The sequence below is a fragment of the Pteronotus mesoamericanus genome, unplaced genomic scaffold (genome assembly GCF_021234165.1).
Source record: "Pteronotus mesoamericanus isolate MK-2021 breed Mesoamerican mustached bat unplaced genomic scaffold, CSHL_Meso_final contig_53, whole genome shotgun sequence".
NCBI lineage: Eukaryota > Metazoa > Chordata > Mammalia > Chiroptera > Mormoopidae > Pteronotus > Pteronotus mesoamericanus.
This window is the reverse complement of record NW_026555195.1, coordinates 2,585,055-2,729,233: the sequence shown is the minus strand read 5'-3', so window position 1 is coordinate 2,729,233 and position 144,179 is coordinate 2,585,055. Positions and strand designations below refer to the sequence as shown.

Genomic DNA, 144,179 nt, shown 5'->3' with positions numbered 1-144,179 from the left:
TGAAGAGAATTTGAAGGGTACAGGCTTATCTTTGTCACTGACTTAGTAGCAAGATTTTGAGCAAATCACTTGTTCTCTCCAAGCTTCAGTTTCTTTATCTATGAAAGAAGGCACTGTAGTAGGTGGTCTCTGTGGTCTTGCTCTCCTGAAACATCCTGCGGTGTAAAATGATTCTGAAATCCCACCTCCTTCACAAAGACTTTTCAACTGTTTAAAATACTGGCAATTCTTTCTCCTTTGCCCACATTCCACTGCCTTGTTTGAACATGTCCCTTCTGTTTTATTTTTGCTCTTTACACTAAAAACCTTCATCCATAAGGATTTATGTCAAAATGGCTGGAGGCAGGATAGTGAAATTATTTCTGCATGTTTGTAGGGAGAGTCTGAGTTCTGCAAGAACAAAAATGTTGCCCTCAAGGGGAAAAGCTATCCTTCGTGGAGGTTGTGTTCTCTCCACTCCCACCCTTACAAATGCCTGATGACAATGCTTACCTGAGTTCATGACACGTCAAGCAACAATCAATCAATCTTCCTTCCTTTCCTCTCTTCCTCTCTCATTTCCTTCTTTCCTTCCTCCTTTCCTGTCTTCCTGAGTGGAGGCTCATAAGAATTAAACAAAAGAATTTTACAAAATTTGTTTCAATCTATCAATTTAACTCAATTTATTTATATGTTCTGGCATTCTTTCTTTCATTGAACAAATTGTTATTGAACATATATTACGTCTGAGACACTGTGCTAAGCTTTAAGGTTGTAAACATGAATAATACATAGTTCTTCCTTTCAAAGAACTCCCTGTCTATTTAGTTTGTTTATCTAACAAATATCTTACAGTGTCACGCTGGATTCTCTGGAAACAATCAGTAAAACACAGTTTGCAGTGTGAGATATTTATTAGAGATTGAAATTTGTCAAAAGAGGAAGGAAAATGTGTGACTGGGGAGAAAAAAGGCTGAACAGGATTCAGGCTTCAGAGGACCCAGCAGTTCATTCTGGTGCAGGAACAGCCCCTCAAGGTCCTGGCGCGGCGACCCGAGTGTCAGCCTGTGTGCCTCTGTGTATGAGCTTCCTGAGGGCGGCATAATGAATTACAGTTCTGGAGGCCAGAGTCTGACAGCGAGGTGTTAGCACAGCCATGCCCCCTCCAGAGGCTCTCTGGGGCTCCTTCCTCGTCTCTTTCGGTTTCTGGTGGCTCCCGATGCTTCGTGACTTGTGGTAGCATCCAGCCTCTGCTCCTGTCTTCCCGTGGCCTTCCCCTCTGTGTGTCTGAGTCTCAAGTCTCCCTCTGTTAAGTCTCCATCTGTCACTAAACCCGACAAGCTCGGGGGAGGCCTACGGGGTGGCCTTACTAACTCAGAGACTTAAAGTAACCACATAGGCTGGTCTGAAATTAAACCTTTCTAACTAAAAGCAGCTCATGGAGGGTAGTCATGTCTTAGGCTGGGATTTTTCCCTAAACAAGGTCAATCTTTGCCTTAACTATGCCTGCGTGTTGACTTATTTATTTTTATTTTTTGCATCTACAACAATACACCTGATAACATACCTTTGGAATATCAAAGTAATTTCCTTTTTTTCTAGACCCCTCAAAGCACAACCAATGAGCGACAGCAGAGACCACTAATCCCTTCATTGTTATTATTATCTTGTTAATCGTTGACTGTTAACTATCCTATACCCACAAATGTAAAAAACGTGTATCTGCTTTGTTCTTTATCCAATCCCAGAGGTTTCCCCGCTTTGTTTTCTCCTGCCTCCCTAATCCTTCACCAGTGGATTTCATGTAACCCCTTACACCTCTTCCTTTGATTGCAATGTGTCAAATAAGGGGCAAAACTGCCATTCTCTGTAGCATTTTCTCAATCTGTTGCAATTTTGCTTCCCAGCGATTCTCGTCAGTTTGGTTCAAATAAACTCATAAAAATTCACACAGGTTTGGATGTTTCTTATGTTGACACCACTAAAGAGCGAGGGGCCCCAGCCTCACATTAGAACACCTGACCTCAAGTTTCCAGTGCCAAGAAGAGAAGTCCTCATAACTTCTGGCTGGAAAAAACAGCCTGGATTTTGGCTGCGTGATATGCACCACGTGCACCAGTCGCAAACAAGCATGAAATGTTCAAGGAGCCTGAAAGAGCTGCACCCTCTGTAGTTCTGGAGACGTCAGGGCTCCGAGGAAGGTCAGCATTCCTCTGCCTCTCTCCCCAGTGCTGAATGCAGAGCGTTACCTCTCTACTTTCATGCACAGATCTTCCCCTGTGAGGTTTACTCGCCCTGTCTAGGCCATATTATTGCCCTGACTTATCACTGAAAGATACGACTCACCTCTTGGTTCCTCCCCACGTTTGCCGAGAATTTTGGCTTGTGTCCCAGTCTTTCTATGTTTATGGAGATGCCTGGGTCTCCCTGACCCCACTTCATTCACCTCAGCTACTCATCTCTGTGGATACACCTCATCTTTCTCAGACCCCGAACTCTACCATGTCAGATCTTAAAGGTCACATCCCCCTCTCTAAATATAATGTTCTATCCTTCTAGCTTGCTCATAATTTTACTCCCTTAACTCCTCTTCTGGGTCCCTTTGTTTTCTCCCAATCAGCCCACTACCGGCCTTACTTTTTACCTTTCCTGCTTACACGGGGCCCTGTATCTCCACATTGCATGGACTTGTCTCAGCATCAGTCCAAAAAAACTTGAATTTTGTGTTTTAGTCTCTATGTCCACCAACGCTCTCAATTCCTCTCCGACTTTGCCCTTTGTTACGTTAGGCAAAGCCCAATTTAGGATTAATCCTATCACGGCTTCTCTTCAACTTCTCCCAGGCTGCACCCTGCTGAGGGTTACTAGGTTGGCAGAAGGTTCTTCCCCTTCAGCCTTGCCCTCAGTCCCTGGACCATTCTCTAGAGAAATCTGTGTGCGGGTCACCAGCAGAGATGGGAGTCGTGACAGGCACACGAGTGAGGTTGCTCAAGTAGAGCAGCGGCCGGGATGGAGGAGGCTAGGCTGTAGCAGACTGAGACACAGATGGCGAGTGAAGTGGAAACTCTAAGCAGAGGATACTTGCTCAGAAAACTTAACAGGAAAGGGAAGGAGAAAGGATAGTAGGTACAGTGTATGAAGGGTCTCATTATTTTAATTGTGCAACAGGAGAGATGAGCGTGTGTTAGAGGCCGAGAAGAAAGGACCGATTAAGAGGGAGACATTGAAGTTATAGGAAAGGGAGGGGTGACTGCAACAAAATGTCCAACACAAAAGGAGCGATGAAGCAATGGTGGACCTCGACTCTTTGGGATAATTTACACGCACAGAAAGACACATAAAACTGTTATACTATGTGATTATAACCACATAAACAATGTGTCCATATGCATAACATTTATAAGGCATAGAGAAAAATAGAAAATTCATATGTGAACGGAGCACAATTAAGGCTGAGCATTTTTAAATTCAGATTATTACTGTAAAAATATTTATCAATAAAAAATGTCTTTTAGAAAAGATGAATGAGCTCAGTCTGTTTTGGGAGGTTTTTTGGTGTGTTTTGTGTGTGGTTTTTTTTTTTGCCGAGGGCCAGAAATTCTAACCATATAATATGAAGACAGATGACTTTGAGTTTAGAGCTTGCTTTTCCACTTGTCTAGTTAGCCTAAGCCTCAGTTTTGTACAATATGTAAAATGGGGATGATAATAATAATAATTTCTATATAATTGTGAGAATTAAATGAGATGAAGTACGGCCTTGCGGTCTGTGGCAGATACTAAGTGCGTGCTGAATGTGACTGGTCATTATTGTTGTTTCATTAGCTTCTCCGGAGCTGAGTGAGGTGCTCTGGTCGTCAGGTGTCTTCACAGCAGCTGCAGTGCAGCGCAGCGGAGGGAGGAGCGGTTTGGGACTGCACATGCCTCACAGCCCTGTCTCTGATTTAGCAGTATAAACTTAAATGAGTTAGCGAACTTCTGAGACTCAATTTCCACATATTTCTAAAAATAATCTCTACCTTTTAAAATCAAAGTTAAAATTCTTAATCTACTTTACAAGATCTGGTCCAGGCTTGTTTCTGCAGCCTCACCTCCTCTCCCTCCCTCTTCTATCCTCACACCCTATACTGACTCCTACTTTTCCTTCACATTTGTTTCCTCATTTTCTGCCATCCATTGCATTGATTCAATTTTCTTTTTCCCTTCCTATCACTCTACTGATTTATAAATTATATGCTCTAATTCTATCAATATTTTATATGAATATATTTGGCAACCATCAGCTCCTTCTCATATTATGTCGTTATTGTCCAATATTTTAGTTTCACTGTTTTTATACTCTACCCAAATGAACCATTATTATTTTTCTTTGTATGTAGTCAGTGTAAGCTATATTTACCTATATCTTACCAATTTCTTTGTTCAATGTCCCTTCTGATACATTTTTGTTTATTTTAGTTCCTTTTTTATATATACAACTTAATAGTTTTTTCAGTGAGTTTCTGTTTATGATAAAGTCTCAGTTTCCATTTACTTGAAAATGCCTTAATTTCATTCTCATTATTGCATGATACCTTAACTGAGTGTAGGATTCTACGATTATGACGATTTTCTCTTATCACTTTGAAGATACTGTTCCATTGCCAATGGTTAGTGTTGTATAAGTCGGCCCACATGCCATTCCTCTGAAAGTATCCTATCTTTCTTTCTGTTTAAAACATTTTTCTATGTCTTTTTCTCTGGTTAAAAATTATTTTTGTCTTAAAATATTTTTTGTCTTTGTATTCTATAGTTTTATTACTTTGTGTCTGTGTGTGAATTTTCTTTATTATGCTAAGTACTCATTATACTGCCTATATCTGAGAATTCGTATCTTTACCTAGTCTAGGAAATTATCTTTTAACATTCTCTCTTCCTTGCTTTCTCAACTCTCTCATTCTAAAACCCGTAATAGACATAACGACATTTTTCGTCTATTCTCCATATGTTAGTCCCATTTTCTTATTTTCCATTTCTTTATCTTTGTGAACTTAATTTTCTTGAGTCTGTCTTCCAGATTACTAATTCATTCTTCAGCTGCTTCTAATTAACTTAATCATTTAAATCTCAATACTCTACTTTTTGCTTTTAAATATTTTATTTAGTTCTTCTTCAAATTACCTAGAGTTTTAGAAGCATCATTTTTGTCCTGTGTTTTTTAATCTTCATTTCATATCTTCAATAATTTAAAATATATTTATATTACATGGCTTTTCAGCTTGTTCTATTACTGAAGTTTTTAAGGGTTTAATCTTGTTGATTGGGTCTGATTTTTTTTTCTTTAATGTTTCCAATGACTTGTTTGTGTATTTGATCATTTGAATGGTGAGCTCATCTCAGTTATGATTTACTTGGTTTTATGTGTGAATATTTGTGAAAGTCTGCACTACATCTATATTTAGGTAGCTATGACAGGAAGAGTCTGTGTCCTTCCAGGGAATTTCTGCTTTGGCTTTTGCCAAAGATATCAGACTGGGGGGACTACCTTTTTGTTAATTTCTTCCCCAAGATCATGTACTTTTAAACCCCAAATTCTCTGAAGCTCTGTAATTACAAACTTTCTGAGGGACTTATGCCCCTCCACCAGAATCCAGGCTGAGACAGATAATTGTTCACATCTTCATTTATCTTTTGGCAGATTTTTTTTCTGCTTATCCTTTCACTAGTAGTGTAACCCAGTGAGTGTGCTGCGTTATATTTCAGTTTAAGCTCCATGGTTACTGGGACAATGGCCTCTGTTCTTGCCACCCTCTGTACCCTACTCCCACCCATGCCCCAGGCACTGTCAGTTCATACTTTCCAATCATGTTTCTACTTCAGTCTTTGCTTTGAGGATCTGGAGATTTTACTAATACTATGAAAGATCAACAATGCATTTAAAAGATATTTGTTCTATTTCCTTGATTATTTCTCTTTAATAGTTCCGACTCTAGTGAGCATAATTAATTAATTACATAATTTTATTTTATTTTTTTAAAAAATTCTATTTATTTATTTTTAGACACAGGGGAGGGAAGGGAAAGAGAGGTAGAGAAACATCAATGTGTGGTTGCCTCTCACGTGCCCCTTACTGAAGACCTGGCCCACAACCCAGGAATGTGCCCTGACTGGGAATTGAACCGGCAACCATTTGGTTCACAGGCCAGTGCTCAACCCACTGAGCAACACCAGCCAGTGCTAATTACATAATTTTAACTTATCATTTGTTACCCACTGGATCAGAAGCTCCCTAAGGGCAAGAGTCATATCTATTTTGCTTAGCAGTAAACCCACGGGCCTCCACACTGCTTGATACACGGTAGGTGACAAATAAGTGCTTATGGAATAAATGAAGCTGTTGTGAGGTTTAGATTTGAAAAGGTGTAAAATTAGCATATAATATGTGCGCAATTATTAAAAGACATTTGTTTATGATGTCTTTTACTTTTTTTCTCCATTTATATGGATTCTCAATTCTTGAAAAAGTAAAAACTTCCACATGCCCTTTTCATGAGCCAACAATTTCTCTACCACTCTCATAAGCCAGTGTGATTTGGAGCAGCCCCAGATGTGAAGATTTGAAGGCTATTCCTCATACTTGAGTACCCCTGCATTTTTTGAAATTTGTTGGGGGGGGTGTGAATGGAAAACAAAGACGGACATTTGATCCTACTGGACTAGCCCCTTTGACCTATATCTCAATATCTTTTTTTCCTGGTCTTTCTCTTCTACAATTTGGTGCATTCTCTTGCACCCCTGTGGGCTTCTATTGGACTGGCACAGAACTAAGTGTAAAAAGACCCAAGTTCTAGTCCAAGTCCTGTCACTGACAAGCTAAATGATCTTAAGCAGTTCACTTAACATTCTTGTCTTTAGTTCCTAATAAGGGAAATGAGAAATTTGGGCTCCATTGAAAGATACTTCCTAATATAAATAGCTATGGCTGACTATACAATTTCTTGCCTGTCAGACTATCTTCAAACTTTCATCACTAGCAAATCAGCATGTTTTCTTTCTCCAGTTTGGCTTTCTACCTTCTGTCCCTCTCTGGGCTAGTTACCTCTCTCCTTCCCATTCCCACCTACATCCCTGGCTTAGTCCCTATTATAACAGGTAAGCTACTTAAGGGTGGTGTAATATCTATATAGAATCTGCAGATTAATAAATGATTATCATTATAATAATAATAATTACCCCTGTGTTTTCACCCTGATCCTTTGAGCTCAGAGTAATCCTGCCCTACCCTCCTAACTTGACAAGTAAATAATTGCTTGGACTCTCCTAATAAAAAGATTTGTCTTTTCCAAGTGTCTCACACTCTAGAGACACTTTGTCAATATCCTCCTTAGTTTACCAGGGAGATGACAGGGGCACAGATGAGGGAGGAGGCTCTTTCAGAGCTTTATAAGAGTTCAGTAAATCCCCCTTCTTCTGTGGTTATGATTGGAAGCAATGAATAGCCTGAAAAGAGTATTTGACTGGGTCTTGGTGGTTCTAGGATTGGTTGTACTAGGATATCTTGACATTCAAGGGCAAGTCACTTTACTTCTCAAAGCCTTATTGTCCTCATCTATTATAAGATGGGACTAGATGAGATGTTTGGTAAGCACAAACCTTAGAGTCACACAGATTGCAGTTCAAATTGAGCCTCTTCTACTTGAGCAGCTGCATAGTTTTGGAGTCATTAACTTTTTGAGGCATAATTTTCTCCATTTTCTAACTGTCCAGCTCTTAGACTAAATATTTAAATTTTAATTCTCTCTACTTCTTCTCATATTCCAGCTAACTCAGTTCTCTCTCATCCTCACTCACCACTCTTCCTCTCTACCTTTCTACCATTTCTACCATTCTTTCCTTTCTACCTCTTCTCCCTCCAGAGGCCATTCTCGTTCTTCCCATTTTCTTGCCCCCACATAACCTCACACTCCTTGGAATCACAGACTCAGGCTTCAAGTTCACTATGGTAGCCATCCTTCCTCGTGTGCCTGAAGATCAGCATCAGGGAAGTAGACACCCAGTTAGTGGTCTCCTCCCCTGGACCACACACCTGCTAAATCAGCCTTTGCCATCTCAGGTCACCTCTCTATCTTGTCTATTTCTTTCAGTAAACTAGCATTGGCCATGTGCTGAAAAATACACCCCTTTCATTTTGCATCTAACAGCTTTACCTACAAGAGAAGACATGGTTTCAATTATCCAGGTCTCAAATTTAATAATCTTGGGGATATGTGTCGGCCTATCTTGGGTCAGGCAAAAACATGACGGCTCTTGTAATCACCATGGGAGGATGCAGTTGCCAGGAGAAAGGGGGCGAGCTTGGCTGATAGTTATATTTTACCAAGATGTTTATTCTAAAGTCATACCGAAAAAAAGCAGAAGTTATACATAAGCAGAGATTACCCTTGAAAATTCCTTAGGGTTACAATGTATTAGAGAAATAAATCCAGTATCTTGAGAGTCACAGGTGTCTTCTCCTGTGTTGGAACATACTGTCGTTTCCTCACTAGATGATGTGTGCAGGTTATGATTAGTGGCCCTGTGACCTAAAACAAAATAAAAACTAACGAACAAAAACTTTTAAGCAAAGATCCATATCCATCCCACTAAGATGCTTCGTGGGGACATTGATCCTGAATGGAACATCTCTCAGCATTGCTTGTACCATTGACACGACAATGTCTCACTCTCTCCCTTCCTCATTCTTTCTCTCTTTATTTTTAATCTGGTCATAGAGTTGAATCCATGCAAATTAAAACATGAAGAAGGCCTTTGCAGTCTACAAGCCTCTTCAAAGACATTACAGCCTAATCTGGGAAACAGACTGGTAGTGGGGAATAGAGATAGTAGCCACAACAGAAGCATGTGCACAGGTCATTGGAGAAGTGCCTAATCCAGGAGAGCAGGGGTCAGGGAAAGCTGCCCACGACAGGGGACAACCTGAGACCTGAAGGACAGACACATGTTAGTCAGAGTGGGGAACAGATTATCCAGAAAGCAATGTACAAAGTTCAGGAGGCAAGTGAGAACGCATCATGCAAGTTCAGGGTAGGCTTTGAAGGTGGGTGGATATATGGCAGGAGAGTCAGGAGTCCAATGATTATGGAGAGCTTTGAATACTGTATTGGGGAATTTGGAAATTATTCTAAAAGCAATAGCGAGCCATTGAAGCAAGGGAGAGACATGATTAAGTTGTGTAACAAAAAGAAAATTCTGATTGTGATTTGTAAATTAGCTTGAAGAGCCGCAGTATATCAGGGCAGGAGATCAATGAAGAACATTACAATAACCTGGGCAAGAGATCGCAATGGCCTGGATCATTGGCTGTGGACATGTCGGGGAGGACACAGGGGAATCGGGGTGCTCTCCCAAATGTCTGGCTTGAGCAGCTCAGCAGATGGTGGTGGACAATGAGAGTAACTTCCCAGTTTCCAACTGGTTCCAAATTACTCTTCATATTTCCTTTCCCATCACTCTTTTCTTCCTTCCCCCCTTTCCAGATGATGGAGCCCAGGTGGCGAAGACTTTCCCATCTTCTTTGAGTAGGAGTGTAGGCTGAAAGACCTCGAAAAGAACCTTCTAATTTCAAGGCTTGGAATTTCTTAGTCCCTGACATGGCAACTGGATGGAGGCAGGGAGAAGGGGGCATAATGGGGCACAGAGAAAAATCTCCTGCTGGGATAAAGAGTGGCTTCAACAGCACCTGCGAAACAAGGACAGTCTCCCTTTTCCTTGGTAACTCAGGTCCTGACGTGCCAACTTCCTTGCCATTCCCCTCTCTCCACGCCAAAGCTCTCCTGGTGATGGCTCACCTTGGCCACGTTCACCTCACCTAAGTCAGAGCCTAGAAAGCCCATTTTCATGTCACAGGAGATTGCCACACAAAGAGCCATTGAGAAAAGGAAATCTATTAGGTGAGAGCTGGAACATGATGGATTCCTTCTGACTTTTCCGTTTCTGGTTATAGACCAAAGGGCACACATGAATCCCCATTCCTAAGATTAAGAGATTACCTTAGAAAAAGAAAGAAAAATAGATAGTGTTAATTAATTTTTACTTGAGGCCTCCGCCCTTTTCCTGCTCTCTGTTCTGCTTTTGTCTGGTCCCCAGGAAAACCTGTGGGAGAGGCCCAGCCTGTCAGCATGGTTGGCTCCTGCACAGCCGGGGACTGACTGCGGCCACTGTGAGCCACCCTGCCCCTGCCACTCCTCTTCCCCTCCAGCTCTTACACAACGGGCAGGCAGGCAGATGGAGAGTCCAGCCTGTGCTTTTCTTTCTGGGCTCTCAAAGAATCTCTTTGTTAGTTAATGTCAACCTCTCCCCAAAGGCCTACAGTGGAAGCCAACAAGGCTGAGCCCAGAGAGGGCGGAGGTTTCCGTGAGGGGTGCCGGATGGATGAGGACCTGCTGGTGGCCTCTGGGGTGATGTTGGCATCTGTGTGTTTTCCAAGACGAGAGGGGTCTAGTACTTTCAGGGTTGTTTTTTTTTTTATAAAACTCACGTTCTAAAGAAAGCTCTCCTGATCATTCCTGTTCCTGCCCTGATTGCGTCTTCATTGGACATTCTCGCTGGCTGGCATGCAGTTATGCCTCTCTTCCTGAGGCATTTCACAAACCATTGAAAATACAAAAAAAGGGCACATGCTTGGGTCAAAGACAAATTTAAATCAAGATTCAATCAAAGTCCTATGCTCTTTCTATTACACCAAGCTGTCTGGTTTACATAATACTCTGGAATCCACCAATTTCATTCCCGGTGCCCAGTGGAAAGGTCAAATCCTTGTCCTGCATCCTTGTCCTGCTCCTTTGCAATGCCCAGAACAAAAGACTACTCATGGCCGGAAGTTACTTGAACACCGTGGACTCTGTCTTTCTGGAAGCCTGAGGTATGTTAAGAGTATTTGAACGGAGCTCTTCACTGCTCTAGGCTGTAATATTCCCCTTTTCCAAGCAGGCACTGCTAAGGAACCCTGACATAGTTACTTTCAGATGAGTATACAAAACACCAGCCCTAAGAAAGGGTATCAGACATACAGCTTACACAGGCTCATGCTATGTTCCCCATCACTTGGGAGCTATCAGCATCAAGAGGCAGCTAGAGTAGCAGCAGCTGCCCAGAGGAGCATCTCAGAGCGTGAACTTTGAAATCAGTTGGCTCTATGGGTCCCATTCCTGGCACTATCATTTGTTCATTGGGCTGTCTTAGAAAAGTGTGCTTACCTCTCTCTAAATTATATTTCTTTGTGAGTAAAATGGGATTTATAATAACTACGTCAGGAAGTTGTCATGAGGCTTCATTGAAGTAATATAATTATACTTACCACATAGGACTTCTTCAATAAGTGGTAACTGGTATAATGAAAGAATTCTGTACTGACCAGCCCAGGATTAAGTCTGAATTCTGTCTCTTGGCTCTGTGACCTTGAGCAAGTAAGTCACCTAACCTCTCTGGGTCTTAGTTTCTCTTCTTTAGGGACGGGTGAGACCGACAGTCTCCACATTCCCTCCCAGCTGGGAAGTTCGGCCAGTGTCCTGCTGCCTCATCTCCAGGTATGACTCCCAACCACTTGTAAGCCTCTCAAGGTCAGAGACCATTTTGCTTATAACCCCAGAGCCAAGGAGGAAACCAAGGCTTAATAGCTATTTCTTTTTTCCAGTAGAAAAAAACCCCACGTTTGGGCAGCTGGGATCATCTTTCTTGGTCCGTTGGGGACTCACAGCGTAAGCTTGACACAGCTGATAAAGCTTTATCACTGCTCTGACCTTAGTGCCACAGAGACAGCCCAGCAAGGTCAAACCATCAAACGTGCCAGAGAAAGGCTGACTGAGGGCTGGTGATTTAATGTCAGGAGGCCCATTCGCATCTCGCTGGGCTCGAATCCAGTCAGACTGAAGGAACACCAGCCCGTGTTATGCCAAAGAGCATAAAACTCTACTGTCTCCCTCCTTTTCTTTCCCAATAGCCCAAGCATGACTGGCCTTAGAACAAAGTTACCTTATCATCTGGGTGGCATGAAATACCTAATTGCTTATTGCGCATCCTCTTTTCAATTCTTTTCAAAACAAATAAATAGAAACTCTTCCAAATTTACATGTATTAAACTCCTAATTCTTCCTTCTTTCTAACTTTCCAAGACCTCGGTGCTTTAGTTAGACTATTTCTGTTGGCTTGAGCAGAAAAAAATTTATCTTCAGTTTGATTCCCGAGGATGTCTCTGACCCATCCTTGTATGTCTCTCATCCAGCCGGAAAAGGTGCTCCACCTTCAAGACCTCATGTCATTAAACTGGGGACATCTATATAATCCAGGATAGTCTCCCCATCTCAAAATCCATTCTCTTAATCTGCAGAGCCTCTTTTGCAATGTCAGGTAACAGATTCACAGGCTGTAAGGATGCAGGGGTGTCCAGCCCACGGCCCATGGGCAACATGTAGCCGAGGATGGCTATAAATGTGGCCCAACACAAAATAAAAAATTTACTTAAAACATTAAGAGATTTTTTTTTCATGATTATATGTCACAATGTATTTAATGTGTAGCCTGAGACAATTCTCCTTCTTCCAGTGTGGCTCAGAGGTGCCAAAAGTTTGGACACCCCTGGTTAGAGCATGCATATCTCCAGAGACCCTTTTCCTTCTATATACCATAGACCCCTTGAATTCACTTATGATCTGAAGTCTGCACAACCTTCTCTCAGTTTGGACTGCTATTCCCAGACAAGACTGATGGAACTTCTAGCATGTACCTGTTGGTGATTTGGGCTTCTCCTCTTTTTAGGGTCCTTTTTGAATGTGGATAGAACGTAGCTTGGGGTCACTTAATGAATAATATAGGGCATGCTGAGGCCAGATGCTGCTTGTTTAGGAGACTTTAGGAAAGTCTGATGCATGAGCCAAGATAGCTGATCGTATGGAAAAGCCACTGGAAATAGCTTGTGTGAGCCCACAAGTTGTGTGGGACAGTGTCTCCAGGTTGATGGAGACTCAGATGTGGCACCACCTGACAGCTCTAGGGGCAGAGGGCTCAGAAAAGGAACAATGGCCTTTGCCAGCACTTCTGTCTGGGAGAAAGCTGCCCCCCTACTCCAGCTCTAGACCTCATGCTAGACATTTCAGTTCCTCGCTGTGTGTTCCTAGTGCCTTTAAATTTCCTGCCCCAGTGCTGGAACTCAGCGTGAGTCCAAGGGAGTCTTGGATGTGGATGCTTCGAGAGGAATGCATAGGACTCCAGGCTCACTCAGCCACAGTCCCCAGTGGTTTTTACAGCCAGAAGTTATGGAAACTTCTCTTCCTGGCACTGGAATGCTGAGCTGCAAGGTCTGGTGTGGTTGGTCCTCACTCCTCAGGTATCCACAGCCAAGATATCCCTCCTGATTTTTATCCACCACACATGGATATGGGACAAGCCTCTCTGCATCTCTGCCCCTCCTACCACTCTTGATGTGGCCTCTTGTTTATATTCTTAGTTGTAGGACTTCTGTTGAGCTACATTTCAAGTAGCTCTGGATGGTGGTTGTTTTGTAGTTGAGTTGTAATTTTGATGCCGTTGTGGGAGGAGGTAAGTACTGCATTTACCAGTGCTGTCATCTAGACCAGAAGCCAAGTATTCTTCAGAAAACTTCCTGAGTCCAGAATCATTTTCCATCTATTCTCTCATCATCTTTGAGGGGGGCACAGGATGGAGAAAATTCAGTGTAGTGGAAAGACTATGGAATTTTAAGCTAGCCATACCCAAGTTCAAATCTTAACTGTGTCCAATATGTTGATACAATCTTATCAAGTTATTTAATTTAACCAAGCTTTACTTCCTTCATCTGTACGATGAGAAAGCTAATATTCCTCATAGGGTTGTTTTAGTATCATAGTATATACAGAACACCTGGCAGAGGGCCAGTGCTCATTAAATGGTACCTATTTTTATTTTCTTCCAACATGAAGTTTCTTTCATACGAAACAAAGCCTTCCATTCCCTAAAAAAAATAAATAAATAAATAAAATAAAATAAAATAAAATAATTAGTGGAGGAAACTAAACTCCTGCATTCTAAAGTGTAAGCAATTCACGGGGAGTGGAGGAGGAGTGGAGCACACATGTCAGGCAAATTCTTGCCAGGTGACTTGGAAACAAGGGGACACGGTACCTAGTTAACAGGCTCCTGCGGAGAGTTTTCCTGTCTAGTTCAAGAGTGACTCTGCAAGAGTTCCCTTCCTGACGCAGATTTTTCCATCTGAGATTCAATGCAATCTTAATCAAAATCTATGCAGGGCTTTCTATAAACTAACACGCTGTTTCTAGTATTAATGTGATAATGCCATAGACCGAGAATATCAAAAACAATCATATTCAAGAACAAAGTTAGAAAAGTGAAAATGTGTTTATACTGAAACCCATACATGAATGTTTATTGCAGCTCTATAATTGCCAAAAATGGAAACGATCCAAATATTCTTCAGCGAGTGAATAAACAAACTATAATACATTCATAAGATGAAATATTAGCCAACAAATGAAAAGAATGACATTGATACATGCAACAACTTAGTTAAATATCAAAGGCTTTTAACTGAGTGAAAAAAGCCAGTCTCAAAAGTTTACATATTGTATGACTCCATTTATATATTTTCTAAAAAAAAAATAAGGCTATGATAACAAAGAATGGATTAGTGGTTGCCAGGGATTAGCAGTAGGGAAAGGGTGAAACTACTCATATTCTGAGTGTGGTGATGACTACATATATTTACAGATGTGTTAAGATTAATAGAACCATACAATATTAAAAAGTATCTGACTTTCCAACTTATTATAAGTTGTAACAATCAAGACTGTGTGCTACTGGCATAAGGATAAACGAATAGATAATTAAAACAATGTAGAGAGTCCAGATACAGACCCATATTTATATGGTAACTTGATTTTCAAAAAGATGCTAAACCAACGTCCCCCAAAAGGAAGTCTTTTCAACAAAGAGTGCTAGAACAACTCTATGTCTATACAGGAAATAATGCAGTCGCACTGCTTATCACTCAATGATGAGTCCAGAATGGATCATAAACCCAAACATAAAAGCTAAAACTGTGAAATTGATAGATGAAATTTAAGAGAATATCTTTGTGGCCAAAAGATGAATAAAGATTTCTTTGGCAAGATTCAGAAAGCAATAACCATACAAGAAATACTTTAAATTTAGACTTCATCAAAATTTAAAATGTCTGCTCAACGAAAGATATCTTCTACAGAATGATTAGCAAGCCACAGACTAGGAGAAAATGTTTGCAAGACATATATATCTAACTAAAGAATTATTATATCCACTATCTCTCTTGAGTGGTGGAGAGTCTCAGTGAACATCTATTTTCCCTGCAAGTCCAATTTATAGAGATGGCTAGAAAATTTGTATTAAGTATCTATGGAACTCTGAAACTCTACCATGTATTTGTTTTCTGAAAATGTTTCTCTTTTTCACCCTTCCTGTGGAAGGCATAAAATTCTACTTCCAGTGAAGGACTTGTTTAAATTGCACACCAGAGGATTTGTTGTATCAGTCAGGGTTTGTGTTTGCAAACAACAGGATCCACCCTGTTGGTTTATTTAAAAAAAGAAAAAAGAAAGAAAGAATATGTACAATTGTTAAAGGATATTATGAGCTCACTGAATTTCCAAGAAAACCAGAGACGCAGACTCTGAGGCTGGGAAACAACCATATTGAAGGGCTTTTCTAGCAAAAAAACATCTCTACAAATGTTGTCTTACAATTCTTGAAACCAGATTCCACTGAAATTCTGCCACTACCACCAGTGAAGAATTAGCTATCTTTACCAAGCATGTTTTCTAGATAATGAACCCTCATACGTAGCCACCTCCTCTTATGTCTTACTTCTTAATTCAAGTCTCAGCACAGTAGATCTGATTCAGAAATTCTAGATCACATTCCGGCAGCTTAGTTGGCTTTTTCCTTAGAAGAGCAGGTCTTCTTGTGCACTGTCGGTGGGAATGCAGATTGGTGCAGCCTCTATGGAAAACAGTATGAAGGTTCCTCAAAAAATTAAACATAAAGCTACCTTCTGATCCAGCAATTCCACTCCTGGGTATGTATGCACAAAAAACCCAAAACAATAATTTGAAAGAATACATGAACTCCTATGTTTATTGCAGTGTCATTTACAATAACCAAGATATGGAGGCAACCCCAGTGCCCATCAATACACAATTGGATAAAGAAGCTGTGGTACATATATACAATGGAATATTACTCAGCTATAAAAAAAAGAGTGAAATATTACCATTTGTGACAGCATAGCTGGAACTAGAGGGTATAATGCTAAGTGAAAAAAGTCAGTTACAGAAAGAGAAATACCATATGATTTTACCTGTATGTGAAACCTAAGGAACAAAATAAATGAACAAACAAAATACAAACAGGTTCAAACAGAGACATACTCATAGATGGAGAGCAGATGAGAGCTGGGGTGGAGAGGTGAGGGGGTGGAGGGACTGAGCAAAAAAGGAAATAGGACTCATGGACATGGACAACGGTGTGGGGGTTGCTGGGGGGAGGGGGGTATAAGGGGACTAAATGGCAAAGGGAAAAGTAAAGATTAAATCAAAAGAAAAAAAAGGCCCAGACTCATGGATACAGAGAAGAGACAGATGGTTGTTGCCAGAGGTGGGGTGGGGCCGGGGGGGTGGGGGTGTGGGAACTGGGTGGAAAGTGTGAAAGGATTAAGAAGTACAAATTGGTAGTTATAAAATAGTCATGGGGGTCTGAAGTACAACTTAGGGACTATAGTCAATAACTAAATAATCATTGCTTCTTCAGATAACCAACCACCATGTCACCATTTCCTTGTGGGTCTACTGCTGATAACCATCAAGGTACCGATCAGTGACCTATAAAGATCTTTAGATGCAAACGGCCAAAGCCATTCTGTCACTTTAAGCTAAAAACGATGGGTTAAGGACATTAAGTAACTTACTGAATCTCCTGGAGGCTGAGAGAGCCAGCCCTTGAAGGTAAGCTGCCCAAAACAATGTCCTACCACTTGGTCTCATAAGAGTTGATAACCAGAAACTTCACCCCGGCTACTCCCTAAGACCTGGAGACCTGCTGCCACATCAGCTGGAAGGCTGATCATTCCTATGTGGCTATCGCTCCATATTTCTTACATCTGCATCCAATTCTCACGAGGATGTGGCTGATTGCCAGAATCTAAAACATACGAGTGCACCATAGCTGGGGGAGGTCTGCAGCTGGGAATTTTCTTGCTTCTTCCTCAGGAAGAATTGATAACATGGTAAGTTACCAAAATGTAAGGAGGGGCTGAAAGTTTCAGGATGACCACAAATAATCAATATCCGCTACACAATATCATGATTAATTTAAATATCCATTTATAACCCTTGTTACCCACAGTGCACACCTAATGAGTTAATGCTCAAAGATCTCTGAGCATTAGGGATCAGTAAAAACCTCAATAATAAGTAAACCTTAATAACCAGTTTAGAGTTTGTATCTCTATACTACTTTCTTTCACCAAAATGGAAATGCAGGTGATACAGAAAAAGAAGCCAAAAGAGCCCACAACCCAATCCAGTCTTGCCCGAGACAGGAAGGCTAGAGCTCACGCCAAAAATGTCCCTTCTCCTGGAAATCCTGTCATTCTGTCACCATGCAAAATGCCCCAGTGGCCCTGGATGCAATCTTGCACGCTGATTCCTCTATTTATAAAGCAGAATTTCTGGGGAGAAATTCTTGGCAAATGTCAGGCGGCCTCTGTGCCAAGATAGGATTAGGGTTCCCTGCATCTCGATCACACCAATTGCTCCCAGGAGAGAGAGAGGGAGGCTGTGGCTAAAATTATGGCCCATCCAGCCCTACCTGACCCCCAGGAGCCCACTTATCACACCGTCTTTGGGAACAGCTAATAGTTCCCTGCCTCTTCTGGGGATCAGGCGGCTGGGGACTTAGGCCGCGGCTCTTCTGTGTGGTGCTGTGGACTCCAGGGTTTGCAGCAGAAGCCGTATCACCTGGGACTGAAGCACTGCAGCCTCTTTAAATCTGATCTCCTCCAAGCTCTTAGTAAGCTGTTCTTTGGCTCATTTTTCTTACTGTCATTCATTCAGGACTATAATTTGATCCAGGGAAATAGATCTCTGTGTTCAGGAGGATCCTTTTAAGCCAGGAGAGCTATGATGGAAGATCGTCATTAGCAAGACGCATTCATCAAAAACCTTATTACCAGTTGCTCTGCCAGGACTCTGCATGAAGAGGCACATCCCCTGCCTCAAGGGAATATAGCTAAGTGCAGACATGGGTTCCAGATGGGTCCGTAAAGGACAGACATGTACAAAGATCGGGGAGCAGCCGACTCACAGCCAGACCACAAAATGTGGTGCTGACATCAGACCCACCGCTGTTCACCTCTACACAGGTCCTCATTACCTCGTCCTGGAGCCATTGAGCGGCCTCCTCACTGTGTCTCCCCCACCAGCAGCTCCCTTCTTCTGTCCGCCCCGAGCACCCATTACTTTTCTTAAACACCTCCAGGGATTCCCTCTTCTCAATCTTTTGGTTAAAAAAATTCATAGCTTCCCATGTCATGGGAAATAGATCCGAAATCTACTTAATAATCAGAGAATATTTTATATTAAGTTATATTTTATTAATCCAGACAGCATCTGCATCCATTGAAATAATACATACTTAAGCCCTGGCCAAGTGACTCAGTTGGCTGGAGTATCATCGTTCTGTACACCAAAAGGTTGTAGGTTCGACCCCTGGTCAGGGCACATGCCTAGGTTGTGGGTTTGATCCCCGATTGGGGTATGTAAAAGAGTCAATCAATCACTGTTTCTCTCTCACATTGATATTTCTCTCCTTCTCTCCCTCCCTCCCTTCCCCTCTCTCTGAAAATCAATAAGCATGTCCTTGGGTGAGAAAAAAAAGAAAGAAATAATGTACTTAAGTAGGACATTATTTGTTCACCCAAAAACAATGATTGTTGCATGTTAGGATTTCAGTAACTCTCCTTTTCCTAACCCCATTCTCCCTTGGGGGGTCTACTATTTTGGTATAAGGCACAAATCTGTCACACTTTAGCCATCACTTACTTTTCTGACTGGAAGCCCCACTACTTCCTTCTATGGGTCATTTATCCCATATGGTCCACCTGCCATTCCAAAAGCTTGCTTCTCAACTGCCACAACTTTTCCTACATTTTTCTTGCTCTGAAGGCCTTTTTCTGTCCCTCCCTTCCTCCATCATTATCTGCCCAAATCCTCCCAATTGTTTGAGGCATAATTTAAATGCCACCCACAATGGTCTGGGCCTTCACTTTCTAGTTCCTCAGTTCCGAGACAAAGCCCAAGAGTCTATTTTTTATTGCCCCAAATAATGCTTCCATCCCTCACTCTTGGGAACCACTCACTAGAGCTGTGGATCCCAGACTTTCTGAGCTCGCAGATTAACGAGATTTACATATGCATATGTGCCCATAGACACAACTGAAGGACTCGCTGTGGGCTATATTTTGCCCAGTAAGGATATTGCAAAACATTAGGAGAAAACAACACTATCGTTTATATCTCCCAGATAAAACTTTTATTCCATAAGCATTACTTGGGGGAACCTGAGCATAGGCTCAGCCCTGGCCCAGGTTCTGGGTGTGGGGGACACTGTAAGATGGTCCCTCCCTGCCTGAGGGGCACACAGCCCAGGGGGTGGGTCGTGCAAGGTAAGAGTCATCAACTGAAGAACAATTCAAGTCCATTTCAGTCAGTGCTAGGGGAGGTCGGAGCAGAAGCAGGCTCTACAGGGCCAGGGACATGGGGGAGGACTTCACAGAGAAGGTGGAACCCAAGATGAGTCCCATGAATGGGAACCCAAAGGAGGGGAGGAGAGGGAACCCACATGATGACAGTGGGGAGGTGGCCTGTATGAGCAGTGCCGGCACCAGGGAGCCTTGTCTCTTCCAGAGACAGTGAGGTGGGAGCTGAAGGTGGACGTCAGCACCGTCAGCTGAGCTATGATATTGGGCTCCAAAACTCTGTTGTGTATGTATAACTCAGCAACCGATGTATGGTTTGTGTAGGTGTAGCGGAGCAGAGTGAGCAGATGGCCCCAATACAAGGCCCAAGTCTGTTTGGATAAGTCATGTGATCTCACTGAGCCTCAGTTTCTTCATCTCTCTGATGGGAATGTTATCTGCTTCCCAGGGGTGCTGTCAAAATTAGATGAGATGAATGGCTCAGCTCAACCATTACCCTTTCTATCAAACTTCTCTGTTAGCCTCCCGGTCCCCTAGCTGGGAATAACCACTTTGTCCTTTGTGCCCTATTGTACTTTGTTGAGATTTCTAATAGTTTTTTTACATGTTTATATCCCTCTTCCTAGACTAGAGCTCCTTGAGAAAAGACCTATATCTTATACAGGTGCCTAATCCGCTGCCTGATACAACTAAAAACTCAATAAATATCAGTTGAATAACAGAAAATAAATGTGCTTTATAATATCTATAACATATATATAAAATTTAATAAACACATATATATAGTCTAACACACTATAAAAATGGTGGCAACTACTTCCATTCCTTCTATGAACTTACCCCTTCTGCAGTGTTTTCTTGTGCTCTAAATGGTTGAATGTACAATGACCAAATTTTCACATGACAAAGAAATGTGCTAAAGAGAATTTGAGGTGATGATTGTAACCATAAAACTCCCCTTGAAGAAGAACAGCCCTTTGAATTCTTGGCACAGGGAAAGATAACCTTTTGGGAGACCCCCTGACCTTGCGTGATTATAGGTTAGTATAAAGATGCAGCTTTCACTCAAAGGGCGGTGTTAAATTCTGGTAATTAGCAAATGTAATTACTGAGTTTTAGTTTATATTTTCATTCCCAGAGACAATTATTCAGTTAAGCATATATTTTGGCCTGATTACAGATGATAATAAACAAAAGCGTATTCACATTTCCTCAAGTACATCTGAAATTCACTAATCTTGCCAGCCTCACCAAACGTATATTATCACCTCTAATCACAGTAAAAGCCTGCCTCACACAACTAATTGGCCTTAAAAATAAAAGGGCAAATGAGACCATGATTTGTGAACATGCTAATGATCTTTTTGGCTCTGGCTTATTAACTGACTTTTAGTCTTCTTTGACCATGAAGTGAAAAGAAGCCTCAAAGATAATCTAGTCCAACTTTCAACCCAATACAAAATCACCTCTGCTCTACCTTGCCCCTGAGAACTATAATATCAGTGACAGTGTATTCCAATTTTCTCACAACTGAAATCATTACAAAAATTGCCCTTCATTTGGCAGAAACAGATTAGATGCTTAGCAAACCCATTTCTTCTTCTTCCTGGGAGTACACCTAGACTACATTTCCTGGGTTTCCTTCAGTTAGATATGGCATGTGACTTAGTTTAAGTCACTGTAGGCAGATGGGTGTATACTATTTCTAGCCCTGGAAACTGCTGTGTCCTCTGCCCGCCATCTGCTAGCTGGATGCAGAGCGTTCAAAGAGGCATTAAGAAATGACAGAGCTGTCCGGACCCATGGGACTCAGTTGTTTGGGCGTCGCCCACAAAGCAAAGGGTCACTAGTTCAATTCTGGGTCAAGGCATATGCCTGGACTGTGGCTTTGGTCCCTGGTCAGGGTGCATGCAAGAGACAACCAATCGATGCTTCTCTCTCACATTGATGTTTCTCTCCCTCTCTCCCTCTCTTTCCTTCTCTCGAAAAATAAATAAATAGAAGTCTTAAAAAAAAAAAAAGAAATAGTAGAGCCCCTAAGATGAGGTCCCTGAGGCTCAGCTTGCAGGAAAACCACAAAGGAGAACTACCTGACTAGGAATATACACATTCAACCACTGCATGAGCAAAACATAAATTTAACTGTGTTAAATGACAAAAGTTTGGGGGTTTTCTCTTAGAGCAGTTAGCATGCTTTGACTTGTACAGAATTTAATACCTTGAAGTAGAGTCCTGCCATCTCAAAAAAAAAACACCATACCCAAAATATGTGATATTGGCTTGACAGGGAGATAATAGGCAGCAAGAAAACTGATAATGAAGGGGAATAAATGTATTTGCAATGGCAAAATATTTGGTAAAAATGGTGCTTGTGGTAACTTGGAACACAGGCCCATGGATACTGAACATATAGCTCTTGGGGTAAGGGATGGAAAGAGTCCAAGGGTTAGCGTGTATTGGCTTCTATTGGCTGTGCTGGGTAAATATTACCAAAAAAAAAAAGGGGGAGCTCAGAAAAAAAAATTGACCTTTCAGCAGAGATTAAGTGTTGTTGTTTTCCCACCCAAGCCTATTAGCTCAGCTAGCTTCAAAGGAACAAATGACCTTTGTGAGGAAGAAAGAAGCAAATCAAGGTTGAGAATTGTGCTTGGAAGGAAATTTAGGTATAGTTATTGGTATATGGAACTGACTAGAAGCAAATAAAATAGAAGCCAAGTAAATTTTAAGTCTATTATATTACCAAAGAAACCACAAACCCATACCAAAAAATCTTTAACTGTTCAAGTGTCAGGACAATCCATGGGTCCCCAAACTTACTTAAGCATGAACGAGGTAGTAAGGCTGTTCAGCCCCAAAGGCGGCATCCTCCAAAATATCCATTAAGTGGACATGGAAGAACCTGAGTGCTAAGTCCTAGATTCAGGGGCTGCAGAAGACAATGGATGAGGAAGTCCTTCCCGAAGAATATTAACCCTAATCAAGGAACATTCCTCCCTCTCTACTCCCCTGTCTTAGTAGGGAAATTTCATAGTGCCTGCTCAGCATACTTTTACAATTACCAGCAATTGCTGTTTCCTATTCCATCTTTTGTAGATGGAATAACCTATCAAGTCTATTCAGTCACTTTCCATGATACTTTGTTAGGTAAGTGTGGATGCTGGAAGGTTGGGGAGCAAGCAAACAACTCATCTTTTTATTTCATAGATTTCCAAAGCACAAGAAACTTCAAATGGGTCTGACAGAGAAGTCTGTTCAGAAACAATGTATTGGAGCAGGATGCAATGGCCAAATTAAACTTTGGTCTGTTCTTGTAGAGAAAGTGGGGTATAACCCATGTGTGAGAAGAATGAAAAGTATTTAGTGACTCTGAGGGCAATCCATGGCAGAGACTGGGTAGCTACTGAACGAACACATTTCCTCTTATTCCTGAGCACACAGCTGGACAACACTTTTCAATCTTCCTTACAATCAGATGTGGTCTTATGATTGAGTTCTAGCCCACTGAGTGTGGTTAAAATTGATATACACCACTTCCAACTCTGATCCATTAAACTCATGAGTTTCCTCAACAGCTATCTCTCTTCATGATTCTGCTTCCAGACACAGGGCATACAGGAGAGGCACCTTGGAACACTGAAGGACACAGTCTATTTAGAAGGATCCCGGAGGAGAGCTACAGTAGCAGTCCAGCCAGAAACACGCCTGTTGAAACATTATGCTAACAGGAAATAAAACTTGTATTTAAAATAAAGCTACCGAAATTTAGGTGTTAGTGACACAATTGACCTACCCGGATTTCCTCACTTCTGACACACCAGCATTTATTTCCCTTCCACCCACCAAGCCATGTTCTTTTCTCTGGAGTTGCATAGAAAACACTATGAAATTTCCCTACTAAGACAGGGGAGTAGAGAAGGAGGAATGTTCCTTGATTAGGCTTAATATTCTTCAGGAAGGACTTCCTCATTCATTGTCTTCTGTGGCCCCTGAATCTAGCACTTAGCACTCAGGTTCTTCCATGTTCACTTAATGGATATTTTGGAGGATGCCTCCTTTGGGGCTGAACAGCCTTACTACCTCGTTCATGCTTAAGTTGGGGGGCCAAATCCTTGACTAGGCAGCTCTTTGGGCATTGGAAGAGAACTGTACTATCCTGACCACCTTTTCTTTCCCAAACCAAATATCCAAGATTTCTTTATCTGTTTTCTTCACTTCCCATGTTTTTAATCACCTTTCCAGTGTAAGTAGGAGGAGAACAGATTCTTTAGGCCTGGCTAAAATGTTTCAGAATTTTTGGTTTGAAAAAATTCTTCTTAAAAGATTATTTTCTGATTTTACCCTCTCTGTTTTCATTTTGGAAAATAATGAACCTAACTTGTGGGTTAACTGACACTCTCATAGGAAACTGAAGCAAAAACTGATTTATTGTTTGGACAAAACAGCAGAGAAACTTTGGACAAATAGAATTATGTTACCCCTCTCAGATGCCCTGCAGAAGCTTGAGTTGATTCTTTTGCAAATATGTTACATTAACCAACCAACCAATACACACGATTCTTCACTCAGTGTTCTGAATAGTCAGGAAGCTGTAGTATATACAGGCAGAGCAAAGCCTTTGGGGTCAGGAAGATCAGAGTGATAGTTGTATTCCCAAATCTCTTCTCTACTTCTTCCATACTAATAGTTTTAGTTGAACGCATAGCCTCTCAAACACGTCACAATTCCCAGCTTCCCTTGCAGCTAGATATGAACATATGGCTCAATTCACACCAGTCAAATGTAAATGGAAAATGATGTGCACAATTTTTGTGTCACTTGGATGAAAAGATTTGCCTTCCACTTACTTCCTTCCCTTACCTCTTGCCCCAGGGCTACATGAGATTTGAGCTCTGTATTTGTGCACTGGGGTCACCTTGTCCTCCTTTCTACCATCCCCTAGGAGATAGCAGAGCAACAACTTGAAAAGTTTTGGTTCCCTAGAAGACTTTATGAATCTGAGGTGGCTCATTATACTTCCTCTTACTTATCTCTGACTTATTAGGTGAACAAGAAGTGTTTATTAATTTAAGACAATCAAGAAATTTTAGCTCCAGGGTAAAGATTGGAAAAGAGAGCTACTGCAAATAGGTAAGAACTTTTGAAATAATGGCTAATGAGAAAAAAGAGGGCTTATATAGAACCTAGTGAGATTCAAGCATATAATGGCCTTGATAGATGAGGATGAGCCTTCAAAGGAACCATGAGAGAGATGCTAAAAGAGGGAGAGTGGAAGAGGGTGGTGTCATAGCAATTAGAGAGAAGGGACTCAGGAGTGAGAGAATGTGGAAAGGTCAAGTAAGATAAGGGCTGAGGATGGTCCCCTGGCTTTGGAGACGTGAGTCATTGCCATCCTTAATAGAATCTGCTTCAGTGAAGTGATTGAGTAGAAGCTGGATTGGAGTCAGCTGAGCAGTGAGTGGGAAGTAAGAAAATGGAAGCTGTGAATTCTGATAACTTTTCCAGGAAACGAGACCGGGAAGGAAGAGGTCAAAAGCTAGAAATAAAGGTATATTCAAAAAGGTAATTTCTTAGAATGGGTGAGTTAATATTTTTATGAAATAGATGTCTGCTTCTGCACAAGATAGAGTAATAGTAACCAGACTTACCTGCCTGCCTGAAACAACAACAACCAGGAAAACACATGTCAAGTGAAATATGGAAAATAAGGTCAGAAAGCCCTGAGAAAGGGGAAATCAATGAGGTGAGCCACATGATCACTCCAGTTTACTGCCTTGAGAGAGTCTCTGGGCTGTGGTTCAAGGACGGGAATTCAGGCAACACCTGGTGGACTTCCTAAGCTGAAAGAGGCAAAGCCAAGGGTCCAGGGAAACCAAGGCAGCTAGAGTTTACAGAACAAAGTACAGAAACAAACAAACAACAGCAACAACAATAAAAAAAAACCCCAAAAACACTGCCCAAAGGGAGAGCTGCAGATTGCCTCCTTGAGTATTTAGCAGAATACTGACTATTTACAATAGTATCAGGATTATGCACTACTTGGTGATAAATCTGGTCAATAATATGAAAGACTTGTACACTAAAAGTTACAAAACACTATTAAAAAATTAAAGAAGATGTAAATAAATGGAGAGATGTACTTGTTCATGAGTGGGAAGACTCAATATTATTAAAAAATCAACTCTAACCAACAGATGAAAATGCATTTCTAATCAAAATCTCAGTGAGCTTTTCTTTAGAAATGAATAATGTCATTCTAAAATTCATATGGAAATGCAAAGAGCCTAAAATAGCAAAACAAATTTTGCAAAAGAATAAAAAAGCTGAAGGGCGAATGCTATCTCATTTTAAGATTTATTATAAAGTTACAGTAATTATCTCAGAGGGATGTGGGGAGACTGGAAGAGGTTAGTCAAAGAACATACATGCACGTATGCTTAGCCCATGGATACAGACACCAATGCAGCAAGGCAGGTGGGGGGAATGGGAGGCATCTGTAATAGTGTCAACAATTATAAATATACAAATGTATAAAAATAAACAAACAAAGCCTCAGTAATTGAAACAGTCTCATATTGGTATAAAGATAAAAAATAGATCAATAAAACAATAGTAAGACCAGACATATATGAGTCTAGACACATATGGAAAAACTGACTTTTGACAAAAAACATAAAAGCACTTCAGTGGAATACACATAATCTTTTTAATAAATGGCTATGAAAACATAGTTACTCATACGCGAGAGTGAGAGAGTTAAAAAGATGATGAAATTTCAGCTATTCCTCACATTTATACAAAAATTAACACATGCCCTAACTGGTGTGGCTCATTTGATTGGGCATCATCCTGCAAAGTGAAAAATTACCAGTTCGATTATCCATCAGGGAACATGCCTAGGTTGCAGTTTTGGTCCCCAACTGGGGTGCATACAAAAGGGGACTGGTAGATGCTTCTCTCTCCCTCCCTTCCCTTATCTCTTAAAAAAATTAACACACAATACAATATACAGATAATGTATTGTAGAATTGTACACTTGAAGCCTATACAATTTTATTAACCAATGTCACCCCAATAAACCAATAAAAATTTTTATTTTATTTAAAAAATTTTTATTTTATTTAAACAATTTTTTATTTATAATGAGACATCTTCTCTAAGTCAATAAATAAAAAATTAAAGCAATAAAAAATTGGTCACAGACCTAAATGTAAAATTTAAAACTATGAAGTTACTAATAGAAAAGAGGAGAAAAATTTTATGACTTTGGGTTAGACAAAATTTTCTTAGATATGACACAAAAAGTATAATCTATAAAAAAATCAATAAATTTGACATCATCAAAATTCAAATCTCCTGCTTATCAAAAGTATCAGAGAATAAAAAGACAAGGTACAGGGTAGGGGAAAATATTTGCGAAGAATATACCTAATAATGGACTTGCATGCAGAATATAAAAATAACTAGGGAAAAAACCTCAATAGGGAGACAAACAACCCACTTCAAGATGGACGAAAGGTTTGAACAGGCATCCCACACAAGAAAACATACAGACAATAAATAAGCACATGAAAAGATGCTCAGTGTCATTAGTAACTAGGGAAATGCAGGCTATCAGTAAAACCACAGCGAGAAACTATGACTCAGCTATTAGGATGCCTAACAGTAAAAAGAGCACGCATCCTGAGTGTGGTTGAGGGCGTGGGGGACCGAGAACTCTCGCACACTGCTGCTGGGGATATAAAATGGCACAACCACTTTAAAAAACAGTTGGACGGTGTCTTTAAAAAATTAAACCGACCTACCCTATGATCCAGCCTTTTCTAAGTATTTTCCCATGAGAAAAGAAAGCAGACCTGTATGTTAATTTCTTATCCACTTTTTTAATGATAGTTCAAAACTAGAAACAAATCAAACATCCGTCAATCGGTGAGAAGATAAACAAAATTTTGGGTTTTTCTTACATTGGAATACTGCTCACCAATAAAAAAGAATGAATTACGTATGGATGAATCTCAAAATAATTATGCTGAGTGGAAGAAGGCAGACAAAAGCAGAGCACACACCATGTGATACCATCTCTATAAATGTTTAAAAAATACACACTAATCTACAGTGGCAGGAGGCAGATCAGAGGTGCCCAGGGAAGAGGGGCAGGGAGAGGCTGGGGGAAAGGATTAGGAGGGGTGTGAACAAACCTTGTGGTTCAGAGATATGTTCACGATCTTGGTTGTGATAATGGTTTTGCATGTATATACATACGTCAAAACTTGTCAAATTATAAGCTTTAAATATGTAAATTTTATTGTATGTCAATTATATCTCAATAAAACTATTTAAAATAATGCTTACACGATAGATGCAGAGGTTGAAGAAGAGGGAATGAGCGAGTATACTCTATAAAAGTCTCCAAAGGCGGGAGGTGGGGCGCCAGACACAGGTCAAGGAAGTGGTTTTGTATAGGGGTAGAGACACCTGAAGAGCAGGAGAGATAAAAGAGTGGCGGGGGACAGATATGTATGTCTGCAGGTTTGGTTGCAGGGAGTTGAGGGAGTCCCACCTAATGGCTTCTTTTTCTTCTTTTTATTTATTTTTTTAATCCTCACCCTAGGATATGCTTAGAGAGGGGGAGAAAGAACGAGAGGATGAGAGAGAAATGTTGATCGGTTGCCTCCTGCATGCACCGTGACCAGGGATTGAACTCGCAACCTAGGTATATGCCCTGACCGGGAATCGAACCCACAACCTTTTGGTGTATGGGACTATACTTCAACCAACTGGGCCACCCAGCCAGGGTAAATGACTTCTTCTTCTTCTTCTTTCTTTTTTAAGCAAATGTGGAGGCAAAATTATCTGCTGTGAGTGAGGTGAAGAAGGTCTGAAATCACCATTGCAGACATAATAAATGTGTCTAGAAAAAGGAAGAGTGGCTTGGGAAAAGTGTTGCAGGAAACAGTGAGGTGGCTCCACGCGAATGGATAGTGGTACCCCTCTCTGCTCCCATGGGATTCCCCCCGGCAGCCACCCAAAGCTCTCGTGCACACAGGCAGGAAGTAGATAGTTCAATTCACACAAGGCTGGAGATTTTGCTAGATAGCAATGACAAAAAGATAAATAGAAAGGAAGTCCAGATTGTTAATGGAGCATGAAATCTAAGGTGAATAAGGAATGAAAAGAAGAAAGGAGAAAAAAGCTAATATTTTGTGAGAAAATACACCTACGCAGTGGAGGTTCAGATGGTATCTCAGAATAGTTGCGTGTGGGGAAATGGTTGAATTAAGAATGGGAAGAATGGAAAGCTGTGAGCAGAGAGCAAAGAGTAAATGTTTGAATTAGTCATTTTCAAGGTAGAGAAGTTTTGGATGGTGACAAGATTCACAAAGTGTGACTGCTGAGGTAGAACACTTAGGTGCATTAGGGGTCAAAGTAAGAAAGTCCATATAGACGTGTTATTGAGAATTATCTGGATGTTGCTCATTGCATCATAAGAGCGTTATTGAACATGTTCTCTGTCTCTTTATTTCCTGTAAATTGACATTTTGATGTGGAAGCTTCATCAGGTTTGATTTTTTTTTTTGCAAGACTCCTTTATAGGTAGAGGTGTGTACTTCTATAAGGACATACATAAGTAATATCTGGCTGTGTCTCTTTCTGCAGTGCCAGCGTACATTGGCAACCTTCCCCCAGACTCATGAACTCAGTGAGGTTCTGAGTGGTGACATTCTACATCAGTCATCCCTTATTCATTTAATGTCTTCTATGACTGCTTAGTTAACTGGGGGCACAGTTCAAAGAGAGTAAATGCTTCTTTTCCCCTTAATTACAAGTTTTTAAAATCATGAATTGGTCTCCTGTCATCTATCCAAAGGTGATGAATTATTTTTATTTCTTAAACTCTGAACACATAGATTTAAAAATATTTGATGTACTTCAACCTGTTGCAATTACTATTTTTACTGACACTTTTAGAAGCATCCTTAAGTGAGCTCCTATGTCCCCTGTGTCCTTCTGACGTGACCTAGTGGTGTTTGATAGCTTCCCCGCTTTCTGGCACAGCAAGACTTTCTGGGCCAAACTTTTGCAATTCCTGCCCCAGACCCAGAGTGAGCCACTTTCAAGGAGGCCTGCCTGGTTCCTTCTAGTGGGAAATGGAATTTAGGGGCCATCACCAAAGCGCTAGGAGTTTTTATTGGCTTTGAGTTGGTTAGCCATTGTTTTTGTATATTTTCAGAAGGCAGAGCTAGAAAACACTTTTCAAAAAAAGATATAATACACCATGAGTTCATACTGATTTCAATCACTTGAACATTCATGGGAACAATACATCCAATTTACAAATAAATTACAAGAGGGAAGACAAGGGATGGAAAGGAAACCTACAGATGAAAAGAGACTTAGGGACATACCAGCTCTTTAGTTCAGATGTAAGGCCTTGGTTCTGGGTGAAAAATAGCTGCATTTCCCCATCTTCCAGAATTGAGACAGCTGTTTTTTTTTAAGTCCAGAATAGCTATAAGAAATCAAAAATCAAAACGTCCATGCCAAATCTACTAAATTTTATTCTTTAACTTTATTGACACAAATATGATTCAGAAAATACTGAGAATCCCAAATGTGACTAGTTTGAAGAACATCTAAAAGCTTTAACTAGATAGTGGATGCTAAATCTGGCGAATTTATTAAATATGGCTTAGGAAATAGGTATACCTACAATGTTACCTGGAAAATAAAAAAGAAAGATTTTAGCACTGGCCAGTGTGGCTCAGTTGGTTGGAGTGTTATCCTATAAACCAAAAGGTTGCGGGTTAGGTCCCAGTCTAGGGATATTAGAAGAGGCAACTAATAGATGTTTCTGTCCCTCTCTCCCTCCCTCCTTTTCCCTCTCTCTAAAAGTCAATAAGCATGTCCTCAGGTAAGGATTTAAAAAAAAGGAAAAAGGAAAGATTTTTACTTTGATCTAGAGTAGCAGCTTTGTACCTTTTTCATCTCGTGGCACTCATAAACTAATAACTAAAATTTTGCAGCACACAAGAAGTATATTATATTTATTTTGCCAGTCTGACAAAAAATAGGTATAATTTTTATTCATTCACACCAGAAGGCTATTGTGTTGGCTCTTGTCATTTTTTAATTTGACAATCTAAGGGAAAAGAGGCCAGTGCCCCTGACTAAATAGTTGGGTACTGCATGTATTAAAAATTATTACGACAAAATAGTGTGCCTCTTGCTGCACACTGGTTGAAAATTGCTGATCCAGAGTAAAAGAATAGAATGTGCAATGGAGATTATTATTTCACTTTGGCTCATCAAATCTACAAGCCTATAAAATCGTTAGATATTTATGTGGAATGGAAGGAACCTCCCAGTTCTATTGTAAACACTCTGCACATTGTTTCATCGGTACTAATTTAGTGCTGATGGATTCTAGATAAAGTTGCCCATTGCTAAGGCTTCACTGCTCTCTTGGGATCTAAATTGTTTTGTTTAGGGCTTTGCTTTTGACTTGCCGACAGTAACTGACATGTGCCAGGGCAGGCAATGGATGCGTTGGAAACGACCCAAAATCGAAGGATAATTATGAAGTCTTGCTTATATGCCGAAAAGGTTAAAAGCTGGACATTTCCCTTCATGTATTCCCATTGAGACCAAAAGAGAGTCTGATTCTTTTAGCTACAAAACTATGACCTCAAGTAGCTTTAAATTAGTGCCTTTTATTTCAGCCTATATACAATAATATGTAAAAGTTTAAAAGATATATTCTGAACACCCAGTTGTAAATCTTGAAAGAAACCAAAATAAGGTATATTGAACATTGGAAATTCACCTGAGTTGAGCTCCCAACAATTCACTTATGTTATTTCTGTAAATACATTTTGTCACCTTTATGAATCAAACTAGCCGCCTTGGGAGCACACTCTGCGTCAGCTAGTGTTTTAAACATTAGAATACAGAAGTCTATAACTTGGCTGATTCTGGACAGTAGGTCTTGTCCAGCTGCCTCCATGAGCAGAAGCCTTTTTTAGAAATATGCACTTACTGAATTCTTTGATTGCCATGACCATGCTGGTGTTCCAGGGTCCAGATAAGCACAGTAGCCTTGATAACAAAAGCAAATATTGGCCGTCTTTAGAAAGCAACACAAAGCACGCAGCTACAACACATCTCAAGCTTTTTAGATGTGAATGAACACTCCTTACTTCATACTTGCAAGCCAAACATTTGGGGTTGTTTTTTTGTTTTGTTTTGTTTTGTTTTGTTTAAATTTATTGATTTGAGAGAGAGAAACATTGATTTCTTCCACTTATTATGCATTCGTTGCTTGATTCTCATATGTGCCCTGACCAGGGATTGAACTCACAACCTTGGTTGTAAGGGGCCAATGCTCTAACCAACTCATCTACCTGGCTGGGGCCTGAACATGTTTTAATGGCACATTATATCATATAACTATGCTTTAATTCATAGTGACTTTCTCATATTATGGCATTTATTTGCATTGACTACAAAGTGCAAATAAAAAAAGAAAAATCAATGGCTGAAAGGAAACCAAGGAAGAGAAGAGGAGGAGGGGGAGAAGCAGGAAAAGGAAAACCAGCTCCAGGGCCTCAGAGGGGCAGAAGCGTGGGGGCTCCGGGTCCTGATCCAGGGCTCCAAGGCTGGCTTAGACCTCAGAGGTCACTCCAAGAGCCGCGAGAAAACAGCACAGTGCATCCAGACCTCGGTCAGAGGACCCGGCACCCCAGGCAGCCCCTACCTAGGTTCTACTAGCTCCTATTTGTGCCCCTCCCATTCTGGGGTAAAAGCCAATGCCCCCGGCACCGCCCGCCGCTCCACAGTGAGGGCGAGGGTCTGTTACTGCGTTTCAGATAGGCCCCCTCCCTCCGAGTTCGCTCCCGATGCTCGCACCCCTTTCCGAGGTTGCTGCAAAAAAAGATGACTGCACGCTCCCACGCCCTGGACTACACACAATAAAAGGGGCAGCGGGAGCTGCGCTGCTGCAGGTCCGGGTGGATGGACGGAGTACTTCATCATTCACACTCGGGGGACCCCGAGGTCCGCTGTCTGCACCCCACGTTGTGAGACACACCCCAGGGGCAGCGGTGTGGCAGCAAGGGTAAAAGCATGTGCAGGGGAAGCAGAGGGGCACACGGTCTGTCTCCCTCGGGGCTTTGCCCCCAGATCAGGCTCGGTCAGCTCAGCCTCCTTACAGGCCGGCACAGGCCCAGGTCGGGGGTGGGGAGTACGAACGCCCAGCCACGTTAGTGCGGGTTGTTCTGCCACGTGGTCTGGGCTTCCCGATCTCTGAGTGGAGGTGATAACAGTGCCTCCTTCAGAGGGCTGCGGAGGTGATGAAAGGCGATGATGCAAACGGTCCTCACCGCAGGGTTGGTGTAAAATCAGAGTGCAGGAAAGGCAGGGCGCCGGGGTCTTGCAACTTTCGGCGGGGCCCTGTGTGTGTCTAAGGAGCCAGGGGCTGGAGCAGAAATGCCACCTGAAGGAGAGAAGCCTCGGCAGAAGCACGAGGAGGGTTCCCAAGGGGCAAGGACTCAGCCCGACATGCCTTGAGGTTCTTGGCACCCGCGCCGAGCAGGTGCACCGCGGCGGCCCAGCCTGCCCCAGCGGTATGCCCTCAGGCAGCTGAGACAAAGGCCTGAACTCTAGACCCCAGCGTCCTGCAGCAGAGATGACACACGTCTTGATGAACAGGGTGATTCAAGGCAGCTCTGAGGGCCCTTGTTACATTCTTGAACTCTAGGAGAGGCCGGGGCTTGGGTTTCGGTTGTTCTTGGCCTCGGCGCTGACCTCAGGCGCTATTTCCTCCTCCTCTCCTCTCCTCGTTCCTCCCCACCTTCTCTTTAAAAAATGTTTAGAGGCTTTTGTCAGTGAATGGCCTTATTCATAAAGCAGCCGTGATGACAGTTTGCAGAGCTAAATGGGCACTTAACTGTGTGTCTAATAAATCTGCTACAAAAATAAACAGAAGGGAAGAGGCTTTGGGAAAGAAAGGAGGTTGGGTATGAAAGGGGCTTGTCACAGTGATTTACCGCGGCCCCTCGGCCAGCGGCGTCCGGCCCATCCCCTCCCGGCCACTGCTGACCCGGGTTTGCCAGAGGCCGACAGCGGAGCAGCCAGAGGGAGGCCGCTGCAGACCCGAGCCGGACAGGCACGATGAGTCTGGGCAGAGGAGGCCGAAGGCCACCGCAGCCACTGCCCACTGGTGAGGCCAACGCGAAAAGCGAGGCAACACAAACAGGCTGGTGCCCAACCGCCTTCCCTCCAGGATCCACACCCAGATTACGAGGGGTATTACCAGGATCTTTCTGCCTTCCCTAAACCGTCCTCCACCCAGGGTTTGAGTGACAACTTGGGATTAGAGGCATATTCAGGTGAATTTAGCAAACACCTGTTGTTCCAGTGTTAATCACCCTTCCAGGTGCACCAGGGACCTAAGATGTTCACCGTCTCTTAGCGGGCCTGGCCCGCTGAGGACACGCTTAGGGATGTACATTCCATGAATCACCTCCCTTGCCCTGAAAGAATGCCACCTCACAGGTGAGGGCAGGTGGCAATACTGCAAAAACCTATGTTCCCCAAAAGATTCAAGCTTATTGAGGGTGGGGACACATTACTGCCCCCTCCCACCATTAGCACTGGCACAGTGCTCCTCACAGACAGGTGTTGAGGAAATACCTGTTGACTTGAATTGAGGCTAACCCTGCTTATGGCTGCTTTCTTTTTTTCCTTTATTTAAAATTGCTGTTCTATTACAGTTGTCCCAATTTTCCCTCATTGCTCTCCCCTGCCCCACCCACCCCCGCTTCCACAGTCAATCCCCGCCCTGTTGTCCACGTCCTTGGGTCATTTATACTTGTTCTTTACCTAGGCCCTCTCTAGGGGCAGAAGCTTCTGGCCACAGGCGGCTCGGGGCCCTCCCTCAAGTTGCCGCCGTCTCTCCCAGTTTCGTCTGCAGCAGGTGGAAAGGATGCTTCTGGCTACCACCCATCCCGAGGTATTAGCTTGGACTCCAGCTCTGACCTCCCCGCCATTCTCTAGGATGAGCTCCCTCCCTTCAGCCACCCGCTAGCATCGCCTGGTGAGCCAGGTCAGACAGCCTCACCAAGGCACCGCCAGCTACCAGGCAGGGCTTTGGCCTGGACAGGGTTTTGATTTTTGTTTCAGACCAACGCCCCCGTGGGCGTCTGTCTTCCTCCCAAGCTGACTGCTGTGATGCTGCCTTGAGGGGAACACATCTGGGGGTCTCTTCTTCAGAGCCTGGCAATACCTTTCTCCAAAGGGAATCGGCGAAAGGGGGCCAAACTGACCCTTGGTCATGGGGCCTCCAAGCATGGGCTTCCCATTGCCCTTACCCCCTTGTCCTGGGGAAATGGGCCCAGCATCGCCGCCCTTGGGTGATGGGAATGTTGCTGCAGGCGACAGAGAGCTTTTGCTCTGCCTTCCCTCTTGCCTGTGAAAGGTGCCAGCAACCCCCAGCCCCACAGCCGATGAGCATGGTTCTAACTGGGATCAGCGACCAGGAAGTTGCTTCACGCTGTGGGCCTCCAGGCTTCGCCGCAGCGGGCTGTACCTGCCATGCTGCGGGGAACACACAACCTCTGGACAGCGAGAGGTGTCGGCAGGAGACCAGAGGTGTGCGGGGCCTCTAATCACCTGTCTACGGGCCTCTAGAGTCCGCATCATGGAAAAAAGAGCCGGGACGTGGAAGATGTCTCAAAGAGTTTACACTCTAACAGGGAAACAAAATGAATCCATGTCCTCTTTGGAAATGGAGCAGGCAGGACCGCCGTGACAAGGACAAAGTGCGCACAGAGAGGAATCGGTGAGATTAGACTGCAGAAGAGGCAAGGCTGACTAAGGAAGAGGTGGCTTCAAATGCTTACAGAGGGAAGGGGAGGGGACAGGGGAGCTGAGGCGGGTAGGAGCAAGGACAGGGTCTCCCGAGCACAGAGCAGACTGGGGCACCGCCTCGCAGAGCAGAAGGGGACCGAGAGACCCTCAGGAGGAGGGAGCAAGCTCTGTGCCTGGAAGATGCAACGCTCAGCAGGGCCCGCTGAGAGGCGTGTGGAGGGGGTATCGGGGGGCACAGACACAGAGCAGCAGCAGCTCCTCTGCGCTGGAGGTAAACGGGCGATTCGGTGCACAGAAATCCCATGGAACACGTTCACATTTCAGTTCTCTCACCCCAATACTTCCTGCCCTTCAAGGGAGCTTTGGGCTGTGATGTGGGGGGGGGGGGGGGGGGGTAAGCCTTAGGCGGCACCTGCAGAGAATCAGGCAATCACGTAGCAGCAGACCAGGGCCAGAGAGATGCTGGGGAGAACCCTTTGGGATGGTCTTCAATTCGGTCCCGCGAAGTCCCTGCTAATTTTCTGCTGAGTGGCCAGCAGGCAAGCAGGCTGACAAAGCACGGCCTGCTGAGGAAAGAGCTTCCTACTTTGCAGCGCAGCTCCAGCCCAGGCCTGAGCCAGGCCGTGCGGCACTGCTAGGTAGCATGGGGTTCACGGGTGGTAGCAAGGGCAGGGGAACTCTAAGCACGTGTGGAAGGGAAGGGACAGTCACCCAGGTCCCAGACCCCCTCTCTAAGACCATTCTAGAAATGACCAGTCTCTGAGAAAAATTTAAGATCAGTCTGTTGAAGGTTGATTTCTGACAGATTTGTTCACACTGGTTTGAGGGCACAAGACTCATAGCATGAGTGCCATTTGGTGATGGTTTGAGGCTCAGCAAACCTCTGTGGACCATATAGAGGCAAACCAGAGGGCACAGTGCCTGGGAACGTGGGCTCACTGATCGGCACCCTTGGCCACCGTCTGGGAGGCCAGCACCTGCCCCAGGAGTCCTTTATTCTCTAACCGAAGAGATGGACGCAGAGGCGCTATTCTTGGCTGCCGGACCTGGTGTTGCCCAGTAAACAACGCCCCCCACCCCCACCCCACTAGGACAAAGTTAAACTACAGGGAGCAGACATTTCCACTAACAGCAGCAGCCCCTGAAAAAGCACAGGCTTGTTGGCGTGGGAGGAAAGAAGGCTGCGAATGGTGAGGCCCTCCATAGGCCTCTGGCCCTGGGCTTTGGTTCTAGCTCTGATCCAGGTAAAGACAACCTCTCTCTGACTCATGAACTTCCTGTAAAACCAGAAGAAACAGGCTACTTCACAAGCCGAGGGGCAGCATCAGCTTCAAGGGCTTGTTAAAAGCACTCTCCACTCCTCACGGAGCAGGTCAGTTTGCCTCGGCCCGCTCCCTTCCTCTGGAAAGCTTCAAAAAGCAGCAACTGACCAGACTCTCAGGTAGGACCCTGAACCCTCAGGGGTCACCATTCCGGAGGTCAGGGCAAGGAGAGAATGCTTTTGTTTAGAGAGGCCCGAAAAGGTAGAGATGGCTCTGGGGGGCTGAGAAAGAGGCTGAGAAGGTGAGGAAGCTGTGCTCCGTGGAGGGAACTCCTGGGTGCCCGGGGTGGCGGGATAACCCTGTTCAAGACTCTGCGCAGAACGACCTATTTACCACAATTCATAGAATACCTGTGGAGCTGGTTCTTGGATGCTTGTCTCTGAGTCTCAGGAACTGCAGGCACAAGGGAAAGGCTGAGGCGGAGGGAGCAGGGCTTGGCACTGAATCAGCGCCCACTGGCATTCAAAAGGCCTGGCCTGACCCATGCTGAGTCACAGGGCAAAGCTCTACAGAGCCGAGGCAGGAGGACAGACCCAAGGCTTATGAGTGCACTTGACCTTGGGCTCAGAGCTTCCAAAACAGAAGATAATCCGAGGTCTTAAACCCTCCACTGAAATCCTTTCAAACCCTAGGGACAGTAAACAATACCAAAGATGACAGACCAAGGACTCAGGGCTGGAAGTCAGAAACAGTGCCCGGAATCCAGGCTCAGGGAGGGAAACTGTGTGTATGCGTCTATCCGTGCAATGCCAGTTACTATGGAGTAACTCAGACAAGGATGATATGTGAGTCCAGGACAAGAGACTGAAAACCATCATAGAAAAACAGAATCCTAATGAAAGGCTTTGGAAGCCGGGAGGAGGGGGTGAGTAGGTCAGAACAATTCCTCAGGAGCGAGACTCAGTTGGCAGCGATCCACCTGCTTACTCTGGCCACTGTGTGCACTCTTTGGCCCTTTGTGACAGCACCTGGTAGGTGGATCATAAAACTGTATGTGGAGTGGGCTAGAGGTGAAGAAGACAGCTTTCCGCACGCACCACACAAGAATCCTCACACAGACTCTGGGTGCGGTCTGCACAAACTGGTTCTCGAAGGCCGAATCCTCGCCTCCTGTGTCCAGTCCCAAGAGTTAAGAAAAAACCCTGCCTTCTCTTTGTGGATCTCAACTGCGAAAGCAACGGAGACGCTGCCTTAGCGAGGTCGACCTGGCAGTCACTTTCTGATTGTCCCACCAATAGAGGCAACCAGGCGGCCAGAGAATGAAAAACAAGCCGATCATTCCTATTTCACTTTGAAAAAATGAGATGCTTTGTTTTACAGAACTAGGGACAGGTCCTGCTTCCTAGATGAGGCCGTTATTAAAGTCAGCTTATCCTTCCCGGGCCCACCGGGCAGTGACCATGTCATTACTGTAATAACTGGACAGTCCCCAGGGTGGGCGCTCTGCCCTGCAGGACACCGCAAGTGGCGCACGAGGGACGACGGTCATGACAGGCTGCGCCACGATCAGATGCGGAGTCAGCGTTCTCACTGCAGGACGTCTGGAGCCAGCCTCTTTCCGGGACTTCTGAGAAGTGGGACATCATTTTAAATTTAAAATCACAGAGCAAGCACCTCTAGCCAAGAGATCCTCAAAAATGGCCGAGCCCGTCATCCACTTGTTTACTCAGTAAAGAAACACAGACAAGAAACCAATAAAAATGGTTACCTATAGGCGCTGGAGGGCATAGGGTAGAGGGGGCAGGAGGGAAAGCAAGACTTCTTTTTATATAGTTTAATTGTTGAAGCACATAAGTTGATTATCTCCTCAAAAAGAGTAAAAACCGTTTTTGACGTTGGGAGCCCAGAGCGTACGGTACCTGACAGCGGAGTGGCTCCGGCGGGCGGCGGTGGGCGGGGCGGTGGGCGGGGCGAGCCACCTGCTCCTTCCTCTCCCAAAGGCGTCTCCGTGGGTCTCCCATCGCTCTCTGCACTAAGACACCACAGGCTGGGCCCAATCTTCTCTTTTCTAGCTGGAAACCGAGGCCCAAGGAGCTGGGCTCTCTCCCTGGGCCTCTGTTTCCAGAAGACACATTCATTCAGTACGAGTTAAAGGCACTCCCCGGAAGAAACAATAAACCCAACCCTTTCGAAAGATTTATTTTTAATTAAAAAATAAAAGTTATCTTAACATATCTGCATTGCAGCTTCAAGGATGGCAACTTAATGAAGCAAGAAAAACAAGGCTTATCTGTTTTTAAGTCACCTGCCCATCTCAGAATGGGTTCCAAGGCATATGCATCTTCAAACAAAACCAACTTTATTCAGAAACAATTGTAGTAACTCAGAACTCCCTTCCCCCAACTCTTTTAGCCCGCCCCCACCAACCCACCCCCCACAGCAACAACCAAAACATTAAATTCTCTTTTAAAACTACAGAAATAAGTGCTGAGTCAGCAAGGAGCCTGGGCAAGCGGCCCAAGGCCTCCCTATCTTTCTGCTGGGGTGACTGGCTGCCCAGGGGCCGGCAGGGACGGAGCCAGAGCCGTCCTCCAGCGCGCCAGGTGGGGCTCGTGCCCAGCCCCACGCCTTCCCCCCAGCTGGAGCAGGCAGTTCCAAGGCACTGTCTCCCTTTATGCAGGGCACCCCGTGGCTAAAGCATCGTTTCAGGAAGGGAAAGGCCTAAGGCAAGCAAGTCTTCCTCAAATGCTTGCGATGACCGATGACCACGCTGCCGAGACCTGTGGGAGGGAGGGAGGCAGGTGGACCCCTTCTCCCTCAGTTTACCAGGCTCTAGGAAGTTTCTCTCTCCCTCTTCTCCTGCTTCTCCTCTTTCCCTTCCTCCCAGTCTCCCTCTCCCTTCAAAGGATTTTATTTTAGCTTGACAGTGGGGGTTCGGAAGAGGCTGCTGGCAACTCCTGCGGCGGGCCTGGGGGCTCTGCCACCTCCAAGGGGACATCGTGGGCTTTAGGTTCCTGCGTGTCACAGAGCTCCTCCCGTCCCTGCAAGGGAGTGAGGCTCTCCTGGCTCTGGGCCTGGCTGTTCATCTTCTCTTCAGCTTCAATCTCTTCTGAGGTGGGGATGGAGTTCTTCTTGGGGCGACCTTTGGGTTTTGTAGGTGCTTCCTGTCCACCTTTAAGAACCTATATAGGAGAAAAGTGATCATTAAGTCCAAGATATAACTCCTTCCCTCCGCTTTACTACTCAAAAGCCTCTATGTCATCCCTTCCCAGCAGGGACAGTTTGGCAAAAAATACCTTCAACCTGTCACTCCGGGCTACAAAGACATCTTCATCCTTGAAATGCTCAATGTATCACACAGTTTGGAATTAAATAAAAGGATCATAAACACATTTTAAAAACCAACTTTAATGAAGATGGAAGAAATGAAAATTAAAATATTAATGTGGTACCAATGAAGTTGGCAAGTTAAAAGAAAAAGGCAACATTTGTAGCAAGCAGGAAATAAACTTTCACACTCTGGTGTCAAAGTATAATTGGCATAACCTTTTCAAAGGGCAATCTGAGAATTCAAATCAAAAGTTTTAAAATGTTCCTGCCCTGACACAAATATTCCACTTCTAATGATTTAGCCTAGGGAAGTCACCAAAGACAAAATTTGATCTGCAAAGATATCCATTACAAAGTTGCAATGAAATTACCCTAAAATTTTCCACCATGATTGGGTAGATAATTATAGTACATCCCAAAGAGGAAATATTTGATGACCATTACAATTATTATGTAGGAGAACATTTAATAACATGGAAGATATTGGTTTTGTGTGTGTGAAAAACAGGTATAAACCAGCCTATTTCCATTTGGAGGTCTGATGACTATACACCATCCTGTTTACAGTGGCAGACTCATGAATAATTTTCAATTTTTTAATATATCTTTTACCATATTTTCTAACTTTTCAACAATGATCATATATAAGTATTTCTGTAATAAGAACAAGCTATTGCCCTGATTCATGTGGCTTAGTGCATTGAGTGCCAGTCTGCCAACCGAAAGGTTGCTGGTTCAATTCCCAGTCAGGGCACATGCCTGGGTTGCAGGTTGATCCCCAGTTGGGGGCATGTGAGAGGCAACTGTGTGATGTATCTCTCACACATCAATATTTCTCTCCCTCACTTCCCCTCTCTCTAAAAATAAAGAAATAAGATATTTAGAAAAAAGAACAAAGATGTTGAGATTTCCAGTCAAGATGGCAGAGTAGCTAAATGCTGTGCTGTGCTCTCCTCCTCTTGCGATCACATCAAACTCACAATTAAATTATAGAACATTCAATCTAGAGAACCATTTGAAGACAAGCTGAAGTCCTATAACTAAGTAGACTGCTAGGATGGGTGGAGACGTGAAATGGTCTGGCCCTACACCCATGTGCAGCAGCTGAGAATCGTGAGCGGTATCTCAGCTGCTGAGGCCCCCCTGGAAGACCAAGGAGTCGCAGCCCCAAACCGGGCTCCCATCCAGGTGCACCAGTACCAGCAAGGGGAGATCCCACAGCATCTGGCTGTGAAGATCAGCAGGGATTCTGTCCATCTGGGTGAGATGAAAGGCTGCTGGAGACCCAGGCATCCTCTCATTTATTGATTTTTAGAGAGAGAAAGAGAGAGAGGAAGGGAGGGGGGAGAGAGATATCAATTTATTGTTCTACTTATTTATGCATTTATTGGTTGATTCTTGTATGTGCCCTGACCAGAGGTCAAACCCGTAACCTTTGAGTATCAGGATGACGCTCTAACCAACTTAGAGCGTCAGCCAGGTCAACCCAGGCACCCTCTGAAAGGGCCCATACACAGACTGTCTCACTCATGGGCACTCCACACGGGCTCTAGCAGAGGGATACTGGATTGAGAGGCACCAGAAACATACAGAGAGAAACTGGTTTGTGTGGCTACAGGGCGAGGGTGAGAGGGACAGCCATTGTCCCTGTGTTAAGTCGTCCTCCTACATAGCTGGCATGTGGGCTCCATCTTTCCTGTGTTGAACCTCCCTACCATACAAGAAAATTTGTTTCTGCATTAGCCTATTGAACTCCACTCACTCCACCCTCATGACCCCTTGAGACCCTAATTCACCCAAATCATGCAAAGCCAGGGGCTGTTCCAGCAGCGGGTGGCCAGCCTGCTAGCCCACGCTGCAATCTTTCAAAAGAAAAATCTCAAAGGTCCACAGTCCCCAGGGTGGCACCTGGCTTTGGTGTGCCTTGTGCCTTTTGCTTAGTGGCCCCATGCTCAGCACTGGTGCCAAATCTGAATCTGCATTAACGTGGTGATTCCTGAGACCTCCCACCTCACCAAACTCATGTCCTGCTCAAGTCTCTTTCAGCAGCTGAGACTTACAGGAAGATGGCAGGAGGCAGCAGACCTCAGGGTATCTCACTTCTTTTGCTGACCCGCCCCAGACTGGGGACTGATGGCAACCACACTCAGTTCACAGCATGGCCTCTCCCTGGCACCTCCAGGTCCAACGCAGGCACCTACCAATCACAAATTGCCTTGTGGCTCTTACCAGGTAGCCCCAGGCCAGTCACAGGTCTCTTAAGAGGCTCCAGAACCAATACAGCCAGTGGTTGCCTTCAGACCACAACAGAGCACCACCTGATTAGCTCCACACATGGCACACCCAAAGAGTGGTCTCAGCAGCCACCAGAGCCCACTGGGGTATATCCCCCTCTGTGGAGCAAGCTCCTGCACAGCATCTCATACACTGCGGTGATGGACAATCCTCACAACCAGTCAGCCTGAGGGTCCATCCCAGCCACTGACATTTCAACAACAATCAAGAACCTACTACACCAGGAGGTCGCACACAACCCACACAAGGGACACCCCAGGAAAATTTGCCTCAGGTGACCAGGGAGACTGTGCCACTAGTACTCACAGGACACCTGCTAGATAAGGCTGTCTTGTGAAAACTTAGAAATGTAGCAGCTCTAGCAAATACATTGTTAGAAACACAGACCGGCAACAAAATGAGGAGACAAAGAAACAAGTCCCAAATGGAAGAAAAGGAGAAAAATCCAGAAAAAGAACCTAAATAAAATCAATGCAAGCAAACTACCAGACACACAGTTCAAAACAATGGTTATAAGGATGCTCAAGGAACTTAATGAGAACTTCGAAAAAGAGATAGTAAGCATAAAAAAGATACAAAAATAATTTTAAAAACCCGAGCCAGAAATGAAGACTATACTAGAAGGAATGAACAGCAGATTAGATGAAGCCGAGGATCAAAACAGCAATTTGGAAGACAAAGTAGCAAAAAACACCCATTCAGACAGAACACCAAAAAGAAAAAAAAATAATAAGGATCATTTAAGGGATCTCTGGATGGCATCAAGTGTAACAACATTTCCATCACAGGAGTGACCAGAAGGAGACGGGAGAACAAGGGATTGAGAACCTGTCTGAAGAAATAATGGCTGAAAACTTCCCTAACCCAGTGAAGAAAATAGACGCACATGTCCAAGAAGCACAGAGAGTCCCAAACAAAATGAACCCAAACAGGACCACAGGACGACACTTCATAAATAAATGGCAAAGCTTAAAGACAAACTGAGGATCTTAAAGGCAGCAAGAGAAGGCAGTTATATACCTACAAGAGAACTCCCATAAGGCTGTCAGCTGATTTCTCAACAGAAACTTTGCAGGCCAGAAGGGATTGGCACGAAATACACAAAGTAATGAAAAGCAAGGACCTGCAACCAAGATCACTTTACCCAGTGAGGCTATCATTTAAAACTCAAGGAGAGATAAAGAACTTACCAGGCAAGAAAAAGCTAAAAAAGTTCATCACTGCCAAACCAGTATTACAAGAAATGTTAAAGGGACTTATTTAAAAAGAAGGGAAAACTCCATAAATATAAATAATAAATGTCAATAACAACATATCCATTAACAATCACTTTAAATGTAAATGGATTAAATGCTCCAATCAAATGCATTGGGTAGCTGAATGGATAAGAAAGCAAGACCCGTACATATGCTGTCTACAATAGACCCACTTCGGATTAAAAGACACAAATAGACTGAAAGTAAAGGAGTGGAAAAGGTATTCCATGCTAATAGGAACAAACAAACAAAAAAGCTGGAGTAGCAATTCTTATATCAGACAAAGTAGAGTTTAAAACTAAGGATATAATAGGAGACAAAGGACACTATGTCATGATCAAGGGATCAACCCAACAAGAGGCTATAACCCTTGTAAACGTTTTCGCATCCGACATAGGAGGACTTAAATGTATAAAGCAAATATTGATGGACATAAAGGGAGAGACAGACAGTGCTACAGCCATAGTAGGGGACTCTAACACCCAGTTGACATCAATGGATAGATCTTTAAGAGAGAAAATCAACAAGGAAATCACAGCACTACGTGATACATTAAACGAGATGGATTTAATTGATATTTTTTAGAGTATTTCACACCAAAAGAGCAGAATATATATACTTTCCAAGTGCACATAAAATATTTTCCAGGATAGATCACATGTTAGGACATAAAACAAGTCTCAAGAGATTGAAAAAGACTGAAATCATACCAAGCATCTTCTCTGACCACAATGTTAGGAAACTAGAAGTCAATTACAAGAAAAAAATGAAAAACACACAAACATATGAAGGCTAAGTAACATGCTAGTAAACAATGAATGTGCTCCAAAAGTTATAAGACATTTAAGAAAGAATTTGAAGAAGATACGAATAAATGAAAGCACATACCATGCTCACAGAGAAGAACTAACATCATTAAAATGTTTATAGCACCCAAAACAATCTATAATTCAATGCAATCCCTATAAAAATACCATTTTTTCACAGAACTACTAACAAATAATCCAAAAATTTATATAAAACCACAAGAGGCCTGAATAGCCACAGCAATCTTGAGAAAGAAGAACAAAGTCAGAGGTTATCATGCTACCTGACATTAAACTATACTACAAGAATATAGTAATAAAAACAGCATGCTCCTGGCCATCAGAGATGTAGATCAATGGAACAAACTAGAGAGCCCAGAAATAAACCCATGCCTCTATGGTCAATTAATCTATAACAAAGAAGGCTAGCACATACAATGGGGTAAAGACAGTGCCTTCAATAAATAGTAATGGAAAAACTGGACAGATACATGCATAAAAATAAAACTAAACCAACTTCTTACACCATATACAAGAAGAAACTCAAAATGGATTAGACTTAATTGTAAGATCTGAAACCATAAAAGCCCCAGAAGAAAACACAGTAAGTAAACTCTTTGACATTGCTCTTAGTGATATTTTTTTGGATATATCTCCTCGGGCAAGGGAAACAAAAGGAAAAATAAACAAATGGGACTATATCAAACCAAGAAGTTTTTGTACAGTAAAGGAAACCATCAACAAAACAAAAGGCAACTTACTGAAAGAAGATACTCACCAATGATACATCTGATAAGGGGTTAATATCCAAAATTTATAAAGAACTCATATAAATCAACACAAAAAAAAAACAATTAAAAAATGAGCAGACATGAATAGGCATTTCACCAAAGAGGACATACAGATGGCCAACAGACATATGAAAAGATGCTCAACATTACTAATAATCAGAGAAATGCAACTTAAAACCACTTTTAGATATAACCTCACACTTATGAGAATGGATAAATGAATCAATAAATCAACAAGCAAGTGTTAACAAGGATATGGAGAAAAGGGAAACCTTGCGCACTGCTGGTGGGAATGCAAATTGGTGCAATTGCTCAAAAAACAGTGTGGAGTTTCCTCAAAAAATTAAAAATAAGAATATGATATGACCCAACAATTCCACTTCTGGATATTTACCCAAAGAAATCCAAAGCACTAATTTGAAAAGTTATATGCTCCCTTATGTCTTTTGCAACATTATTTACATACCCAAGTTATGAAATCAATCAAAGGGCCCATCAATAGATGATTGGGTAAAGAAAATGTGGTACATATATACAATGGAATATTACCTGGCCATTAAAAACAATGAAATATTACCATTTGCAAAAACATGGATGGACCTGGAGGATATTATGCTAAATGAAATAAATCAGACAGAGAAAGGACATACCATATAATTTCACTTATATGTGATCTTTAAAGAACAAAATTAACGAACAAACTAAACAAAAACAAACTCATAGATACAGGGAATAGATGTATGTTTGCCAGATGGGAGCTGGGTGAAAAAGATAAATGGATTAAGAACTCCAAATTGGTAGTTATAATATAGTCATGGAGATGTGAAGTACAGGATAGGAAATAGAGTAGAAAATATTGTAAAACTATGTACGGTGCCAGGTGGCTATTACACCTATTGGGGAGGCCACTCAGTAAGTTACATAAATGTCTAATCACTATGCTATAGACCTGAAACTAATATAAAATAATACTGAATGTCAACTGTAATTGAAAATTTTTTTAAAGAATATCATAAAACATAGTGATATATTGTTGAAAGAGGTAGTAAAGCATAGTAAAGTGCTCTAGCTTCAACAATGAAATAACTGGACTAAATTCTAACTCTGCCACTTATACCAGCTTCGTCTTTGGGAGAGTCCTTTAAAGACTCTGAGGCTCAGTTTCCTAAGTTGTAAAGTTGGGATAAAAATACCTTATCTCACAAGGTGATGGTGAGCGTGATGGACAGATGTGAAGGACCAGAACTGTCCTGAATGGCAGATTTCCTCTGCCCAGAATATACCTCACACCCTGCTCACCTGGTTAATTCAGTTTAGACAGTGCTCCTTCTGGGAGTTTTCCCTGGGCTCCCAAGTCTCAGTTAAATGCCCTCCGCAATATGCCCTCTAAGCACCTTGTATTCATTTTTATTTGCCTGTCCCTCCCATTCAGTAAAATGCCCTTGCTGATTTCAAAGGACTTGCATATTTATTACCACAATTTGTGACTTACACAAGAATAATGAGATAGTCGGGAATAGTTTTTAAAATATTGTTATGTTATTGGGTTGGCTAAAAAGTCCATTTTGTTTTTTCCATAAAATAAAAAACATTTTTCATTTTAAAAGACACAAATAGACTGAAAGTAAAGGAGTGGAAAAGGTATTCCATGCTAATAGGAACAAACAAACAAAAAAGCTGGAGTAGCAATTCTTATATCAGACAAAGTAGACTTTAAAACTAAGGATATAATAGGAGACAAAGGACACTATGTCATGATCAAGGGATCAACCCAACAAGAGGCTATAACCCTTGTAAACGTTTTCGCATCCGACAATAAAGTTTCAATAACTTTATTGATTTGGATATTTGGAGTAAGTCGGCTATCTCCCGCCATTGGCTTCTAGTGGGGAGAGGCCAGGGGTGCTGCTAAACAACTTCCAATGCATAAGAAAGCCCCACAGCAAAGAATTATTTGGCCAAAATGTCGATAGTACCAAGGAACCTCACAAACCGCTTTGGACACAGTCGATCAGTCACAGCAACTTTTCCACGCACTGCACAAGTTGGCGTTTCAGTTGCATTTTTACCTTCCTTGAAAGAATAAAGCTTAATATGCCAAAAATCTTCTTTGCATATCTTCTTCCATTTTCAGTATTAAAATGGCTGCACAAAAATTCACCAATTTTGCTAAGTTTTTAAAAAATGCAGGCTAATATGACAGCTGTCACAATACAATCTAACAAAGTTGTTTTGAATGACGTTAAAGAGAGCTGAGCACTACTAGAGCCGTCGTATGGAAAAAAAAATGAACTTCTTAGCCAACCCAATAGTTTGGAATATTACAAATGCTCCTTCCTCCATTGACATTGAATGTTGGCTTGGTGTAGTTGCTGGTTTTCTGGTCAGCTATCGTGGGATATGTTTTTGCTACTTACATACCTAGCTCACTCCTATATTTCCCATTTGAACAAAAGCTCCTTGAAGGTAAATCCTGCATATATCCCTTACTTATTGATCTCTAAGCATATAACTTCCAACTAACTCTCTATGCAGTCACTAAAGATTTGTTGACTACGTATTCCTGAAACAGCAGCAGAGTACTCCCTGGGGCTGAATTGTAAGAATGAATGCAGTAGCTTGATAAACAATATTCATTTTAAAAAACAGCTTTATTGAGATATAATTCACACACTGTGCATTTCATTCATTTATGGTGTACAAGTTCATGATTTTTAGTATAGTCCCAGAATTGTGCGACTATCATCAGAATCCAATTTGAGAACATCACTCCCCAAAAGAAACCTCAAGTCCATGAGCAGCCACTCCCCATTTTTCTCCAACCCTTGCCCCTCAGCCCTAGGCAACCACGAATCTGCTTTCTGTCTCTACAAATTTGCCTATTCTGGACATTTCATATTAATGGAATCATGTAACTTGTCATCCTTTGTGACTGGCTTCTTTCACTTAGTATAATGTTATCAAGGTTCATCCATGTTATAGCATGTATCTGTATTTCGTTCCTTTTTATGGCCAAATAATACCAATTGTATGGATATACCACATTCTGTTTACCCATTCATCAATGACCGCTTGATGGACACGCAGGTTGCTTCCATATTTTGGCTTTTGTAAATAATGCTGCTGTGAACATGAGTGTGCAGATAAATATCTGTTTAAGTCCCTGCTTTCAATTCTTTTCTTTTTTAAGATCTTGTTTTAATTTAGTTTTAGAAGGAGGGGAAGAGAGGGAGAAAGAGAGGAAGAGAAACATCGATGTGAGAGAGAAACATTAATAGTCACCATTCAAACGTGCCCCCATTGGCGACCAAACCCCCAACCCAGACACGTGCCCTGACCCTTTGCTTTGTGGGGTGATGCCCAACCAACTGAGCCACACCGGTCAGGACCCTCTTTCACTTTTTTGGGGTGTGTGCCCAGAAGTGAATTTGCTGGTTCACACAGTAACTCTATGTTTAACATTTTGAGAAACTTCTGCACTATTTTTCAAAGCAGCTAAACAATGTCACAGTCCAATCAGCAGTGTGTGAAGATCCCAGTTCTCCACGTTCTTACTAGCACTCGTCATACTCTTCTGATTACAGCCGTCCCAGTGGGTGTGAAGTGGTGCCCCTGTGTCTTTGATTTGCACGTCCCTGATAACTAATTAAGTTGAGCACCTTTTCATGTGCCAGTTGTATATCTTCTTTGGAGATATGTCTACTTGTATGCAAATCCTTTGCCCATTTTAAAATGTGATTCTCTTTTTATTATTCAGTTGTAAGTTGTTTATTTATTCTGGACACAAGTCTCTTTCCAGATATAATAAGATTTGCAAATATGTTCTCCCACTCGGTGTGTTGTCTTTTCATTTTCCTGATGATCTCTTTTGCAGCACAAGAGTTTATAATTTTGCTGATGTCCAATTTATTTTTTTTCTTTCGTTATATGTGTTTCTTGTGTTATATCTAAAAAGGTTTTTCCTTACTCAAGGTCATGAATATTTACTCATATTTTCTTCTAAGACTTTTATAGTTTTAGCTCACACACTTGGGTCTATGATTCATCTTGAGCTCATTTCTGTGTACAGTATGAGGAAAACTGTAAGTTCTCAATAAACAACTCCTTTTAGCTGGGAACCTGCTCAACCACTGTACTTTCCACCCAAACACACAGATCTGAAGGGGACCTCTAACAAGGTAGAGATGTTGACAGAATCCACCTTTGGGGAGAAAACATCCCTGCATTTTTTTTTCACTTAAGTCACTATCTGATTTTGATTTCAGTGCAAGCTGTTGAAAGCACCTGAATGTGCCAAGATGGAACTGACATGTTGAAAGCAGATCCACTGGGTACGAAGGAGGTTATACAAAATTAAGTTGCCCCATGTAGTAATCATGTTCTAAAAGGGCAGGTCTAAGGAAGCCACCTAATTGGCAAAAGAAAGTCCAGCCCAGCAATTAGAGAACACCACCCACACGGCTTGGCTCCACCCCACCTGGCTGTCTTCCTCCAACACACACACACACACACATAAACACACACACACCACTTCAAAACAATCACACCATTTTCTAAATGGAATAAAACATTCCAGCGCAAGCAATAATTAGGAGATAACTATTGGCTGCTTTTTGCCTTCAACTCCTGGCCTCCTGCTTTCCAGCACACCTGACACAGGCAATGAACTCACACTGCCCCCCGCCGGGAACTGTGCTTTCCCATGCACCCTGTGGCCCTTCTCCCAGGACCCCCTACTCTCCAATTATTCCTAGAGCCACATTAGTCTCCTTGGTTTTGAGAGGACAGGCAACCCATTGCACACGAGGTCACATGTCTCTCAGGAAAACACCTAGCACATCATATACTTGTATCAGCTGTGTCTGCTGACAGCCTCCTCTGAGCTCTAAAACTAGATATCCCAATGACCTATGGCTAAGGATGTCAGGACAAGGCCTTTGCTTCCTTTCCAAGGTGCTTAGGTGGGGGAGAGGTGGTTTGACTAGAGAGCCCAACACGTCAATGCAGGCAGGGGCCTTGTACCTCCCCCATTGTTCAGACGGAAACGCGAGCAGAGCCGGTGGAAGTGGTTCATCACAGTCAGAGAGCAAGCTGAGGGCAGGCCAGAGATTTGAACACAAGACCCCCAACCACTTGAATCTAACACTCGTACCAGTATTTAACTGCGCATAATATGCAAGGGATGCATAAAATGCGCCGCTGTTATTTCTGACTTTCCAATATTTAATTACCCCATCTCCCAGCAGACCCCATAGATTAATTACACAGAGTATGCTGTGCTCCTTTTTCTCCATCTTTTACCTGCAGCTCCATGGAAAAGTGAGAGCCCTGTGACTGATAGCTGTTTCCACGGAGCTGAGAAGCAAGTTCAGATTCTCTGGCACGAATCTCTCCCCAGGACAATTTAGCAGACTTTCTCCACTTGAGGATGGGATGTTCCACTATTGCACAAGGCCAGAGGCACAGACTGGGGTAACGCTGGCGTGGCGGGGGTGAGAAAGGACAAATGCCCAGGACGGCCCTTAACCAGAGTCCTAGGGGCCTGGCTCATCTCTTCTGGCCTCCAAGAGTCTAGATCCTTTGGAGATGTGAATTTTGTGGATAGCTAAATCATTTTAAAAATAATAATAGTGAGAAGAAGAGTCACAGCTAATATTTCTTGGTTATATACTATGCAGCAGGCACTGTTCTAAGTTTTCGAGGGAGTAGCTCAGTTAATACTACCACCTTGTATGGTGAATACTAGGCATTTACTGATGAGGAAACAGGTACACAGAGGTTAAGTAACCTGCCCAAGATTACACAGATAGCAACTGGCAGCAATTTCACAGAATCGTTCACTATCTGGAGACTTTCAGTGCAAAACATGGCGAAGGCACACGGCATGGGACCCACCTAACTCTGTAACGGGGAGGGGAAGGCGGCGTCCACCTGGACCCCCACACAGGGCAAAGTTCTCTGTGCATTGTCTTTCAGAGCTGAAAAAGATCACTGATAATGAGGCTCTTTCAGTCTGTTGCAAAACACTGTGAGTCCTACTGGAACTAAAGCCAAAAGAAAGGGAATAGAGTCTCCCACCTCATGTGCAAGCTGAAATTTACCCAACCCGCTATAGGTTACAAATGCTGACCGGTAAAAACTAGTCAGAGATGCTATCTTGGTTTTGGCAGCACTGTCCTTGGCAGCCGTGTGAATAACTCTGAGAATCAAGCGCTAATCTTTTTCCAGTTCCAATTAGGCTACTAGCCTTGAGACATCTTTATTACCCAATTATCTTTTTCTTTTCCTTCCCAGTACCTGAAGATATAGCCTTGAAAGAGTTTCACCAGGAAAATACATGAAGCAATCAGAATTCCCCACAATGCCTTGCTGTTCTGGGGGGAGTCAGAACTCAGATCCACAACTGAACAACATCTCTCACGTTAAAGTACTTCAAGTGCCCCCAGACACCTCTGTCCCTTTCTTCGGCCTGTGACACTCTCCCACCTTCACTTGGCACATTTCTATTCATTCACGAAAACCAATTTAGATGGCACCTCTTCCGGGAAGCCCTCTCTTCTCTGTGCTGCTTCTGAACCCTGTGAGTCCTTCTGTTATTGACCTGGTCATTCCGTATAATGACTAGTTTACAGGTCTGCCTCCCCAACTTGACTCAATACCTCTTCTAATTTTATTTTTTAATGGATGGGTTCATGTATTATCTTTGTACCTCCATTGCTTGTGCTCAGTAAATGATTGCTAAAGTTGACTGAAATCTTGACACTCTGGTTTCCTCAAGTGACCTGCATTTGGCTGGCCCGTGGAGTGTTCTCTGAGGTTAAGTCTGCTACGTCCCTTCCATCTTGTTCTATGCAACATCGATAACCATCAATAACCGGCCCACAACTGTGCCGGCTGCACAGAGGCTGGTGAAAAACAAGTGACATCAGAGGCCAAGGCACACGCGTCGTCCCACGGGCACTGGGAGGTGCTGGCGGAGATGGCAGGCTGTCAGTTCATTAGTCATCTGACTCATGGAGAGATTGCTGATAACCATTTTAAACAATGCCTCTGCCACTCGGGAGATATTGATTTCTATGACGATGATTGACAAGGAAAGGGGTGGGTGGTGGAACTTGCACAGAAAGCAGTGAAGGGACTTGCCCAAATCAACCAGGGAGGGGCAACCATGGGAACATGGCCCGGTGTTTCTAACTCCCAAATCTGATTCTTCTAGAGATCAGTCCCCCAGAAGGTTTTCCCCTTGTGTCTCAGGAGTATCTTAGCATTCTAGAAGTGCTGGCTGGCGTGACTACATGTTTAATGGAATCCCATTCATCCTTCAATTTCAACTTCTCCCTGCAGCTGCCACCAACACCTCTCTTCTGAACACCAATGGGGTACTAAATCTTTAAATAAACAACCAGTACTTAATTATAATGTCATTCCCGAGCTGCTTCCTGGATCTTGATTCTTTAACTAGATCATAAATCTTACGGAGGGTTTTATTTTATTTCATTACTTCCTATAGTACCTAGGACAAGGCATGGTTCACAAGAGACACTAATTGCATATTTGTTGATTCATGCAATATAGGTTTGTACATGCAACTGGCTTCTCCACCCCATTTCGAGAGCATTCCATAAGCCAAGCCACCTCCAGCTGAAAACCTTTCCATCTTCAAGGCCAGGACCCCCCAAAGAAAATGATGAGATTTGCCCAGAAATTCCTTTCAGGATATAGAATAAATGCTGCCTTGTTGGCTTTTGTTCTACTTTTTCCATTAATATTCATTTGTAATTTATTTATCTATTTTTCTCTTCATAAGCAGGCATAGGAAGAACTAACATTTTAAGAAAAAATATTATTAGACAAAAACAAAATTGAGAGAATGTCTTCATATCTATTACCTATTTTAAAATATCTATTAACTTTTTGGGGGGGACCAAGTTGGGGGGGCCCTTAGCTTTTTGGTAAAGGTGAAAAACTTCATATTCCAGTTCAGTCCTTAGAACACCACAAAATATGGCTTGTGATCAGATGGTGAACGAACTGGAGCACGATGCAGGCAGGCCTGGACTCCCCGGGGGCATGAGAGGAGAACGGGCCAGTAAGATCTGTCAAGGGGATGAGAAAAGCCCACGTCAGTGGCCCTGGAACCTGGTCTCTAAAGGATAGAGCAGAGCTGCTTCCCACCGGCATCCTCCCTGCCTCTCTCCTCTGGGCTTGGACCTTGTTCTTTGTGGTTTACAAAACTGGAAATGAAGCACTCAGCTACTTTGGAAAATTTTGATTTAACATATCTCTAAAGTGAAGGGGGTAAACTACTATGAAACTCAGTTCCTCAAAATGTGGATTTTTTTTTTAAAGTGATATTTATTCTAACAAGGTCATTTAAAAAACAAAGATGGAAGGATTCATGAGCTAGACACTAGATCCACGTTCGGGAGTCTAGATCCGTGTTCGGGAAACCGTACTCATTCTACCAGGTGCTTCAAAGGAAGCTGAGCGCTTGACAACACGCCCATTCTGGCTGCTGTCCTGGGACAGGGATCAGAATGCCGGGGGGAGGGGCTGCAGTTCTGCATTCTTACCTGCCACCCAGGTTACCCGGATGCCCACGGAAGTTTGACAGTCACTGCATTAGAGGATACCCAGCTATGAGAACAGATGTGTCCCAAACGTCATCACAAACAAAGCATGCTGACTTCTATTCTTAGCTAGGGGTGGGAGGGGGAAGGAAGTTCTTTGCAAAGGCCAGCAGGTGGGGGTGAATCTAGCAACTGAGAAGCTTGTGGGCTTTCATTTTCTGTTATTTCTAAGGAAACTGGAAGAGAATATCCTTCTGGTCAGGAAATCCAGGTCAGGAAGCGTGGCTTATCCTTCTGTTCGCAGGGCCTCCCTCCCAGCCGGCACCATAACAGGCCTTCTGACCCCTGGGGCCCACACCACCGACTGGTCCTTCCAGCCTCCTTCCCAGCCCTGCAGGAAGAATTTGTCCTGCCGTGACAGGCACCTGGTTGGACTCACTCTCTTCTTTCTTACCATTTTCTTCCACTTCATCCTGCGATTCTGATACCATGTCTTCACCTGCAGTTGAGTGAGTCCCAGAGACTGGGCCAAATCCAACCTGGAAGGCATAAGACACAAACGAAAGGTGAGAAGGGAAAGGGCAGGAGTGATGGGTCCTGTTCCCTGGTTCCAGGCACTGCTATCAAAATGCAAGCTTTCCCTATTAAACCAATTCTTCCTCAAAGAGCTTTATTTTCTTTCCCAAAACTCTATGGATGGAACTCTGGAAAGCTGGAAACAAATGCCCACAACCAAGGACTGTCTACGTTGGATCTGAAAAGAATTTCTGAGCCTTCATCGCAGAGTCCCTCCTAACCTGACAGTCTTTAATCTGATGCTATATAAACTGAAGATTCTGAACCAGAACTTACACTGGGGAGGAAGGGTAAAGCCCTATTTTGCTCACTCCAGATCCAGCTTAGGTCCCACCTCCTGTTGGGGAGCCTCCTGGACACGCCCAGCTCATGCAGGTTGTCACCTCTATGACACACCCATGGGTTGGCCACCACCCAGGTGGCTCCCAGTTCTCAGCTGGTCCCTAATTGCTTCACATCAGTTATTTCTGCCTCTCTAAGTCAACTGCAAGAGCAGAGTACATCTTTGGCTTCTTTTGTAACCACACAAATGCCTATCACATTCTAAACCCAGAACTAGGGCTCAAAGATGCTTTCTGATGAATTGACTCTCAGCAGCATCCCTGAATTGTCGTAATGCCAGATTCCAAAAGAAACAGCACACCTGCAATCTCCCCTCCTTCCCAGTCTGCTGCTAAAAGTTCTGCATTTCTCTGTGGCCTTCTGAAAGGTCTTGAATGTCAAGGCCGTTCCTGGGAAGGAAGCAGTTGGAGCCAATTCCAACGACACAGCAAACATTTTCCAAGCGTTCCAGGCTATGTGCTAAGCCTCTGGCAATGTTCTGCCTTACTTGTTCCCTTCACGATTTTGTGAAATAGGTATAATTATTCTCATTTTACAAATGAGAGATCTGAGGCTTGAAGAGATTGGAATCTCTTGGAAACCATGGCCAAATCCTGTCAGCTGCTTGTTTTTGTAAATAAAGTTTTATTAGAACAGACACACTTATTTGTTCACATATTGTCTATGGCTGCTTTCATGCTACAACCTCTGAGCTCAATAATTTTGACAGAGACTGTATGGCCCACAAGGCCTAAAATATTCACTCTCTGGTTTTTTAAATAGTTTATTTTTTACTATGGTTTTTTCTTTACCACTTCTCCCCCTTATGCTCTAGCCCTCCACCCCTCAATCTCCCCCCCAAGAGCTGTCCTCCTGCTCTCCATCTGTGAGTCTGTCTTTATTTTGCCTGTTAGTTCAGTGTGTTCATCAGATTCCACATTCGAGTGAAATCATAGGGTATTTGTCTTTCTCCGACTGGCTTATTTCACTTAGCATGATGTTCTCCAGGTCCACCCATGTTGTTGCAAAGGGTCAAATCTTCTTCTTTTTTACAGCCAAGTAGTATTCTATTGTGTAAATGACGCATGATTGTTTTATTCCCTCATCTACTGATGGACACTTGGGCTGCTGCCAAATCTTGACTATGGTAAATAACGCTGCAACAAACATAGCTGTGCTTATGTTCTTTCGAATGAATGTTTCTCTCTGGCCCTGTACAGAAAGAAGTTTGTTGACCCCTGGTAGATGATCCCAGAGGTGGAGCCAGGATTCAAATCTCCTTATGTCGGACTTGTACGCCTCCTCCTGGGTAGGGGCTCACCTCCACCCACCGTTTTTTGGTGCAGGTTAGATCTGTCAAAGGGAAGCTGTTACTCAGGCTTTCGTGAAGAAAATGCAAGGGTGGTATGTCACAAGGAGTGGCAAACAACCCAAGAGAAGCAGATGAAATGAGAAAGGAACCTGGCTTCCAGCCTCAGTCCTCAAGAATGTAACTGTTGACTTATGTTGCTAAGAATCCCAGGTCAACCTGGGAAACAACCAGAAGGACCACCTCCAGAGCCAATGTCAGCTGCCCCGCCTAACCCGTGGTGCCAGTCCTGGTCACTGAGGCAGTGTGGACTTCCACGGGGCCGAGCACCCTTGATACAGTTTACACGTAGCAGTGACCAGCATTTCTGAAGATCCCTGGGTTTCTGAGGATTCTGATTTGCGGGGGTCGAGGTCTATTATCTCACACAGGCCCCCACAGCCACAAGCCTGAGCCATGGGGCATCTCAGGTGTGAGTTCTCAGCTGCAACTTGCTGCAACCTGAGGGGCAATGAGCGACAGCCTCCCATCAGGAAGAGTGGTGGGTACAGGCAATGAGGTTCTAGGTGCTCACTCTTGGCCCTCCCAGGTGCCGCCGCTCCCCTGCTTTGACCAGAGTGCACAATTTAAATCCCTAATAATAAAAACAGTCTTCCTTCAAAGGCCTTCAGACCCTGTCTTAAATCTGCATTCACATATATCTGGTTGTCTCAGTAAAAGGGCCACTGCAAGCTGACAGTTTAATTGAAGATGATTAACAGACTGAAGCTAATAAACTCCCAGTGCCAAGAGCACTCAGCTCTCCCCACTAAGGAAGCAAGTCATTCATTAAGAATCAAGGACCCAGGGGTCCGCCCCGCAGACTCTGGTCTCCCAGGCCTCCCTGGACACGGGTCCTCCTGGGCTCTCACTGTGCCTTCGGAGACGGTTCACCTTAGGCCATCAGGTGCACCCCGCAGCGGAAGGTTCAGTTCACAGCTCTGCCGCTGCGTTAGCAAATGGCGTGAGCTCACTTGGGAAAAATGCACCCTTGACTCACTCTGGCTACAGAAACACACTTCACTGTCATCAGCTTTCTCATTACCTGCCACCGTTACAAATTCTCACTTCCCTGCATATTCGCTTAAGTGGGGTCACCTAGGAAACTGGAGAAACAAACAATGAGGAAGAGGGAGAGAGCTGTGGGAGGAGGGCGTGCTCCTGGCCCTGGCCGCAGTCACGTACAGAGGCGAGGAACGCTGCAGAGGGCAGGTTAAGGCGGCAGCTCCCGTGCCAGCCAAGTGGTGTCCTCCTCCCCAGGCAAGCGAATCAATCTGCGTAGGTCACCTGAGAGGTGCCTGGGCAAGTATCAGGAAGCCTCAGGAGGCTTACTAGGAACTAACATTTCTGTTTAAAAAAAAAATTCTTGACCTCTAAAAAGTAAGCCTTAAAGTGTACCCATGCACATTGAAGGCCTTTGAATACACCACCTCGCAATTCTTAAAATATGGTGCTCACTCCACCTTGTTCAGGTACGTGAGGCTCTTCATTATATGCTAGGGCATCAAAATAGCCACTTAATATCTAGAGATCCCAGCTCTTAATTGCCAATTCACAGACCTGTCTCCACTGCCCACCCAAAGGCCCCCCACATGCGCACAGCCAAACAACTCACTCTCTCTCTCTCTGCAAAACCCACTCTGCCCCCAGCCTTCCAACTTCAGTTAATGGTATCCCTACATACTTGGCCGCCCAATCCAGGAACCACAGAATTCTCAACTCTCATTTCTCTTCCTCGTGGTAATGCCAATCCTGTCTATTCCATCTTCAAAACTGTTCTCTACCTATTCGCTCCTCTCTATTCCCCGTGACCACCTTCATTCAGACCTTCAGGGACTGTCCTTAGACTCCCTGGTATTGCTGCTCTATGTCCTCCCTCTCTAATCAGTCATTCACGGTGCCACCAATGTGAGGATTCTAAATTCCAGCCATGTCACTTCCAGCTCTTAATGGCTGCTGATGGGTGGCCTAAACGGCAAAGTGCACATCTTTTGGCTAAGCCAATGAGTTCTCACTTTTGCAGCCTCATCTCCCAACGCGCTACCACGGAGAGCTTCAGCTGGAGATGTCCTGACGCCTTGCAGCTCCCTCAGCCTGCCCAGTGGGCATGCCTCTGTGCCTCTGGTATGGCACCCCCACTGCGGCTCTCCTCTTGCAATCAAAGCTCTTCTTAAATGGCACCTGCTCTGCGGAGTCTTCCCTAACCCCCTGACACACTCAGCGACATCTCTGTGCTCCTACTGCCCTCGGTCACATATTGGCACCGGGTCGCAGCTCACGGTGTTGTGGTGTGGCCGGCACTGCCTTCCCCGAGACCTCCTCAGGAGCAGGACTTCCGCCTCCTACTGTCTGGACCTGTGTTCCCTCCCACAGAGTCCAGTACAGAAGACCCTCAGCAAATGGCTGATGGTGCTCAACGAATTGAATCAGTTAACAAATTCTCATTTAGTCAGTGATTTGCAGACCTCACTTAAATTTTTATCAAACAGCGACTAAATAGCTTAAGAGATGCGTTTGCATTTCCTTCCCTTTTTCCTGGAAAACACTCCTGATTAAAAATAGGATCACAATGAGCTCAGGCGTCTCCAGAGTGAGTTGGGGAACCCAATAAGACACAGATTCATGGATATGTTTCAGTTAAGATACTAAATTAAAGGAAGGGGGTGAGGTGCTAAAGCCTCTGAGTAAAGCAGGAGTACCGGCCACCCTCATCTGGATCTCAAAAGTGTTTAAAGAAGAAGACGTCGTCCAGGTCCTCTTGGCCTCAGCCAAGTGGTGCTGACTTGAGTCATCAAATTCACCAGGACATCTGACAGCTCCCCAACCCAATCAACCCAGCCTGGCCATCGGGAGCCAGGCGGCAGGCTGGGCCAGGCGGGAGCTGGGGGGCAAGGCGAAGACTGACCCTGGATCCCAGTTCCAGATCTAGTCCCACTGCACCTGCTCCTAAGTGTGAGCAACTTTATAAACCAACCCTGCTCCCCTGCTGAGGGCCTGGGCAACCACCTACTAAACTCTACCTTGCCTGTTACACTGGAGTCGTTCAATGAAAACACAGAGGGACGGTGAGGAGTACCCACTCGGCAACAGGCAGATTCCGCCAGGGGCCAAGTGGGATGAATTCACGCGGCTGGATTCTGTGGATCCAGGCTGAGGTGATGGGACCGAAGGCCTGCAATCCTGACAGAGTGTCCTACGTCTCTCCAACAGTCCCTGTGCCTAGGCATCCCACTGCGAAAGCAAAAGGAGTCTCCCCTTCTTAAGGGCCTTAACTGCAGACAGCTCCCTCCACGTGTCCTCACCTGTCTGGGGTGGACAAGTACTTCTGCTTCTGGAACTTCTTCTCCAGGCCCATGAGCTGCAGCTCGGTGAAGATGGTCCGACTCCGGCGCGGCTTCTTCTGCCGCTGAGTGAGCTGCTCCGTCTCTGACTCACTGCTGCCTGGGCCCTCACCGCCTGGAGCCTCCGCAGAGGCAGCCTCGGCAGCGGGGTGGCGGGGCAGTGCCTGGGCGATTCCCGGGGTGGCAGGGACCAGGGGAGAGATGACTGTGGGCTGCCGGGTGATCACCGAGAGGACAGGATACGCCCGGAGGGAAGCGGGGCCTGGAAGACAAACAGGGAGGCAAGTCACCCGAGGAGCAGGGGCAGAAGCAGGCCAGGGGCCCTGGGAGGCCCACGTGCTGAGGCTGTCTGACTGGCGGGGCCTCCAGGCTGTAAGCAGGTGGGGGAAGAAGCAGCAAGTCCCGTATCGGCTGGGTGGGCAGGAAACGTGCAGATTTGCCTCGCCTGGTGTGTGAGAACACTCAAGCCCGCCACCAAGAAGAGGTTCCTGCAGTTCCTGTGGTTTTAAATGACTCTTCCCCCTACTCTCTCTCTCTCTCTTTTGAATCCCTAAATTATAGTTCCAGAAATATGGGTCAATGGGACTGAGCAGATGAGAAGAAGGAGTCAGAAAACACTAGACACGCACATTTAAGAAAGCCAAAACAGATCTGCAATATGCAAACTGTCTGAGAGCCACCTGTGGTCTTTATAAAACCATATGGTTGTGATGCTGAATGCCCCCTGAGATGTCTATATACCTTGAATCATAACACTTTTCACATCTGGAAGGATGCTGAGAGGTTCTTTAATTCAACTCTCTCATTTCCAAGACAAGGAGACAGTCCCGCAGAGGCGGAGGGACTTGCCCAAGATCACAGAGTTCGGGACAAGCAGATTCAGGAGTCAAACCAAGTTCTTCTGGCTTGAAGTCCTGTGCTCTTACCACCATCTTGAGTCACATGGCTACATCGTTTAGAAGAGGGGCAAAACGATTTTAATTCACAAGAAAACTCACACATTATGGCTGGCCGCCTACAGCACGGTGTTAAGGAGGACTCTCAGGCTGAGCCAGAGCCTGGGTGAGGAAAGGGAGCCAAGGCTGAGTAACACCGTCTGCCACGCGGGGGGAGGATGGGAGGGCAGCAGACAGGCTAGTTACGTGACACTCCTGCTTGAGGAATGCTGAGGTGAGGGTACTTTTCTGTCCCCGAATATGGATGTCTTTAAAGCGCAAGTAAAAAACTCTTCATTATGCAACAGTATTGGGTTTGAAGTGTCCTGGCCATTACCATTATAAACCGGTTTTCCTCTCTCTGGGCTTCAGTTTGATCATTCATAGAGTGAGTAAAAGTAGAGGATTTCAAAGACGGCTTCAAACTCTAACTCGCTGATGCCACAAAAGTATCTCTCATCCCAAGCCCTTCTTCCTCTCTGATGACCATCGAGGAGACTCAGGCGCTGCCCTTTGGGGCTCTGTCAGCCCTGACCACTCACCACGAGGACAAGGCAACGACCTGAGCCAACAACATTCACACTGGCTCTGCGTCAAACCAATGAACAGTACGAAGCACCAGGTGCTACTTGTGTTCTCTCTCTGCTCTGGGTTGGCGTTTCTCTTCTTATTCATTCCTATGCTTCTGTTTTGGACCCAGTCATAGTTATCAAAACAGAAGACTTTTCTTGTTCTTTGACTATACTTCTAGTGAGGCTCAGTCAAAACCACAATGTTGTTAAATAATAAATCACCAAGGGCTGCGACTTCCAGTAACTCTCCAGCCAACGCCAACACTTGAGGTTTTGTGTTGTTAAGTTCTTTTTAAGAAAGAAAGAAAGAAAGCGCATCTAGGAATGATATTTTATAGCAAGAAAATGAGGATACCTTGACAGTGGTTTGGGATCGCCCACTGTACATTACGAAATGCTACTACTTGAAAGAAGACTCTGAAATTTTCTGACACAGGCAGATGTTTCTTATCTCAAATGATCACTTTACTCCTTTAATTCTGCCATTTCTTCCAAAGAAACAATCCTTTTTTAATCCTCACCTGAAGATATACTTATTGAATTTAGAGAGAGGAAGGGGGAGAGAGAGAAACATCAATGCGAGAGTGAAGCATAAATCAGTTGCCTGCCATACACACTCCAATCAGGGGTCAAACCCACAATGTCTATAATGTGCCCTGACTGGGGATTGAACTCGCAACATTTGGCATACGGGACAATACTCCAACCAACTGAGCAACCCAGCCAGGGCTAAACTCTCTTTCTTTGCTAAGCAGGCTAACTAACAATCTGGAAACCTAGGAGCTTATCAGTATGAGAAGTGGCTAGTTACCTACTTTTAAGTGAGGCTTTGAATCACCAGTTTCAGCTTTCTGTTTTGCAGGAGAGTTAAAAAATTTTATTTTTGCCTAACATTGAAAAATACTTTGGAAGTATGATAATATTTAGTGTTGTCAAGGTTATGAGAAAATGGGCACTCATATATTGTTGGTAAGTGTGTAAAACAGTATAATGTTTGAGAAGGGCAAATTAAGCAATATCTATCAAATTATTGACCAGGTGATTCCACAGTTTCACTATGGACACAAAGATTTATGTACAAGCATATTCACTGAAGTTTTGTTTATAATAGTGAGAAGGGGGAAATAAACCATGTATCTATCAATATGAAAATGGTTAAATAAATTGTGGTTCATTTATAGTATGGACTACAATGTAACTGTTGAAAGAACTATCTGCACTTGTATACACCGATAGACAAACTACATATAAACTAACATTAGACAATTTCTAAAATATATTATTGAGAGAAAATCTAAAAATAGAACAATCTGCATTATCATAAAAAAAAATTTGTGTCTGCCTTTACAAATGCGTATTTTAAAAAAGTCCTGGAAGTTGGTCACCAAACAATTCCCAGTGATTACCTCTAGAGAAGCACTGGGTGCGAAACAGGGTGAAAGGAATCTATGGGTATTAATCTAATCTGGTTTTCACTCTTGCCATAAACATTTTTTGAGCATCTACTGTGTGCTATACTCTGTTCTAAAGGCTGGGGATAGAGCAGTGAAGACTATCATGTCCCACCTTCATGGAACTTATGTTTCAGGCAGGTAGGTAGAGGGTAAAGAAATAAATATACAATACCAGGGAATGATAAACTCCATGAAGAAAAAATGTAACAGACTGTGAAGATTGGGCAGGTAATTCAGATAGAGGAATCAAGGGAAGGCCTCTCTGGGAAGGTGACATTTTGGCAGGTAAGCGACTCAGTGGACAGGAGAGCCTTGAGGAAATACAGGGAAGGACACTGTGCCAGGCACAGAGGCAGCTCATGCAACACCCTGCAGTGGGAGTGAGCTTGGGTTCAAGGAATAGCAAAAGGCAGAGTGAGCAAGGGGGGAATCACAGGAGACAAAAAATGTGGAGAAATCTGCCACAGTCAGATCATAGGGGGACTTGTAGGCTAGAGCAAATAATTTGGATTTTATTTGGAATGTAACAAAACCACTGGTGAGATTTGAGCTGGGGAAGAGCATGGTCTAATTCATGACTTTTAGATCCCTATGGCTACTCTGTGGAAAGAGAGAAGCTAGGGGACGAGGCAATATTCTGGCCCGGAGGCAATTGTGGCACGGGCCAGAGAGGTAGCAGTTGCAGTAGGGAGAGTCAGATTCGGGTTGTACTTTACAGTTAGGGTTAAAAGAATTGGTTGAAGGACTGACTGTCCAGTCTGGGAGAGAGTGCCATGTGATATCTGGGCTTTTAGCCTTAGCAACTAGAGGAATGAAGAGAAGATTAGGCTCAGAACAAGATTAGGTGGGAAAATTTTTTATCAACTGACATCATCAAGTGCTGATGAGGATGCAGAGCAACTGGAACTCCCTTACATTGCTGGTCGGAATGTATAAGGGTGTAGCCTCTTTGGAAAATGGTTTGGCAGCTTCTAATAAAGTTAAACTGTATGTTACTATATTACCCAGCAATCCCCTCTCCTAGGTATTAATCCAAGTGAAAAGGAAACACAACAACCTATATGCAGATGTTTACAGTGGGATTATTAGCAATTAACAGACACTGGAAACAATCCTGCTATCCTTCAACTGGGGATGGATAAATAAACTGTGGTACATACATGCAATGGACTACTATTCAAGAATAAAATGGGAACAAATTGCTGACCCGTGCAAGAGCATGGATGAATTCTAATGCACTATGCAGAGTGAAAGAAGTCAGACTCAAAAGGCTGTATAGTTCCATTTGTATGACATTCTGGAAAGGGCAAAATTAGGGATGGAGAAGAGCTCAGTGGTTGCCAGAGATTAAGGATAAGGGAAAATTTTGACTACAAAGGAATTGGGAGGGGCGGTGAAGTGATAAGGCTGTTTCGTGTCTGGATTGTGGTAGTGGTTATACAACTTTATGCATCTGTCAAAACTCATAACCATACATTGAAATAGTGAATTTTTACTGACTATAAGTTAAAACAAAAAACAGTCAAATATTTTAACTGCTACTTTGTTTTTATTTCCAATGTAACACCATTTATTATTAAAGAAATGTAAAACACTTCAAAAATACATAGGTCTCCCCTCCCAGCTTTCAACCCAAAATGATAGATACAAACTTCATAATTGTTCCTATATATAAAAACATACATGTGTTCGAAATGTAGTAGTCTCCACGCTAACCTATTGGCCCACACAGTTACAAAGTGTTTATTTTATAAAATGGAAATATCACTTTGCTTTTTCTAAATCACAGCGAACATTCCCAAAACTACATGAGGACTAGTCCAGTGACTGAAATTGCCAGCGTTCAGATTCTGTAAGTTCCCAGAGCAATGAGGTTGGGAGTTCCTGTGCATCAGAGTTCCGGGATCTGCTGGGGAATTCTGGTCACTAGAATTCTGAGAATCTCCTACGCCCCAGAAACACAAACTGGGAAAAGAATGACCCTTGTCTAGGGCTGTCCCCTGGGGAGATGGTCAGCACAGAGAGGACAACTGGGATGCTTCTGTGCGAAGGCACGGGTGACGGGGAGGAGAGGCTGCGGGAGGCGAGAGCTGGGAAGCCCCAAGGATCAGAGGGCGGGTCCGGGTTTTAGGGGCTGCCATGAGTCTGCAGCCCTGGGGAGGGCGAAAGCCACTTACAGAGGATTTCTGGAATGTGTTCTAAGGGGTGTGTTGTGTAACGCTCATGAGTGTACTCTTTTAAGGAAAACTAAAGATCTTCATGTTCAAGGCTTTTATAGTCATATTTTTGCTGTCTTTGAATATAATTCTGTACACACACTGGGCCACATGGGGCCCTAAAAATAGATGGGTTATGTTATGTTTACATGTGTCTCTTTCATATATGAGCCTATTATTGTGGATTTTTTTAGGCAGTTTTGTTATTGGGTAGAACAAGTCCCCCTTCTTTCCTTTTACAAAAATTTATTGGCTATTGTCATTAATTTATGTTTCCAGTCAAAATTAAGATTCATCTCGCCAGTCTCTTAAAAAGCAAATCCCACTTAAAATGAGATTAGAATTACACTAACTTTATAGATTAATTCAGAGAAAGATGATTCTTTTGATCATCCTATCCTCCGGTAGGTTGGAAGCAATTGTTGTTATTTTAAAATCACAATTTATTTTGGACATTTATGCAGTTTGGGCCCATGAAGCTTAAGCTTAATGAAAACCTTTGTTTAAAGAAAAAAAAACAAAAACTTCTGATGAATGATAGTGATTTAAGGCAATGCCCTTCTCTGAAGTCTCTTGACCCAGTATTCTGATGCAAACTGCAACAAAACTGTACTCTCTCCTGCCAGCCGGGAGCAAGCTCTGAGGTTGAAGGCACATGCACAAGGCCGCGGTGACGCTCACCAATGTTTGGGGGTCTCAGGAGGACCACCACTGTAAATACACGTAACTGCGCTGGGGCACTGAGTGAGTTTGGGGTGCATGCTCCGTGCCTCTGGGGTTCGGAAGGAGCAAGCACAGCTGGAGTAGGAGCCGGGGTGGGTCTCCTGTTCCTGCAAAGCACTGAGTCTCCCTAAAGGCAAACCAATGGGGCACAGAAAAGTGAGACAAAATATACTTTAGCCAGCTGCCTGCTGTCTCTTCTTGTTTTAATACATGACCTGATTGCCAACAAAACAGCACTGGCCCAGAGTCTCAGTTTCACAAAGCACTTGCACATCCCCATTTCATATTCGTACAAAAGTGCTATGAGATCGCCCAGCCACATATTTATATTTTGACAAAAAATCAAATTTAAGTTCTAAAAGTAGGGAAAATTTTATAAATGAATGCATACATTCGGGGGTACTTCAGTTACTAAGAAGGCAGATAATGTATAACACTAGGTATTAAGTATGTCTTTCTCTTTTCCTGAGAATTCTCACTATGTGAAAATGTTGACTGAAGACAGCTGCCTGCTACCCTTGGATCACAGACGTACATTGTGAAATTCAAGCACATTATCTGCTACTGAGAGGGCATAATGACTGTAATAAACCAAAGACATTGTTTAAGCAAATATATTTTTGGTTGACAAAAGGAGTGTAAACATGACCGCAATGAATGCATTTTCTAATATTGTTTTTCTTCCACCAATCCCCCTGACCAATGTTTTGCCGTAGGACGGCTATCACATAACCGTGTGTATCCTATCCCCAGAAATAGTTCCCGGCCAAGTGTTTGGCCGTTGTGAGAAGCTGTTTTGGATCAGAAAACCTGAGTACATTAGCGGTAGGCTGATGCCAAGGGACAAACACGCCAGGGAGTCTGGGGAGACGCGGGACATGTGGTAGGCTGACTGCCTCATTTTCCGTCGCACTGATTCTGAAACCGACCGCGAGCCACAGATGTGAACGTGCTGGGGCTGAGCGCAGGCGCATCTCACTCCCTGCAGAAGCGCAAGTCCCGCCCTGCAGAAGCGCAAGTCCCGCCCTGCAGAAGCCGGTCAGCTCCGGCGGCCGCTGCGCTTCGGCTTCAGAGCAGAGTCCCCAAAACATAGTTTCTGCTCCTGCGCATCTCCTGTGGGCTTCTCTTCCATTCCTCCAAAGTACCAGGCCCCAAATGGACTCTCTACACCCATATTTCCAGTCAACAGAAAGAGGCCCAAAGGTCTGAGTGGGCAAGGATCTCCCAGCTGCCTGCCTGACTGACTGATGTTCCTGGAATGTGTGATCGCTATATGACGGGGACCCCCCCAAAATTGGAATTATCTTCTGGAGGGCAGACCCCTTGTAGTACAGGCTTCCTCCACTAGGTGAGTGTTCTAGGAACCCATCTGTATCGGCGTGGCAGCGGGCGTTGTTGTGAGAGACTGTGATCGGCTTCAGGAATTTTTTCTGAAGACTCTTTCAACGCATTTGCCCATTTCATGATGTCTGACTTATGAGCGCACCTGCCCACACCGCACTGAGTGTTCAGCAGTTTTTGACTGAAAACAGCATGACCCTCGTGTCCCGTTCTCCCTATTCATCCCATCTAGCCCTGAGTGACTTTTTTTTTGTTTCCCCGGATGAAAAAAGTCCTCAAAGGGAAATATTTTGCTGATGTGGAAGAGGTGAAACGAAAATGGAAGCATTAAAAGGCATCAAAATCATCGAGTTCAAAAACTGTCGCGAGCAGTGGAAATATCTCGATAGGTGCATTGCATCAAATGCACCTATCTTTGAAGGAGACTAAAGTTTTAAAATGTAAGAATAAATACACAATTTTTTATAAATAAATTCCAGGGTCTTTTTGGAGGGTCCCCCCTCATATCTGCAGAACACTTCAGAGGGACATCCAGCACACACAGCCGTGACAGAGTCTCTAACCTGAAAGAGACTCGGTGGAACAACTGGGTATCTCTGGCTGTTTCCTGGGAAAAGTCATAAAACCACCCACACCCAAGTATTCCCATAGGCTCAACTGTCCCTGTAAATTGTCTGGTAATTTGGGGTAGTGGAAAGAATACCAGTGACTTGTGGGGTGACCTTAGGCAGGTTACCAAAACTTTCTTAGTTTCAATTCTCCCTTCTAAAACTAGGGCCAATAATAGTTCTCCCTTGTAGGTTATTGCGAGAATTAAATGCATTAACATATGTCAAGTGCCCATTGGATATTTCATTGCTCTTAGTTCCCTTTCCTTTCCTCTCCTCCTTTCACTTTTGTTGCCTGATACTCTTTGGCATTAATTTAATGCCAAATTAAAGTGGATAAATTGTCTTATCAAGAAAGCAGCCCTACCTGTGAACTATGTATGTATATCTTCTTATCATCTGTGCATTCATGTGCAAAGCAAGATCCAGCAACACCAGAATCTGCAGGGGGTTTTTAGCCAGATAGAGGCCTTTGAGTGCCCTTATTTCTATGTACTGAGACTAACAGTAACAAGAGAGCTAAAGGAAATTGCTGGAAGGGCCAACCTGGCCAGACATCCCCTGAGAACTATCATAACTCCAGAAACAATTGCTGTGGTTTTGCAGACCTGTATAAAAATCCACAGAACAGTTTATGAGTCCTGAAGCACAGCCCTCACCAAGATTAGGCATCGGCAAATGACGATAAAGTTGGTGGGACACAAGTCAATTTTTAAAAACTACAGGGAAGCCCGGGAAGGGTGGCTCAGTTGGTTGGAGCACTGTCCTATACACCGAAAGGCTGCAGGTTCAATCGCTGGCTGGGACACATATCTAGGTTGTGGGTTTGATCTCTGGTTGGGGCGCATATGGGAGGCAACCGATCGGTGTTCCTCTCTCACATCTATTTTCCTCTCTCTCTCTGTCTCTATCCCTTCTTCTCTCTCTAAAAACAGTAAACATATGCCTGGGTGAGGATTTTTTTCTTAATTGCAGGGAAAACAGGTAGGGGGGTTAAAATTAGATTGCCCTGCCTTTTGCTGAAAGTAGACTAAAGAAAGGCTGAGCTATGGGTAAGTGTAGCCAGACATGGACGTCTAGTCATTGTCCACATGGACAATCTGTCCATGGGAAAGCATGGACAAGAAGGGGGCAGAGGGAGGAAAGGAAATATAAAGAGGGTCTGAGTGGGCTATTAACTTTACGATGCAGCGTTTCTAGCCCAGCAAGAGTTAATGAAATACATGGAGTCTTCACAGGTTATGGCTTTATATCACTAAAGAAAAGAGAAAAATGTTTTAAGAGGCCAACTCTAAGGCTTACAAAATGTCTTAGCCATTAACTACCTCATCAAAGGAGGTGGGGGGAACATTTTGATGAGTTAAGTATAAATGAATTAGAAACATATGGAATCAAGTTATTCCAAAATCCATGAGACTGCCATAATGTAGAGTCTGGAATAAGCATCTAATTAAATAAAAATCTTAAGAAGGTTCACAAAGGTTGAAAAATAAAGAGATGAAGCAAGAGATAACATCTGGGGACTTTGGAAAAATGAGGAAAAAAAAAAAGTTTGGAACATAAGCAGAGGCCATCAGAGCAGCCTGGGAGGCTGATTGCATCATCACGGTATCTTTTCGGAGTCTTGATTTTGCAAAGAGACAAGCTCAGTCTTATCATGTTCAGCCTGCTATGTCATCAAAACTGCAGACGCCCACAAAACACCAGGCTACACTGGGAGCAAAGTGAAATCAAGTAAGCTAGCTGGCATGATAGGTTTGCAGCCTTTCCCACCCCGCCTGGAGTGCCATACCACCCCAGTGCGGTCATCACCCGCGCCACAGCCATCGCCACTGCTCGTCTCCCTCAGCCAAGAACACGCTGGAAATGGCATTGTCTTCCTCCTCCTGTCCATTTCACCGTCTACAAACACCCACACCCGCGGTCATCCATACCTCATAGTCACTCGCTGATGAACAGCTTCCCAGAGCAGCTGTTGTTGTTTAGCACAAAGACCGAATTAATTCATCACTCCTACCTTCCTGTGCCCACAGCGTTTTGTTTGTGTCCTTACTCACCTTTACTTATTCGAATCTTGCAGCAAGAATTAATTTGTTTACTACTGTTCACTAGATTTCAAACTTTTCTAGGACAAAAATCAAAAAGCACATCTTTTTGTGTTTAACTCCCTGCCTTACTTGGACTGATTTGACCTGGAATCAGAAGAGTAGGGCTGGAGACATGGTTCAGACACCTTTAGGCTCTATGGCTTTGGTCAAACTGTACCTCCAAGCTTTACTTTATCTTCTATAAAATGGTAATAATAATGCGTTTCCACAAGCTTCCTATAGGATAACAATGGACAATAATTATGAAAAAATAATTTTAGGCAATGAAGAACTATATCAAAAGGCATTCATTTTTCAAACACTCAAAAAGCACTCATTTTCCAAACTTTAGAGATGCCTCTATTCATTAAGAAGTCACAACACCCATGCTAACCTGATCCCTCCCTTTGCCTCGCATCTTGTGCTTCACAATTTCGAGTTAAGGTCCTGGTGTCCCAGGGTCAGAGCCTGCACAAAGCGGACCAGAAGGGATCTCCCGGTTCAAGGTCATCATCAGTGAACCCTGCCAGACCACTCCTGAGCTCTGTGCCTACAGCCAGAGACAGGAAGAGAAAACGTTCCTCATCTCTGCCCACAGGAGGCTAATTCTCTAATTGGGGAAACAAGATATGAAAATAAAAGGTAAAAATAAAACATAGAAGCACATGGCCAATGCTGAATGGCGTATGAAGCAGAGGAATCCAGGACAGAGAGCTGGGTTCTAGAACGGCGGTTTTCAACTTTCTCATTTCACAGCATGCATAAACTCATTACTAAAATTCTGCTTCCCACCAAGAAAATATATTTTTTGCTGATCTGACCAAAAAAAATAGGCACAATTTGATTCATTCACACGGGATGGCTGTTGCATTGACTGCTGTTATGTTTTGGCAATCTAAGGGAAAAGAGGACTGACTAAATAGTCAGGCATTGCCTGTGTTAAAAATTCTTGTGGCACCTGAAAATCGCTGTTCTAGAGAGTACAGTTGTGAAAGAGGAGGAGCTGGGTTATAAGGGTAAAGGAAGGAATGGATTCCAGAGCCACTACCAAGAACCAACCGCATCTGGAAAACTACTAGAGTGGGTCAGGAGGGGAGGGGCAGACACAGAAGGCGCAGGCAGACTCGAAGGCTCAACAGTGCTGAAATCTGAGCCCCACCGCCCTGTGAGAATGTTTGGGGGAGAAAAGATAAGGCTTATAGAGGCATATTTAGTGTGAGAGGACAATCGGTCTCCCAAGGAATGATACCTCTCAGGCAGGAGGAGTCACAAACCAATGCCCAGCAGAAGCGTCCTGAGATAGGGATGTGGATTTACACACAGCCAGAGAGGAAGGGTTCAAAGTAGGATTCGTCTCCAAAGAAGAAAGACTTAAGAACAACAGAGGATGAAGGGCTGGGCCTCAGGGTACACCTTCACCTCTGGGGCCGGAAAAGGAAATAGGACCTATCAATAAGACACAAATCATTGTGAAAGCCAAAGAGCACAGGATCCATGGAAACAGCCAAAAAGAATTCCAAGAATGGTAAACTGTCAACAAGGTTACTCACCAGCAACTCTTTGACAGAACTTTGGAAGCTTCCTCCCTCTCTAACATTTCCAGACCTATCCTCCTGGGATACAACTCTCCACCCAGCAGGCTGGGAAAATGTGCATAACGTCAGGGCACTGGGCAAAGTTTCCAGAAAAAAAGCCACAGGAGATTTGATGACTTTTCTGCTAGTGGCTGATGGATCCACAGGCAAGCTCCTGATTACCCACCAGGAGAATCACCTGCCAAACTCAGAACACATTATGCCAAAATGTAATTTTCTAAATCCAATTTAATGACCTTTTTCTCCTGGCTGAAAAATACTCTCTATAGCTTGCTTTTCATTGCAAAGAATTAGAATCAAACTAGGATGAAAGAGAATGAAAATTCAATTCAATTTAACAAATTATGGGATATCTAGTGTAGATACTGTGCCAGGAACTGGGGATACAGGTGACAGACTGGATCCTTGCCTGACTTATGGTCTGACCAGGATAGCAGTTCAGAAAGAGGCAGTTTCAGCAAGAGGACTTAACCAAGTGTAGGTGCTCAGGATCCCGCTGAAAGAGTGTCACTTAAACTGGGTTCTGAAGGATGAGTTTAGCTGAGATTCCAAATAGAAATGAATAGAGAATAAAAAGGAACAGATAAACATATACAAATTTGGCTAATAGTAAATGTAAAGAATACTTTTAAGTGAATCAAAAATCACAGGAGTAGAGAAAACAGATTTTTAAAAAGGCATCTGTGCTCTACTGAAGACTACCTAAAGAATTTCTGGTGCTGAAACTGGTCCCCCTGAGTTGGGACAGCAGGGAGCATTCTCTACTGGAACAGGAAGGCAGGTCACTCAACCGGAACACTGGCAAATGAACCAGTGTCTGGTAAGGCCCCTGAAACACAGGCAATAGTCAAACACTTCCCTTTGCTGCGATGATTAGCAAACACAGGCATGCTCATCAGGATGTCTTGGTGTTATGAAGTCATATGATTTCTATGGTTAAATCTCCTCTTCCTGGTGCCCCCTTATTTTCCGATAAAACTCATTCCTTAAAGGTTATGCAGCTAATGCAATCAGGGGACACAGAACTATGTTGCCAAAAGGGCTCAAACTTTGGAGGAATCAGCTCCATCAAAGAGAGGAGAAAAGAGAAGCTCTGTATTTGGTGGAAGGATCCTGTTAAATAGAATAAAAGAGTTCTTCTCCCTTATTCTTTTGCTCAAGCCATTCAGAATAAATGGCAGTAGTGTGTTCCCAAACTGTACTGGGAAAACTATAGAGTACACATCAATATTTATTCATGTTTGATTCTTGCTTCTATAGGTAATAAGGGATATGAGTAATAAGGGATAATAGTAGAAATAACAGCAATAAGGTTCTGCAACTCGCTGTGCATGAGTTATATGGAACATGGTACCCAAGTGGTCAGCCATGACCAAAGACAGTTGCTGCCTACAGTAAGAAGGCCTTCCCCTTCCCTGCACTGAGCCAAATCCTGTCTTTAAGATCCACTCTACCTTTAATGCCATTAAGTCTGCTTAGCTTTGCCCTGGCTGGTGTGGTTCAGTTGCTTGGAGCATTGTCCCATAGACCAAAAGGTCAAGGGTTTGAAACCTGGTCAGAGCACATACCCATGTTGCAGGTTCAATCTCCAGTCCAGGCACATACGAGAAGGCAACCCATCGATGTTTCTCTCGCATATTGATGTTTCTCTCTTCCCCCTCTCTCTAAAAGCAATGAAAAAACGTCCTCGGGTGAGGATAAAAAAAAAACAAAAACGTTTGTTTAGCTTTCAGTCCACAAGGAAGTCTCTGTTTAAATTTTCCTCTTCTGTAAATGGTGAAGTTAGGTGGTTTTTAAGGTCCCTTTTTGGTATCAAGATGCAATGATTTTATGAACACTATCATACAAGAGACAGTGTGTCTTTCCAACATTTCTCAACTCAGTTGTAAAGTCCTTGCCTTATACTTTGCATACTTTGCACAGGATATCAACTGAAGATCTAGTAGCTGAATTAAAGGAGTGTGCTAAGAACAAGAGTATTAACACATGCACGCAAACTTCTCTAGCCCTAGTAAATCTTCTCAGTTCACAAGAAGTGGAGTGATAAACTATTTACTCCTCCCATATCTCCATAGATGATCCAGATCGTAACTACTAAAGACAAAAAACTATCTTTGAATAAACCTCACCCTGCAAAATTAAGACTTTGAGGCTTTGTGATTTATAGCGAATGATACATTGAATAACAGAACACAGATTATTTTTTTCTTTGATGGGTGAGGCAGAGGGAATTAAAGTCACACAGTAAGTCAAAGTCTGACCTAGGACCAGAGCTCCAGTCTTCAGGGGTGAGGTTAATGGATTTCATGGTAGTTATATTTTTAATTTTTGAGGGATCTCCATACTGTTTTCCATAATGGCTGTACTCATGGGATTTATTTTTTAGGAAATTTGAGTGAATCAGAGATGAACAGCTAATTATCTGATATATTACCAGCCAATCTGAAAGACTTCTGCTTGGAAATTTCTCCTAAATCAGGCTAATACATGTTTAGAAATAGAGGAAAGAGGGAAGTAAGGGTAAATTTTTGATTCTGCTACAACTTGGCCTGCAACATTGACATTGATTTGTTCATTAAAATAATAATAATAACAACAACTCGCCCTGTTGTAAGGGCCTTAGGAAGCGTCCATCTCTCCAAAAGAAAAGAGGCTCAACAAGCCACTAAATCAATCTCATGTCTCTTAAATTCCACCCATAATCTCAAGGCAATGGATAGGTAGAGGGGACAAAGGAAGGAAACCTTTGAGCACCACCATGGGCTAGACTTTGCACATGCGTGCACACATACACACATCTCTCTTGCTCCTCACAAAAAGTTATGGGATAACTAGGGCATGTATCTGGGATCTGAGCAGAAATCTGTTTGACTCGTGGCCATGCTCTTTTACTGAGATCGTCTAGCCTTCCAAAATGTTAAAACACAATCACCAGCGTCTTTCTTTTTTGACATTCTAATGTTCCAGACAGTCGAGGTACATTCATGCCTCATTGGAACCTCCTGCTTCTTCCAGGGTGTGCTGGGGAGTTGTGTACTTGTATTGGCCCGTATTGCGTAAGAAGAGTTAATACGTATCTCAGTGCCCCCATAATATTCATGACACAGCATCCGATTCCCAAAAGAAAAAGGCAGGTAAAGGATATCTGTTTCTTCTTAAATCACATTAACTTTTTCCAATAGGAAGCAAAGTGTTTCAATGTAGAAAATTTAAATGTATACAAATATAAACACCCAGAAATGTATGTATATTCCCACATACAGAAACACCAATGAAGTTCACATTCTGAAAGATGAGGGAGAGGCTCTGCTGAGCCTGGAAGGACGATGGCACTGCAGTTCTAACCCAGGCAAGGAGAGAACAAATAGTTGTGTTTCCTGGGGAACAGCTTGGGTTGAAACAACATACGACATTCAGAAATACCTCTCACACAGAAATAATGACCATATTACCAAGACCAAAGAACTGAGCCAAGCCACACACATGGGCAAAAACTTAGATTTGTAGCCAGATGTCCAGGTGTTTTCTCATTTTCCATGAGCCATTTCTCCACCGGCCATGTGAGAAGTAAAGCGGCATTTAATAGAACTTGCAGCCATTATTCCTAGGGATATATACCAATATTGCTTTGAGTTTCTCTTAATTAGTCAAATTTATTTCCCCAGATGGTAACACGTTAGTAAGTGCTGTAGAGAAATAACTGCAGCCCTGGCTGGTGTGGCTCAGTGGACTGAGTGTCAGCCTGTGAACCACAGGGTCACCAGTTCAATTCCCAGTCAGGGCACATGCCTGGGTTGTGGCCAAGCCCCTGGTAGGGGGCACGCGAGAGGCAACCACGCATTGATGTTTCTCTTCCTCTGTTTCTCCCTCCCTTCCTCTCTCTCTAAAAATAAATAAATAAAATCTTTTAAAAAAGAAAAATAATTGCAAAAACAAATACTCCTCAGGAGATTCTGAGCTCAGGGTTATAGGCTCAAAGATTGTTATTCTATCAACATAAAAAAAATAATAATAAGGTCAATAAATAGAAGTGTAGAATGTCACCAAGATTACTTCAAAGCACATATTTTTAAAATAAGTATTTATTTTAAAATTTTAGGATCTGTTGCCTACTGAATGAGATGGATATCAGAACAAGGTTTTGAAATTTAATTAGAAAATGGGAAATTATGAAAACGTCAATGTATTACTGGATGTATTTCACTTTACACGTACTATCATAAACTGAAGAGGGCTATAGAAAGGTAGTGTTATTATAATCTGACAGGAGATCCCCAGACCCGTGCAGTCCTTCCCAAAACACCTCCCTTCTTACCGTCAACCCTACAGAACCCAACCCCCAAGCCAAGTACAACTCCCAGCAGAGACTCAAAGTGATTCTGCCATAGGCCCACACCCCTCTGACAACCGCAGTATGTATTCATCTCTGCTATTCAGATTCAGCACAAAAAAGAGGTTTTTTGACAAGAGGAACTTTTACGTCCCAAAACAGAAGAACTTAAGCATGCCCTTTGCCCCAGCAGCTTGGGCTCCCCAATCTGGCCAGGGCTCTCTTCCCCCAGCCCAGCCCGCAGGCTCCGCATGCTGCTGCCCACTCGGGTCCTTTCAGGCCAGTTCCCACCTGGCCTCTCATCACGCGTGTGAGGGGGTCGGGTGAGGCTGTTCCAGGAGCAGCACCGCCCACGCCCTGGGGCACAGAGCTGAGACAGCTTCGGGGCACCGCAGCGTCCCTCTCTGGTCTGGCTCTGTCCACATTATTACCTCACAACTCAGCAAAGGACTGGCAGAAGGCAGCAGTGTTCGAATGTCCTTTTAAATACCAATAAAGACACTGAATAATAAATGTACTCCTAGGACAGCCCAAAAGCTTCCAAAAATAGCCTCAACAGCCACCAAGTTATACCATACCAAATTCTCAGTGGAAACCATCCATTCAGAAAGGAGAGGAAGAACAACAATTGGTGTTTTACATTTTTAGGCCTATAATGAATGAAGTTATTAGGGTCAGGCTGTTATTTTTCTAAGGTAGTAATCAAATATGAATTAGAGGAGACACCCGGTTAACTTACTCACTTACTGATTAGGGCTTCTCCCTGGTCAGAGTTCAAGGGGGAAATAATCAGCCCCAACATATCAACTCCAAGTATAATTGATGTACTCTACAGTTTCTTATTACTATTTTTTTGGCTTTAAATAATTTTTACTTTTTAATTACAGTTGACACACAGTATTATATTAGTTTCAGGCATACAACCCAGTGATTAGACATTGTATAACTTACTAAGTGATCACCCCAATAAACCTAGTACCTACCTGACACCATACATAGTTATTACAATATTATTGACTGTATTTCCCATGCTTACTTTACATCCCCGTGACTATTCTGAAACTACCAATTTGTGCTTCTTAATCCCTTCACCTCCTTCACCCACCTCTCTAACCCCCCTCCCACCTGGCAACCATCAAAGTGTTCTTTCTCTGTATCTGTGGGCCTGTTTTTGTTCTGCTCGTCTGTTTATTTTGTTTTTCAGAGTCCACACACAAGGGAAATCTTATGGCATTTGTCTTCCTCTGTCTGAATTACCTCACTCAGCACAATAGGTCCATCCATATTGTTGCAGATAGCAAGATTTCATTATTTAAAGTAGTAGTTGATAGGTATGTATTTATTGCCATTTTATTATTATGATTGAGTTTGTTTTTCTTAACATTTCTTGTAATACTTGTTTGGTGGTAATGAACTCTAGCTTTTTCTTGTCTGGGAAGCTCTTTATCTCTCCTTCGATCCTAAATGATAGTTTTGCTGGTTAGAGTAATCTTGGTTGCAGGTCTTTGCTTTTCATCACTTTAAGTAATTTGTGCCAATCTCTTCTGACCTGCACAGTTTCTGTTGAGAAATCTCCTGACAGTCTTATGGGAGCTCCCTTGAAGATAACTAACCACTTTTCTCTTGCTGCTTTTAAAATCCTCTCTTTGTCTTTAACCTTTGGCATTTTAATTATGATGTGTTTTGGTGTGGACCTCTTTGGCTTCATCTTGTTTTGGACTCTCTGCACGTCCTGAACTTGTATTTCTTTCACCAGGTCAAGGAAGCTTTCGTCATTATTTTTTCACATAGTTTTTCAATTTCTTGCTCTCTTCTCTTCTTCTGGCACCCCCATGATGTGAATGTTGGTATACTTGAAGTAGTCCCAGAGGCTCCTTATACTGTCCTCATTTCTTGGATTCCTTTTTCTTTTTGCTGTCCTGATTGGGTGTTTTCTCCTTCCTTATCTTCCAAATCTCTAATTCGATCCTCTGCTTCCTCTACTCTACTGGTAATCCCCTGTAGTGTATTCTTCATTTCAGTTAATGTATTCTTCATTCCTGACTGATTCTTTGTGTATTTTTTATATCCATTTTTATGTTTCCTGTCTCTTCATTGAAGTCCTCAGAAAGTTCATCTACTCTTTCCCTAAGTTCACTGAGCATCCTTATAACCAGTGTTCTGAACTCTGTAGCTGGTAGATTGTTTATCTCCATTTTGTTTAGTTCTGTTTCTGGAGTTTTGATCTGTTCTTTCATTTGGGAAATGTTTCCTTGTCTCCTCAATTTGGCAGCCTTCTTGTGTTTGTTTCTGTGTGTTAGGTAGAGCTGCTACATCTCCCAGGCTTGATAGAGTGGCTTAATGTAGTAGATGTCCTGTAGCATCCAGTGGCACAGCATCCTCATCACCCAAACAGGGCGCTCCAGGTGTGCCCCCTATGTGGGATAGGCACACCCTTCTGTTGTAGATGAGCTTTGATTGCTGTTGGCAGCTCAGTGGGAGGGATTTACCCCCAGGACAGTTGGCTTTGAGGACTCGCTGTGATCACTATGGAGGATCAGCCATGCAGGGACCAACCCCATGAAACAGTGCCTACCTCAGCAGGGCTCTGGTGCCTACTTAGTTCACACTTTAATTGTGTCACTTTGTGGAAGTGTTTGTTTGGTGCTTCAGTGTGGTCTGAATCTGTCTACTGGATGTGCTGGCTCTGCGGCCTCCTGGGAGGTACAGGCCAAGATCAGCTGCTGCCTGTGCCTTGCCCGGGATGACCCAGCATGAGCTACAAAGTGATCTGCGGGTGGCTGCTAATTGTGCTGGGCTTGGAGGTGCCAGGAGAGGCCAAGCTGTGAACAAGGGCTGGCTGCCGCGATTGCTGGGCCGAGGGTACACTTAGCAAGAGGTATGGGGCAAATCAAGGCCAGATGCTGCTTGTTTGAGGGATTTTAGAAAAGCCTGAAGCATGAGCGAAGAAAGGCTGCTTGCATGGAAGAGCCACTGGAAATGGCTTAGTGGGCCCACATGTTCAGTGGGGCAGGCCTCAGAGAATCACCAGAGCAGGGCTAAGAGTGTGAGCCAGGCTGATGGAGCCTCATATATGGCACCCCCTTCCTGTTCTGTCTGGGAGAAAGCTGGCCCTCCAGCTCTCACCCTGATACCAGACAATTCAATTCCTCGCTGTATGTTCCTGGTGCTTTTCAAGCTGCTGCCCCAATGCTGGAACTCAGAGGGAGTGAGTCTGAGTAAGTCCATGCATGGGCCATTTAAGAAGAATGCCTTGGACTCCAGAAGCCTCTGTCTCATTCAGCTACAATCCCTACTGGTTTTTACAGCCCGAAGTTATGGGGACTTTTCTTTCTGGCACTGGAACCTTGGGCTGGGGGGCCTGGTATGAAACCGACACCCCTCATTCCTCAGAAGGGGACATCCACAGCTGAGATATCCCTCACAACTTTTATCTGCCACACGTTGGTGTGGGACCTGCCTGTTCCAAATCCTGCCCCTTCTACCAGTCTCTATGTGGCTTTTTCTTTACATCCTTAGCTGTAGGACATCCACTCAGCCAGATCGCAGGCAGTTCTGAATGACGGTTGTTCTGTAGTTTAATTGTAATTATGGTGTGGTTGCGGGAGGACTGGAGTACCGTGTTTACCTACGCGGCCATCCTGACTGGAACCCGTCTTATTTATCTTAATTACCAAGGACCTATGCAATTATTATTCACAATTACCAATTCACAATTCTTTGGGCACTATAGACCAAGAAAATCAATCAGAAACACAGCCAATGTATTTTTTCTGAGTAATTTCTGAAAAAGTTTCTGCAGGAGGCTGTCCACCAAACTGCTCCATCCCCAGCACTGGTCCTTCTACTTCTCCACACACCAACGTTTGCTCATATTTCTTAACCATCATTCCCACCTCCACCCCTAACCACACCCTGCTCTCTCCACAACAATCACTGAGAGTCACCCATCTGTCAAGGCTGGGTAAACAATCTAGGGCGCAGACACCGCCGGCACGATTCCCAAACGCAGAGGTGAAGTGGCAGAACCCACAAAATCACAGTATTAATATTTAAAAAAACATTTGGCCTCATCTTCCAAACCAGCCCCTGGCCCTGGGCTCACCTGCAGACCAAATGGTAGGCCTTGCACTTTAAGCGCCCACATGGAGAACAGCCAACTCATCTAAGGCAACCCTACCCAGAAAAGCCAATGATAAAACAAGGGGCTGGAGGTTCTACAAAAGTCCACATCTCTGAAACTGGATAAATGCATGGGTCTTTCTGGGCAGGGACTCTGAGACGCCTAAGATGGGAGCTGAAAGCCCAGGTAACATCGGACCCCATAATAACCGGTCTCAAGACAAGTGTCATGGGAGGATTTATGGAAATTAGTGGGACTTCACTTCAAAAACATCTAGGGTCATCTATGGCTTGAGAAAGAACTTCAAATGGCACACTGGCATCTCGGTTTTCAGGAGGAGGGGTGCAAAGGAAAGTTGGGATGAGGAAAGAGGAGTTCATTAAACCAAGCCTTGATAAATGCCTTGTCTACCTATCTTGTGCAATGAAGAATATGTTCACTCATCAGCTTACAACTCTAACAATTTAATTTTAAGAGCGAGCCAAAACATTTCTGACCCCAGGGCTCTGTGATCTGGGAAATGCTTTGCAAGCATCTGGTCTTTCTGGAGGAGGAAGAAGATATGCTGAAGATGACAGGAGATGCATTTCATATACAAGTTACAACAAATGGGCTCGGCAGAGCGGCCACTATTGCTTATCTGAAATCTATGCACAGCTGTAGGAAGGAACGTTTGCTGCCTGGAATAGTTCTGAGAGAGCGTTTCCCATGACATTCTGCAGGTTTTGCTAGGGAGGGAGGGAGGGAAGGAGGGAAAGAGGGAGGGAGGGAGGGAGGGAGGGAGGGAGGGAAAGGCTTTTTCTGATGCTTTTTTGCCTCAAAGGGGAAAGAGGCCCTGAGGAGAACAAATGGTCAACCTGGTCCCACACAACGAAGTCACAAAAAGCACCAGAGTCGGCCTTGTTAGACAATGCTAGCACACTTAAAACTTGTCATTATCATCATTAACACCATTAAACCTTTATTAAGAGCCCAGTTATGGGGCCTATCACAGGGAGTGAACTGAAAAAGTTACAAGGCACCAAAACCACTCTTGCTCATGAGTTTTATAGTGGGGAGGGGAGGAGGAAATCATGTAATTTTTAAATTACAAAATAACAGATTTAATATTAAATTAAAATTACAGTGTTAAATAAAGGTACAGATGCCAATATTGTCCTGCTTATCATGCCTTACAATGAAATGCTTAATGCCCCGAAGCCGGAAAAAAAACAATAAGCCCATTCATTCATTGCCACCTCATTATTTGGGAACTGCATCGACAGCTCTTTTGTTCACTCTATTTTTGGCCTAAAGTCTTTACCCATCGTGAAAATCATTACCAACGATGCATTCAAATTTCTCCCACCTAGTTCAAGCAGTGTTTTCACACACCTAGGGTACCTGTAATCAGGCACCAAGTCTCTTTTGAGCTAGCCCGTGACAATAAGCACAGTGGAGTTACAAGCAGATGCTCGTTCACTCCCTGCCTCTACCCACCGCTGCCATCCCCGTGAGAGGCTCCTGCAGGACTACAGGACACAGGTATCAACACAGCAGACTGAAGCCCAGGAAAGAATGTGTGGACATTTCCCATCTAAGACTTAGAGAGGGTCTTCAGTAGAGAAAGAGCCCAGTTGTTAAGGGAAGATCTGAATCCAAGCTAATAGCTATAATTAATACTTCAGAAAAGGAAGCAGAGAAATGAGAAGTAAGGTTTACTGGTATGCTAAGAAATACGAGTATCACTACCAGAATACTACATTAGAATCAAAGATTATACTTGTGTAATTCCTTTCTCTCAGAAGCACTTAGATAAGCCATATAAAATGGCTTAGTCACAGGGCCTAAATTAAATAATACCCAGAACTGAACTGAATCAAAGGTCATAGAATCTTTACAAGCCTCGATCTAACTTACAACTTAATTTCAGAAAAATCACCAATGGCCTTTTTCTTTTTAATTTTTAAAAAATCCTCACCTGAGGATGTGTTCATTCATTTTAGAGAGAAACAATGATGTGAGAGAGAAAAATGTTGGTTGGCTGCCCTCCGTAGGCTCCCCAACCAGGGATCAAACCCACAAACTAGCTATGTGTCCTGACCGGGAATCGAAACCACAGCGTGTGTGTGTGTGTCTGTGTGTGTGTGTGTGTGTGTGTGTGTGTGTGTGTGTGTGTACACAGGATGACACTCCAACCAACTCAGCTTCCCGGTCAGGGCACCAATTGTCTTTTCCCTAAAAGAAGAATACACCTTCTCAACTCCTAAGTCTCCCTACATTACTGTGATGTAAGGAAATTCAAACTACTATCAAACCAAAATACCCCTGAGGTAGACACTGCCCATTCCCACACTCCCTGCTCTCACTGGACACGAAGTACCGTCCTTCTCCTCCACAGTGCCTACACCTGTCCCGTCTTTTCCTGTTCCGCTATCACTGACCTTGTTCAGCTCTTCAGCCTTCATGCATTGACTGCTGAGACATCTTTTTAACTGATCTCCATGTTTTCAGACTCTACGGTCTTCCTAAAAAAATACTTTCCTTGTACTCCCTGCCTCCAAAAGCTTCGAGGACTCCTCAGTATCTAGAAGGTAGAGTTAAATTCCACAAAATGGCAATCAAAACCCCTGAGAAATTGAACCAGGCCCCAATTCACTTTTCCAATCAAGTATCTACTCAACCTAACCTGCTACTTGCTCGATGTGCAAGAAATACACTTTGGCCCCCTCCGGTCTCCCTCCTTTGCTCACATTGGTTCTACCGATGGTGGTTACAAGCCCAGCCCAAGAGCCACACAGCCCTGATTTTGAGTTCAACTCCACCATTTAATAACTTATGCAGCTTTTGACAAATTTCTTTAACCTCAGGAAGCCTTGGTTTTGCCACCTGCCAAGCAGAGATAAAAATAACACATAGCTTATACATAAGTATAGTGAGAGAACTAAATGAGATAATCCATGTAAAGTGCTTAGCATGATGTCCTCCCTGTTTGCCTTTGAAATTATAAAATTAATTCTTTAAGGCAAAATTTAAATTCTACCTGCAACTAGGAACCTTTCCCAAATATACATAAGGATACATCTTCAAACTCTTAGTGCACTTAAATTTCCAATCATAGTTTAACAACAAATAACTGGGGTTTTTTTTCAAGCTTGTCATGTTGTTTCCCTCTCTCTAAAGTAAGTTTCTTGTTTTGTCCTCTAACTCTCCTTCAGGGCTGGGCACAGAATTGGCGCTCAATTAATAGTTCCTAACTACCCCAAGCATGAAAACATCTCCCTATTCCAACCTTGTCTACACATATTTTATATGCTACTTATGTGGCATACCTTGTATCATACCTTAAGTCTTCATAATTAAATTTCAAGCTCTAATCAAGGATCTTAAGGACAAATATTCTGCTTTATATCTGATTATCTTCCACAGATACTTCATCCCTATGAGTCTCAATCCCAGTTGTAAATTAAAATGATCCTGGCCAGGTGGCTCAGGTGGTTGGAGCATCATCCCACGCAGCAGAAGGTTGTGGATTTGGTCCCAGGCCAGGGCACATATGGGAGGCAACTGATTGGTGTTTCTCTCTCACACTGATGCCTCTGTCTCACTCTCTAAAATCAATAAGTATATCTTCAGGTGAAGAATAAAATAAAATAAAATAAAATAAAATAAAATAAAATAAAATGAAATAAAATAACCTTGGGAGCCCTTACGATAGACGAATTCCCAGGCCCTGGCCCCTGAGGTCCTCATGTGACAGGCCTGTGGCAGGGCCTGGTGAGTCTGCGGTGCAGCCAGGGCTGACGCGTAACTCATAACCAAGGACAGGCTCCAAGTCACCAAATTCTTCTTGATTTGCTGATTTGCTCATTGACATGTTTATGGACCATAATGAAGCTTAGAGTCTTCCTGTCTCTAAGTGAATAGATCCATTTCCTCTGAACTTGGCCTTACATGAGCCTCCTCCCGATCCTCAGTGCTGTACTACAGAGCTGTTTCAAGCCTGTCCATGAATGCACTTGGAAAGAATCTTGTTATAATGCAGGCTTGTCGATAATGTAGCCATCATTCTGAACTCTGGATACTGATTAGACACCCCTTCAATTACCCTGAAAGCATAAAGATCATTGCCCATCTCTTAGGGTTCATATTCCACCGTATTTAATGGATATTTATATAGAAACCTTCTTACTTAATAGCACCTGTGGTAGACAACAGCAGCACGGTCTGTCCTCTCAGAGAGCTTACAATTGAGAGAGAGGAGAAGGTAAATAATATAACAGACAAATAATACAATAAACAAGTAAGCAAATACATAATCACAGCTTGTGGTGAGTACTCTGAAAGACAGGTTGAGGTTTGGGGGTAGGGTGAGAAGGCTGAAGTACAGAGTCCCTGAAGAGGAGACCTTTGTAGAAGAAATCTGAAGGTTGAGAGGAAACAACCATTGAAAGAGTTTTCCCAGTAGTAGGACAGCATATGCAAAGGGCCAGCAACAGGGAAAGGCGTAATATGTTCCAAGACCTGCAAAGTGGATGTGAAGGAAGCACAGCAAGAGTTCAGAGAGAGAGGCAACGGCCAGGTCAGGCAGGGTGAGTGAGGTAGGCTTCATAAGACCATCTGCATTCAGTGCTGTTGAATGGTTACCTTTCAGGACATGTTAGAGACCTCAGTCCTTGTCTTATTATTCCTTTTTCAAAAATTGTATCTAAAATTTATCTAGAAACTAGAAAAGGTATTCTTATCAAATCCTCTTAGGTCACAAAAAAGTAATACGTTGCATGACGTAAAAGAGGATTTTTAAAGCCCGGAATGGGCCAAGCCAACACACTGTAAATACAATAGTCCTCCTTATTCCATGGGTGCACCTTCTGTGGTTTCAGTTACCCACAGTGAACCACGGTCTGATAATACTAAATTGGAAATTGCAAAAATAAAAAATTCCTAAGTTTTAAATCTCATGCTGTTTTAGGTAGCATGGTGAAGTCTCATGCTATTCCACTCCATCCCACCAGAGATGTGAATCAACTTTGTCCAGCATCTCCATGCTATACATGGTCCCTGCCCACTCGTCACTAAGTCTCCCTCTTAGTTATAGGTTATCAGATCAACACTCGCAGTATCATAGTGCTTGGGTTCAAGCCACCCTTGTTTTATGGCCCCAAAGCACAGGAGTAGTGAAGCTAGCAATTCAGATATGCCAAAGAGAAGCCAGAAAGTGTTTAAGTGAAAAGTAAAAGTTCTTGACTTAAGCCCTGCCCAGCATGGCTCAGTTGGTTGAGCATCATCCTGCAAAGCAAAAGGTTGCTGGTTCGATTTCTGGTCAAGGCACATGCCCCTGGGTTGCAGGGCACGGCCCCCAGTTGGGGGCACATATGAGAGGCAACCGCCTGAGGTTTCTCTCCCTCTCTTTCTCCTTCCCCTCCCTTCTCTCTAAAAATAAATAAATAAACAAAATCTGTTTTAAAAAGCTCTTGACCTAAGAAGGAAAGAAAAGACATCATATGCTGAGGTTGCTGCAATAAGAACAAATCCTCTATCCATGAAATTTTGAAGAAGAAAAAAAGAAATTCATGCTGGTTTGCTGAGAGGGAGACACACACTCACATAATTTTAATACAGTACAGCTGATCCTTGAGCAATGTGAAGTTAAGGGTGCCAACCACTGCACAGTCAAAAATCCACGCATAACTTTTGACTCCCTCAAAACTCAGTCGTCCCTAGGTATCCATGGGGAATTGTTCCTAGGACCCTGGTGGTTACCAAAATCCACTGGTGCTCAAGTCCATTATTTAAGTAGTGTAGAACAAAGTATACAGCGGCCCTCCGCATCCTTGGACACTCCACCATGGATCAAAACTACAGTTTCGATCTGCGGTTAGTTGGATCGATGGATGTGAAGCCTTGGGATATGGATGTGAAATCTCGGGAAACCTCAGGAAGGCCGACTGTATGTTTTTTTGAAGAAAATCTGCTTATCAGTGGACCCACACAGTTCAAGCCCATGTTGTCCAAGGGTCAACTGTATATTGATGGAATTGTTCCACTCTATTAGTTGTTGTTAATCTCTTACTGTGCCTAATTTATCAACTAAGTTTATCATAAGTAGGTATGTATAAGAAAAAACATATACAAGGTTCAGTAGTATGTGTGGTTTCAGGCATCCACTTGGGGCCTTAGAACGTATCCCTGTGGATAAGGGGGACTACTGAATACCCTTTGATGGCTTTCAGGACAAAACCCAATCCTGCAGTGTGGCATGCAAAGCCCTGCCCACCTGCCTTCCTCTCTCATCACGGGGCCTACTGTCCTAGTCACATTCCTCCCCTCCCCACCCCCGACACTCATAAAAGTTGATCTGTCTGCCTGGTTCTCCTTCTTCCCATGTTTCAGTTTTATTTGTGAACTCCAAGCTTTAAAGGCAGTACCAAATCCTCCAGGAGTTCTTCTTTGACCCTCTCCAGCAACCCCCGTCCATTCCAAGAGAGAGTCCCTTCCTCCGTGCCTGGATTGCATCTTGCATACATTCCTACCGCCGCGTTTATCACACTTATTGGTAACTTCTGCTTATTCGTGTCTTTCCCACCAGACTGAGTTTGTCTCCAAGACTCCTTCTTAGTCCAGAACGGCGTCTTAGAAATAGCATCTGGTAGAGTGCTGAATATTGAGCAGAGACTCAAAGTTTACTGAATGAATAAATGAAATAAATAACATGGAAAACATCTGTTTTAAAGCTGTTCACAGAGTGGGGATGGTGGGAAGGTGGGATTTGAACTGATCATAGTTCAAAGAGAGCCAACCCACGCCAAGGCGTCATGAATCGAAGTACCAAACACAGACTGTGCGTTGAGTGTTGGGTCCAATTGCTAAAATCCTCCTTTCCATGACACTTGAGTCTTCAGGAGAGGGCAATGAGAACAGGGCAATTAAAAACAATGTTACCTCGTGAAGTGCTCACAGAGCCAACCTATGAGTTCTGGGGGGCGGGGGCGGGTAAAAATTGTGCCTTCTTTCTCTGTGTATCCCTAACAAATAGCATTATACACAAAATAGATGCTCCAGGTAGGTTCATCAACTGTGTTAAATGAAGAAGGGGGAAGTTTGGTCTGATGTGACTTAGCAGTAGGAAAAGAAACTGTCTTCAAATATTGGAGGGGCCTTTGCCTGGAAAATTAGATGTAGAATGTGTGGCTCCAGGGTGTGAAATGAAGATTTTGTGTAGGTGACTTTATATGCTTTATGAGTCAAAGGTACCTCTGTCGTCGTCGTCTTCTTCCTCTTCTTCTCCTTCTTCCTCTTCTTCCTCTTCCTCTTCCTCTTCTTCTTCTTCTTCCTCTTCCTCTTCCCCTTCCCCCCTTCTCCTCCTCCTCCTTCTTCCTCTTCCTCTTCTTCTTCATCGTCTATTGTACACATTTTACAGACTGCCTATTACCTCAGAAGCCATAAAAATCCAAAAACTGAGGGTAAGTGCCTTTGTTTACGATGAAATGCAGGCAAACCTGAACTAAGGCCTTAAGAAGGAACAATCAGGGGTTCCGCCTCCGTTGCGGCTGGCTAACCCAGCACAGACAAAAGCCACGTGTCCTCTCTCTTCACAGTCCCCTCTCAGATGCAGCCCACTGAGGGCTGTGAGGTGCCCTTCCCGGTGTCCCCTTTCCTGCGTTCCCACAGGGCTTTTATGGCAGGCACGGTCCCTCTAGCAGCCCCTCACTGCCGGGCCACTGCAGCTTCCATACCGGTCACCGCCCCTCAGCCTGACAGCTCCTGAGCAGCAGGGACTGTTCTTTCTTCACCTCGTGTCTCCAGGTAGGATCCCTGAGGGACGAGATAGCTCGGGAGTACGGGCATAAATGTGAGGTTTTGAGTCAGACCTGAATTTCAGTTCAGACTCTGCCACTAACAAGTTGGACAGTCCTGGGGGAATTATTTAATGTCTTTGAGCCCTGTTTTTCTAAACTGTGAAATGGGGCAAAAATAATAACAATGCCATAGGATTACTGTGAGAATTAAATGAATTTTTTGTGATTTTTATTAATGAAGTGCTCCTTAAATGGTTGTTTAAACTAATGGGCACAAAAACAGAGAAAGACAAATACTGTATGGTATCATTTAAATGTGGAATCTAAAAATATATATATAATAAGTAGAACTAATAGAAACAGACAGTAGAAAAGTGGTTGCCAGGGGTTAGAGGGAGGGGGCAAATATGGAGAAGTTAGTAAAAGGGTAGCAACTTTCAGCTATGAGATGAATAAGGTATGAAGATCTAATGGAAAACATAGTGACTATAGTTGATAACACTGGATTGTGTAATTGAAATTCGCTCTGAGCTTGTTCTCACATGGGTGTGTTAATTAACTTGATGGGGAAAATCCTTTTACAGTGTATACATATATGACATCATTGCATTGTACACTTTAAATATCTTGTAATTTTATTTGTCAATTATCCTTCAATAAAGCTGGAAAAAAATAATGGCACAAGGGATATTAGGTGCATGCGTGATTATCATGGTTTTATCCCATCCATTTATTTTTTATTTTATTTTATTTTAAATGTCCCCACCCAGGGACATTTTTTCATTACTTAGAGAGAGGAAGGGAAAGAGAGAAACATCGATGCAAGAGATAAGCATCGACTGGTTGCCTCCCATATGTGTCAGGACAGGGGACGGAACCTGCAACCTAGGCATATGCCCTAACTGGGAATCGAACCTGCAACCTTTCAGTTCTGGGATGACACTCCAACCAACTGAGCCACACCAGCCAGGGCTCCATTTATTTTTTTTTTAAGTATTTATTTAGGAATTAGCCTATGTGAGTCACTATGTTATTCTCTGTTACAAATAAAAAGAAACCCTTTTGTTGAGGAGTCCATACTCTAGTAAAGAGACAGATAAGTATATAAGTGCTCTAGAAATTCAGTTGAGGGAGTGAGAACTTCTGCCAGGAATGTAGGGGAAAGGAGATGACAATGAGATGCACTCTGAATAGCGCAGAGATTTCGGGGCAGAAGGAAGGAATGCAAGCATTGTAGGCAGAGGGAACACCGTGACAGAGGTATGAAGACAATACATGTAAGACAGGTTAGGGAGGACAACGTCATGGGAGACAACTGCAGGCTAGCATGAGATGTGAAAATAGTTTTCTATACTTTTAGCCTGTTGTCTTTTTATTCTTGTGTTTTTCCCTTACCATTTATCCCCCTTTATGTCCCCCTCCCCCACCTGCAAACACCACACTGCTGTCCATGTCCGTGAGTCTTTTTTCCTTTTTGCTCAATCTCTCCACCCCCTAACCCCCTCCCATAGCTGTCCTCCTGCTCTCCGTCTGTGAGCCTGTCTCTATTTTGCTTGTTAGTTGAGTTTGTTCATCAGATTCCACATGTGAGTATAATCATATGGCACTTGTCTTTCTCTGACTGGCTTATTTCACTTAGCATAATGTTCTCCAGGTCCCTTCATGCTGTCACAAGGGGTAAATTTTTTCTCTTTGACGACCAAATAGTATTCCCTTGTGTGAATGTACCACTGTAGTTTTATCCACTCATCTACTTACGGACACTTAGGCTGCTTCCATATCTTGATGATTATAAATAACACTGCAGAGAACGTAACAGTGCTTTTGTTCTTTCAAATTAGTGTTTTGGGTTTCTTCGGATATATCACCAGAAGTGGGATAGCTGGGTCAAAAGGCAGTTCCATTTCTAATTTTTTGCAGTATCTCCATACTGCTTTCCACAGTGACTGCACCAATCTGCATTCCCACCAACAGTGGGATTCCCTTTCTCCACATCCTCACCAGAAGCCACCAAAATAGCTCAGCTGGGAGAGCATTAGACTGAAGACCAACCTCTGTTGTCTTTCCAAAGTCACTGTTTCTGTTGTGTTCTCCCGAGAGCCTAAAGGGTGTGTCTGAGCTTTCCATTCCATCATGCGTATTACCAAAACAATTTTTATTTATCTTTAAATGCAAAGTCATATTATCAGTTAGAAAACTGTCAAAATAGTCCTGGTAATGGCCTGAATGAAGGCTGCTGATGAAGAGAAAGACAAAAAAGAGAAACTACACAGTGTATGAGAGATTGATCGGAGGTGGGGAATGGAAAGAAACAAATCAAGGCTACACCACAACTTCATGCCCGTGAGCAGGCAAATGATGAGCCCCTTAAGTAAATGAGAGATGTCAAAAGAAAGTCCTCCTTGGGAGACAGGGACAGAGGAAAGAAGATGGCTTTGGTTTCACACTTAGAAACTCTATTGTCTAGGTGTAAACCCATCATCTCTACCAGACTACCTACTCGAGTTATGTACCCTCTGGAGTGTGAGTTGTCTACTCTTGGCATATTAAGGGGTGGGGGGTGCTGTTTTATTATCCTGTAGTTGGAACACCTCAGAATTGTTCCACATGCAGGGGAAAGAAATGCTTCTGCCTAAATGATCTGAGGCCTCATATGCCTCAGAGCATTAAGGGTCTGGATTTCACTGCATCGATGGAAATCTCAGATCAAGCGACGGTCACAAGGATGCAACACATGGATCAAGAGGATATAGATGCATGAATGTATATATAACTCACCTATTTTTTTTTGCATACTTCCAAATTGCATTGTTTATGCAGCTGTTCACAAACTCAGCTTCTCTGTTTATTTTTGTCCTTAGAGGAAACAGAGAAGAGGGTTCTGCCTATTAGGCAAAGGAAGATCAAAGGGTCCCCTCCCCAGCCTGAGAGGGCAGCCCACTAAAGCCTTCCATCTGAGCAAAGATCAAAACGAGCCTGGTGCCCTCGGAAGGCTCCCCATCCAGCAAGCTCACAACGGCACCTGTCGGAGCCCTCCGTTCACTGCTCACACCAAATGGACAGGCTCCGTGTTTTCCCAGGACGTAGACATGAAATAACAGCGAGGCTCTGCAACGAGAAAAGCATTTCCCACCAGGCTTAAGACAACATTACCCTCACAGAGCAGGTAGCCTCGCTGGCATTTTGTGAACCAAGAGGGAGAAGAGCCCAGAGAGGTCAACTGAGAAACTGGTTATCCAGCAATTTATAAGTGAACTTGGGAAGCAGATGGCAAACCCTCGCTTTCTCTCTTGGGACAAGTGGGAAAAGCTATCACCCTCTGTGTTTTCTTTCCCCATCTCTATAATGTGTCATCCTCTTAATTGGTTCTAATCACCTGAAGCAAGATATAAAAGTGACAACTCTTCCCAGCACCATTTGGATTGGCACATGAGACAGGCCTGCCCTTGTGACCTGTGAATGGGGCATTGTTCACCACCCCGGCCTGCGGCCTCCCACGTCTCCAGTCTCTCTGGGGTTTACTGAAGGATGTGGCAACAGCAGTCAAAACTCCAACAAAATGGCAGCATGTGATGCTATGGATCTCAACAGCTCTCTTCTGGGGAATGTCAGGGTGAAATGGATACTCAATTACCTCTCATGGAAGCTTTGAGCAAATCATGACTTAGGCTGGGTTCCTGGGTCAGCACGCTAACCCCTGTTCCGGTGCTGTCCTTACCTCTACCAACCTTTTTATGCCTTCAGAAAAGCATAAGTTACCATATGATTCAAAATCCAGTTGCAGTGGAAGCAGTTGAGAACTGTCTCAGCCAGAAACAGGGCAGGGGCTAGGTCGCTGCCTTCCCATCCGGGCACCCAGAATTCCACATCAAAACTACAGCAGGAAATGCCAGTCAGTGATACGGTAGCATAAAATGAACAGTCACAAGTGGGAGCGGGGTTACGCCTTGCACAGTCACCACTGGCCCGGGGACAGCCAGGCTGGGTGAGCACTGTGGCCAAAGGCGGTGGGACCTGCTGGGAAACAGCGGTCTAAGAAGGGAGGCTGCCCTTCTTCGGAAGACCGAGAGCTGAGAAGCCAGAAGCAGCCTCGTGGATGAACCAGGAATAACATCCAGAGGCAGACTCAGACTTCACACAGCCTTTAACCATTGCTCCTTCCGCGGAGACAATGCACGGCACATTCTTCCATTTCCGTGATAAAAATTAAATTTGCAACACTGCCCTACTGCATCCACTTCTATTTCTTCCACCTGTTCTGTGGGTGAGACGTAGAGGAGAGGAAGAGACAATTTCAAGGTAAACAACCGGCCCTGACTACCATTGCAAACAGCTAACTCCTGACTAAGAAACCTAAAGAGGCTGAGAAAGCCACAGGTGCTCAGAGCGCGGCAAAGCAGCGGAGCTACAGGTGAGGCATTTCAACTCCAGGACTACCACACCTTAGTCCAGGAACACTGTCAGCATCCCAACACTGGTCTTAGTGGAAGCCAATTTCTCCAAACACTGTGCGTTTGCATAAAGAAGTGATTTGCAAATGCTGACCTCCTCCGCTGAACAACTTCTTCACTGTGTACAGTTTGAGCTCCTCACTTGGCCAGAATCGCTTCCTTCCTGGACTATCTAATCTTTTGGTAGATTTTAAGCTCCTCATGGGTTTTTGTTGTTTGTTTGTTTGTTTGTTTGTTTGTTTGTTTTTGGACCTCAGTTTCTAGAATGTTATCTTACATACTTTAAACATCCAATCCGCAGTTGTTGACTGACCAATTAATTGATTTCTCCTTTAGGGGATAGACTAAGAACAAGTCACAGAAGGAGTTAACCAATCAGTTAATCCCCTGACCACTAAAGTCTCAGTATTTACAAACATATTGAAATGCCTCCCTTAATTTCTCAAATGCTGAATTTCATAAAAATGTTTTGTAAATAGCTCACTTTTGTCTTTATAAAATCCTATGAGTGATAGGGCACTATTAATAGCCCTTTTTCACAGATGGGGAAATTGCAACTTTCCAAAATTAAACAGCCTACCTAGTCATGCACTAATTTTTACATCAACTCAATCATTCATTCAAACATTTGCTGAGTGCTTATCACTTCAATACAGTAGACACATGAACAATGGAGCACCAACACCCCTCCCCACCAACTCATGTGGTCAAAAAGCTGCGTATAACTTTTGACTCCCAAAAACTTAATTGTCCCTTGGTATACTCAGAGGACTGGTTCCAGGATCCCCTCAGGTACCAAAATCCACAGATGCGCAAGCCAATGCATAGAACAATGCAGACAGTCAGCCCTCAGCATCTGCAGTCTCCCAACCACAGACTGAAAGAGTACAGGTTATTTGTTGAAAAAAAAACCTTCATATAAATGGAGCCACGCAGTTCAAACCCATGTGAGACAAGGGTCAACTGCGCTAGCATGGGATGCCCAAGAGTTTACATACACACACTTTTTCATTTACAATCTTGTGGAACAGGTATTATTATACCTTTTTTAGAGATTAGAGAACAAATGCCCAGAGTATCTAAATAATTTGTCCAAATTTACACACGTACTGGTAAGAGACTGAGAATTCAAACCAGGTCTGTGCCTTAAAAAGATGGAGGTGATTATAAACAGACAATGATGCCTCTCAGAGAAACCTTGAAAAACAGAGCCAGAACGGAAAGCCAAGCCTCACGACTCCAGGACAGCAATCTCCACGCTTCCTCCCACACCACAACAATTTACATTTGTTCGTGCACTTATGTAAGGATATTGATGTCTTCTCCACATTTGTTTTTTCTTTATTCACCCTCCTTATCATAAACCTCAATCTTTCTGTATTCTTTTAAGCCAAAAAAACAGGTGCTCGAAGTCCCTGCCATGCTAAATGTGTGTTTTCTGGACTTTCACCCACCTCTAACAATTTCCCTCTTTACTCCCTTAGCCAAGTTTCTGGCAAGACTATATTATCGCCACTTTCTCATTTCTCCTTTCCTCCCAAATTTACTGCAATGTTAATTCTGTCTCAGCCATTCCCATGCAAATATGTCCAGGCCATCCACAACCATTTCCACAGCCAGGTGAGGGTCCTGAGCTTGCGTTCCCGACAGGTCCCCAGACACGGCCGGCGCTGCTGGCCCACCGAGCATACCCTGGGAGCACTGCTCTGGACGTTTCTCTGTCTTCAGTGAACTTCATCCTCCAGCTACATTTAACGCAGCCAATCACTTGTTCCTTTTGAAATTCTCTTCTTGACGCTCTTCTCTGATTTTTCTTTTATCCCTCTGACTGGGGCTTTGCTTAGGGTCCTAACTCTCTCTTGCCCGTTCAAGGCCGGGATCCCCTTAGGCGCCATCCTTGGCCTCTCCTACCACTGCCTCTTTCATCGGCTTTTGGCTGGATGATGGCAAGAGCCTCCTAACCGGTTCTCCTGCCTTCAGCCCTGTCCCGGTCAAACCCATCCTTTAAAATGAGTCTCCCCAAACCCAAATCCAATTGTTTGTTTTCCAGCCTCACCTCTCAGCACTTTCTCTTTGTGCTTCATGTTCTATTAATATTGACCTTTCCACAGCTCCCCAACACATACAATGCTGTCTCAAGCCTCTTTTCCCTTCTTCCCTGCCTGCCCCCAGCCTCACCCCCACAAATCTCATTCCCATGGCTAATTCTTAGTCATACTTTAAGAATCAGCTCAGGTTTTCTCATCCATAAAAGCCTCCCCAGCCTTTTCCTGCTACCTCCTACACAGACTGGGCTAAGTCCCTTCCTTTGTGTTCCTATAGTGCCACCATGCTTACCTTTCACAGGGCTCTCCATGGAGCATCTGAATGGACTTATGTGTGTATCCCTTTATTACCCAGTAAGCCCTTTGACAATTCATCTTTGTAGCTGCCCCCTCGACGTGACAAAGAGTGGGTGTTCAGTGAATGTTTTCTAAGATGACTTAAACATCTATTCCTCCTCTGCCAAATGAAGGTGCTCTTCAGGTCTACGGTTCTCAAGGGCCAGCTCTCTAGATTTGAGAGAAGCAACAGCTGGACTAAAGTTGAACTTGTTCTCTTGGCCCTAAGATCCACTGGTCCTTTGCCCTTCTAGGTCACCCTGGCAGTCTTCCCAGGAGAAGAGTAATCAGAATAATAAGCTAACTACACTCCAGGAAGGCCTTCGGCGCTGAGGCCCTGGATGCTGTAAAAGCAATACTATGGGCTAAGCTGCTGGGTGGACATGGGCTGATCCACAGGCCATCATACAGGTAGCCTGTCATGAATGTTCCCTGAATAGCTATTATCCAAAACTAGTTATGCTTTTTCTCTTTCTGAAAGTATCCTTAGAGTTGAACTGAAATCCCAAAATGGTAGGTTCAGGAGGTAGTCTTCTGGTATGATTTTCTCTGAGCCACTGTATTAGGAAGGAACAAAACACAGCCTTTTAAGGACAAGAAAACTCATAGCTACATAGGCGCCTTCTCTCACAAACCCTGTCATGGCACTTGGCTCTCTTGAGGTTTCTTAAGCCAAGCGTTAGAACTGAAATCAAACCCAGCTTTTGCCAATGGTGCTACGCTGTGTTCTGTACGAAGTGAACTAACACACTTCCTGACCTCCCATGCAGATGCCGGTGAACTTATCTAACAAAAGACAAATGAACCAGAATCAAAAAGACACACGAAGCTCTGAAATTCCAATGGGAACAGCAAGTAAGCATTTTTTTCATTCACCTGTTGCAACTAGGATTCTAACTCTCTACAATGAACTGTGAATGATTATACTCGCAAAATTTCTTCACCAAACATTTATTGAACATCTGCTTGGAACAGGCAAACATTTGTACATACATAATCATATCCGCATTTTCCTAAGTTTCCTATTTGATATTTAAGAATTTCTACATACGTAGGAGCACAATGCCTCTGTTCAAAAACAAACAAACAAAAAATTCATACAAGCCACTCTAGGGGCTCATTATAAAATTAAAAGTAAATTCCATATATCAAATGAGCCTCCATTCCTGGTAAAACACAAAGCCCTACTTTTATCAACAGATGTAGATAATATCCTGGCCCTCCAAAGCATCAATGATGAAAGGAGGAGAAAAAGAGAATGGATTTATGAAGTAGCAATAAGTCATGATTCAAAAACACACAATTCACCATAATGGTTTGCATTGCCCTTCTACTACACAAGTGTTAGGTTGAGTTGATGGAGATTTACCTTTTTTTTTCCATTGCTTTAGAGAAACAGGGAGAGTGAGAACCATCTATGTGAGCCCTGGCTGGTGTCGCTCAGTGGATTGAGTGCTGGCCTGCAAACCAAAGGGTCACCAGCTCAATTCCCAGTCAGGGCACAGGCCTGGGTGGTGGTCTAGGTCCCCAGTAGGGGGCGCACAGGAGGCAACCACACATTGATGTTTCCCTCCCTCTCTTTCTCCCTCCCTTCCCCTTTCTCTAAAAATAAATAAATAAAATCTTTTTTAAAAAAATTGATATGAGAGAAACATCGATTGGTTGCCTCTCCTACGTGACCAGACCAGGATTGCACATGACTGGCCAGCCCAGGGACCGTACCCACAACAGAGGTGTGTGCCCTCACCAGGAATCAAAGCGCAACCCTTGGGTTACAGAACAACGCTCCAACCCACTGAGTCACACCAGCCAGGACATATGCAGGTTAACTTTTGAAACACAACTTCTACTAATTTCATAACTACACCTACAATACTACAAAAAGACGGGTGATAAAAATAATTACCTGAAGGTCATGAGTTCTTCAACCATCAAAAAAAAAAAAAAGTTCCATTATGTTCACTGTGGCGTTCAGGAAAAAGAACTCATTTTGGCAACATCCTGCCTCTGCCAGAGGCTTCTGTGCAGCCTGCCTGTTCATCCTGCAGTCTCAGGTTAGAAGCTGCCGTCCCTAACCGCCACCCCAAGTCCCAGTCGGGGTGAGGCACCCCTCAGCACACCGACCTTCCCCCATCTCAGAATCTGTGGTATGATGTTGTGCTGGTGACTTTGTATTTATTCATCTGCATCTCCCACAACAATGAGGGCAGGAACCCTCTGTCACTGTCATACCTTCCGTCTTAGCACAACACCGAGGGGGTAAATGCACAATAATATCTTATTAACAAACTCTAAGTGAAATGATTCTAGTTGAAACAACAAGGGCTGTTAGCTTTGCTTTATTTTAATCAGAAAGTTTAGCGTGGATCCCTCCATCATGGAAGGATTACATTTAATTCACTAAGGTTTTAAATGTAGACATTATAAGCTTTTGATAAATTTGTTTAGTGTCTGATTTGGTATGAAATCCAAAAAAAATCACAGCCATCTGTTCAATTTCCTGTGCACAAAAAGAGGCCAGTGAGGTCATTCATAGTTTTATTTCCAATACGTCAGCACCCTTACATGATGCTATAAACATTTTTAGGGCATTTTTCAATATCCACTAGCTTAGGCCAGATTCTTTCACAAAAAGATGTTTAATACCAGCTATGTGTATTAGGTGACTTACTTCTTTCACTTTGTTAGCACTTTTCCCCTCTGAAAGTTTTTAAAGGCCTTGCAATTATTCTGATCATCAATTTTATGGTACATGAAGTGGCAAGACTATATGTCTCTATTTGATGGAAGTTTAAGGAAGAAAGGAACGGATGTCATGTGACAAGGGAGTGTCAAGTTCCATGAGCTGCACTGGACCCCTGCTGGTGATTGAACTAGCCTTTCTTCTGGGCATCATGGGGCTAAATGTCCAAGGGCTCTGGTCTTGGGAGGTGTAGTCACTGTCTACAACTGCAAGTTCAAATCCCACGTCCTGTAGCACTCAGTGCCTCATCAAATTCCAGCATATTCTATTACTCCAATCCCTTTTTCATGTTTAAGCTGTTGTGAGGAGTTGCTATGCACTGTTTAACAGCTGCCATTGAACTCCTATCTGCCGCCCAAATAGGGAACACTTTAGTCTTGCAGATGAACTGGAAATGAAGCATTATCTTGCATGGCGCAGTACAATCAATGCTAACTTAGAGAATTTTATTTTTAAACCAAAAAACAGCAGACAGCTAACTATGGATAAATAAGGCCTTAAATTTAAGGATTATAACACTGGAGCAGACCATGCCAAATAATAAAGTCCATTAACAAAGTGTAACAAGCCACATATTATAAATTCTTAGACCCACTCCCCCCGCAAAAAAAAAAAAAAAAAAATGTGGGTGGGGAGAAAGGGGAGCAGCAACATCTAAAACTGGAGGTGTAGGATCAGGGCGGTCCGAGGACGGAAAAAAGTCAACTGTGTAGGGAAAGCAGGAACGGAGCAAAGAAAAAGATATTTGACTACAGCAAGAAAAGCACTAAAAAAGCAGCAGGAAGAGACAATTCTCAACAGCTTAGTAAGTCTGAAAACCATTCTGATTTTAGCACCTGTTTTATGCCAGAAACATGCTAGATGCTAGAGGCACAAAGAGTAAGGCAGGAAGCCCAGGGGGAGGGGGTGACTGGTGAGACAGGGCTCCGCCGCAGGCCATAAATCTAGCGGCTGCTATCACTCTGGCTTCTTGCAAATGTGTCCCCTGGCTTCCTGATATAGAAACATACAGAAACATGCAGGACATATATATATATATTTTGTTGTTGTTGTTGTTGTTGTTGTTGTTCAGTTTATTTCATAGGTGAAACCCTTGGCCCCACATAAGATTCAGGAGAGTTAGCATAGCCTATCTCTACAGTGAGCCTGGAAGCATCGGTGTTATTATTCCCGTTTCACAGTTGCAAAAGAGAGGCCCGGAGAAGCTTCGCAGCTAAGCCCAAAATCACCCAGCCAGCGGCGAGCTGGAAGCTCGGGCCACAGGTGCGACTTGAGTCCTGTTGCGTTCCTACTAGGTTTCAAAACAGATTTTAAGCTTTTAGAGATTCTCCTTTCTTTGGGGAAGTCAGAACTCACCCCCCTGGCAAATGCAGAGCTCAACAGCCCCTGAGGATTAGGGGAGCAAATTTCTTCCACGCTGAACCGTGGCTATTTCAGGATGGGGGCCGAGGGACAGGACAGTGTGCGGGCTGCAGGGGTGTGAGAGGAGGGCCAGGGGGGATTCCAAGAACATTAAAGGCCTCATGCCCAGCCCTAAATGCACAGAACCCACTGCCCACTAACCCAGCCTAATCCAAATGACCTCATTAAGATCTCTGTCGCAAAGTTGCCGCTTCCTCAGTGAGAAAGCCCCAGGGCAGTGTGTGGACAGGCGGTGGAAGGGAGGCCTGGGCTCTTCCTCATCGACACCCTTCGAGTTCAGTGCTTGTCTTCCAGCGTCGCTGGTGCCCGCCCAGTTGTCAGGCATCAGAAATAGCGTCAATGCCAGAAATCAGGCCGTGGGAGCGCAATGAAATCTCTCCAGGGCCAGCACAACCAGCCGGGTGGAGAAAAGCAATTTTCAAAATCAAACCTTGAACTGTCAGGATAGATTTTATTGATGACTTTATTTTTTAAACGATACTACATTTCAGATGCACTGAAACACAAAAAAATGCGATTATGAAAAGAAGCTTGTGGCTTCTAATTTAGAAATGAAACTACCGATTCATAGAGCTATTTTTGAGAAGTGGTATTTAAAAGTCATAGCAGGCATCACTGTGATCTTGGTTAATTTAGCTACCCTGGGTTTTGGTTTTCTTCCCAGTCAAAAAAGCAAATGGACTGTAGATTGTTATGTGCTCTAAACCTCTGTGCCTTTGCACAACTCTATAAAGTATTTCAAAATGTTTTTAAGGTCTATTTTTTTAAGTTGAAAGATATTAAAAAATAATAGCTTCTTCTCTTGCCTACAAATAAACAAGACTGGGGTAAAAACCATCTTATGTATATAATGCAATATTTTTTATTTTGTTGCTCTGAATGACAAAACCTTATTTAATGTTTAGTTTAAAAAAGAAAGTACTTCATATTCTAATTAAAATAATGTATTATTTTCTAATTTGTTTATTCTATTAAAATATTTATGAAATGTTTAATGTAAAAATTAGGCAGGCTTATTTTCCAGGGATTTTTTACGATAAATGCCTCAATTCATTTAGAAAACAATATATACAACTATTGTCAATTCTAGAAAGAATTACTAATAAAGCAATTAAAAATAAACCCATTTAATATCTAGTATGTGTTCCAAAATAAAAACTACATTTATCTATGCAAGGAGTAGATGTTATAATTTTCATTAAACTGTAAGACTATCCTTTCCATAGAAAAATGGATTAAATGAGTCCTAATCATTGGATTTTAAAAAAGGAATTCATCAAGAATGTTCAAAGTGGTAATATCTGTAAAAGAACTAGAAACAACCCAAGAGCCCATCAATGAAATGAGTAAATATACAGTGGTACAATCTATACACTGGATACTATACAGCAACGAGACTGCATGAACTGCAGCTACACTTAACATAGAGGATTCTTGGAAATGCAATGCTATGTGAAAAAACAAGTCACAAAAATACATGCAGTATGAAAACATTTATATAAAGTTCAAAAACCAGCAAAGCTCAACAACATGTGAAGCAGGGACACAAACATGGTAGAACCACAGCGAAAAAGCCGTATCCGAACACAGACCTTAGACTCCCTCTAGAGGGGAAGGGAGGGGGCGTGTCAGGGAGGGGTACAGGGTGACCTCAGAAGAAACAGCTGTGCTCCTCGTATTATTATTATTTATATCCTACATAGATTTTTTAAGTATTCTTATCCATTCCACATTTCATTTTTTAATATTAATAATAACATAAAATTTATTTAAATCATATCCATCCTGGAATAGCACCTAAGATGGTGAAGCATAATGGATGAAATACTGAACGGTGTCCAGCATTAACTCACTCTGCCTATTTGGACACTAATACATTCCCCAGGATTTCAGCTATGTAAGAACTTCACTTCTCCTTGGGCGGCTGCGGGGGCGGGGTGGGTCCGGGGAATGTCCTAATCATTCTCAGGGTAGTTTGATAGCCTGGAAATAAAGAACTGAGCAAGGGAAAGCTAATGAGTTAATTTTGAAAATCTGAAATTTTAAAAAATATTGCTGAAGATGCCCTGGCTAGTGTGGCTCAATGTTGGAGCATTGTCCTGTAAACTGGAAGGTCATGGGTTCAATTCCCAGTCGGGGCACATGCCTAAGTAGTAGGTTCAGTCCCCAATCGGGATGCTTATGAAAGGCAAAATGGTTCTCTCTCACATCAATGTTTCTCTCCCTCCCTTCCCCTTTCTCTAAAATCAATAAACATGTGCTTGGGTGAGGATGGAAATAAAGAAATTGCTGAAAGTTTAATCTGTGCTCAGCACCACACTTTAAAACATAAAACATTATTCAGGAGTCTAAGCTCCAAATTAGGCAACTGAGTCCCTCTATGTGGGACAAGGTTTGAATTTCTCTTTTGTTTCTCCATCCATATTTTTTGAGCGGGGGTGGGTGGGTGGGGTGTGTGTGTGTGTGTGTGTGTGTGTGTGTGTGTGTGTGTGTTTTAGGTAGCACTGCGGAAATCAGAGATTATCCCTTAATGTAGTTAATCTCTACAAAACCTGGAATGTTATTTACTTCTCTTCTCCTCTTCCATACTATCTCACCCAAGAAGAGGTCTAGCTCTACTTCTATTTCTTTCCCCGTCGACTAAATGAGAAGAATATTAGTATCTCAAATGATTATTAAATAAGTTAATTCATGTAAGGTATTCAAAAGTTCCTGGTGCATGGTAGCTGTAAGTGTTTGCTATTATGTTTATTGGGTTTATCATTGTTATTATTGCCATTTTGTGAACCTCGTCTCTGATTTGGAGTAAGACAGTCCATTGTAGCTTGTACCACACATACTTCTCTTTGAAACAGAATTTTACCTAGCAACACCAATCATTTTTTCCTCTGAAGTCACTCTACCTTCCACATACACATGCCTCTCTCCAACTCCATGTTAGTGGTACAGGCTTAATCTAAAGGATTCTCAGCCTAGCGTCTGGATAAACCCAGCAGCGGATAGGAATTAGAGCTGAATCAGGTTAATTTCACATCTCTCACTCCACAGTGGATTTCATTACCTCAAAGGCTGCCTCGGAGACGTGCAGCCTCATCCTAAAGCCCAAGAGCTTAAATGAAAATAAGAGCACCACCAAGGCACCTAGAGAGTCACGCCTCATCCTCCCTGAAAGGCCTCGCAGCCCCTGACCCTGAAGAGCTGAAAATTCCAGCAGACACAGCGAGCTATGTATTTCCACAGCAGACTGCGCCCTCGCCATGAAGTGCTTTACCCACCTTCCGGGCGGGGATGTGGTAATGTAATCATTCAACTTTCATTATTTTTATCACTATTATTTCAAGGGATGGACAACACATTAAAGGGGAATAAGAAGCATATAAACTGTCACCCAAACCTCCACCTGAAAAGTGTCAGTAATTTTGAACACTCCCAGGGTCATCCTTAAAGTTCATAGTAAAATCAGAGCCAGCTGGAACCACAAAAAAAACCCCTCAATATTTAGTTGAATCCCAAGTACTTTATTGTAAATTATTTTGACTCCTCTCTCACTGCATAGGCATCCCATGTTATTTATTTCTAGAAAGGTTTGGAAATCTATCCTCAGAGCTAAGAGCCTAATCTCAATTTAAGAGAGTCCTTGCAAAATTCCCCCATTAAACTCCCACTTTCGGGCCTTTGACACCTCACAGAATGACAACAGAACCCTGGTCTGGGAAGAATGAAAGGAGGTATTTTTGTGACCTAGAATGACATCACCTGTTGTGGATCAGTGACAAGATTATTGCGCAACGGAGGAACCCTGCTTCCAATAGTCTAGTTCCGGGGCTGGGGGCGGGGGGTGGGCAAACTCCTGTTGCACACGGCCAGCGGGTAAATGTCTGAGGCTTGGGGGCCACAGTGCTTCTGTTGAAACTGCTCGCCCCTGCTAGCACCAGAGCCGCCACCGACAATCCATAAAGACATGGGCGTGGCTGTGCTCCCGTAAAATTTATGGACACTGTCTGGATTTCATACAGTTTTCGTATCACAGAATATTATTCTTCTTTTAATTCAGCCACTTACAAATGTAAAAACCATTCCTAGCTCGTGGCAGTTGAAAAAGAGATGGTAGGCCAGAGCTGGCCTCCCTTTGCTCTGGCTGTCTAGAAAAACACAGTAACATGTCACTCCCCCGAGCCTGCCTGCTTCCTGCACAGTAAGTCATTGCACATGTTCGCCACACTTTCAGCTTTTCAAAGCATCGCATTAATACTCCTTAATCAATCATTCCTCCCCAACACACTGGGGAGGGCAGTCTGTTTTACCAATGGCAGAAACTGAGGCACTGAGGTGTCGCAGAACAGCTCAGCGGGGGACCCAAGAAGAGAGGCTTTCTGACAGATCTACACTCGAACCCCCACTCCCGACTGCCCCCTTCCATCAAGTTCACGTGACTGTTTGCATGGCACTGCGTGAATACCATTACTATATTAGAATGTAATAATAATGATCCGTCGTGACCCGGGATGATGAAACCCTTTAATGCATCACTAATATATATGCTGATGAGTCTCCATGTGTGGCTGGGCGGGTCGTTGCCCAATCCGAAGTGCCTGACTGCTGTCAGTTATGAGGAACGCCTCTGGTTATAAGCACGTACTCACGGGGCAACGTCCAAAATGAAAAATTCCATTCGCATGTTAAAATTTTATTTCCTACTGGGGACAACAAATGCCGAACAAGCCCGTGAAGATCCCCGCTTCAGGACAGTAACTGGCTTCCTTACCCTGGCTCTTCTTTCGCCCTTTGCCAACATTCCTTCTCATCTCCCGCCTCCCACCCCTGCCCTCCTACTGGAACATAAGCATGTGCACTCTGCTTCTCTGAATTCACAGGTCTAACAGAATGTTCTCAATGAGCAGCCAAAGATCCCTATCTCCAACTGAGTCCTGTTTGAAAAATGGTTCTGAGGAGCCTGGGGACCAAGTCAGTCCTCCCTTGGCAAGTCAATACGCCTCTGTGGCAGCTGTGAGGACACAGCCACATGTCCTAGTCCCCCTGCTTCCACCTGGCCACCACCCACCATTGAACCTGCAGGAGGCCACTAGAAATTGCCGATAGGAGCCTTCACTGGAATGGCTGGGCACACGTAACACACCCCTCTCTGGGCCTTCCTTCACAGCATGAAAAGGGAGGCAGCCTCATCCAGAGAATTTTTCTCACACCATAGAGCGGATTCACCCATTAAAGTATTGCATCAGCAGATATGTGACTTCCCAAGACACAAGTGGCGACTAGTTGAGAGTCACAATCCCAGGAAAAATCCATGCAGAAGCCTTGTCCACGCAGCCCTTTCCACAGAACGGCCATTGTCACCACTTAGCAGACAGTCCTACAGCAGCCCCAGCAGCAACCCGAAAGCTGTCACCTAAGGCTTTGTCTGCAGCTCCCTCTAAATCACAGGCCCTGTAATATACTAGGACAGCCGTTGAGCCTCAGACAACTACCTTCTTCCACCCCATATTCACTTCTGAAAAAAGAGGCTGTCCCTAACTTCACTCTTCAAAGAAGACATTACACGTGTTGAGAAATCCTGCCACTTCTCTGAAAAACTTCTTGAGGCGCACAGCTGCATGATGAAACATTTCTTCAGGGTAATTAATCCTAAGCAACTCTTGTACAAACTAGAGTAACAATGCCCATTCTGTGAGGCGGTTGTGTTGGCCTGTGTATGCCATTCATTTACAAATTTACAAAATCCCAAATTCACATTCTAAAACAGAAAGGTGGGGAGAAATGAAACATACCTGTTCATGAACACGCAAACTTAAACAGCTCACAGACCACCCAGGTTGCAAGAGGCTTTGCCAGGCAGCCAATGCAATGACATAACCCACAAGAATGCTCTAGAGTGAAGTGTTGGGGTTTTTTTCAGGATATTTCATTTTTCCTGAGTTTACTTCACCATTATAGTGATAGTTCCCTGAAGGGCTGTGCTTCAGTCAACCAAGAGGAGGTTATTATTATAAGATAATTGTTTTTAATAGAAACCATCAATTACTGAGCACGTATGTGCCAGGAACTACACTAAAAGCTTTACATACATTATCTCATTTAACCTACATGACTAACCCTATTAGGTAGTTATTATTTTCTTCCTTTTACAGATGAGGAAATTGCATGTCAGAGAGATTAAATGACTTGCCTAAGGTCACACAGACAATAATATGCAAACAAACCCAGGACCATGACTCAAAAACCCATACACTAGGATCATTCCACTAAATGGCTTCCTACAGTTGAGTCATGGGGTGTAAATTATATCAACCTCATCTTTAAGCTGTTATCTACACTTTCAGGGTTACCAAACTTGACTTTTCATCATAGACAAAACTTTTTAAAAATAAGATTCCCAGAAGCACCTCAGGCTGGCTAGATACAATGTGAAAAATGAATTAATCTCTTATTCTTTTAAGTGATACCAAACCAGTTGGCCAGATTTTTTTTTCCCCACTGAACTTAATAACAAGTATTTCATTCAAAATATGCCAAGTCTCGATTATCAAGGCATTTGTCTGGCATTTAGTTATTAAGCATCTTCTCTCTGGTTCACAATAACAAACGAATGGCAATTCCACCTTTGACTACCCTAGAAAAGCTTTTCTCAGGGAACCACAGTTCGTCGAAGAACCATGACTGCTAAAGGAGCCTTGGGAATGTCACCCAGTTAAGGACACTGCCATCCAGAGACAAGGAGAGGAGTTCAGTGTCCCTCAGCCGGACAGCATCAAGTCTGTAACCTCCCCACCACTTCGCTTTCTCCGAAGGCTGCCCTGCTCCTTAGAATTCTTGTGGAATCACTCAGAAGTCCCAGCCATCACGGGAAACGAGAGACTGGCACACATGGCATGAGCATAAATGTGCAGAAAGGAGTTAATAGGTTCCAAATGAATTCCTACGGATGTCGCTTTATATATAGCAGGGAGCCTCCCCTGAAAGGGACAGGCTGGAGTGCTAGTTTACATACTTGCAAATAATAGGTGTTAGGTCTTATGGAACGTTCTATTGAAAAAGACAGGCCTGAGTTCCAGTTTCAACCAGGCCAATTGCTCCTGTGGCCTGCTTGCTAGTTCTTAACTTCCTGAGTCTCTCTCCTCACCGGAAAAGCAGCGATAGCTCTATTTTATTTAGAGTCTCTATTTCATCTAAGTGCCTTTTTCTTTTTTTGGGATCATGTATCAGAGTTGTATTTATTTTTATTGTGGTAAAATAAACACAATAGTTATCATGTTAATCATTCACAAGTACACAACTCAATGGCATTAAATGCAACCACAGCATTGTGTGACCATCAACACTCCTGTACCTTAAACTCCTTCGTCATCTACCGCATAAACTTTGTGCCCATTGAACACTAAATTTCCTTCCTCTCAACCCTTGGAGAATGCTATTTTATTCTCTGTCTTTATGAACTTCCCCATTCTAAGCACCTCATATTCTGGCCTTAATGCAGACAAGCACCCAGTGCCTGGCGCACACTGTCACCATTTATAATTACTGTCATTTCTATTTTTGAGTTCCCTAAAAATTGAATCAGATTCTCCTTATGTAGCAAACTGCTGCAACTGCCAATAGGATGTGCCTTTACACTCTACTTGAAACTGATGGAAACCATGCTTCCAAAATACAGAGCCGTCTAACGTGCTAAGAGCATTAATGAGTTACCATGATATCCAGGGATAACAAAAGTAACAACAGCCTCCCCAGAAACCTCCTCTGGGGTGACTTCAATACAACTTCCACTCATGAAAACGAAAGGACTTGGATTGGAACCTTGTGAAAATATGTTCCTCTCTCTCTCAGTAAAACTTGCTAAGAGCTACCATAAGCGCCCTAAGTCTTCCCTTGTGTCTCCCCAAGGAGTTCAGAGAGACGCTCCAAGGCAGGTCTGTCGGGTTTGTTGCCAGCGAACGGACTTTCCCAGGTCGCAAGGGCAGTCCTTCTGAGAAAAGAGAAAAGAGCCGTCCTTTTCTCTCTGTCGCCGCAGGGCGGCTCTTTGGAACGTTTCTCTGGGTAAGATGTGCTCCGTTCACAGCCCGAGCTTCCGAGCTTCATGAGGAATAAGATTTCACTGAAGGGAGGTGGAGGGCTGACCGACTTGAGGGAAGGTTCAGCCCCCTGGACTGAGCCCAGCCGCCGTGCGCTGCGTGCGCAGAGGACTTGCTCCTGCCACCCAGGAAAGTCTGTTCACTGGCAACAAATCTGATAGATCCACCATCCTTTCAGCCATGTCCAATTTGGCCGCAGTCCTCTGGATGTGGTCATTAATTCCTGCTGACCGTGGTGCACTGCCAAGGGCCAAGGTACAGCGACAGCGGCTATAAAAGGTCTGAGAGGGCCCGTGAGGGCTTTGATTTAGTGCTTTCTTCTCTGCTCTGTGTGTACTTAGGCAGAGAGGGCTGGTCTGGAAAGGGGAAACCCTTTGGCAATCTCTTAACTATATGAACTGTTTCATCCACACTCAGGAGTATTTTCCCTCGGAAGGGACACAGGACGGCAGAGCTCCTAAAGGCCCCTGTTTTCATCAAAATGTCTCCAAGTTATAGTTCTAAACTGGTACGACGTATTTTGCGAAGAGAAAAATGTCTTGGCTGTTGAGATAGACTGAACAAAGCATCTGCCACCCCAGTTGTCACTGTATGTGGTCTTGGTTAACTTCTCCAAACCCCAGGATGACCATTTATTACCCCAAACAGACAGCTCTCTGTGTGGTTACCATGGTGACGGTTCCCATCTCTTCCTAACAACCCCCGATACCACACATCAGACAAAGTTTAAAAATCCAATCGTGGTTACAAAATATGAAGAGAACACAGCCAGTTTATGAACTTATATCAATTCAACATCATTCTTCCCTGTTAAGAAACCATTTTAACCTTTTTAGATCTTTGGCATTCACAGCTGTCCCTGGATGATTTTTTGTTAAATTGTCAATAACAATGGACCATTTTCAAAACCCAAGAGTGATATATCAAACCAGCAAATACTTATAAAAGCGAGATGCAGTAAAAGGCAATTTATTGTGGTTTTAAATATCATTGAGCAGTGAGGGGACGGGAGGCCCAATGCCTGTTGCTGGCATGGTTATTGATGTATAGTTGGAAAAAACAAACACACACTTCCCAGAAATTCTGTCCAGCTGTAGGGCCCAGCTCAGAAACCATTTACTCGTATGCTAAAGCATTACTGGGGGACAAACAGTTATCTTGGTCATAAATAATGTCCCCAGACAGCCAGAGGAGGTAAGCAAGATCCAAACACCAATTTCAGAAGCCAGAGTGGCTGTTTTAGTGTGAGTTATACACGTGTCTAACTTTTTTTTTATTTCCCCTCTGTGAGACTGAAAAGCTTCTGTTTCAGGATAAAAAAGCTATTAAGAAAGCCATCAAACGTTCCACAAGATCAAGGGTTTCATGCATATGGGGGTCTCCCATACTATCGTTTTTCAATGTTTATATTATAGAAAATTTCAAACATACAGAAAAGTACAAAGAATAATTTAATGAACATCTGTGTACTTACGACCGAGCTCTGTCAAACCTTAATGCTTGGCCATCTTTACATTCGGGCTTTTCCTTAATAAAGACTTACACAGGAACATAAAAACCTATGGGTAGTCCTCTTTAATCCCATGCCCTTACCTCCCTAAACAATATGTGGTGTTAGTTTGCATGTTTTCAAGCATTGTATAAATGGGGTCAGACTGTGTCAAACTACAACTTGTTTTTTCCCTCAGGATGGTATTTCTAAAATGTATCCATATTAACACGAGTAGATGTGATTCATTCATTTCATTACTGCATGAAAACCATAGCACATGTGAGCTATCTTTTTTCCTTCTGAAAAGCAGTTTGATTGTTTCAGATTTTTCATTTCACAAACAACGTAGACATGAGCATCCTTATACACGCATCGTTGGCACATGTGTGATGGAGTCTCCAGGCACATGCGCAGAAGGAGTGCTGAGCACACGTGTGCACCTGCGGTTTTGCTGGGCGTTACCACACCCCTCTCCCAAGTGATTGTACCAAATAACACTCCCACCATCAGTGTAGGAGAATGTCTATTGCTCCACATCCTTGTCATTAATCTTTATTGTCAGATTCTCTCATTTTTGCCTGTCTAATGGGTATGAAATGATGTCTCATCTTTGTGTTTACTGGGTCACCAGTGACGCAGAACATCCTGCCACATTCACTGGCCATCCAGGTCTTCATTTCTATGATTTGCCCATTTTTCTACTTGTCTTTTTTGTTATTGCTTGTAAGAGATCTTTCCATATACTGTGACGTTGAGAATGTTGCTTAACATCTCAGGTACCCATGAGTAAAGCAGAGATAATAATAACTATCTCTTAGGGACGATTTGAGGCCGATCAGAGAGCCCTGAGTTCCATGCCTACTACATGTTAGACACTCAAAAACCATCAATATTTCTGTTACTGTCATGAATAGGAACAAGGTTCAGGATATAAAGTATTTCTAGCCTTTCTCCCAAATCTGCGGCCTCCTGTGGAATAAGCAGTGCAGGTCTCAGGAAGAGCAGTCTCTGCAACTCTCCGTGTCCGGGCGGCTTCCCCGTGACACAAAGGCATAACATCAGCACTTGGTTGTTTGTAAGTTACCATTAGGGAAAGGTGGAGTCCAGCCCCCCAGGTATCGCTTAAACGAAACATCAAAATTACACTGCCTTCAGTCCGCAAGTGGCTGTGACCGCCTGTGAAATGACCATGAGCCTGCATTGGTTATGTTAAAGAGGGAAAAGAACTCTAGGAAGAGGGGGATGGGCCGTGGAGGCTGGCGGGTCAGTCAGTCGTAGAGACCTGCCCAGTACTCCGGAGAGGGAAGTATGGCTGACTTGAAGAGATTCCACCAGGCCCCAGACCAGTCCATAGCCCCACATACCATATGTGATCCTCGGATAAGAAAAGACACAGGACAAACATAAGTTTTTCTGTAATTATGACCAAAAGTCCACGGCATCACCCAAGTGGCAGCCAATCCTATCCAATGAATGCACACTCTGAAAATATGTATCTATCCCCAATATCCAGAAGAACATGTTCTAAGGACAGCTTGATAAACTGGAGAGATGCAATAAAAAGGAATCACGTCATCTTCTCTGCTGGCACCCTTAACATATTTAGTTTGGTGTTGAGATCCTCTCATACTGGCTCCTGTTCGGTCGCAACCTGACCTTTCCTTGGAGAAAGGCCGTGTTCATTCATCCTATGAGCTCTGCCAGTGGAGTCAGGAAGCATATATAGCTGCTGTCCAGGCCTATCAAGTAGTCCTGACATCAGCTTCAACTGGTGACAGGCAGAGTCCCTTTTCAGATGTACTTGCACATCGTCTAACGTTCAGAATCATCTCTCTCCGTGTTCAGTTTCAACTGGCACTAAAGAAAGCAGACTTTCCTTAGTGACTGAAGGCAGAGGCACTCTATCTGCCTGTCTTCTCCAGAGCAATCATGTGTAAGAGTCAACTCTAGCCCAAATATAATTAGACCATCTTCTGATATTTATCTAGGTGCCCTGGTTTGTTTCTGAAACGTGAGCCAAGTTTCCACTTTCAAGAAGTTAAATTGCCATATAAAAATGCCGTGGTGATGATGAGTAATTAGACACTGCAATGGAAAATTAACTGTGTTTTTATTTAGAGCATTAATTTTAACAAGTCATTTCTTTCTCTAACTGTTATTAATCTGCAATAAAAATAACTTAAATCCAGAGGGTTTGCAAAGGTTTTTCTGGTTAAAACAAATTTTTAAAAATAGGGTATTTAGTTCGCTAACGCCACCACGTTTGTACAAGGCCCAGATCTGAGCTCCGTTATTGATAAATTCTAATGCCAATGCTAATCTAATCACCCGTGCTGTGGAGGAAGAAAGAACCATTCTGACCTCACAATCAGCTAAAACGGAGGCCGAGAGGCAGACACCGGCCGGGTGGGACAGAAGGGCTCTGCCACATGTAAAAAGTCACTACCCGAGTATGCTCAGTCCTCCTCTTTCCTTCCTCTTTGTCATACTGCTTCTGAGGGAGGTGGGCCACCGCAGCAGAGTGGTGTGTGGCGCTTCTGTGGAAGTTCTCGCTTAGAAGAAGGCTAACTGAGCAGCGAGCGAGGGGTCCTCTCCCCACACTAAAACACCAGCTCCCCAGGACACTGTAGTCCCCAAAGGGATGTAAAGGGAGGCTCCAATATACACATCTCATCCCAATCTTTGCAGCCCTCTAATCGTATTCCAGTTAAGGTTCATCACCGGACTTAGCTACAGGGCCCGAATTAATTGCACTCGGGCAGGACAAGCGGCAGGCGTGGCGGATCAGGCTCACAGCACAGCGGAGGTTCACAGGCTTCATACAAACGTGGGAGCCTGGCTTTCACGTCTGTCCCTTTTTCTCCCTGACCTCAAAACAGGGCACATAACACCCAAAATTGCTCTTGGGTTCACATTGATTCGGCCCTACCCAATGAATGCTAAATGCTGCATGTGTCTAAGTGCAATCAACTTTAGTCACTTATACAGACGGAGAGAATTTTAGAAGCCACCTCTGTCTTTCCCCTACAGCCTTCTGAAGGACACCGTGCCACATGCAAGGCTGAACCGAGTAGCTTCAAGAGTTTCCAAAAAAAGTCACTTTTTCTTTTTCCCTATGCCTTTCAGTTTTTGTTTGGTCTTAATCTCTCTTTACAATCCAAACATCTTTTTTACAATCCTTATTGCTTTTCATATAGATTCCTGGGATATATTAAACCTAACGGTATTTTCATTTAAATTCCTGAGGTATGTTAAAACTAGCAACTTTATACTGCCCATGCTTGTATCACAAATTCTGTTTTCAATCCAGAGATACAACCGAAAAACACACTAACTAGCATATCTGCAGGAAACTGATTTCACAAAAGAGTCGCTATGTATACAATTTCATTTGCGTTGCATTTAAAGAGGTTAATATGACAATTTTGCTTGTGATAACACCCTTTAGGTGGAGTTCAAAGAGAAAATTCCATATGGTAAGCGACAGTAGTAAATTGTCATAATGTTCCCCGATCCCAGTTCCAAACTGCCCGTCATATACTCAAGAGAACAACTTAGAAGGGCTTGGATGTGGTTCTACGAGTAGCTTTGAGAACTTTTTAAAATATCCTAACTGTTAGTCAAGATTTAAAATACACTAGAAAATAATGACTCATAACAGTGCATCACCAAGCAAGTATATATATTTCTGAATTAAATTACTGAATTCAATGAACCTGAAGATGACAGGTATTTGGAGAGGTATTTTAACTTGTAAACTACATTTCCAATCATTTTCCTATTTGCTAATTAGAAAATTAGCAAATTGCTAATAAGAAACTGCTCACGAACCATTCACTAGTTAAAACTGCCTCCTTAAAGAACCCCTCAGCATCTCTATTCAACAAAGGAGTTATAAAATTTAAAGAGTAATGAAACCACAGCTGACATCTCAAAAGAACTCAGCCCCAAATATAGTCTGACCCTGAATGAGTCCTGTGTCCCGGGTATCTCTTGATTTATTTACCCTTACAATGGGAACAGGAGAAGCAGTTATGAGTAACCGCTAATAAAAGCCTAAATTTGCCTCTGGCAGAAATGCAAATGCCTGTTCATAATGATCAGTTTCCCCAACCCCAGTTTACATTTCTCCATTAACATTCCAGTGCCCAGCTCCCAGTTCCCAAGATCCTACGGGTTTTGTTTCTGACTAAAAGACCGAGCTCAGTTGGGGGAACCACTGGAGCCAAGTCTATGAAGCAGGAGCTGGCTCCCTCCCTCCCAAAGATGTCATTATACACGTCCGCACCTCATTTCATTTTTCACTGAGATGACACCCAATCTTTGTGATAAAAAATGAATCCAAGGACACCACCCCAAACAACTTGTTTCTCTTGGACCCACCAAAGGATAAAATGTTCTCAATGCCACCTGCTAAGATAAACACCCTTCCCCAAATGCCCCCTTTTAATTGGCTGGTTGACTGTCCCTTGGGTGTGACTGCTCAAATTTACCCTGGGTGTGTAACCAAGTTGGAAAAGTCTTCCTGATTTCTGGGCACCCTAACAAGGAGGACAGAAGAGTATAGCATGGACTGAAGCTATGTTTAAGCACTGATGCGATCCTAGTGCTTTGCAAAAAAAGTCTCTTCTGCTTGGGGAGACTGGTGTGTGATCCCTTCCAGTTCCACAGCCCCAGTCATCTGTGTATTAAGACTGGCCACCAAAGGTCACAGAGAGGTTCAACAGAACCATTCTGCTGCGGAAGGGGAAAGGAATTAGACTATGGTTTTAACAGAATAATTAAAAGTCATATCCTAGTAATGGGTTGTAAAATATCCAAATATCTATATTCGCCTTCCCCAAATGTGTATGTGCCAGTCCAGGGTAATTCCAGGTTAGGATATAAATAATTATAATAAATTATAAGTAATTAGCACAATAGGTTGGTTTCTCAATATCCTCATATAAAATCTCTTAGGGCAAAAGGTTACATTCTTGTTTTTGTGAAGCATGTTATTCGCTTTTTCCAAACACTCCTCAAATTTAGAAACTCTGCCTATATCTGAAGATCAAACTGAAAGAGAAATCCTTCAAAAGCTACTGTGCCGATGCCCTGCACCCCATTCCGCCCTGGGAAGCCGGGTTTCTTCAGGCAACCCTTCCACGAAGAAACATAAATCACAGCCAGAAAATACAGTGTTTATGAAACCGTCAACTGCACCTCGTTTTTGGCCTTCAATCACTGCCAATGTTCTAATGTTTGAGTGATCGTTACTGACTTCCAAATGGCAATATAGTTCTATTCTGAATGAGGATTACTGTAATCAGATTTAAAAATAAGACCAATGTGTTATATGCTAAATTAATTCTAAACTTATTCCGCATCTCAATAATGGTCTGAATGAGAAACCTGTGCTCAAATGGCAGTTCCCTTTGCACTTAGTTTTTTAAATTTTATTTTAAATTTAATAACAAACATTCCTTTACTTTGGCTTAGAAGGATTCCCTTTCTCAAGGATATAATGTGATTTAGAAACAGCTTTCTAAGACTAAAATTACTGCATTTATAATAAGGAAGGGCCTGTTAATATAAAGAATAATTTTTTTAAAGATGAGTATTCTGTTAATGTTAGAGTATCTAATAATAAATTACTGTCAGGTGATTATTTTCCTGATGTAAAATGTTTTCACTTCCTAGTTTACTTGAATTCACGCTTTTCTGTCTGAGGAGATTCAGTAGCATAAATTGACATTTCAATTACTAAATCTGAACAACACAGATTGCTTAACTATGCAGAGACTTTTAAAATGCTATCACTTTCCTTCAACCTCAATTTTATGTACTTATTGTGCAGGGTGGTAACTTTTTTATCTTCTCATTATTTTACCTGATAAAGTTCACTTCTGTTGGTTATTTAAAGCTTAAGACAGCAAACCAAAGGTTGAGAAAAAGTTCAGTAACTTTAATTCCAATGTATGCCTTTCAGTTGATTTGAACTTTTTATGTATTGGTTCCACCAAAAGTGCTAGTCATCTATAAACGGGGTGGGGGGGGGGACAAATTATAGTTTCATTATGGATAAGAGATGCCAGGAACTTATTGCTGTTTTTTTAAATTAATTTTTTTAAAAAGATTAAGTTCATCCAATCTAAGATTTTGATCCTGAACATAACTGTTAAAAGCAACAAAAATGCTTTGAAAGCAGGGTAAGTAGGGTATTTGCAAAACCTTTGCGAAGTCACTAATGGGATTCCCATGATCTAATACATGTAAGGCTTTAACTGTAATCGTAAACCCACTGAAAGCTTTGAATCTGAAAGTATGAACTATTGTAGCCAGTTTTTATGGGTTTAATTCCACTGGTAAATCCCAGTTTCTGTCTTTTAAATCTCAACTAGAGCAAAATCACAACACATTTTCAAAAGTACAATGTAAAGAAAGCAAGTGCTGAAATGATAGGGCAAGAAAACCACAGCCAGCAACACCTCCCCCCCTAACTAGCAATGAACATCAAAAGCACAAAACTGAGCAAAACCTAGTTCAGAATCTATGTGCAGTTCACTTTTCACACTCCGAAAGCATCACATGCATCGTTTTATTTTCCTCTGATTTCTTTCCCAAACAAGGTTCCATACAACATAGAACTTAGCCTCAACTGATGATTGAATCACTGTTTTCAGAGGTCATTTATTACTCATTTTCTGGCAGGTTTTCTCCTATGATCCAATTCCTTGACTGCTAAAAGACAGGAAAAGCTGCCTTCAAATCAACGCATGGCACAAAGTCACTACAAAAAAATTGCTGGCACTATGCTCTACCTACGTGTTCAGCAGTTGTTCTGTTTTGTCCTGGGAACCTCCAGGTTATGCGGTCTTAGCCGGGTGCCCTGGGATGTGTGATTAATACAGGTCCTCTCTTTTGCCTCCAAAGGATTTGAGTTATTGTAGCAAATGATTATTTATGCTCAAAACAAGATTCAGCCTCCCTCCCCTACCCGATTTCTATGGAGACTATTCATTCACCCAGGCGTTTGCAAGGGGCAGGCACAGCAATGTAAAAACATCAATATCAAGGATATCTACATTGTTTCTAAAAGTTCTTCTTTGTTTCTTCTTTTGCATATTTCTTGGTTTTGAAAATTCAGTATTACAAGTCTTGTTATGGACTATTGGGCCTAATTCTGCCTCACAGACAAATTAATTTTACAAAGCTATAATTGAACATGGTATTCATTTTATAGCCAAATACATGTAGGAACAACTTGGTTTGAGAAGAACTTGATGTATTTACACATATGTGTAAATCCCTGTAGGACGATCAGTGGAATCAACAGAAAATAAAAGATTCCAAGCATTGTGCACTAGCAGCTCTTGGCCTGAAAAGGTTTTTCAAAAATGCTGCTGGCTTTTCACTCTTGCAATGTAAGTGTAATTAAATTAATTTTGTGACATCCATGCAAACTTAACCTCAAAGGTTCTTTTGGTTTGGAAATGCCATATTTTTACCTTGAGTTGAAAGCACAGTCAGTAACTTTTTTGGTAAAAATTTCTTCAACTTTTTTGGCTGCTTTGTTTTGTTTTGTTTTGCTATACCTACGTTTAGACAGTCTAAACCCTCTCTAAGCGCACTCCAAGTTTATTATAGACACCTTTAGATTTATTTTTACGTAAAGCTACACTGTTTTTAATGTATTTATTAAGTGCTCTTTATCATCACTATTGCTCTTAGCTCTTGTAGAGAAAGGAACCCGGATTTGAGGGTGTTTATATTGTTATCATTGTTGTGTTTAGTTTAGCGGGCACTTAAAACTAACTCCTCAGCTTGCACCACAATGCGACCTGTTCCAGAACTACTTCCCCCAAAGGAGATCCTTTTAAGCAAAGTTCAGTGAATCCAGGATTTTGTTGAGAGCCTCTGGATACCGATTTACTTGTAAAATTCCCAGCGAAGTCAGGAGATTGGAGTTCACTCCAGATGAGAAGCAAACACCACTTCCTGAAACAATGATTTAGGCGCTGAACCAGGTCAAGAGTTTGAGCTTTCTGGTTGAGAACCAAGGCGGCGCTGGGAAGGAGGAAGGGTCCCCCGGCTCTGGCGGCCCGCTTCTGTGGCGCGACTGCCGTCCCTTCATTTCCAACCTAGTGATCGACACCTTGACAAGCCCTTCCCAGGCTGCAGTCGCCTTCGCAATGCCCGCCGCTGACAAGCCTAGTCCTCTGCACGCAGAGGGCTCCCCGGGGCCTTCCCTCTCGTACCCGGGCGGGAGAACAGAGGCGGTAAAGCGCCCGACAAGGGCTTGAGAATTACCGCACCCACCAGTCCCCCAGCGGGGCGTCTTACCGGTACAGGAATGCAGGGGCTTGGGTCGTACGACCAGAGACGGGCACATGGAATAGAGGGAAAGTTTCTCAAAGTAGTCGCAGGTCTCCTTGGAGAGGATCTCGTCGATCATGAAAGTCTTGTAGCGCCGCCTGGCTGCTTTGAGTTGGCCGGGCGAGCTCAGCCTCAGCTCCGCGTGGCAGTGCATGGTGAGCAGGGGCGGCGGGGGAAGGCGCGCCGGTGGGGTCTCTGCCCCGCGCCTCGGCAGCCAGGAGGCGGCGGAACCCTGGATAGGCGCGAAGGGGAGCGGGCACCCGGCGCGCCGGCCGCGCGTCTAGACCCACCCGCAGATCAGCATCTTCGCCGCGCCTTTTTGGGACACGGCAACTGTCAATCAGAGCGCGCTTCCTGCAGGGCCGGGTGCGGAGTCGCTAGACTCCGAGGGGCGTAGGCGCCCAGCCAGCCTGTGCCGCCCGGGCGGGAGCCTGCGCGCCGCGTGCCCGCCGCTCTCCGTGCCTCCTCCCGCTGGTTGGTGTCTCACGCTCCTCTGCCTGCCTCTCTATTTTAAGACACTCGCTTGGGCTCTCCTCCCCGCCCCCCTCCTGGAGCGAGCTCCAGGTGTGTGTGTGTGCGTGTACAGTGTGTGCGCGCTCGAGTGTGCGCGCAGGACGGGGAGCGCGCCCCGCCCCGCCCGCAGGCCTGGACTACGCGGGCCGCTGGCCCCGCCGGCCCCCACTCACCTCGTCCGAGCGCGTCTTGCCACCCTCCTGGCCCCGCTCCCGCCGCCGGCAACCTAGCAGACCGGCGCGTCTAGGTCTCTTACTAGAAAGAAGTCGTCCTCGCCGAGTCTCCTGAGGGCTTCCGCCACAGAGCCAGCGCCTCCGTGGACCAGTGTGCCTCTCTCCTTCCCTGCGGACCCCGGCCCGCCCTCTCCTGAGGACTGCGGCTGCCCCTTCCGTCCTCCACGCTCGCTACCCGCGCGCAGAGCACCCGGCGTTTGCACCGACAGCAAACTTGACTGCCCCATGGAGATCCCAAATCAGAGATAACCCTTGCCCTGTCCGTTATCCCAGTAATAAACTGTAAAAATAGAATATTAACCAACAAAAGCGTGTGCTCCTTTTTATTTTTAAACTCGGTTCATAAATGTTTTCCGTCGCCGGAAGGAGCAGCGCAGCGCGATCCCAGGGCGCAGGCGTCCCCTTCTCAGACAGAGCGTTCTCGGCACCTCGGAGCACAGGACATCCCCGGCAAAGCGACTTTGGTTCCCCGTCCCTCGCCACGCGCAGGGTCCGGAGAGCCGCGAAGACATAAGCGTATTTAGCGGTTGGTCTTCTTTCTCCTGGGTGCCTGCCAACCGAGTGCGTTCCACACCGTATCTGTAGGAAATTTTGTTTCCAGTTGCAGTCGTTGGGCAAGGAGTCCCCGCCCAGCCACCGCGCCGGTGGTCCGCGGAAACGGCTCCGGGGCTCCGGGTGCAGATACAGATGGCCTTCTGTGAGACCCAGTTTGGGGCTGGTGACATTTCCTCACTCGAAACCTGCAATCCCCCGAATCTCGGAGGGCTCTCCCAGGAGCTGCTTTGCCCGGGAGCGAGTCACCGCGGAAGCAAATCGACCCTCGCGCGCGGGCCGGTGGTTCGTCGCTGAGGGAAGGGACAGAGATAGGGAACTAATCTTTAAGCACTTGGAGCAAATAGACAGTAATAAAATGGATCAGAACAAAACAACAAATAAGGCTCCTTTGAGGAACTTCATTCCCGAAGTGTGTTTGTGCCCTTCCATCCCCTCCTTTCCATTTACAATCGTTTATTTTTATACTCCAAATCCAGGCAGGGGTGGCTGCAGGACCCGCCGGAACTGTGGCAGAGGTCCCGACAGCGGCGCGCTTCCAGCAGCAAGGCCCGGGGGTCACCACGCTGGGCCGCGGCGCGCCTCCCCTCTAGCCGCAGCCCCCGCGGCGAGTCCGCTGTCCCGCACCGAGCAGATGACTGCTCGCCCATCGATCAGCCCGGCCTCGCCGTCTGGCACCAAGACTGAGGAGTTCTGGGCTCAGGAGGAGCAGGGGCCCGTGGGGTCCCAAGGGCGCTGCGTTCGCGCCGAGGACAGTCTTGCCCCTCGGGGAGTGCGGAGCTGTGGGCAGCCGCGGGGGGGAAAAATGAGTGTATGGTGGAATTTGAGCGCAGCGTGCCGGGAGGGGGGCGGGGGAGTGGGCAACTCCACGGGCCGCGCGGCCTGAGGGGCGACACTTCATTCCGCCTGGAGACCCTGGCAAAGGACTGAGCGTTACCCGTTGGGACTCTTGTCAGGCCCTGCGGTGCGCTCACGGAATGCGCGCGCTCTGGTGCCAGGGCCGGTCTTTGCCCTGCCCTCCTCATCTCTTTTCTCATTCTCCAGACTATTTTACCTTCTCGGGCCCTTCCCATTCCCTTCACCGCCGGTAACTCCTTTCCAGTTTTTCCTCCAATTTCTCCCTTTCTCCCAGTGTTCGCAGCACTTTCGCCTTCCTCTCCTCTATCCTACTCCCCCCGTCTCTTCTCTCTTCTTCCCTAGCTTTTCCTCCCCATCTCCCATCCCCCTTTCTCTCTCTCTTTTTTTTTTTTTCCTTTTCTTCTCTTCCTTTCCTTGCTCCTTCTCTTTCCTCCTTCCGTCTCTTCAAACCCAGATCTGGAGCTCCGCTTCGGGGCCGGTGCGTCGCGACGCACGCGGAAGGCTTGCAGGCAGCTCGCAGGAGCGAACCGCGCGGAAGCTCCGGGCGCTCGGCCCCGCGGGAATGCGCCTCGCCTCCGAGGGCGAGCGGTGTCCTGCAGCCGGCTCCCCTTCCCCGCTCCCACGCGGCCACAGGCACAAAATTCGTCCAGATTTTCCTGCAGACCGGTCCTCTGGTTTGAAATCTGCAGTGTTTTAAATAGCTAAAGAAATAAAATATCTGGTTTCAACAAACCCTTGTGTTTTCCATCTTTTCTATTTTCTACTACAAAGGCAGCAGAGCTCAGAGGGGGTCTGAGGGCCTAAGCCCGCAGGTAGAAGAGGGAGATTCCAGATCGTGCAGCCTGGAGCCTCGAGCTCCTCTGTCGTTTAAAATCAAAGCTAAGCCATAGTGTTTCCGTTTGTAAATGTTTAATCATTATACCTGCTTCAAAACGTTGGCCTTCCATTATCTGTGCCTTCACTAAAGCAGATCCCTTTATGGGAATTCCCTCTGTACCTCAGCCCCTCCCTCCTTCTGGGCCTGAAAAACTAGTTCAAGACCCATCTCAAATGCCGTCTCCTCTGTGAAAGGTTCCCCCGCTCCCCAAGGCGGTGGTGATTCCTACCTCTGCCTTAGTGGCCCCTTCGCTGTCTTGCTGTCTTTTGCATGTTTATTTCCCCCAGCAAACAAGGAACTCCTGGGGTGCCAAGTCCTTGTGCGCTCTTATTTGCTTTGTATCACCTAGGCTGGCGTACACCTGGCACCAAGTAGGTTGTCAGGAAATCTGCCATGGATGGATTAATAAACGCATGAGACCTGGGATAATCATTTAATTATAAAGACCCAAGCACATGATGGGACTTCAGATCTCAGCTAGTCGTACTTAATTCGTCTTTCTCCTTCAACGAGTGTCTCCTCTCCTTCCTTGGTATTTTTGGGGTGTTAGCGCAGCTCCCTTTTTGCTCCCACCCCTCTCTTCACTCCCTCTCTCTTGCTCTCAGGCTGTGTAGGGCTTCTGTGGGAGGAAGCACACCCCAGCTGTCAATCACGACTTGGGGCTTTGGTCAGGAAGAGTCAGGGGTTTAGTTTCCAACATTAATGAAGTGGCTGGAACAGCAAACATCTGCCAAAGAGACTCAAACCTTTCCAGCTGCTGGAGACCCATAAACACTTCCCAGACTCTGGAGACTGCGCCCAGGCAGTGTCTGTCCCTGCATCGGGGAGGAACACACAGGCAGAGAGAGTCCCATTTGCACCCAGCTGCTTAGGCAGGCATGGGAGGCGATGAAAATGATAAAAACTCACACTGTCCAGGAGGCTTCAAGAGATCAGACCCCCCACCCCAATCTGACACCTTATTCCCGGAGAGGGAGCCCCGCCGAAAGAAGAGGCAACACCTTTGCAAAGTCAGGAGACTCTGCTGACTAGAAACCAAAGAATCCAGTTTCCCATTTCAGCTCCCACCTAGTCTCCCCACTCAGCTAGAACATGAAATGTAATGAAACAAAATGGTTTTTCAAAATCTCAGAGTGGCATTTAAATTGCACCCAGGATCTCACCCTAGGAGAACTCAGCCTGAGCTTTAGTTTAGCTGCCCTTTTATACTCTTGGGCTATTTGTCCATGTAGATATTCAGAAGCAGCCAGGACACGTCTTAAAAATACACTCACTCATTCCCAAGCACCTTTCCTTCAAAGGGGGCGGGGGAGGGGAGAACAAAAGCACTTCTCACATTCTAGTAAAGTGGACTTAATAACTTGTATTTCAGTCGCTAAGTTTTGAAATAGTTTCAGACATGTAAAAGCAAAATAGGGGAAGCCTTGTAAGTTAATATTCCCCTGGGCCGAAGGGCCATGCCAAAACTTCTGTCTGCCGAGCCCAGCACGGCGGCCTTGCATAACGAGAAGTTAAAGGAGGTGTACAAGGAGGCCAGCTTATTTTTAATGATGATATTAATTTACAAAAGCTCCTCTCATACATTGTAAAGCATCTTTTTAAAGAAAGGGCACAAATGCAGTCCACTTGACAAATGGGCTTGAAAAGGTCTGAACAAGTCCTTCTTTCCTTTTTCACATCTTTCTGGAGAAAAGTTTAAATTGGGGAAGAAAAAAAAAAAAGACAATGGCTATATATGCAGAGCACCAAACATTTATATAAAGACTGAAAGTGCAGTAAGTCACCCAAATATTTCCAAAATCTTTAAAGCTTGGTATACAGATTAAAATTGTCTCTTTTGCTGGTTATTTCCTTTTTAATTGTGCTTTCCTAACACCAAGCAGCCCTCTTTCTGCCAAGAGTGTGCCTCAGTTATTCCAAAGATACAGCCAGGAAAATAAAATTTAATCTCCTCTATCTTGGTCATAACATTGTGAAAATAGATATGGGAGTTTGGAGTAACATTGGTTTTGACTTTTTTTCCCACATGATATCCCTTCACTAATGAGAAAATTGAACCAAGCCAGGAAAGCACGCAAATATGCAGCGGGGAAGGGGGAAGGACTCTGGAGTCAGACAAGTCTGGTTCCGTTCCCGCTTGGTAATTCCTCTGACCTCCAGCCTTCAACCAGAACATGCGGGTGACGGTGGCCAACTCAGAGGTTTGCCGGAGGGTCCCAGAGACTGTGCCTGGCGCTAGCTCCCGAAATGCCAGTCTCCCACAGCCTTCGCTTTGAGTTCAATAAGAAAAACAATTTGCCATGAAAACCCATCACAAAATAACACTGCATTTTAAAAAGCATCAGAGTCTCTGCTGTTCCAGATGTGTTTGGGGTTAGTTTTTGCTCAATGTTCAAAACCCAGGATCAACCAAGAACTACAGAGCGGGAGAAGCAGGCAGAGGAGTGGGGACTATCGTTAAGTAAAGGAAATGACCCTGGCCACCAAGAGTCCCTAAGTGCTACTTAACATCTGGCACCTACAACCACAGACTCAGCACATCTGCAGACGTCAATCATTCTAACCGGCACTTCTCAGAAGACTGACTCATTTATAATTGTAACATTTTTGTTTTCTGGGGGGGGGGGGGGGAAATGCCACGATCCTGCACCCAGTGGGTGATATCTCAGCCAAATGATTTCATAAAATATTTTTTATTTTATGTCTCCTTCGCCCCAAGTAGGCCTCGGTCAGGTTTCGTGCGATTTTCCGTCGTCTTCCCTCACACAGGGCCCGTCCGCAACGCAACCGAGGTAGGATTTCAAAGAGAAGGAGCGGGTGGTGAGTCGGTCATTCGCGGCGCCTGGTATCAAGGACACGAAGGGCCTGCGTCCGCCGGCGGGGGAAAGACCTGCGGAGCCAGTCTGCCTTCCAAACACATCAAGGCAAAGACAAACACAGACAGCTCTAACTGATTAAAGAAATTGAGTGGTGTGATTGTTACTATGCTAATTCAGGACTTTATTTTACCAAGAACTGTGGGTGTAGTAGGCCAATCGGAGAGTGTAAAGGTGTCTGCTCTCCAGGTTGTTACAAGGAAATTTGTACAAACTCCTGGACAGCGATGCGGACCACGTCCTTAGGTCCGAGGGCCGTGAGTGCCCTGCGTTTACTCCTGCCGGCGCCCACGGTCTATCAGTTTTAGGGGGCGTTTTTTAGGAACAAAGAGAAAAGGAAATAGAAATAGGAAAAAAAAAAGGGAAAGAAGGGAGATATGAAAATCTTTACTAAACAAATTGAAGAGAAATCCTTAACTTCAGAGAAGTAGAAAATTAAATGGAGCCCAGTGGATTGTCTAGCCCAAAATCTTAGCCTAGGTTAGCAAGTTTTATGCATAAAAAGTCCTGTAGACTATCTCTTGTTCTAAAAAATTAAACCACAATTTGAAATGTTTCTTGTGATGATAGGCTTTTAAGAGAAAGTTGATCTCTGTGAGCTATTTATAATGAATATTTTTTTATCACCAATAGAGATTACAACACAACAAATGTTTTCAGAGCAAAATGGAGAATCAAAAAATAACATGGAAAATTCTGGTATTACACATTCTTACATAAAATGCTCAACATTTTAAGAAAAATACAAATGTATCATTTTCTAGATAATCTGAATGAAATGAAAATTTGCTTAAATTTTTTCACCTGGGGATTTTTATGCACAGAAATACTTCATTCCCCTTTGAGCAGACAGCCTCAAAGACAATTTTTTATAGATCTCTAAAGCTGCAGCTTTTCCTCGCTTACTTTCGCAAGTTACAGGGATGCTCAGATCTAAATAGGCTGTAAATTACCAAAGTAAATGAATGAGATGGTGCCAATCTCTATGCATTTCAATTACATGAGCCGCCTGCCCTTTTAAATAGGATTTGAAGTCATCACAGACAGAGAATCCGCAGTTCTAGTGCCAGTCCACATTCTGATACGTTTACTTAAGTCAATTATTGAGTCTATTAGATTATGTCTACATAAGCTGCCAAAACATCTGGTCATTTCAATCAGTTCAATAAACAATTCTGCCAAGTCCGGGCAGGGAATTAGTCAACTTAGTCATTTGTATATGCAGAACGATGGCTTGTTTTCTCAGGGTAGACAGTGGGTATAGCTCAAGAGGTTTTGGTTTTCTCCCCAAAGCAGAACACGGTCCATAGTTCTTGGAGGTGGTTGTGATTTTTAACAGTTAATGTTTGGCAGGTGTTCTGACATATCTTCAGGAGAAAATATCATGGATATGAATACGACTTAGCCACGTCTCTGAGACAATTATGCATTCATTTGAATTTTACGTTCTCCAAATTGGGGCCATGCCAGGATTAAACTGGACTGCTGTTTGCTAAATGTTGAAAAATAAAAGTAACAGCACTACAAATCATAAAACAGTGTTTGTTCCCCCTCTGACTTGTTGGCACTCTTATGCTCGTGTTTTGAATAATTTGAAACACCAAATATCAGGGAACACAGCTTTCATCTGAACTACTATCGCACAAGATGCTGCTCTACAAAATCAAAATAACACTATCGTACAATCTTTTCACTCCTTCAGTCTCTTATGTAAATGGCATCTATAGACATTTGAAATTGCAAGTAATTATCTTTATGGGTCACATAGAGACAGCTCCAAAGAGAAACAAATGCTCAAAGGAAGGGAGGGAGAGTTTCAGGATCCCGGCCCAACATTCTGCTCATATTACCTCATTTTCCTTTTGCATTAACATTCTCACTCATGGGCTAAAAACCCTCTGATCTGAAATGTTCTAAAAAATGGTTTCGTTTAGCCAAGTGGCTCAGTTGATTGGAGCGTCATCTGGTACATCAACCCGGTTGCGGGTTGGATTCCCAGTTAGGGCACATACCTAGGTTGCAGGTTCAGTCCCCAGTCGGGGTGTGTATGGGAGGCAACCAATCCATGTCTGTCTCTCTCTCTAGCTCCTTCTTTAAAATCAATAATAAAAAATACCCTCAGGCAAGGATTAAAAAAATTTGGTTTAGAAATCTGTATTAGAATGCAGCTCTCACTCGAATAGATGTACTGGAAGAAGAGAACATTTTCATATTCATTTGGGGGTAACATTTAGTGCAGAAAACCTGCCCATGTCTCATTTTATATGACTTTGTTCTCTGTGCATAGATTTGAAGTTGTTGTGTTTTTTTTTAACCATAGACAATTAGAAATAATTGTTGTCATAACTGAATAATGTAAACTTGATATTAAGTCTGGGGTGAATCACCCTCCCACTAAATATTCCAGAGTACACAATTTCTTAGGTTCATGCCTGTTATCATTTGTTAAACATCTATAGCTTAACTGTTGAGTTAATTGTTAATTAGTTTTTAAAAGGCTTTCCATCTCCTTTAGAAGGGAAAGTAGCTCTTTACCTCAAGGATGAAGAAATTGAAAGAAATCCAGTTTTCTAGGTAGAAGGAAGATAATTTTTGAGAAAGAGAAAAAGGGTTTTATTTAGAACCTCAGGATAAGGAGAACCTAACTTTAGGAAAAACTAGAAGTTAATAGCTAATAACTCAAACAGGTTTAAGGGTAAAATCTAGGGTCCAGCAAAGGAGTGACATTTATGTAGTCAAGGGGGAGAATTTTCACTTTGACGATTTTGGTGTCGAGACTGGAAGTTGGGAGGATCAAGACTTTGGGGGGATTAAGCAGAAGGACTCTGGACTAAGAATAGGATAAACGAACGCTATCAAATAGCGGGGGAGGCAGGTGGAGGGTAGATCGTAGTTGACCTCTTGTGGAAAGAACTAGAATTTGTTTTCCATCTGTAAGGACCAATTATGCAAAGTCCATGCCTTCCTTTATCCAGTATAATTTTAGAAAAGTAGATCTTACAGCCCTGAAGACAATGTGCAAAGGACAGAAAGGAAGTAGGGCAGGAGGGAAGGTGTCGAGGAGATAAGAAAGAGAGAGTGACCGTGAACAGAATACACAGATAAGTTTCTGAGAAGCTCGAAATGATGGACAAGATTAAAGAAAAGCACACAACCTTAAATTCAACCTTCAGAACACACACACACATACATGTTAAACAGCCTACAAGTAGGATACTGTCCTGATGACAAGCTACAGTGATTTACAAGGTAATAGAGTAGAATACAAAGACCCAAACAAAAAAGTCTAAATCAGGCACCCACTGTCTCTGGTAATGTAAAGTGGTATGACATTTCTAGAGGGCAGTTGAGCATTATGTCTCAAATTCAAAACCAACCCAGCAATCCCAATCAAGGAGTTGGAACCAAGGCTGTTGTTCTCAAACATGATTCTGCATGTAACAGTCTCCTAGGAGAGCTTGTTTAAAAAGGCCCAAAACCCTGGCCTCTCCTCCCAGAGTATTTTAGGTGTGAGAACTGACATTTTTAAACAGGCATCCCTCTTGGTTTGACTACTTTTTAACAAACAGGGTACTAAAAAGATAACAATAAAAGTGGGAAAGCTATAAGCAGAAGGAAGTATGTTATCTGTAAGATTCTTTATAATTGCAGAAAACTGGAAAATCTGTTATTTCACCTCTCTGAACCTCAGTTCTTTTATCTTTACAATAAATATACATACTCAACACCATAATTGTGAGATTAGATGAGAATTCACATAAATGGTTTAGACAACGGCTGACATTGTTAAAGATCAGTAACTGCTATTATTACTAAAATGCTGAGTGGAGAAAAAAAGGTAAATTTAAATAATAGAATGTACAATATATTATTTAACCTGGAAACATTGTTTATATACATATGTATATATGTGCATACAGAGATGTCCCAAAGTATGTTCAAATATTAACAGGGATAATTTCTTGATAGTGGGGTTTTGAGGGACTTTCCTTTCTATAGATCTGAGTATTGTTTGAATTGTTTTACGATTAACATTTATCTTATTCCCTCAAGAGATTGTTTTTAAGTCCAAAATATAAAGGGTACTTCCATAATATCTTCCATTAGCATAACACTTGAGAACACTTCGCAGAAAATTCCCAAATACCTTACTTCATGTGAGCCTCACACAGTCCTGTGAATGAAAAAAAAAGTGCCTATCATTTCTGATTTACAGGTGAAGAATCTGGGGTAAGTGGTTCCCTTGAGGACGTCCAGGACACATCCACCCAGCTGAAGTTGCAGGCTAGTCTCAGCCCCAGTCTTTTGAGTCCAGATTCACCAAATCTTCTACTAGACGTTTTTCCCCACTAAACCAGTTTCCTAAATCTCTACTTTTTACTTATCATCCCATTTTTAAAAAATGCTAAGTACTTGATAAAAGTGAAATAAACTGAATATTAAGAAGGCTGATATGAAAATATATCAAAGTCAGGATTTGCCAAAGTTAGACCTCTTACAGAAACTCTCTCCTGCAGCTTTGGTTAATAGGCAATCCTCTAACTATAGACAGTCCCAATCACCTGTTAAAAGTAAACAAATTTCATGAGCAAAAAATATGAGTTGATAATTATGTAGAATGAAGACTGACAACGGGGTTCACCCGGGTTCTCACAAGTTTTTCTCCTTCTAACAATCCAGTCCAGGTGTCTGCCGGGGCTTTAGGACCAAGCAGGTGTAGCGTTTAACCAAGGCTGGAATCAGGAGAGGATTCTAAGGGCGCCAACTCTCCGAGTTGCTAGTGTGGCCGTCACTGCTCTCTAGCGGATGAAAAGGCAGTTCGTTGTCTGTGCTCCGGAATCATGACTCCCTCTAGTGGCAGAAAAACATTACATCGTGGAACACAGTCTAGTGAGGGGCTGCATCCGCGCTCATTACTGTCCGCTGGTCTCAGAACGTGATCTTGGCTACGAGGAGCTCTAGAGGTCTTCAGTAGTTATCACTGAATGGATCGTTAACACAGACTTTTAGGTAAGCCTACCAGCGACAAACAAGGTCTCCTCTTGGGGGTTCCTTAACCTCAGTTCTGTGTCAGAGGGGCCACTAGTTGCTATTCTTTCCTAAAATAGAGAAGCAGATTGAGGTACACTCTTAGATTTCGCAAAGAAAGCTGTTTGCTGGTCCTAAACTCTAGTTTTAGTCCTAATATCCTCACTATCACGGATTTAAATTCTCCATCTAAAGTAATTTAACAATTTAATTCTCCTATTGAATAAAGTGTAGATTTTCAACCATGTGCTGCAAAAAAAAAAAAAAAGAGTTTAATCCTTATCAAAGGATATGTTTATTGATTTTAAAGAGAGAGGGGGAGAGAGAGAGATCGGTTGCCTCCTGTAGGTGCCCGACAAGGGATCAAACCCACAACCTAGGCATGTGCCCTGACCAGGAATGGAAACCAACCTTTTAGTGTACAGGACGTTCCAACCACCTGAGCCTCCTGACCAGGGTACAAGAATTTTCTTAAACATGCAGTACCTGACTATTTAGGCAGAGCCACTGACCGTTTTTCCCTTACTGTCAAAAAAAGAAATGACATTAGCCAACACAACAATAGCTTGTTCAGTGTGAATGAATCAAATATGGGAAATATAAGTCATATAGCCTTTTATAAAAATTTTAACTGCCACAGAGTGTATCATATAATGCAATGGGAAATCAATTTCTGACATCTAAAATACCATAATTATTCCCATGCAGTTATTTTAGTGAACTCTGTACTAGGCTATTTTCAGTATCCACCTAGCCATCAGAAACATTATTTTTTGAAATTTATTTTTTGAAATTTTCCTATTGCAGCCATTACAGTTATATAAAGATTTTCTCTGAGATTATTCTAATGGAATGAGGAGAGTTAAATATACAATTTACTATGATTAAGGTTAAGCAAAAGTAGTAAAACCTCAAAAGAATTTGTTTCTGATTTTTTGGTACACTGTTTATGGTAGTGTTACACCATTTGACTTAGATTAAAATAGGATTCTTTTTACTTGTATTGGTTGTCAGAGCAATAATTTTATAATTCTTGATATTTTATTTATGTAATTGACAATTTTACCATGTCCAACATGGCAAATTGCTTTAAATCACTGTTTACTCATTTTTGTTTATAGACTATATTGTAATAGCTTTGCATATTTTCAGTGCTTGTCCTTGAGTAGAAATTTTAAAAATGTTTGTTTAAAGCAGTTTTATTTCATTATATTAAAATTAAAGCACATTTCATATCTTTTTCTGTAACAGCTTTTTCCACAATGTTATCTTTTGTATCTGTGTTTCACAATTTAAACAGTTTTTGATGTTTTTGTGACAAATAATAGGGAACAATGTCTTTAGCTTATGCCATTAGTTTTGAAGAAAAAAAATTATATCTATTTTTTTGTTGGATCGCAAAAAATACAATATATTTTTTGGTGTGCCATAGAATTTTAGTAATTACTAATTGTATTAATTACTAATTTTAGTATAAGTTTATGCGTGCCATGAAGAGAAAAATGTTGAAAATCTCTGGAATAAGGCCATTTAACAAGGGAGGATATGAAAGCAGCACATGATACAAGCAGAAAGTCTACCCTACACTTACATGCCCAGGCCTGGACCCCATTCCACCACTGGAGAGAATGCAGCTTCAGAGCAACCCAGGTCTGGGGATCTCAGCCACAAGTAACAGGCCTACTCTCCTAAGTTAGTTTGTCTCAGGGATCTAATTAGTTTATGGTGCCAGGTATCTCACATGTTCAGCACCATGTACGTACATTTACATTTTGATTGTATGTGTTTGTCTGCTTTAAGCCCTATTTTAATATATCCAGCTTTTATGAAATGGGTGCACTTTTGGTACTCTGAATGTATAGGTGACATCTGGGCTCCTTGAACTTAGGTTAAAGTTTGAGGGTCCAAAAACAGAGAGCTGAGGGTCTAAAAAAAGGAAAATGTAACAGGATGAACATAAAAGAAGTGAAATAGGAAGAGCACGTTCTTTCCTACCAGGAGAGAAAACCCTAACACTGTAAACTGCAAATTTAAAACTACTGGCAACAGTGCAATTGTCCCATAAAAAGCTTATTTCCTCATTCTCTCTCTTTTTGCAGTGGATCAACCAGAGCAAATCAGTCTCGCCAGGTATGAAAAACAAGTTTGTGTATGGCTACGGCAACCCCTCCCCCCGCAACGATTTCCAAAACAAAACTCCAATTCATGTGACTTGGTAGAACTACCACAAAAGTACGGACAATGATTAGGAAGCTGGCAGAGGCACTGCATTCCTAATGACGGTTTAGCCAACGAGATACCTGAGTGTGGGGACAGGCAAGTGTTACAGTTCTCGGCATTCCACACCGCGTTCTTGAATGGCGCCATTTTCTTGTAAGCATCGCATTGCTTTACTTTCATTGTGGTCATGCATTGCAATTCTGTGGCGTAGGTATAGATATACAAATTGAACGTAGAGCTAATTTATATTACAAATACCTATTGAGCATCCACTTTTCCCAGGGACTGTGCTGGTTCAAAGAAATATGATGGTGCACAATACACACTCCTGGTCCTGAGGGTGAGAGACCCCCAGTGGAGACAGACAAGTCAACAGGCAGCTACAGGCAAGGCTAAGGACTGAGAACAGGGGGAGCACAAAAGAGCAGCACCTGACTCAGTCTTAACTGAGATCAGGAAGAATGTCAGAATACACTGTTATGTAAGCTAAGACCTTAGGGAAGGGTATGAGTTAGCAAGCGGTAAAGGAACAGGAAGAGCATTTAAGGCAGGTGGGAAAAATACCCAAGGCCTAGAGCCAAGCAAAAGTGTCTTCTGTTCCAGGACCTGCAGTAGCTGAGTGTGGCTGAAGCGCAGGTTTGGAGAGGAGAGTGACAAGGGAGAGTCAGAAGGAAAGTAGGGCCACATCAGAAAGCATTTTAAAAGCAACGTTATTGTGTTACATTTTATTCTGAACAACGAGAGGCACTGAAAGATTTACAGCAGGTGAACAACACAGTCAGGTTTGTGCTCGTGAAAGCCTGGGCCACACGCCTGTAGAGTACAGATTAGAGGAGAGCAGCAGCGGACACAGGGAAACAAGTTAAGATGTTACTACGTTAACCCAAGTGAGAGGTGGTGGTCTTCTGATGTAACGGAGATGTTTTTTTTTTTTAAGGAAAGATTGAAGTGCTTTTAAGAAAATAAAGTCCATGAGGGGACAGTGACTTGGCTATCTGGAGACACATTTGTCGCGGGGGCAGTCCACCAACTGCAAAGAATGCCATTTCACAGACCAGCTAAATTGGCCTTCAGGAATAAGCGTCTCGGCTTTGGGTTCAAGACGGCATCAAGATGGCACAGCAGGAAGATTCTGAGCTTACCTCCTCTCATTCACATCAAAACTACAACTACCTATACAACAGCTACCTCTTAGAACAACCTGAAGACTAGCAGAACAGATTTCCTACAACTATAGGTATGACGAAAAAAGCCACACGAGACAGGTAGTGGGGGCAGAGACTCAGCGTGGTCGGGACCCACCCTCCTCCCCACTCCCCAGGTAGTGACCCACAAGTGGAAGGGACAGCACAACGGCAGAGGTCCCTCTTGAAAATCGAGGGGACCCGCACCAGGAAGAGGAGCCCCTATAACATCTGGCTCTGAAAACCAGTAGACTCTAGGAAACCAAGGTTGCGTTCTTTCTGAGCACCGCGCAGAGGCAGCTGTTTGAAAAGCCCTGGGTCATAAATGAAGCCGATGCAGCGACTCATTGTAGGCTGTGTGCTGCAGGGGCAGGGATCTGTGGGAACTTTCTTCAGAATCAGAAATGGTTGTGGGTGTCATTTTTTCTACCTTTTCTTTGCTCTTCCTCCACCTAGCTGGCCTGATGCAGGAGCCATTTGTGACACTTTGCATTAACTTTGTGAGCACTGTTCAGCCCACCCTGGCATTTCCCTGAATACCCTCCCAGGCCGGTACACCCCCCCAAGGTGGTCTTTGCCCTGCCAAACCTGGTGGGTGACCTCAGTCGGCACCGGTACACAGCAGTGTGTCTGCAACAGTAGACTCTGGACCTCACAGCTGGCCACACTGAAGGCTTGCCTTGCACAACAGCACACCTGGAACAGCTGTGGCCAGGCCTCACAACCAGCCAGGCCAGGTGCCAGCCTCGCCTGCCAGTTCGTCCATAGCAGCTGCGGCCCAGTTAAAACAGGAGGCCACACTAATCCACACAGGGAACCCCTCTGGAGCACCTGGCTCGGATGACAAGCAGGATTCTACCATTGGGCCCCACAGACACCTTATAAATAAAGCCACTTTTCCAAGACCAGGAAACATAGTGGGCATACCTAATACATGCAAACTAAGAGGCAAAAATTAGGAGACAAAAAATTATGTTCCAAACAAAAAACAAAAAACAAAAGATAAAACCCCAGAAAAAGGACTAAACAAAATGGAGATAAGCTGTCTACTAGATAAAGAGTTCAAAGTAATAGTCATAAAGATGCTTATCCAACTCTTCAGCCAAGTGGATTAAACTCAGTGAGAACTTCAACAAAAAGATAAAAATTGTAAAAAAGAACCTATCAAAAGTAAAGACTATAACAACTGAAATGAAAAGTAATATGCTAAAGGGCTCAACAACAGATCAGATGCAGAAGAATGGATCAGCAATCAGAAAAACAGGATAGGGGAAACTACCCAACTGAAAGATCACAAAGTAAAAAGAATGAAAAAGAACGAGGATAGTTTGAGGGACCTTTGGGACAACATGGAGCATAACAACACCTGTATCATAGTGGTCCTAGGAGGAGAAGAGAGGCAAAGAGACAGAAAAACTATTTGGGGAAATAATGGCTGAAAACTTCCCTAACCTGGTGAAGGAAACAGACATCCAAGTCTGGGAAGCTCAGACAGTTCCCAATAAGAGGACCCCAGAGAGGTCCAGACCAAGACACATGATAATTAAAATGTTAAAAGTTGAAATAAAGAGAGAATCTTAAAGGCAGCAAGAGAAAAACAACTAGTTATGTACAAGAGCATGCCTGTAAGACTATCGGCGGATTGTTCAATAGAAACTTTGCAGGACAAAAGGGAGCAGCACAGTCTATTTAACATGATGAAAGGCAAAACCAACAACCAAAAATACTCTTCCCAGCAAGATTATTATTCAGAATTGAAGAGATCAAGATTTTCCCAGATAAGCAAAAGCTAAAGGAGTTCATCACCACTAAAAGAGCATGACAAGAAATGTTAAAAGGAATTCTTTACGTGTAAAAGAAAAGGTCAAAACTAGAAATAAGAAAATATATTAAAGAAAAAGAACCATTAGTAAAGGCAAACATATAGTAAAGGTAGTAGACCAATCACTTGTAAAGCTAGTATACCAACAATTAAAATGGCAATAAGTACATACCTATCAATAATTACTTTAAATATAAAAGGACTAAGTGCTCCATTTCAAAAAACATAGGGTGGCTGAATGGACAAGTAAACACGACCCTTGAGAAACATTTGTTAGATCGCTTCTTTTCAGAGCTGAGGAAGCATCTTGAAATCTCCTGTCTCGCAGTCGTTATGTCTAAGTCAGAGTCCGAAAGAGGCGAAACAGCAGCAGGAGCTTTTTTCATAGGTTCGGGCTTTGAACAACCAATGAGAATTTGAGGAGCCCTTTTGAACAATGGGCAACACTCACAGACTCTTTGGTGATGAGAGACCCAAACACCCAGCACTCCAGCAACTTTGGGTTTGTCACGTATGTCACTGTGGAGTATGTAGACGACGCCACAAATGCAAGGCCACATATGTGGGTGGGAAAGTTGTGGAACCAAAGAAGACGGTCTCAAGAAATGATTCTCAAAGACCTGGTGCCCCTTAACTGTGAAAAAGATTTTTGTCAGTAGTATTAAAGAAGACACTGAAGAACATCACCTAAGAGGTTATTTTGAACTGTATGGGAAAATTGAAGTGGTTGAAATCGTGACTGACCGAGGCAGTGGCAAAAAGAGAGGCTTTGATTTTGTAACTTCTGATGACCTCGACTCTGCCGACAAGATTGTCATTCAGAAACACCACACTGTGAACGGCCACAACCGTGACGTAAGGAAAGCTCTGTCTAAGCAAGAGACGGCTAGAGGTTGAAGTGGCTCTGGAATCTTTGGAGGTGGTTTTCATGGGAACGACAACTTTGGTCATGGAGGAAACTTCAGTGGTCGAGGGGGCTTCGCTGGCAGCCCTGGCGGTGGTAGATCCAGTGCCGGGCAGGACGGCTGCAACGGATTTGGTGGTGATGGAAGCAATTTTGGAGGTGGCGGAAGCAACGAGGATTTTGGCGATTACAACCATCAATCTTCAAATTTCGGACCCATGAAAAGAAGAACCTTTGGAGGCAGAAGCTCCGGTCCCTGAGGTGAGCCCCGACCAGGAAACCCGGGTGGCTGTGGAGGTTCCAGCAGCAGCAGCAGCAGCAGCTATGGCAGTGGTAGGAGGTTTTAACTGCTGTCCAGAAACAAAGTGCAGGAGGAGAAGAGAGCCAGAGAAGTGACAGGGAAGCTACAGGGTACAGAAGATCTGGGAACTCGGGCATGCACAGTGGTGGCAGGGCCCAGCTGCCACAAAGAGGACATGTTTTAGACAATACGCTCATGAATGGGCAAAAACTCGAGGACTGTATTTGTGATTAATCGTGTAACAGGTTATTTTAGTTTCTGTTCTGTGAAAGGCAAAAGCATTCCAACAAAGAATTTTAACTAGATTTTTTTGCACCCAAGCTGTTGACTGCTGAATGGAATAGCCTGATCGTGATGCTGAATAAATGTCTTTAAAATTAAAGATGATAGCTAGTGGGGGGCGGGTAGAGGGTGGAGGGATTGAGCACAAAGGACTCATGGACATGGACAACAGTGTGGTGATTGCTGGTGGGGGAGGGGTGGGGGCATAAAGGCACTAAATGGTAATGGAAAAAATACAATAAAGATTAAGGAAAAGAAGAAAAAGAAAAGAAAACAAGACCCTTACATACGCTGCCTACAAGAGACTTGCTTCAGATGGAAAGACACAGACTGAAAGTAAAGAGATGGAAAATACATTTTGTGAAAATGGAAACAAACAAACAAAAAAGTCGGGGAAAGCAATACTTACACCAGACAAAATAGACTTTAAAACAAAGCCTACGTCAAGAGACACAGAAGGGTCCAGCAATTCCACTTCTGGGCACTTATCTGAAGAAAACAAAGCACTAATTCAAAAAGTTACATGCACCCTTGGGTTCACTGCAGCAATGTTTACAATGGTCATAATATGGAAGCAACCTAGGTGTCCATCACTAGGTGAGTGGATAAAGAAGAAGTAGCTATACACACACACACAGTGGAATATTATTCAGCATGAACAAGAATAAAATCTTCAATTCGTGACAGCATGGATAGACCTAGAGGGTGTTATGCTAAGTGAAATAAGTCAGAGAAAGACAAATAGTGTATCATTTCACTTATAGATGGAATCTGAAAAACTAAACTAATGAACAAACAAAACAGACTCATAGATACAGAAAAAAACCTGATAGTTGCTAGAGGGTTGGGCAGGGAGGGAGCGGGCAAAAAGTCAAAGGGGATTAAGCAGTACATGCTTATAACATGAATAAGTCATGGGGATGTAAAGTACAGCATAGAGAATACAGTCAAAGTATCACAATAACTTTGGTGATAGATGGTTACTAGACATATCAGGATGATCATTTTGTAAGTTATATAAATTTCAAATCACTATATTGTACACCTGAAACTAATATAATAGTTGTATGTCAACTATACCTTGGTTAAAAAGAGATTTACATTCCAGAATGAAAAAAAAGAAAACAGAATCCATGAAACTTAGATTATTTTGATGTGACCCATTTAATATCCAGCATAAAAAGAACTCCAATGACGAAAATGCAAGTGACGCAATTAAAAATGAACAAAGAACTTGAATAGATATTTCTCCAAAGAAGTTACAGAAGTGGCTGATAGGCACATGAAAAGATGCCTGATATCTTTAACCATGAGGAAAATGCAAATCAAAACCATGATGGCAAACCACTTCATAACTTCTGTAGTGTCTACAATCAAAGAAAAACATGAAAAATAATGTGTTGGGAGTGTAAAATGGTACAGCTGCTGGGAAAGCAGTTCTTTAAAGAACTGACACAGAGTTACCATATGGTCCAGTGATACAGTTCCGAGGAATATACCCAAAATAATTTAAAATAGGGATCAAAACAGATACTTGTATGAAAATGTTCACTGCAGCATTATATACAACAGCCGAATGATGAAAGCAACTCAAATGTCTGTCCCTCAAAGGAAAATTGGATAAATAAAATATGGTATATGCATAGAATTCAAATATTATCCGGCCATAAACTTGAAGGAAGTTCTGATACATCTACAACGTGGATGAATCTTGAAAATATAAGTGAAATAAGCCAGACACAAAAGGTCAAATATCGTATGATTCTACTTATATGAAAATGCCTAGAATGGGCACACTCATAGAGAAAGAAAGTAGATTCAAAGGTATCAGAGGCTGGGAGGAGGGAAGAATGGGAAGTCACTGTTTAACGTTGGCAGAGTTTCTCTTTGGGGGGATGAAAATTTTGGAAACAGACTGTGGTAAAGGTGGCACAACACTATGAATGTAGAAATGGCCCTGAATTCCAGAATTACAATGGTGTGAGAGGCAAATTTGTTATTACATTTATTTACTATAATTTAAATATATATATATTATAAAACATATGCACATTAAAATACATGTGTATATATTATGATGCCATCTACATAGAGTGACAGTTTTTCTTCTTCCTTTCCAATTTGGCTGCCTTTTCTTTTTTCTCTCCTCATTGCTCTGGCCAGGATTGCTATTATTCTGCTGAAAACAGTGACAAAACTGAGCCACCACTGAGCATAAGGTTAGCTGTGGGCTTATCATACGTGACCTCTATTATGTTGAGGTGAGTTTCCTCGTACCCATTTTTGATATTGAATTTTTTCAAAAGTTTTTTCTACATCCATCTATTATCATATGATTCTTATCCTTCATTTTGTTAATTCATTGACTGATTTGTGGATGTTGAATCATTCTCTCATTCCTGGAATAAATACCTTTGATCATAGTGTATGATCATTTCAAAGTATTGTTAAATTAGGTTTGCTGATGTTTTATTGAGGGTTTCTGCATCTCTGTTCAACATGGATATTGGCCTAATATTCTTTTTGTGGGGTCTCCTTGCTTGCTTTCGGTATCAGTGATTCTGGCTTCACAAAATAAGTTTAGAAGTTTTTCCTCCTTTTTTAATTTTTTAGAATTTGAGAAAGATTGGTACTAATTCTTCCTCAGATGTTTGGTAGCACTCACCAGCAAAGCCATCTGGTCTGGAGTAGTGTACTGAGAACTAACCTTCTTACTAGTGATCAGTCTGTTCAGAGATTTTACTTTGGCGTGATTCTGTCTTTGCAGATTGTATGTTTCTAGAAATTTACTTATTTCTTCTATGTTGTCCAATTTGTTGGTGTATAATTGTTCATCGTAGTTTATGATCCTTTGTGTTTCTGTGTTGTCAGTTGTAATGTCAACTTTATCTTTTCAAAGAACCAGCCCTTAGTTTCATGGATCTCTATTGTCTCTGTAGTCTCTATTTCTTTTATTTCTGCTCTAATCTTTGTTATTTTCTTCCTCTACAATCTCTGGGCTTTGTTTGTTCTTTTTCTAGTTTCTTGAGGTATAAAGTTAGATTGTTTATTTGAGACTTTTCTTGTTCACTGAGGTAGGCAGTTATTTCCACAAACTTCCCTCTTAGAACTGCTTTTGCTGTGTTACACAAATGTATTGGCATGAAGATGAATATATTAATATTACAGAGTAAAACATTTCCCTCCACATAAAAGTTCACTTCTTCTTCAATTTTAAAAGAAATTATTTTCGTGAGTTTTGATAAAATAAAAAACAAATGGAGACCAACCTTGAAAATTCCATGAGCAAACAAAGCCAGTTTAGTCATACGAATGAAGCTTAATTTAGCTAATTTTGCAAGGCTAAGTTGACCTGGGTCATTTCTTGCTTATGCTTCTGAAAATCACAAGCAAAACTTAAACTATTTCCCAAGGTTGACATGAGGTAAACACTGACCAATTCCGTATCATTAGGAAAATTATAATCCTGTAACCGATCACCACTTTAAGAATAAGCAGTCACTGCTTTCTCACTAGATAAGCTACTTTATAACAATATACCCCAAAGCCTCATTCCATGTTTTGGTTTGAGTGCTCCAGTTTGCAAATTATCTTTTTTGGTGTATGCACCAAGCTTTTACTAATTACTACTCTGATGATTCATTGGCCTGACTTCTGTTATTTCCGAACTTTTGACAGTCCCTAAAAATACTGTGGATTCTAGGCATTGGACCTTCTGTACCTCATGGATTAAGTTGGCTCTGGTCTTTTCACCTTTGTATCCCTACTTCCCAGTATAAGCACAACCAATATGCAACAAATTTTTGTTGAATGAGGTTAATATTCTAGACCAGCCCACTCCCAAACGTTGTTTGAGAACCAAGTGAGAGAGTAGTTAGAGAAGCGATTTCTAAACTGTGAGTTCTATACTAATAAAAGGAATTTGGGAGAGGGAGAGAGATGTTAATTTGGTGAATGGAAGTCAGGATTTCATCCAAAGGAGGGAACATACCAGACTGCCAGCACCATTTAAACCCAAAGCAGGAGCAAATCAGAGACAATTTTTGTCCCTTGCAATATTCTGCAAAGACTTGGCCCTGCGTGGTTCTCGCCCCTGGATTTGGACAGCTGACAAGAAAATCAGCAGGAAACGAGAACAAACATATGTCAAGACACAGGCAACATCAGACTGTGAAAGTGGATCCACAGGCCTCATACCGCCAGATGGCAGTATATCCACGGGGAGTTGACAGTTAATGACTGTTCTGATTCCAGAACAGGGGCACTGTTTGTTTGAATTATGGCTGGTAATTGGTCCTCTCATTATCTAATGAGAATTTTTTTTTTTTTAAATCAAGAGCAAAGATTACAACAATGAGCATATTATTATGGTCTTTGCCTACGATAAAACTGCAGTCAAGACACGCAAATAAAACAGTAACATTTATTGATAGTCACCATACCCAAATTGAATCATCATCATCATCATCATAAATTACAAAATACCATCAGTATCGACTTTTCATCAGGTTGACCTTGGGGGAACTTCCTCTGAGTCTTCTGGCTGGACACTAGTTCATTGGGTGAAGTTGTCAGTTGTGTGGGTGCAGCCTGGGGTATCATTCATTCCAAGAGTGGGCGAGAGGTGCAGAAGTGCCGGGGGCTCGAGGCCTCGCCCTGGGCCAGGCACACACCCCGGCCTTGCCTCGGTGGCTGAGGACTGCAGAGAACTCCTGCCTGGCACCGCGCTTGCTGGGGTTTGCTAGGGCCGCCATAGCTACCTACCACAGACTGGGCAACTTAAACAACAAGAATTTATGTTTTTATAATTCTGGGTGCTAGACATCCAAGATCAAGGTATCAGAAGGTTGTTTTCTTCCAGGACCTCTGTGCTTGGCTCATAGCTGACCACTTTCTCCCTTGTTTTCACATGTTATTTTCTCTCTACAGGTGTCTGTGTCCAACTTCTCTTCTTATAACATCAGTCCGATTGAACTAGGGTTCATTCTAATGACTTCATTGTAACTTAATTACTGTCTTAAAGACCCTATCTTGGCACATAGTCACATTTGATGTACTGGAGACTAGGATTTCAACATACAAATTTTGAGGATACACACTCAGCCTGTAACAACACCCAAATTCTCGTCCTGATTGTCCCACTGACCAACTAAGCGAGTCACTCTCTGGGCCTCAGGCTTATTGGCTATGAAATAAGGTTGTTGGATTATGTCATCTCTGTGATTTGAAAGTCTGTGACCACTACAATCAGCACAAGGATGAATTTTACAAGACCAAGAACAGGATGATTTACAAACCGGCCACAAAGGACAATTGTCTCAGCGCATGCAATTCACCATGTGTATCCACATAGGTGTTTCTGTTACACTCTCGTACATATGAAAACAGGTTATTTTAGCTTACGGAGGCCATCTTCCACATCTACACATGCTCTCAGGCTTTGAGGACAATGTCAGAACAAAACACAATAAGAATATATTTCCTCCATGTGCATTGGTAATTTCCTCTTTATTGCATCTTTGAAAGACAAAAAAAATGTACTTAAACATCCCACAAGTAATCAGTTCACTGGTGGGTTTCCAGTCACCCCACTCTCTGCCAAGAGTCCTGGTCCATGCACGTGGCATCGTCTCTGTGTGGGCTCTCCTCTCGGGCACCAACCCCTGCCCTATATCTGCCCAGCAAACAATGAGACCAGGCTCTATTCAATTTACCTCCTCCATAAACCTCCCAGGCCTCCCCAGAGTGAGTCACCTGCTCTTCCCTCTGTGCCCATATAGCACATGGTGACCTCAGCTGTGATAATAATCATAGTTGCCCACATGCATATAGCGCTTGCTCTGTGCCAGGCAAGGTCAACATACTTCATGTACAACAATGCATTCAATACTCACATCTACCCCACGAAGAAGAAAGATGTTGTTATTATTCTCATTTAACAGATGAAAAAACTGAGGCATAAAGAAGTTAACAGGATCAAGTTTATTCAGAGAATGATAAAACAAAGATTTAAAGCTACACAGTCCAAAGGCAGAGGTTGAGTAAGCCATCAAGCGCTGGATTCTACACTACAGTGTTTTGCAATTAATATTTGTTTACATTTCTGTCTCTCACTTATTCATCTCATTTCTTGCAGCCTAATACTTGTCCAACCAGTAGGTAGTCTAATAGTGAATGAATATACTTATCCTTCAGTCACTCTATCATGTATTGAGCATGTAGCCCCTGGCAACTTCCCTTCTCACTGTAGCTCCCCATCCCCCTTCCTTTCCTGACCATTGTATTCCCTGCTGCACCCCTTCTCCAGCCTGTAGTGCTCAAGTCCAAACAAACTCCCAAGTACACCGGTCTACTGGTAGGGCTGTCCATGGGATTCTGTGTGAGATAAGAAATTGGTCTAGATGACTCCTAGTAGTTATGGTAACTAACACGCATATCTCAGCTTCAGATTTAGAAGTGTCTCCCTCCCTACCTGGTTCTCTTTGGTTCTCAATCCACTGAGTTTCACAGAATAGAGAAGGGGAACAGATAGGTCACTGGAGCATTTATCCAAAAGGGCCATTCACCCAAAAAGAATCTCACATAGTATTTCAGCTTTTTACCAGAGAAAATTCCTCTCTATTTTAACTAAATGAGAGACTAAGTTTGCTTAACTACTGAATTTGCTTAATGAGCTGGCATTAGAATAAAACATCTGACATTATCTCTCTAATTAATCATTTCATTCCAAATTTAATCATATATTGTATGTGAGTGCAAATGTAAAACACGTTTGATGCAAAATTCACAGAACAGAAGCATATTAAAATGAAATTTAAGTAGAATAATTTTTTGAGAGGTGAATTCAATAACTTTAGTCTTAGATTTAGTTCAGAAGCTGCCATAGCAAAGAACTGTTAAGCCAGGGACTCTGGGTCAACAGAGGAAGAATTGGGAGCTGGCGGGAGGTTATCTTCCCTTCTCTTCCCTGCCACACCCATGCCTGTCCTTTCAACAACCCCACGTTACTGATCAACTGGCCCTTGTGCTCTTGTTTTGCCCTAGGGCTTTCCAGGGTCCCTCCTCTTTCCCTATTTCTCTACTAAAACTCCCAGCACGGCCTGGCCCTTTCCCCAGACCTCCAGCTCTCCAGATGCTGCTCCATCATCCTTTCATCATTCGAGGCGGCCTGTCCTCTATTTCCCCAGAGCTACCTCCCTGAAAACCTGTGGTCTGTTGTGGCAGCATTGAAAAATCTAAGTGTCATGGGGGCGGGTCACTCGGAAAGGGCAGCAGGTGGCAAGGGAGAGGGCCACACAGGCTACTCCATCCTGCAGAGGCTGGGGCGCAATTCCGGGCGCCCACCTTGCCTTGGTCACTGATGAGCAGGCGTGGGTTTCAGAGGAGAGACGTCTCTTCTATGCTCGTTAATATGAAGACACAGTTGAAGAGAGTCACCAAGGCAATGAGAATTAGAAAAACTTATCATCTAAAGGAAAATTCCAGAAGTTAAAAATGTTTACCACAGGAAAGAAAAGACTTAGGAAACCCAATATGAACATAGGGAGAGGTGTTGGAAGACATACTGTATGTAGCTGTGACCCCAGAGGGTGAAATAGGGAGAATACCTGAAAGTTATAGAAAGGCAGGTTTCAACTCCATGTGTCAAAAATCTCTTAAAAAGTTACAAGTGTCTGTTAGTAGAATGGGCTGGTCTGTGAGGTCAGAAGGTTGTCTTTTGCTGAGGATAGGCAGGTAAAGACTAATCAATCAAACCAAGGAATTATTTTTGAAGGACATTTTTTCAATAACCATCCATCCAACACCACCTATTGCCTTGGCTGGGTGACTCAGTTGGTTGGAGCATTGTCCCATGAGCCAAAATGTTGTAGGTTCAACAGTTCAATAGTCAGGACACACACCTAGATCGTGGGTTTGATCCCTGTTCGGAGCGCATACAGGAGGCACCCAAGTGGTGTTTCTCTCACATCAATGTCTCCCCGCAACACCCCACACCCCGCCCTTTCTCAAGATCAATAAACACAGCCTCAGGTGAAACACCATCCACCATCCAAAACACCATCGATTGTCAAGCCCCGGCTAGCTTTTGGGATGTAAAGCTAAATCAGTTATGGTCTCTGTTGGAGAGGAAAAAGATACCAGCAAGGAAGAACATTACAAGGAGCTCATAGGTCACTGGCTCCACCAGCCTGTGATAACAAAATAAAACTTAACTTACTTTTTATATACCAAAATTATTTTAGTCTCCACCCTCTGCCTAAATTTCAGAAATTAATCTCCCTTAAAGTGTCTCTCCAGTTATTTCCCAGTCTCCTAGGATAAAGTTTTCTTCTCTGGCCAAAAAGGGAAAGGAAAGGTTGAAAAACGGAATCCCAATCAATTGCTACAGAGCAAGCTCCGGAATCATGTGCAATCCCTGCTGGAGGGCGCGCCTGCTTTGGAGGTGGATGTGGGACTGGGAGGTCGGACGCTGCTGGGGGAGACTCACTGGAAACCTGGAGGGTGGCAAAATCTTCCAGAAGTTAGGGCTGAAGAGACGCAGTTTTGACCTGGAACTGGACTCGTTATCCGAATCCCAACCCTAACGGACCTGATTTGCCCCCAAAATGGGCCAAGAATGTTGACATTGCATGACAGAAGTTTGGAAGTGAGAAAGGCACCTGTATGAGGTAAGTTGTGTATAGCAGACTGTTTCCAAAGCCAGGGACAATCATTGATCTTTCTGTACAACCTGAAATTCTTCTCTTTTATTTTTTTGTATACTTTTTAAAAAATTTATTGATTGACTTTAGAGAGAGAGAAACAAAGGGAGAGAGAGAGAGAATTATCAAGTCATTGTTCCATTTATTTATGCATTCATTGGTTGAGTCTTGTACGTGCCCTGACCAGGAATTGAACCCACAAGCTTGGTGTGTCATGGAGATGCCCTAACCAACTGAGAACATGACCAGGGCCTGTGTACTTCTTAACAGAGCAGAAATGTGTTGATGATGCCATTCTACTAAGGGTGGTTACGGGAGGAGATGAAGAGAAGACCATGTCTGCAGGTCCAAGGCTAATGAGAACCCAGCTCACCAGCGCGGGCCCTGCCGGGGACCCGTCGCAGAGTCTGCCGCATGAGGTGGCTCCTGGCTGCTCAGTCACATGAGTTAACAATGAAATTTTCAGGAGACTCCTCTGGAGGACTTTTTAATGCATGAGAGACACATGACGAGACGTAGGAAAGTGGGACCTGCTATCCTTTCCAAGTTCATGGAACCCAATGGTTAACACAACCTCATCACCTCGGGCCCTGTCTGCATTGTTCTTACCGGCATTTACTCACTTTCAGAACTCAAACAAGAGCCTAAATGTCAGTGTCGCCTCTGATTGCTCTTTCCAGTCCCAACATGTCTCCTGGGTCCAGATGCTGACCCAGAACAGATGGGATTCCTTCAGCAGAAGTGACCCTGAGGCCTCTTAGTGATCCGGAGGTGGGATTTTATTTTACTGTTTGCAGTGCAAACAGGATGCCACAGACTTCAAGTACAACAGAATAATAAACCTCACAGAAATGCCAAGAAGTCCTTGAGGGGAAAAAACAGCCTTAATTCCGGGAGAAAAGGAGAAATTGTAATAATGATACTGCCCCCAAAGAAACCAGTCAGATGATTTTCTAACAAAGAGATACTCAAGTGAAAACTCTCTCTCTCTCTCTCTCTCTCCAAACAAGAGTGAATGCCAAAAGAAGTCCCTTGAATTAGTCAGTATTGCAACATTAATCTCCAGATGGTTCTCTCTGGGGCAAACGCCATTGGAGAAAGAAGTGAGTAGGAGGGATGGTGAAAGAGGCAACAACCTTCACACCAGGCAAGGGAAAGGAAATCTGCATTTAATTTTAAACTGTCCTCCTGGGCTCCCCCCTGCAGGAGCCAGCCAGAGAACAGAAAAAGGAAAATAGTAACATTGTGCTGCTGTGACTGTGTGTGTTCTCCTGGCTCCTGCACTGCTTATCCAGTTCGCTGGTGTTGCCTCAGGGCAATGTATTCCAAAGTGGGTCCTACTGGACACCAGTTCTTCAAGGTGTTAATCTCTGTTATTGCCGGGGGTAGAGGGAAAGGGATGTCCTGTGATCAAACTACTTCAGAAATGCTGGGTTTATCACGATTTTAAATGTTGGTTGACTGCAGGGTTCCGGGGCTGCTTTAACCTGCTCATGGACGATGTGACTTTCCAAAGGGACAGATCAGCGGTATTTCTCAAATTCAGGTGAACAGACACTACTCAGGAGAGTGCTTTCCGGACCTAGTGTTCTAAAGATCGCTGCCCAGGAACATTTCA

The 144,179-nt window shown here is 43.4% G+C and overlaps 1 protein-coding gene across 1 annotated transcript; it reads right to left on the bottom strand.

The window, feature by feature from the left end:
- Positions 1-39,071: 39,071 nt before the first annotated feature.
- Positions 39,072-116,688, bottom strand: BARX2 (BARX homeobox 2). Its single transcript, XM_054579451.1, has 4 exons — positions 116,177-116,688; positions 59,478-59,778; positions 54,385-54,469; positions 39,072-40,064 (listed from the first exon to the last, which is right to left on the bottom strand). Exons 1-4 carry the CDS (start codon positions 116,361-116,363, stop codon positions 39,798-39,800), a joined length of 840 nt encoding a protein of 279 aa, XP_054435426.1. The 5' UTR covers positions 116,364-116,688; the 3' UTR covers positions 39,072-39,797.
- Between the last annotated feature and the right edge of the window lie 27,491 nt (positions 116,689-144,179).

Coding starts and splice junctions, on each gene's coding strand:
- BARX2 (XM_054579451.1), bottom strand. CDS start 116,363: ATGCACTGCCACGCGGAGCTGAGGCTGAGCTCGCCCGGCCAACTCAAA. Junction 59,779..116,176: donor GCCCCTGCATTCCTGTACCG/GTAAGACGCCCC, acceptor TTTGTCTTCCAG/GCCCCGCTTCCCTCCGGGCG. Junction 54,470..59,477: donor TACTTGTCCACCCCAGACAG/GTGAGGACACGT, acceptor TATGCCTTCCAG/GTTGGATTTGGCCCAGTCTC.